Below are 144,179 nucleotides of genomic sequence, written 5' to 3'. Positions count from 1 at the left end.
TAGAGGTGGGGGGTCAGGTATGCCAAAAATGTTTTAGCAAATACTTTCAAGTCTTTATTAAGTAGTGAGAGGTCTGTAGTTTGAACACTACTGCAGATTTTTTCCTTCCTTAGAATTGATAGCAATATGCGAAGCGAACGCTGAAGAGTGCAATAGTAAGGTATATAAGTAAGGTAATAGTAACTGTTGGAGTGAATTAAATGTGTTAAAATGTGGAGCCAACTGAGCACAGAATTTTTTGTAATAGGGTAGCCATCAGGACCCAGGGCCTTACACATTTTGGCTTTTCTAATGGCATGCGCTAATTCAAAAGCTGTAATGGTTTCTTCTAGCAAGTTCGAAGTGTGTGAATCTAGTGACGGTATTCCTTACTGTTGGAAATTTTAACAAATGCATTCCTCAAGTAATTGCTGTTGAGCATCTTTAAGACTTGGGGTAAGATTGTAGAGTGTGTTGTAAAGGTCTCTATATGAGTTGCTTATTTCTATTGGCACTGATGTAGGGGAGCCAGTGTTGTGATAGATGGAATTAATGTTTTCGTTCTTTGTTGCCATAAAGAATTAGCTAATGATTTACCACATTGATTTCCTTATTCATAAAATCATCTCCTACATTTTGCTAAGGTGGCCTGGTGGCAGCCAGGCAAAGTGTTTTCAGTTGGTTTTGGAGTATGCTAACTGCTGCTTATTTGCAGTTTGCTCCCTTTTATGGGTGTTCTAAAGCTTTTTAATTTGAGAGAGAAGGTCCGAGATCTTTTGGCCTCTTTTTCTTAGGTATGAGCTGTGTTTAATGAATATACCCCTCACATTGGTGTAGCCAGGTGCTGGGCTACAGAAATATAGAGAAGGAGACATTGCCTTTTATTCTTCTTTCCCTCTGTGATACTGATGTTATGCTTCACCACTGTCCTACGGCCAGCAGGGGGAGAGCTAAAGATAAGCAAGCCCATAGACTTCTATGCAAAATACTTTGAATTTGGGAGTTGTAATTTGAGACAGCAGCCATATAATGGGGTGAATAGACTCTTTACACTACAGATCCCAAAAGGTACTGCACAGTAGGAGGAGTGGAAAAATGTTTTCCCTGGAGGGAGTGAGAAAGAGAGAGAAAACTCCTGTCTGGATTTTCGCCTACCAGTGGGAGACCATACCTAAGGAGATCTGAGAATGGGAGTGAGGACATCCAGGAGCAATGGAGTAACTCCAACATCACAGCACCTGCACTGTTGCCTCAGGGAGACCGGAGCATCCACTCTCCCTGTTTCCTACCACTGAACACAAGAGGCTTTCGAGGAGAGACAGAGGGGGCCCCCCTTTGACTGGTGAGAGGGCTATTCGCACATTGCTGATATTGATAGCAGGGACTGAGCCACTGAGAGCAGGTAAGTATAACCAATCCATAGCACACCCATACTGCACTATATACCGCACCTATTTCGTAGTTAAATTAATTACATAGTTGGTAAGGTTGAGTAAAGGCACCAGTCCATCCAGTTCAACTTGTGTGGGTGTATTTATGTAAAAATCATTTCCCATATTCCTGTATTCAAAACCAAGACTGCACCTATACCAACCCTATACCGCATCATACCAAACCTTTACTGCATCTGAACCACATCTACCTTGCACCTATGCCTAAACTATAATGTACTTAGACTGTACCTATACTGCATGCAGGTTACCTGAGACTGTCATTAAGTGCACTGAAGGGCCCCAACAATAGCCAGCAACTACTGCCCCTCCTGTAATAATAATTCTGCAAGCCCCCTTTGTTCCCCTGCCTCCTTTGCTATCATCCTCCTTTTCTTTTGACAGTGCATACCAAGTTGGTCTAGAACTAACATTGTGGCCATAAATGGCTATTAATGAGCTCTGGCAGTATAGTTCCAGTACAAAGATTAAACTTTACTGTACTATTGCTCACTGCTGCACTTGAGGTGGCCTTGCTACTGTTTATGCTGTTCTGGACACCAAGGCCCTGATTTACTAAAGTGCATAGACAGCGTCTAGGCTAAAGTCTACTTTTCATTGGAATCCGTCTACTTTTAGATGGCAAAGACATTTACTAAAGAAAGAGTCTAACAAATAGATGCGAAAAAGAATTTACTAACGGACATAATAAAGGAATCCATCTAAAAAAAGCAGATGTCCTAGAAGCACGTCTAAAGGAATTGAAAATCGCTGTAGAAACATGTTCACATTGAAATTTGGTTTCTCAAATATCTGGACTTAAATGTAAGAATACATTCCTTAAAAAAAAAAAAAAATGTCAGTGGTTAAAAAACAGTTTTTTGGGGGTATTCATGATTGTCAAGAAATAGACGCCTTTACAACGTCTATATACTTATAGAAATGCACATGCGCAGAACAAAATTTAGCCGTCTAGCACTGGCGCTTTTCTTTTAGACTGTGTCTTATAGTAAATCTCTGTGTGGAGTCCTCTTGAAAATGGCAATCGTGGCCGTCAACTGAGTTTCAGAAACAGCACTATTTTTAGCTAGGCATATCTTTGTGTATTCTAATTTGTTTTCATTAGTTCTATTGATTCTATTTTTATTTCTTAATCCTTTTATAATGCTTTTCTGTGACGTTTTACATGACATTTATTCATATATCTGTATATTTTGCTCGAAATGTTGTGAATTTGGTATATCCTATTCTGAAGATCTAGATAATATATATTATTGTGCCTTAAATATATGTCCTCGTATACCTCCCCCGATTGTAACTGTTGAAATTTTGCGACAAAGATAAATCTCCACAAGGATAATCTCATAACTTGTAATTTCCATTATTAATCATTTGTAAGCAGCGTTTCGGTGTTTCTAATACATTCATTTTCTTTGCGACACATTTAATGAATGCTAGCACATTTCTGGAAGCATATATTCTCGTCAGTATATATACTTTTGCCTGTACTGTCCTTTACATTGATCATGCACAGGGACTTACTCATTTGAGACATGTTTCTTGTTACACTGAGCATACCCAGGGACTTTGCCATTTCTGAGAGATATTACGAAAATGGTGGTCCAACGGCACATTTTTAGCAACATCTAAAAATAAGCTTAAGCAAAACTCCCTCAGCTGTCCACACACGCGCCACACACCAAACCAGCACTGCTGGAAAACTCAAACTTAAAATTAAAAGGAATACAAATGTTATGCTGTGTTACTAAATGAGATGTATTGGGTATATGTATTGCAATCCCAAATGCTCACAGTATTATCCCCCAAAATGTGTTCGCCCCCTGTCAATGGTTGTTTCACTTTGCAATAGTGGTGTCACCCTCCTGTTTTTTTTAACAGCTTTTTTCAATATGATTTTGGTACACATAACACATTTTGGAGGATAATAGGACAATATTAGTATTGCAATCCTTTGTTTTGGGATACATATAACCAACACACATCTGAATTGGTAACATAGCAGAACATTTGTTCAACATTTGAGATATCTGGCTTGTTAGCCTGACCATGCCTAGGGACTTAGGGTTGATTCTCACCACAGAAATGCAGTCTGGATATGTGTGACAGCACAGTGATTAAGTGGTTAGCACTGCTGCCTCAGAGAACCAGGGTCGTTGGTTTGAATCCCAACCACGGCAATGAAGTTGCATGTTCTCCCTGGGTGGCTGTCCTCGCACAGACATGCTGGCAGCATCTTTGGCTTCTGTGTAAATGATCCCTAGCATGTGAATTAGAATGTGGCTTTGTCAATATTCAAGGCTGGGCCTTATGTGAATGTCAAACAATGGTGTAAGGTAAGGGCCTGGACTAATGATTTATTTGATATTGCTGGTTTGCACTCTGCCCCTTTTGGATAGGGTTTGTCAAGCCAAGAGCTGAAATTCCAAAGAAAAAGAGAGTGTGTGACTGAGGGGAAGGGGGGGAGAGTGCCCGCAGTAGATCCAACGTCAATCATGATGTCCGCTGCCACTCAAAAAAAGACTATAAAAAGGCTGTGCTTCCGACACTGGCTCCCAGCCATCTGTCTGCTCCGCTGGCTTGACAGTTCTTAAATATGTAAGGGGCGGGGCCACACAGGGACATCACTCATATGACCCCACCCCATGTGACATCAATGAGCCAGCATTCCCCGGTTGATGATGTGACATGGGTCGGGGTCACACGAGTGATGTCCCGGGTGGCCCCACCCCTTACATTTTTAAGAACTGTCAAGCCAGTGGAGCACACAGATGGCTAGGAGTGCAGCCTTTTTTTAAATTTTTTTCCAGGTGGCGGCTGTGGCGGCGGACATCGTGATTGACGTTGAATCTACTGCGGGGGACATTCTTTTATTTTCCTTCTTTTAATAAAGGACTAGTCGAAGACTGACTCCTGTCTTTTTTTTTACACTACAGTTTTTTGTTTTTTTGTGAATGGGTAGCAGTAACATATACCCCATACTCATTCACATGCGGGGCTGAGATCTGGGGGCCCCCTTGCTAAAGGGGGCTTCCAGATTCAGATAACCCCCCCTACAGACCTCCACAACCACAGCCCAGGGTTGTGGGGAAGAGGCCCTTGTCTCCATCAACATGAGGACAAGGGGCTTTGGGGAGTTGGGGAGTGGAGATCCCCTGTCTCAAAGCACCCCCCACATGTTGAGGGCATAGTATGGTTCAGGAGGGGGGGCGCTCGTTTGTCCCCCCCTTTCCTGACCTGCCGGGCTGCATGCATGGATAAGGGTCTGGTATGGAATTTGGGAGGACACCACGCCTTTTCTTTTTTTTATTTTGGCATGGAGGTTCCCATAAAAATCAAAATCGAAGGGCTTGGTATAGATGGGAGGGGGGACCCCATGCCATTTTTTTAATTTTTTAATTGCCGTTTGTTTATTTTTAGATTCAGCTGTTAGTGGAGAACAATACCAGTACATACTGCATGCCTGGACCACTACAGAAATAATGCATGCATTTAAATATTTATTTCATTTTGTGAATTGGCTTTAAGGTCTTTTTATGTAGTATTTTCAGATTGCTTTTGCTATTTTCGGTAAATACTGCATACTAGCAATATTGAATTGACAGTTACAGTATCGCATGCGATATGTGGTCATGTGACTGACTTAGCTCATGCGTTAAGCTTTAGTGAATTGTGCCCATAGTGCCAATACATTTTGCCATGGGGTTCCCCTTCACATCTCTGTTCATTTTTCTGTTGTATGCTGCACAGGTACACTTGTTTTACTGTTGCTTTCTTTCTGGGCATGCTAATGGACTCTGATTTGTGGGGCCTGTATACCAGAATTGATGCACATAGCCAAGGGTTAACACAGGTGGAAAGAGGATTTGTGCCTGCTAATCAGGTGCAATCACTTTCTCAGACAAAATGAATGACAGTAGTGGGTGTGGCCTTCATTGGGCGTGGGGCCTTGTTTGGCATGCTCCAAATCCAACCTATTTTATATAAAGGGCTGCAGCAGCCAGCTTGGCTTGGTAATAGGCTAGGTTATTTTCAGCAAGCCCTTGCCTGTGGTGGTGGGGAGGAAGAGATATTGTGCCTAATTGCCCCAGACTGCACTAAGGCTGTGTTTTGATGTTGGCTGTAAATGTTTTGCATTTTGTTCTTCTAAAGTGTGTTTTCTTGTGTATTCTACTATGATCGTGTTTATGGTTTGGGAGCATCTGCTGATACTTGCCTTGTTTGTAATACTAACAAATGTCAATTGCTCTGCTCTTACAACTCCTAACTTGGATATAATTTGCTTTCTTATTTAGACCAAAATGCAGCTTTATGCCAAACATAATCATAAATGTATGTGTGTGGGACTTGGGGAGGTGTAGGTTGTGATGTTTGCACTTTATTATGCTGTTTTTTGTAGATATTTTGATCTCAGGACTGTTTTGTGTATAGAAAATCCTGCATCTAACCAACTGATGGTGTGTGCTAAGTTTATTGCCCGGAAAATGTTGCCCGATTCATATTACCTGTTTGTTTGCTGCTGTACCCTGTTAAAGCACTGTTCATTATAAGGTGTGATCTTTTAGATTGTAAGCTCTTATGAGCAGGGCTGTTCTGTTTTAGCAACATAAATCCTACTGGTTTCTTTTCTGCAAGAAATTGCATGTACTTGTTGCTGCTGTCAAAATAAATGTTGACTATGTATTGCATCAATAAATCTTTGTGTTTGAATTTTTCGTTGATTGCATGTTCTAATTGAATGTATCCACACCCACACAACTTTTTTTGACCTATATAATAGTATGCACAAATATTTAGATTGCACCTATGCAAGTATTTGCAAAATACCCAACCAGAAGCACCCTATTGCACCACCAGACTGAATGTTATGTACCAATGAATGCAGCTGATGGATAAGTAGTGTTCGACATGCAGCTAGGCATTATTTTGAAACGATCTTCCTAACAGTAATAATTTAGGCCTTAAATGTGTTTTGCCTTTGGCTCTGTGCCACAAAAGAATATATATTTGCCAATGTCATATCGGCAATTGCGCATACAGGGAAAACTGCTATGGTGTACAACAAAGCGCTAGAGCGACCGCCAGACCAGAAATACATCATGTTTGCGGAAGGACGTTCACGTGCCCCCGGAAGTGGTAGTGAGAGCTGGAAGGACAGATTTGCAAGAAAAAGATATGGGGAGATCTCTGTTCTCCACAGAGGAGCTGCTGCTCATTTGCAAAGTAAGTGTGGCCATTGCTCTGATGTTCATAGCATGTAGGGGTGATGTGATAGGTGGATGCTATGTTTTGTTTTGTTTTTTTACAGGCCAGTGTGTAGATTTGCGAGGGCTAGCTGTACTTCACTTAGCGCACATGTGCATACACAAGTTACTTCCGGTTTATCTGCACATTAGCTCTCTGGTATTTATCGGTCACAGATCTTAAGCATCCCAGCACCTGGGCCTTCATGTTTAGACTTCGCATACATGTGTGCAGGGGTGGACTGACAACTCATGGGGCCCCTGTGTCTTCGCCCACACTAAAACCACACCCAAAAAAGCCTATGAAAGGTACCAGGGGCATCTCATGGGGCCCCCTACTGACCTCGGGCAGTGCCCGAGTGCCTAAATGGTCAGTCCGCCCCTGCATACGTGTATAATATATGCATATGTGCCAAGAGCACTTTTTCTGTGTGCTCCAGGCACATTTCCCAGGGCCTCAGCCAAAGCTCCCAAGCATTTTGTGCAAATTGGCGGTTTCTGATCATGTGACTGCTGTGACAGCCAATCACAGTGGGCACACGACATGGCCTGCCTCCCAGCATCCGATGTGCCAAAGGGTTGGAAACTTCTGGCAGTTGTACATGCTCATGTAAATACAGTGTGGATGTTGTGTGTGTGTATATATCTTCATTTGGTAAAGCGCAGCAAACGCTTATGGTGTTTGACAAATCATGGAGATTACTTTAAAAGTCCCCAACAAATATTTTTTAACATATATATATATACACACGTATGCTGTCCTGCCATAGGTAATGTACTGTGCCTGCCTAGCACATGCATGCACCATCATGTAAATATGTTATGGTGTAATACTGGGATCCTCTAAATAGGTAATGAGATTGCCAATCACTTCCAAAATAAGATTGATGCAATCCGTAAGGACATCGCCAATGCTCAACCTACCTCCCCACCTAGCCTCCCTCCCACCATAACCCCACCAACTCTCCCCTCCTCTGACCTCGCTACCGCCCTCCTACGCTCCCTCACCCACATCTTCAATCTCTCCCTCTCTATTGGCACATTCCCCTCCCCCCTAAAGCACGCGCACATCACCCCCATACTCAAAAAACCCTCCCTGGACCCCACCGACCTGAACAACCTTAGACCCATCTCCCTGCTGCCATTTACTTCCAAGCTCCTTGAGCACTTAGTCTACAATCGCCTAAGTGCCCACCTCACTGACAACAACCTCCTCGATCCACTACAGTCTGGCTTCCGTCCCCTACACTCCACCGAAACCGCCCTACTCAAAATCACTAATGACCTGCTAACCGCCAAAGCTAATGGCCACTACTCAGTCCTTTTACTCCTTGACCTCTCCGCAGCCTTCGACACAGTTGACCACCCCCTCCTCCTTAATAAACTACACTCCCTTGGCATCAGAGACTCCGCTCTCTCCTGGCTCTCCTCCTACCTATCCCAACGCTCCTTCACCATTACCTATAATGCTACCACCTCCCCCTCTCTCCCCCTCTCTGTTGGGGTCCCCCAAGGCTCTGTCCTTGGGCCCCTTCTCTTCTCCATCTACACCTCCTCTCTCGGCAAACTGATACACTCCCACGGCTTCAACTATCACCTGTACGCCGATGACACGCAAGTTTACCTCTCCACCCCTCACCTCACCCCTTCAGTCTCCACCCGTATCACCCACCTGCTGAATGACATATCAGACTGGATGTCGCTCCATTTTTTTTAAACTGAACCTTTCCAAAACCGAGCTCCTAATCTTTCCCCCAGCCTGCACCCCCCCCCCTCTCCATCACGACCAACAACGCTACGATCAGTCCCACCCCGCAAGCCAAAGTCCTAGGTGTCACTCTAGACTCAAAAATGTCCTTCCAACCCCATGTCCAATCGTTGGCAAACTCATGCAGGCTCCACCTCCGCAACATCTCCAAAATACATACGTTCCTAACCCCAGACACTACTAAACAACTCATTCACTCCCTCATTGTTTCACGTTTGGATTACTGCAACTCCCTTCTCACTGGCCTACCTCATCACAGACTATCCCCGCTTCAGTCTATCCTGAACTCAGCGGCCAGACTCATCCACCTTATCAACCGCTCCTCTTCTGCCACCCCCATCTGTCATTCCCTCCACTGGCTCCCGATTGCCCAACGCATTAAATTCAAACTACATACAAAGCCATTCACAACGCTGCCCCAAACTACCTCACCGACCTGATACCCAAATACCACCCAACCCGTAATCTTCACTCCTCACAAGACCTCCTACTTTCTAGCTCCCTGGTATCCACCTCCCACGCCCGACTGCAGGACTTCTCCAGGACTTCCCCCGTCCTCTGGAACTCACTTCCCCAATCCATCAGACTGTCACCTACCCTCCTCACCTTTAGGCGCACCCTGAAAACCCATCTCTTCAGGGAAGCCTACCCTACCCTCACCTAACAGCCGATCTCCTCCACTCCTCCTACCACTCCATCCCCCACAGCCACTTCCTCCTGTACCACTATCCCCTCCCTCCTAGATTGTAAGCTCGAAAGAGCAGGGCCCTCAAACCCCTTGTGTATTGTATTGTTACTGTATTGTCTCATGTTCTGTCCCCCACTATAATGTACAGCGCTGAGCAAACCTTTCTGGCGCTATATAAATACTGTATAATAATAATAATAATAATAATAAAAAATATGATCTTCATGCTGGATCCTGTCTGCAAAAGTTATTTCCCAAGGCCTTTCAAAAAAGATTACCAACAACTGCTCCGGGAGATAGCTAAGTTGCTCGCAGGCTCCTTGGTGGGGAGGAGCCAGCAAGTGGCAGCCTGGTGAGGAATCACTACGTGACTTCAGGCTGATTTCTATGGAGCAACAGGAGAGGAGGAGGAGAGCACACCAGGTACAGTGCGTTAGAGAGTACAGTGTGTTCCAGATTCCGATAAGCCCCTTGCCCGCAGACCCCCACAACCACAGCACAGGGTTGTGGGGAAGAGGCCCTTGTCCCCATCAACATGGGGACAAGGTGCTTTGGGGGGATATCCCCTGCCCCAAAGCACCCCTCCATGTTGAGGGCATGTGTCCTGGTATGGTTCAGGAGGGGGGGTGCTTGCTTGTCTTTTTTTTTTTTTTCTTTAATTTGGCTTGGGGGTTCACTTCAAAATCACAACCAGACCCAAAAGGCTTGGCATGGATGGAGGGGGGACCCCACATAATTTTTTGTATTTGTAGTTGATGGATTTTTTTTTTTTTTTTTTTTACATTCAGCTGTCAGTGGGGAACTCCGCTGACAGCTGATTACTCATAGGTTGTTAGGGACTCAGCAGACCATTTTTCTCTGTTGGCAATTAAAAAAAAACGGCAAAGCTTAAAGCGGCTAAAAACGCTGTGGAAAATCGAGCCAAAAATGCTATGCTCAGATGTGAATGGAGTCTTAGAGTCCAGTGCGTTCCAGTTTTGGGCCATTCAAAATAAGATATGTGCGGTGTGCATAAGAATTTGTTCTTATGTATTTCAAACTCTAGTCTGGCCCCTAACAGTGTGAAGGTCTAGTCTGGCCCCTGTTTTATAAATTTGCGGATCCCTGGTGTAATATGCCAGCACCATACTAATATTTACTATGAATGATTGTGGAACATTAACAGGTCTAGAGGAAAAAATACTATGTTTGGCCAGACAAACAACACATTAGAACATAGTAAATGGTTTTTGGTCTACTGGCACACTACAGATGCTGTAGGCAGCTGAAAAAGCAAAATTAAAAACACACATACAAGAAACAGAATGGGCCAATTAAGTAGAGAAGGATAAATTTGTCTACAGGTAATAGTGTTGTATGACATATTATTTCTTGCTTGTAGCTAAGAATGTGAGCCATGTATTCTCTAACAACATTGTAAGCTTACCTCTAGTGAAGTCCACATAGGTGCTCTGAGAGAACGATGGATTGCCATGTGCATCCTATTTATAGTAAATTCGCCACTGGTGTCCGTACGTGCGCGATTGCTAGGCGGGTGTATATATATACTGTATGTACACCGCGTTCCAAATTATTATGCAAATTCTATTTAAGTGTCACAAAGATTAAATATTTTGTTTTTCAGTTTAACTCATGGATGGCTCTTTTGATCACTGAAAACAATCTCGGACACCTGTAATAATTAGATTGGCCGGTGAGTCCAATTTAAGGAAAAACTAATAAAGGAGGGTGTTCCACATTATTAAGCAGAGCACCATTTTCAAGCAATATGGGGAAGAAAAAAGATCTCTCTGCTGCCGAAAAGAGTGAAATAGTTCAATGCCTTGGACGAGGTATGAAAACATTAGATATTTCACGAAAACTTAAGCGTGATCATCGCACTATTAAGAGATTTGAGGCTGATTCAGAGTACAGACAGGTTTGTGCAGATAAAGGAACATTGAGGAAGATTTCTGCCAGATCCATGCATCGGATCAAGAGAGCAGCTGCTAAAATACCATTACATAGCAGCAAACAGATATTTGAAGCTTCTGGTGCCTCTGGAGTCCCACGGACATCACGGTGCAGAGCCCTCCAGAGTCTTCCACCTGTGCATAAACCTTCTATTCGGCCACCACTAACCAATGCTCACAAGCAGAAACAGCTGCATTGGGCAGAAAAATACATGAAGACTAATTTTCAAACAGTCCTGTTCACTGATGAGTGCTGTGCAACCCTCGATGGTCCAGATAGATGGAGTAGTGGATGGTTGGTGGATGGCCACCCTGTTCCAACAAAGCTGCGACGTCAGCAAGGCAGTGGTGGAGTCATGTTTTGGGCCGGAATCATGGGAACAGAGCTGGTCGGCCCCTTTAGGGTCCCCGAAAGTGTAAAGATGACCTCTGCAAAGTATGTGGAGTTTATGACTGACCACTTTCTTCCCTGGTACAGAAGGAAGAACTATGCTTTCCATAATAAAATCATCTTCATGCATGACAATGCACCATCTCTTGCTGCAAAGAATACCTCTGCATCAATGGCTGTTATGGGGATAAAATGAGAGAATGTCATGGTGTGGTCTCCATCCTCCCCTGACCTCAATCCTATTGAGAACCTTTGGAGCATCCTCAAGCAAAAGATCTATGAGGGTGGGAGGCAATTTACATCCAAACAGCAGCTCTGGGAGGCTATTCTGACATCTTGCAAACAAATTCAAGCAGAAACTGTCCAAAAACTCACAAGTTCAATGGATACAAGACTTGTGAAGCTGCAATCAAATAAGGGGTCCTATGTTAAAATGTAACGTGACCTGTTAAAAAGTTTAAAAAGTTAAAATGTTGTTAAAAATTTGATTGAAATAGCTTTTGATTTCAGTAAATATGCTGCAAACACAACAAATGACAATTTTCAGTCTTTACAACCTATAAAGTGTTTTGAAACTTACTGTGCGTAATAATTTGGAACAGTGAATTGTAAGTTTTTTATGTTTAAAAAAAATACTGTTATCATTAGGAGGTTTAATCACTAAAATTTGAATTCAACTCTTAATAGTTGATAACATGAGAATTATGCTGACTGTTATTTACATCAATTATGTAGGTAAATGAGAAAAATATAATTTGCATAATAATTTGGAATTTGTGTATATATATATATGCGCGAGTGCGCTCTCAGCCCCCGCGGGTGAAGATGGTGGATGATAATGAAGTATTGTACACTGTGCTTACAGTGTTTATTCAAGCATTTTGTGAGGTGGCTGAACAGGAAGATGCGGCATATCACCAAGCTGCTGCTGCTCCTAGTCCTTTTTGCCTGCTTACACCAGCCACAGCCTTTTGCAGAACGTGTATATTTGGAAAATATGCGGGACTCTGATATCCGTTGCAGGTTTTGTTTAGGACGAGCTGCAATTGTGCACCTCTGAGTTCATAGAGGAAAAAATTGTGCCCACCACAGGGCACAGTCATGCTATACCTTGGATGGTCAAGTTGCTGACAACCCTGTATATTTTGGGTTGGGGCAGCTTCCAACCCACCTCTGGACTTATTGTTGGGATAAGTCAATCAACTGTGTCCAGGGTGTTTATGCAGGTCCTAGATGCCATTCTTGACCTGGTGCCCCAATTTATTCACTGGTCACAAAATGAAGACGAGTGGAATAATGTGAAGGTGTCTTTTTACCAGTGTGGACAAATACCACAAATCCTGGGGGCCATAGATGGCACACATGTGGCCATCAGAGCCCCCAGGAGAGATGATGTGGACTATTGGAACCGTAAGCTGTACCATTCCCTGAACATCCAAGTTGTCTGTGATTCCAGACAGCGTATCATGAGTCTTCAGAAGGGGTTTTCCAGGGTTGTGTCATCATGATTCCTTCATGCTTCAGCAGTTGGGTGCATACAAGAAGTTTGAGAGTTCCAAATGTCAGTATTGTGTTTGTGGCTACACATAAACTATAATTTTGCATGCATGTACCAAAGTTGACATAGGGCCAGGCCCCGCGGTTACGTGCCCACTGTGCTTGGCTGTCACAGCAATAACATGATCATAAAGCTAACCTTTGCATGCATACATCCAGCCCTTTCCCTGCCCCACTGAGGACTGTGCTGGGAGCACTCTCTCAGCTCAGCAAAACGTTGCCATAAGGCCACATAGATGTGGACTCTAGGCCTTAAAACAAATACAAGAGGATGCATAAATGCACCACATCAGCAGATAAAGGGGAAAAGAGATAAGTAAAGTCTGTTTATTACAACACTGACTTAATGCCCTACAGTGCTTTGACATTCACATTGTACAAAAGCTGGTCAGTGTAAAATATAGAAAGGCAAAGGAAATTGATTGTGTCTAGGTAGAAACCAACCTTAGAAATAATGTACAGTTTGAACTTCGATACGTGATCACATTCCCTCAGTTCTCCGCTGCATAAGAGGAGAGAGAAAATAGATTACAATGATCTTCCCTGCGACTGGTTTAGCAGGGAAAGAGATGTGGGAGGTTTAATTGTTGGACACAGCTGGAAGCCAAAGCTTATGAAGCATTGTATGTGTACCCTGGTTAGCAACAGGATGATAGAGCAATCCGCTTCTGTGCCCTCAGCCTGTCTGCTTTTTCCACCCTAACTGTAGAGGCTGACTATAGCCAGCTACAAGCATGGTGTACAACAAGCTGTCAAGGCTTGGCACCCTCCACTCCAGCAGTGCATAATAGTAATTAAGATGTTATTCCCTTGTTACCACTGAGTTAGGGGATACATGAATAAGTCAATTTCCATGTCTGGCAATCCTGGTGTCAGAGATGAAAATTGTGTTGCATCTGGCCTGGTTTAGTGCCACAAATAGACACTCATATAAACATACTAGTGCAATTACTTGACCACATTTTTCTTTTTTCACAGGGGATGCCGGCTGTCCACAGCTGACGTGGCTGATGGCTCCAATCTGAGCCTGGCCGAACAGACTCATAATCGAGCTGTGGCACACAGCTGACTACTATCGGGCTCCTAAAATCCCATTTTGTGTGTTTGGCCAGACCTGGGGGTGAGTTACTATACTCTCCTCAGAAGTCTTCCAGGAACATCCTTGCCTGTTTCCTCCTACACAACATCTGCCTGGCGAGGAATGATTCCTGAGAGATGACTGAGGAGAGGGAGCCAGAGGTCCGTCAGCTGCGGGTCCCCAGAAGGCAGAATACCGAGGATGGGGTGGCCACTCAAACTGACCTGATCACCCGCTACTTTACATGTATGTATTCTAACATAGGTAGATATTAATTTTTTTGTACTTTAAATCAGTTGGGGCCTTGTTTTGGTCTTGGCCAATAGTTATCTTAAAAAAAGTACTATCTTGTCGGTCCCTAGAATTAGCTAGTATATCTGAGCTAGGACAATATTAATGTTAGTAACAGACTACAATATTAACAAGAATAATCAACACAAGATTCCACAAATCCAGGTCTTATTTATTGACAAAGAAAGTAACAGACTTTATGACATAGCATATAGAAATCAGAGAGCAAAGATTAGACATTAGACATTATGTAAGTTTGTCCTCTAAGTTAAAGCTGAGTTCCAGTTGAGTTTCCCAAAAAAAACCATCAGCAGCTACAAAAACTGTAGCTGCTGACTTTTAAAATACAGACACTTACCTGTCCCATGATCTAACGAGGTCCTCACCACGGCTGTTTTCACCAGGCATCTTTTCTCCCTGGCGTAGGCATCCTCAGTGTGGGCACCTGGCTGGGACAGCTTGTGGCTTCCCAGCCAGGTGCCTACTGCACATACGCAAGTAGTGCTGCACTTTTGTGAATGGTCCCGTAGTCTTCTGGGACCTGTCACGTGTCCCTGAAAGGGAGGGAGGGGGGAGGACAACTTCTGCTTCCGATCGCCTTAGGCGATCACAACGGGAGTGGGAGCGGGTACCTGCATGGGACGGCCCCTGGTTAACAAGTGTTTATTCATTGTTAAGCATATATAAGAGAGGGACAGACATCTAGGTAGTTAGGCTCTGAGGAAGAGGCTAGTCCTCAAAACGCATCAGCCATTTTGGATGTCCATCATTCTCATCACCATTCAGAAACGCAGTGCGAATCGGAGAGAGCGGTTTCATATGATGTGCTTATATTCATGTACTTTTGTGATTAGAATGCCTTATTTTAAATTTAATAAACATATTTTTAAAGGTAATGCACAAGGCCAGTGCGCCCTCTGTTTTGTTTTTCTCTATTAGTACTTTTGGACTCCCCAGTTCTTTGAGGGCAGCAAGGCATGCATATTCCAAGACATTTGTTGTGTGATCCCTATGACATAGAGTCCATCCCTAAGCGCAGGAGTATTTGGGTTTTCCACTTCCACATCAAAATAATAAACATGTAAGACTTACCTGCTCTGTGCAGTAGTTTGCCACAGAGCAGGCCAGATCCTTCATTTCATTGCTCCCCCACCAGAATTCCTTTGCCTCTCTCTCCTGTCTAGTGCCCTCAGAACAAGCACCTTGAAGAACAAGCAAGAAGACTCACTCATGAGCCACTGATACCAGAGCTTTTCAAGCCCATCAGGGAATCAGGATGGAGCTCAAGCAGGGGTGGACTGACAATTTATGGGGCCCCCGAGCAATAAGAGATAATGGGGCCCCCCGTGTCTTCACCTACACTCAAGCCACACCCACACAACACCCTACCTACATATTGCAGCTCGGCTGCATAGAAAGGGCATTGAAAATAATTTTTAAAAATAGAACAAAATATGTTATTGGGTTCCCCTTCCATTCATACCAAGCCCTTCGGGTCTGGCATGGGTTTTGAGGGGAACCCCCATGCCCAAATTAAAAAAAAAAAGAGTGGGGGTCCCCCCCCCAAGATCCATACCAGACCCTTATCCAAGTATGCAGCCAGGCAGGTCAGGAAAGGGGGGGACAAGTGAGGGCCCCCCTCCGGAACCATACCAGGCCACATGCCCTCAACATGGGAGGGTGCTTTGGCGGGGTCCCCCCCAAAGCACCTTGTCCCCATGTTGATTGGGATAAGGGCCTCTTCTCCAAAACCCTTGTCTGTGGTTGTGGGGGTCTGCGGGAGGGGGTTTATCAGAATCTGGAAGCGCCCTTTAGCAAGGGGACCCCCAGATCCTAGCCCCCCCATGTGAATGAGTATGGGGTATATGGTACCGCTACTCATTCACAAAAAAATTGTAGCATGGAAAAAGACAGGAGACAGTCTTTGACAAGTCCTTTAGTAAAAGAAGGAAAATAAAAGAATGTCCCCCGAAGTAGATCCAACATCAATCACGATGCCTGCCGCCACTACCTAAAAATGAAAAGATAGAAAAGAAAAGGCTCCGCTCCTGACGCTGGCTCCCAGCCGTCTGACTGTTCCACTGGCTTGACAGATCTTACACTTGATGTCACTGGGTGGCCCCACCCCTTACATATTTAAAAACTGTCAAGCCAACGGGACAGTCAAACGGCCAGGAGCCAGCGTCGGTAGTGAAGCCTTTTTTTTTTGGGTGGCAGCGGGCATCGTGATTAGAGATGAGCGAATCGAACTAGGCGAACCGGAATTCGAGTCGAATTTCAGGAAATATTCGATTCGTGTCGAAACCGAAATTTTGCCTACTTCGGGTGCGCGAATCGAACATTTCCCGATCAGCCGGCAAAAGTGTCCCTGCAGTGAGCTCCGCTATTTCTGACAGTTCTCTGACAGAAGGAACACATGTTTAGCGGTTGAAACATTGTATCTATTAGTTTACATTTAGGATACAGATGTTTCAACCACTGTACATGTGAAGAAGTTGTGAGAGAACTGTCAGAAATAGAGGAACTCTGCACATACACTTTTTGCCGGCTTGGAATTATTCTTCTTTTCATCCTACTTCTTCTTCTTCTTCATCCTCAGAAGAAGAGGATGAGGATGAGGATGAAGAAGAAGAAGAAGAAGAAGAAGAAGAAGAAGAAGAAGAAGAAGAAGTAGGATGAAAAGAAGAATAATTCCAAGCCGGCAAAAAGTGTATGTGCAGAGTTCCTCTATTTCTGACAGTTCTCTCACAGCTTCTTCACATGTACAGCGGTTGAAACATCTGTATCCTAAATGGAAACTAATAGATACAATTTGTATCTATTAGTTTCCATTTAGGATACAGATATTTCAACCGCTGTACATGTGAAGAAGCTGTGAGAGAACTGTCAGAAATAGAGGAACTCTGCACATACACTTTTTGCCGGCATGGAATTATTCTTCTTTTCATTATACTTCTTCTTCTTCTTCTTCTTCTTCTTCTTCTTCTTCTTCTTCTTCTTCTTCTTCTTCTTCCTCATCCTCATCTTCTGAGGATGAGGATGAAGAAAAAGAAGAAGAAGAAGTAGGATGAAAAGAAGAATAATTCTAAGCCGGCAAAAAGTGTATGTGCAGAGTTCCTCTATTCTGCAGATACACTTAGAGGAGCTCTGCAGATACACTTAGAGGAGCTCTGCACATACACTTTTTGCCGGCTTGGAATTAATCTTATTTTCATCCTACTTCTTCTTCTTCTTCTTCTTCTTCATCCTCATCCTCATCCTCAGAAGAAGAAGAGGATGAGGATGAGGATGAAGAAGAAGAAGAAGAAGTAGGATGAAAATAAGAATAATTCCAAACCGGAAAAAAGTGTATGTGCAGAGCTCCTCTAAGTGTATCTGCAGAGCTCCTCTAAGTGTATCTGCAGAATAGAGGAACTCTGCACATACACTTTTTGCCGGAAACCGCTGTATGGAGTGAATGTCCCAGAACTGTCAGAAATAGACTATTTATGACAGTTCTGGGACATTCACTGCATACAGCTGTTTTAACCGCTGTATGGAGGGAATGTCATGGAACTGTCAGAAATAGACTATTAATGACAGTTGTGGGACTGTCCTTCCATACAGCGGTTGAAACATTGTATGTATTTGTTTCCATAAATGGATCCATTTATGGAAACAAATACATACAATGTTTCAACCGCTGTATGGAAGGACAGTCCCAGAACTGTCATTAATAGTCTATTTCTGACAGTTCCATGACATTCCCTCCATACAGCGGTTAAAACAGCTGTATGGAGTGAATGTCCCAGATCTGTCAAAAATAGACTATTTATGACAGTTCTGGGACATTCACTGCATACAGCTGTTTTAACCGCTGTATGGAGGGAATGTCATGGAACTGTCAGAAATAGACTATTAATGACAGTTGTGGGACTGTCCTTCCATACAGCGGTTGAAACATTGTATGTATTTGTTTCCATAAATGGATCCATTTATGGAAACAAATACATACAATGTTTCAACCGCTGTATGGAAGGACAGTCCCAGAACTGTCATTAATAGTCTATTTCTGACAGTTCCATGACATTCCCTCCATACAGCGGTTAAAACAGCTGTATGGAGTGAATGTCCCAGATCTGTCAAAAATAGACTATTTATGACAGTTCTGGGACATTCACTGCATACAGCTGTTTTAACCGCTGTATGGAGGGAATGTCATGGAACTGTCAGAAATAGACTATTAATGACAGTTGTGGGACTGTCCTTCCATACAGCGGTTGAAACATTGTATGTATTTGTTTCCATAAATGGATCCATTTATGGAAACAAATACATACAATGTTTCAACCGCTGCATGGAAGGACAGTCCCACAACTGTCATTAATAGTCTATTTCTGACAGTTCCATGACATTCCCTCCATACAGCGGTTAAAACAGCTGTATGGAGTGAATGTCCCAGATCTGTCAGAAATAGACTATTTATGACAGTTCTGGGACATTCACTGCATACAGCTGTTTTAACCGCTGTATGGAGGGAATGTCATGGAACTGTCAGAAATAGACTATTAATGACAGTTGTGGGACTGTCCTTCCATACAGCGGTTGAAACATTGTATGTATTTGTTTCCATAAATGGATCCATTTATGGAAACAAATACATACAATGTTTCAACCGCTGCATGGAAGGACAGTCCCAGAACTGTCATTAATAGTCTATTTCTGACAGTTCCATGACATTCCCTCCATACAGCGGTTAAAACAGCTGTATGGAGTGAATGTCCCAGATCTGTCAGAAATAGACTATTTATGACAGTTCTGGGACATTCACTGCATACAGCTGTTTTAACCGCTGTATGGAGGGAATGTCATGGAACTGTCAGAAATAGACTATTAATGACAGTTGTGGGACTGTCCTTCCATACAGCGGTTGAAACATTGTATGTATTTGTTTCCATAAATGGATCCATTTATGGAAACAAATACATACAATGTTTCAACCGCTGCATGGAAGGACAGTCCCAGAACTGTCATTAATAGTCTATTTCTGACAGTTCCATGACATTCCCTCCATACAGCGGTTAAAACAGCTGTATGGAGTGAATGTCCCAGATCTGTCAGAAATAGACTATTTATGACAGTTCTGGGACATTCACTCCATACAGCTGTTTTAACCGCTGTATGGAGGGAATGTCATGGAACTGTCAGAAATAGACTATTAATGACAGTTCTGGGACTGTCCTTCAATGCAGCGGTTGAAACATTGTATGTATTTGTTTCCATAAATGGATCCATTTATGGAAACAAATACATACAATGTTTCAACCGCTGTATGGAAGGACAGTCCCACAACTGTCATTAATAGTCTATTTCTGACAGTTCCATGACATTCCCTCCATACAGCGGTTAAAACAGCTGTATGGAGTGAATGTCCCAGATCTGTCAGAAATAGACTATTTATGACAGTTCTGGGACATTCACTCCATACAGCTGTTTTAACCGCTGTATGGAGGGAATGTCATGGAACTGTCAGAAATAGACTATTAATGACAGTTCTGGGACTGTCCTTCAATGCAGCGGTTGAAACATTGTATGTATTTGTTTCCATAAATGGATCCATTTATGGAAACAAATACATACAATGTTTCAACCGCTGTATGGAAGGACAGTCCCACAACTGTCATTAATAGTCTATTTCTGACAGTTCCATGACATTCCCTCCATACAGCGGTTAAAACAGCTGTATGGAGTGAATGTCCCAGATCTGTCAGAAATAGACTATTTATGACAGTTCTGGGACATTCACTCCATACAGCTGTTTTAACCGCTGTATGGAGGGAATGTCATGGAACTGTCAGAAATAGACTATTAATGACAGTTCTGGGACTGTCCTTCCATGCAGCGGTTGAAACATTGTATGTATTTGTTTCCATAAATGGATCCATTTATGGAAACAAATACATACAATGTTTCAACCGCTGTATGGAAGGACAGTCCCACAACTGTCATTAATAGTCTATTTCTGACAGTTCCATGACATTCCCTCCATACAGCGGTTAAAACAGCTGTATGGAGTGAATGTCCCAGATCTGTCAGAAATAGACTATTTATGACAGTTCTGGGACATTCACTCCATACAGCTGTTTTAACCGCTGTATGGAGGGAATGTCATGGAACTGTCAGAAATAGACTATTAATGACAGTTCTGGGACTGTCCTTCCATGCAGCGGTTGAAACATTGTATGTATTTGTTTCCATAAATGGATCCATTTATGGAAACAAATACATACAATGTTTCAACCGCTGCATGGAAGGACAGTCCCAGAACTGTCATTAATAGTCTATTTCTGACAGTTCTATGACATTCCCTCCATACAGCGGTTGAAACCGCTGTATGGAGTGAATGTCCCAGAACTGTCAGAAATAGACAGAAACTGTCACAGAACTGTCCTTCTTCTCATCCTTCTCCTTCTTCTCATCCTTCTTCTCATCCTTCTTCTCATCCTTCTCCTTCTTCTCATCCTTCTCCTTCTTCTCATCCTTCTCCTTCTGCTCATCCTTCTTCTCATCCTTCTCCTTCTTCTCATCCTTCTCCTTCTCCTTCTTCTCATCCTTCTCCTTCTCCTTCTTCTCATCCTTCTTCTTCTGCTTCTCCTTCTCCTTCTTCTCATCCTTCTCCTTCTTCTCATCCTTCTCCTTCTTCTCATCCTTCTCCTTCTCCTTCTTCTCATCCTTCTCCTTCTCCTTCTCATCCTTCTCCTTCTTCTCATCCTTCTCCTTCTCCTTCTTCTCATCCTTTTTCTTCTCATCCTTCTCCTTCTCCTTCTTCTCATCCTTCTCCTTCTTCTCATCCTTCTCCTTCTTCTCATCCTTCTCCTTCTTCTCATCCTTCTCCTTCTTCTCATCATTCTCCTTCTTCTCATCCTTCTCCTTCTTCTCATCCTTCTTCTTCTCATCCTTCTCCTCCTTCTTCTCATCCTTCTTCTCATCCTTCTTCTTCTCATCCTTCTCCTTCTTCTCATCCTTCTCCTTCTCCTTCTTCTCATCCTTCTCCTTCTTCTCATCCTTCTCCTTCTTCTCATCCTTCTCCTTCTCCTTCTTCTCTTCCTTCTCCTTCTTATCATCCTTCTCCTTCTTCTCATCATTCTCCTTCTTCTCATCCTTCTCCTTCTTCTCATCCTTCTTCTTCTCATCCTTTTCCTTCTTCTCATCCTTCTTCTTCTCATCCTTCTCCTTCTTCTCATCCTTCTTCTTCTCATCCTTCTCTTTCTTCTCATCCTTCTCCTTCTCCTTCTTCTCATCCTTCTCCTTCTCCTTCTTCTCATCCTTCTCCTTCTTCTCATCCTTCTTCTTCTCATCCTTCTCCTTCTCATCCTTCTCCTTCTTCTCATCCTTCTCCTTCTCCTTCTTCTCATCCTTCTCCTTCTCCTTCTTCTCATCCTTCTCCTTCTCCTTCTCCTTCTTCTCATCCTTCTCCTTCTTCTCATCCTTCTCCTTCTTCTCATCCTTCTCCTTCTCCTTCTTCTCATCCTTCTCCTTCTCCTTCGTCTCATCCTTCTCCTTCTCCTTCTCCTTCCTCATCTCCAAGGGCATTTAAATTAAAGGTACAGTGTTCTGCACTAATTTAAAGGCTCTCTGAAGCCTAGAAACCCTTTAAATAAGTCATCTTCGTAGCGGAGAAATTCGCATCGAATCGAATTTCACACTGGAATTCGCCGAATCAGCCGAATCGAATTTTTCATTTCTTCGCTCATCTCTAATCGTGATTAATGGATCTACTTCACTTTTTTTCACACTACCCTTCTTTTTGTGACTGGGTAGCGGTACCATGTACCCCATACTCATTCACATGGAAGGGTGGGTTCTGGGGGCCCCTTTGCTAAAGCGGCTTCCAGATTCCGATAAGCCCCCTCCCGCAGACCCCCACAACCACAGGTTGTGGGAAAGAGCCCCTTGTCCCCAACGACGTGAGTACAAGGTGCTTTCGGGGGGCCCCCATGCCACAAAGCACCCCCCATGTTGAGGGCATGTGGCCTGGTATGGTTCAGAAGGGGGGGCACTCGTCCCCCCCTTTCCTGACCTGCCAGGCTGCATACTCAGATGATAAATAATAAGGGTCTGGTATGGATTTTGTGGGGGACCCCCACACCATTTTTTTGCATTTTGACTTGGGGGTTCCCCTCAAAATCCATACCAGACTCGAAGGGCTTTTTTTTTATTAATTTTTTAATTGCTGCCAATTCTTTCTTTTACATTCAGCTGTCAGTGGGGAACCTTTTAGTAGCGTTTTTTGTGAATTCAAACTTTAAAAAAAAAAAAATACTATGCGGTATCCTATACTAAGATACCGCTTAGTAAAGTGTGCCCAGTGAGCCTCTCACCGGGCTCCCTACTGATCCTGGGCCCTCGGGCAATGCCCAATGGTCAGTCCGCCCCTGGGCTCAAGTAAGCATCAGTGTGCCTGGGGCAGGGGGGACCTTGTGCCTTTCCAAACACTGTAATTGCTCCAAAAATGTTTACTTAACCACCTCCCACCCGCCATATAATAATATGACGAACGCAAGGTGGTTCTCTCGTTCTGGGAGGACGTCATATGACATCCTCCCATTCTAACCGCGCATGCGTGGCTCCCAGAGCGCGCAGTGCAGCGATCGGCGGTGCGCTGTGTCCCTCGGACACAGCAGATCACCGATCCACAGAAAGAGCCCAAGATGTCGGCTCGGTCATGTGATCAGCTGTGTCCAATCACAGCTGATCACATGTAAACAGGGAAATGCTGGTTATCGGCATTGCTCTCCTCTTGAGCTGTCACACTGACAGCTCGGGAGGAGAGGAGAGCCAGTAATCGGCATTCCACAGAGGGGACATGTACACTGATCATCAAAGCACTGATGATCAGTGTGCCCTGATGATCAGTGTAGCCCCAGCAGTGCCACCTGTCAGTGTCCATCATTGCCAGCTGTCAGTGCTCATCAGTGCCACGTGCCAGTGCCCATCAGTACCACACATCAGTGCCTACCAGTGCACAGCAATGCCACATCAGTGCCCATCTGAGCTGCCTTTCAGTGTCACCCATCAGCGCCAGTCAGTGCCACCTATCAGTGCTGCCAATCAGTGCTGCATATCAGTGCCAGTCAGTGCCACCTATCAGTGCCAGTCAGTGCTGCCTATCAGTGCCGCCTATCAGTGCTGCCTTTCAGTGCCCATCAGTGATGCCTGCCAATGCCCGCCAATGCCCATCAGTGCCACCTACCAGTGCCTCCTCATCAGTGCCCATCAGTGCCGCCTATCAGTGTCCATCAGTGCAGCCTATCAGTGCCCATCACTACAGCCTCATTAGCGCACATCAGTGAAGGAGAAAAATCACTTATAAGAAAAACTAAGGTTTTTTTTCAAACTTTTCAGTGGTTTTTTGTTTAAGAAAAAATAAAAAAACCAAGAGTTGATTAAATACCACTAAAATAAAGCTCTATCTGTCACAAAAAAATGATAAAAATTTCATATGGGTACAGTGTTGCATGACCGCGCAATTGCCATTTAAAGTGCAACAGCGCTGAAAGCTGCAAATTGGCCTGGGCAGGAAGGGGGTATAAGTGCCCTGTAGGCTTGTGGTTAAACTCCTGAAATGGTAAACAATGAAAAAGACACTCTAGCTAGCCTGCACTGAAAAGTGATTGTCATGATGAAATGTCAATGATTCTTAGCTCTCATTTTTCAGGAGTGGTCCTGCTTGCGGTTCAAGCTGGGAGAAAGCCACCTTCATGTCCTCCACTTGCCTTCATTTGTGGACAGTGGATATTTTGTAGCACCAGGCAAGAACTGACATCAAGGGCCTGCATAAACACCCTGGCATGCCAGAGGCAGTTTGGAAGCAGCACAGCAACTTGTCCATCGCTTTCCTCTATGCTGCTTTTGGGGGTGCATAATTGCTTCTCGTTCCTGAACGAACTTGCAGCGGATATTGGAGTCCCCAGCGGATACATGGAGGCCATGTATTTGCCTTTTTTTTTTCCAGATGTGGTTGAGCTGTGTACTGGCAAAGAGCGGAGCCTGGTTTTGGTTTTACAACCGATTGAGAGCTTGCAGGCATGTGTTCACATCAGGCCATGTATTTGCCTTTTTTTTGTGTCGAATAAAGACTATGTTGGTTCCTAAAAAAAGTGTCATATCCTCTTGATTCTATTTCCTAGACTTAAGATGGCCAGATAGTATGCAATCTGATGAAAACTCAGTGCAATTTCCTCCACATGTAGCTAAAGTCTGAAATAGGAGGAACAAAGCATTCATTTAGAATGGGCCAGGCCCATACAGTAAGTAATTGAGGTTTGCTATGAAGGAACATGTGGTTTGGGTCCAAATATTTCTGGCCATAACAACCTATTTACTAATGCAGCTCAACATAGATCAGGGATAAATAAAAGTGTACCTTGTCCATAGAATAGCCACTGGGAGGTCCTATCTGGGCACACAGAACTGGCCTATACATAATTTTGTACATTCTGGCAAATGAGAATTCAGAGTGCTTTATAATACTAAGGGGTTAATTCATGCTTGCTTCAGGGGAAACATTACTAATAATTGTATTTTCAATAGAAAACGTGTCCAATTCCTAGATGCATTGAGGTACATAGCAGAGGTTCAAGGTATTCCATAGAAGAAGTTATTGTTCTTCCTAACTATACAAGTGGCACAGACACAAGCATACACTAGTCAGCTCTTTTACTCTCTCTCCGCTTTCTAGTCAGTAGCCAAAATCTTAATTGATCAATATTCCTGGCACTGACAGAGCCCCGAACATTGACCTCCATATTTTGGGACTTCACAATAGTCTGTAACTTTAAGGAGCTTACAATCTAAAGGCACAAATTCATATACAGTCATGGCCGAAATTGTTGGCACCCTTGATATTTCTCCAGGAAATCATGTATTTCTCACGAAACGTATTGCATTAACACATGTTTTGCTATACACATGTTTATTCCCTTTGTGTGTATTGGGACAAAACAAAAAAAGGGAGGAAAGAAAGCAAATTCGACATAATGTCACACAAACCTCCAAAAATGGGCTGGACAAAAGTATTGGCACCCTTTCACAACTGCGGATAAATAAGAATGTTACAAGCATGTGATGCTCCTGTAAACTCACCTGGGGCAAGTAACAGGTGTGGGCAATATAGAAATCACACCTGAAAGCAGATAAAAAGGAGAGACGTTCACTTAACCTTTGCATTGTGTGTCTGTCTGTGCCACACTAAGCATGGACAACAGAAAGAGGAGACGAGAACTGTCTGAGGACCTGAGAACCAAAATTGTGGCAAAATATCAACAATCTCAAGGTTACAAGTCCATCTCCAGAGAACTAGATTTGCCTTTGTCCACAGTGCGCAACATTATCAAGAAGTTTGCAACCCATGGCACTGTAGCTAATCTCCCTGGTCGTGGACGGATGAGGAAAATTGATGAAAGATTGCAACGCAGAATAGTCCGGATGGTGGATAAGCAGCCCCAAACATGTTCCAAAGACATTCAAGCTGTCCTGCAGGCTCAGGGAGCATCAGTGTCAGCGCGAACTATCCGTCGACATTTAAATGAAATGAAACGCTATGGCAGGAGACCCAGGAGGACCCCACTGCTGACACAGAGACATAAAAAAGCAAGACTACAGTTTGCCAAAATGTACTTGAGTAAGCCAAAAGCCTTCTGGGAAAACGTCTTGTGGACAGATGAGACCAAGATAGAGCTTTTCGGTAAAGCACATCATTCTACTGTTTACCGAAAACGGAATGAGGCCTACAAAGAACAAAACACAGTACCTACGGTAAAATATGGTGGAGGTTCAATGATGTTTTGGGGTTGTTTTGCTGCCTCTGGCACTGGGTGCCTTGACTGTGTGCAAGGCATCATGAAATCTGAGGATTACCAAAGGATTTTGGGTCGCACTGTAGGGCCCAGTGTCAGAAAGCTGGGTTTGCGTCCAAGATCCTGGGTCTTCCAGCAGGACAATGACCCCAAACATACGTCAAAAAGCACTCAGAAATGGATGGCAAAGAAGCGCTGGAGAGTTCTGAAGTGGCCAGCAATGAGCCCAGATCTAAATCCCATTGAACACCTGTGGAGAGATCTTAAAATTGCTGTTGGGAAAAGGTGTCCTTCCAATAAGAGAGACCTGGAGCTGTTTGCAAAGGAAGAGTGGTCCAAAATTCCGGGTGAGAGGTGTCAGAAGCTTATTGATGGTTATAGGAAGCGACTGATTTCAGTTATGTTTTCCAAAGGGTGTGCAACCAAATATTAAGTTAAGGGTGCCAATACTTTTGTCCAGCCCATTTTTGGGGTTTTGTGTGACATTATGTCATATTTGCTTTTCTGCCTCTGTTTTATATTTGTTCCAATACATACAAAGGGAATAAACATGTGTATAGCAAAACATGTGTTAATGCAATACCTTTTTTGTGTGAAATACTTGATTTTCAGGAAAAATATCAAGGGTGCCAACAATTTCGGCCATGACTGTACATACTAGGCCCAATTAACCTAACAGCATGTCTTGGGAGTGTTGGCAGAAAACACACCCAAATAGAGAAAGCATGCAAACTCCAGACAGGTGTTAGCTATGAGTGAGATTAGAACCCATGACTCAAGTGCTGTAAGCCATGAGTGCTAACCACTAAGCCACTATAACAGACAGAGTTTGAGCTGGAATGTACAATAGTAACATGATTAAAAAGAATGAAGATATATAATTACATTGGGAAATTAGAAATAGACATTAAAATTATTTTGGATATAAATTTGAAAATGTTTTACATTCCAAAATAGTATGTATGACTTTGTAACATTCATTAGGAAGTGCATTAGTTGGGAGATCATTTTTGGAGAAAAAAAAGGCAAGAAAATTAATAGAGGCAACAATAATAGCAGTGCACACATATGAAATATAAAGAGCCATTAAAACAAGCACACCTGCGAATTTTTCTAATCCAGCATACCAATAAACACGAACAGGACAAAGCCCATGCTTGTGCGCCACTTAGGCACCATATCCAGCATTGCTCTTACAATCGCGTCTACTCTTAGATTTACAAAGAGAATTCAGTCTACCCATAGACTTTTTTCCGTTGAACACTTAAAGGTCTTGATTGATTTAATTGGGTGAGGCTGAATGTTCAGCGACTGCTGTTAGACGTTATTCTTAGTAAATCAGGGTCCAAATGTCATCTTATGCCAAGTCATTACTGTTAAAAACTTTTTATACTAAATTGTGTTATTACCAGTGTAAATCAATGTTATGCTATGCCTAGTTACCTACCATATTGGGTGAAAATATAGGGTGAAAATAGAGCCAACAGTATAGGGCATGGTCTGATAATGTGATACTACCTAGTCTGAGTGGGTGGCAATGTAAAGCTTACTGTGTTTGAGCAGGAAAAAAACAAGGACACAAGCCAGCAATAATCTTAAACATAGGGAAGTTCCACACCAGTGGCCATTCAGGGGTAAGAACACAGAACAAACAACCCAACAGAAAATCCCCAGGAAGAGGACAGAAACTGCTGCCTGCAAATCAAGCGAGACACCGATTCCGGATGCTGAAAGCTCAAGACATACTATTCGCCCTAGCTGAGTGTGCCAAAACAGGAAAAAGGGGCTAGCCTGATCCCTAATAGCAAAAAACTGAAAAACAGCTAGTCTAAGCCAACGCAAAATAGTAGATGAAGAAGCTGCCAACATAACACCGACTAGAGCTGACATAATTGTGCAGAAGTGATAGACACCAAAAGGTTACCTTTTGGGAAAGTCACCAGAGGGAAGACCTGAATGTCTAGAAAAGAAGGCCTTTGGAAAGCTGAGAGAACCAGGCCCAAGTTTCATAGCAGCATGGAAGAATGCAATAGAGGAGCTACATATCAAACTCCAGAATGAAGTTATGAATCAAGCAGTGCACATCCAGTAGACGCTGAAAAAAACTGCAACCTGACATTCAATGCCACTCAAAGCAAGACGCAGATCAATGCTGGAAAAGGCCAAAAACCAAGACAGTGTATCAAGAAGCGCATAAAAATTCTGGTGCCTCATAAATAGACATGCAGGAGCAGATCCTCCATTGTCAAAGAAGGTCCAAAAGGCTCCTTGATGGCAGAGGCCACTATGCGAATAGAGGCTTTTCTGAGTTTTTGGACCTCACAAAATATTGTGCCTTGAGATGGAAAGGCAGAAATCGGAAGAAAGAGAATCCATCAATTGGATAAGAAATTCTAATCTTTAGAAATGGGCTTGCTTGATGGTCAAGGCTGCAGTGTTGGCTTGCACAAGGCAAAAGCTAAAAAATCTCAGTAATGATCTGGACTGTACTGAGCATCCTCTGTCCTCACAAGGAGGACCCAAACAAAACCATATCATGAACACATGTATTGGAAATAGAGTGAGTTCAAAGATCTGTAATCCAGCGGAGATGGCCCCCCCCCCCACCATAGTGAAAACAGGTGGAGCCAAATTTCTTCCTGTAGAGGACTATACTGAAGACTTAAAGGGACTTGGGGCCGCCAATGTTTAAATAAGATGTAGTGTTAGAGAATGGATCAACCCTAAGATTAAAGTTCCCTCCCAGGATCAACATTCCCTTCTTGAAATGTGAGAGAATTTCAAGCATGGTTTAGCAAGAGTCTTTCTGGTTACCCTTAAAATTATACTAAAGCTTCCTTTTTTATTTCATAAAAAAATCAAACATGTTATACTAATCTCCTCTGTGCAATGGTTTTGCACAAAGCAGCCCAGATCCTCCTCTTTTTGGTCCCCCCGCTGGCACTCCTCCAGAGGAGCTGTTGCAGATGTGCACAGCGCTGGAACGAGATCAGTTTCAGGTGAGTATTTAGGGAGGGCTGTGGGGGGAGCTGCATGAAAAAGGTTTTTTATGTTAATGCAGAGAATACATTAGAGTAAAAAAAATTTACCTTTAAAACCACTTTAATGAAAAAGGCAGCCCTTTTGCAGGTTAAAAAAAAATGCTGATCACTCATCACGGGTGCAATGCTCTGCAGTTTCCTTAGAATCTCAGAAGGTGAAACAGGAAGGCGCTTCTAAGTGCAGTATTCCAGGTCAACTTTAATAAAAAGCAGTTAAAAACACTTACAATATAGTAATACAAAACAGGCTCTAATGTAATCCGTCAGTAGCAGGGCTCTGTCCTCTGAGCGATGGAGCCGCTGTGCCAGCCAGCAGCTGCAGGGGGAGCTTGAGGAGAGATGTTAAAGATTGCTGCCGCTCGGTTTGGACTGCTGGAGCAGACGCTGGAATGCACGCTGACCACGGACCGGAAGTGACGTGAGCATAGAGTGGTGACGCGTTTCGGAGCATGAGCATAGCTCCTTCTTCAAGACCAGCGTTCCAGCGTGTGCTCCATTGGTCCGAACAGAGTGGCGGCCATCTTTAACACCTCTCCCTAAGCTCCCCCTGCAGCTGCTGGCTGACACAGGGGCTCCATCGCTCAGAGGACAAAGCCCTGCAACTGAAGGGTTACATTGGAGTCTGTTTTGTACTACTACATTGTAAGTGTTTTTAACCGCTTTTTATTACAGTTGACCTGGAATACTGCACTTAGAAGCGCCTTCCTGTTTCACCTTCTTCTGCACATAGTTTGTCTCCACTCTTTAGAAGTGCTGCTCAGTACCGGTTTCCCTAAACACCATCCATCACCTGCCATACTTCCACAGCATAGTCCACCGATGTGCCCTACTACCCTCCTTAGAATCCCAGGCTCCTGCAGACTCTGATAGCTATTTGCCCATACCTCATTTGGGCAGTCAGTACTACCTAACAGTACCAGTCAGTGCCACTTATCAGTGCCATATATGAGTACTGCCTTTCAGTGCCCATCAGTGATGTCTGTCAATGCCCATCAGTGCCACCTACCAGTGTGTCCTCATCAGTGCCCATCAGTGCCGCCTATCAATGCCCATCAGTGCCGCCTTATCAGTGCCCATCACTGCAGCCTCATTAGCGCACATCATTAAAGGAGAAAAATTACTCATTTACAAAATTTTATAATAGAAACTAAGAAAAAAACTTTTTTTTCAAAATTTTCATTTGTTTTTTGGTTAGTTTAGCAAAAAATAAAAACCCTGAGGGGATTAAATACCACCAAAAAAAGCTCTATCTGTCTCAAAAAGATGATAAAAATTTCAGTGTTGCATGACTGCGCAATTGTCATTCAAAGTGTGACAGCGCTGAAAGCTGAAAATTGGCCTGGGCAGGAAGGGGGTATAAGTGCTCTGTAGGCAAGGGGTTAATAGTAGTCTTCTATTCTATATTCCCTATATAAAACAGTGATATCTGTACACTGAGTGGCACCCAGTGTACAGATATCAGTGTTATATATAAGGAATACCACTCAGTGTACAGATATCAGTGATATCAGTGATATATACAGTGGCTTGAAAAAGTCTTCCTCACGAGTAAAATGTCCCCCATGTTGTCATGTTACAATGTATTCCCCCCCTGAAATGTCCCCCATGTTGTCATGTTACAATGTATTCCCTCCTGAAATGTCCCTCATGTTGTCATGTTACAATGTATTCCCCCCCCTGAAATGTCCCCCATGTTGTCATGTTACAATGTATCCCCCCCCCGAAATGTCCCCCATGTTGTTATGTTACAATGTATTTATTGGGATTGGATGTGATAGACCAACACAAAGTGGCACATACTGTAATTGTGAAGTGGAAGGAAAATGAGAAATGGTTCCACCATTTGTGACCAATAAATCTGTGAAAAGTGTGGTGGCATTTGTATTCGGCCCCCTGGAGTCAGTATTTTGTAGGACCCCCTTTGGCTGCAATTCCATCTGCAAGTCTTTTTGGGACGTCTCTCCCAGCTTTGCACATCTACAGAGGGACATTTCTGCTCATTCTTCTTTGCAGAATCACTCAAGCTCTGTTATTGGATGGAGAGCATCTGGGAACAGCAATTTTCAGGTCTGGCCACAGATTCTCCATTGGATTTCGGTCTGGACTGTGCCATTCTAACACATGAATATTCTTTGTTTAGAAAGTTTGGAGACCCCAAATTTAGATCAAAGGGCCAGTTTACTGTCCTTCAGGTTTTGGGGGCCGGACTGTGGTCTTGGGATCAGAAATTGTCCTGGCATCAGTGGGAGTAAACCATGCATCTTTAGTATAAGGGGGAGGAATAGCATCCCACCTTTGGTGTTAATGGGAGGAATAGCGCCCCATCGTTGGTATCAGTGGGAGGAATAATGCCCTATCATTGGTATCAGTGGGATGAATAGTGCCTTATCATTCATGTCAGTGAAAGGAATAATGTCCTATCATTGGTGTCAGTGGGAACAATAGTGCCACATCATTGGTGTCAGTGGGAGGAATAGTGCCCTATCATTGGTGTCAGTGGAAGGAATAGGAAAAATTCATTAAAACCTTCATTTTTAAATGTACCATTGTTGCGCTCTCTTTAATGTAAGTTTTTTTTTTCTTTATTTTGTATAATAAACATTTATTTTGAACATACTGTAGAGAAATTCTGTGACAAACGCATGTATTGCGGGCAGTGTAATATATAGGTGGGGCTTTATTTGGGTGCGGCTTGAGTAGGCAGGGACACAGGGGGCCCCATGATCTCCTATTGTCCCAGGGGCCCCATAAGTTGTCAGTCCGCCCCTGCTCAGATGTGCAGTTAGTGGCCTAGGGGAGTCCTCTAATGCACATATTATATCTCTGGATGTTAGTTTCTGAAGCATCTCTCCTACATTCCTGACCCAATTTTGCTTTTGGGAATGGTAAAAAGGGTGCAAATTGTGGTCGTTGGATATGCACCGTAAATTGACAATTGCAGCCCGGGAGCTCCACATAGGCGCTCCTCATGCAGCCATGCTCTGTCTCAGCAGACATTTTTGATGATTTATTGCATATTTTAAATTGTGGCATCTGTTGGGAGGGGGCACTTGAGTTTGACACAGCTTGGCAGGCAGACACAAAAGAATTCTCTTGAAAATATTTTTTTCTTTTTCTATTATATTGGGTACAACTGTATTTTAGATATTGTGGGTGGAATTCTTAAAAGGTACCCAAGGCAAGTACTGTCTCAGCTTGCGTTGTTGCCATTAAAAATTCTAAAAAATATGGAATCACACTTACAATAAAAAGTTCCTGATCCCAGCAAAACCATCAATTGTTTGTGTTGTTTACTGGCTCTACCTTCTCAACCAGCCTGGTACGAGCGGGTACTGTGTGTCAGACGTACCTGGTCCTGCCCAATGCGTTTTGTTAATAGGACATCAACAGCAGCAATATTTGATGAGTGTTTTTAATAAAGGTTATATGCTATGGGATCGTTCTGTCTCCTCTCATTTCTTTATAATGGGAAATTAATGAATGGAGCTCCTAGTACCTGCTTATTGGATTAAGGTGGCTCATAGCTTGGAGAAAGTGAATGATGTTGTGGTCCCTGACTATCTGTAGAGATTAAAAATCACATATGATTCATTTAAAAGGGTCAAAGAAATCTGGTTAGTATTTGTCCTGTGGGGTGCATCACTGATGGCATAGATAAATGAAGCACAGTGTGAAGAATGAAATAACACTGGGAGAGTTTCTATTTTGAACTGTCATGGAACACTGCATGCTACTGTGTTTGTGTTTATGGACTTTATATGACACTGTTTAATATATTTACTCTACATGATGCCTATAGTAAATCAACCTCACAGAGTGTCTGATATCAAGGTTTATAAAACACTTTTGTATAAGGTTTTAATGCACAAAGGGTAAATAGAACAGATGACAGAATCATTACATTAATAATCCATGCAGGAAACAGAAAAGATAAAAAAACATAATTTAATTTAACAGCTCATGTTCTTCATGTTTATGCAAATATACTGTTTAATATTTGGAGATTCCAAAATGCCCTATTATTGTTTGGTACCAAAAAGTAAATAAGAGAGTGGGTCAGTTAAGAATGATTTTACAATTACATCAAGGCAAGGCCAGTTGAGTTGATTTGTGCGGACTACTTTGCAAGGTTCATTTGTGTTGGAATACGGTGTTCATGTATTCTGTGCAACAACTATCAGCATTCAGTAGAGATATTCTTCAACCAGTAGATGGCAGTGTTTATAAGTTTGAAGGTGCATCTATGGTTAAACACTATGTCTTTTCTCTATAATAAAGTTCCTATTTCCTGTTTGCAGAAAAGCAGCAGATAAACACACGTGGACTGTGCACTGTCTGTTCTGTAGGGTTATATACAGAATCTATAACAATTTGTTCATTATTCAAGTTATTATACTTGTTGATGGGATAAATATAAATCTTTACAAGTAATCCCCTGCTAGTGGAGGCAGGGGACAAGCAGCAGTAGCAGTGCACCCTTGTACATATGTATTTTTGTCCCATCAACAGAAATAAACAACTTGAATCAAAGAAATACAAACCTTGTGCAGGAGTCATGCACATGTGTCACTATGTGTAAAAGATGGCTACACAAGGCTTACAGTTGTTGCATTATTTACTGTATGTGTGCAAAATAACATTTGAGATGTGTGTAAAAATGTTGGGTGTCCTAGATTGTTTTGCCTTCTGTCTGTAGAAAATGAAAAATTAGGTTGACAACCTTGTTGAAGAGAATCTGTCTTAGGCTAAGTTTACACAATCTCATTCACTCATCCACTGCTGAAAGCTTTTCAGAGTGCAACTAAACAGCCACTGTCAGGCTTTCAGGAGGTGATAGTGCTGCCCCTTGATGCCCTTTTTTCCTTTTACGTAAAGCAATTTTATATGGGGCTAATGCTCCACAATCACCAGCAAAGCATTTGGCTTGCAGTTGCGACTGGACATGTTGCATTAAATTTGCCACAGCTGTGATGCAAGGCATTGCGGCCACGTCATGTGAACAACCTCTTCCAGCTGTATTGTAGGCTTTAGGATGGTGGAGGGAACAGTAAAACTGTGGCTTGTCTGCCTGTTTTCAATCCTCCCAACTCCTTTATAAAGAGGTATTATGTACCTGATTTCATACATGTGACATTGAGGATATGGGTCTGCAACAGAGTTGTAGTGGTGTCAACGTACTGCAGCTTTAATATTATAGAGGTCTTTTTTTAGTATTATTATTTTTAATTTATTATCCTATATTGGAGCTTTTAATGACCTGTGCTTGCTAATTGACTTTAATGACATGTGCTTGCTAATTGCCATTGACTAAAGGAGTCAATCACCAATTGGTTAACAAACAGCTGGAATACAAGAGTATATGCAAAGGTGAACTGTGTTAACAGTTCCAACAAAACAAAACCCAGCACAGTTCCAACAAAACCCAGCACACTGAGCAAGTACCTAGTTTTGACAAGTACCTATACCCACTTCCGCTTGGGTCGCAAAGGTAATACTTGTTCACAACCTACTGGAATATGTCACACATCCCAGAAGGCTGCAGGTCTAATCAGAAAGTGCAGCAGATCTTGCGTATATGCAGTTGGGAGCCAGCTGTGAAGTGACAAGAAGGTGCTGGGGACCCAAAGATCGTCAAAGAACCGCCCAGAGGGATGACAGAGCTGGATCCCTGGACAGTTATGATCCCAATACCTAATGGCAGTCAGGGTGCCATTGTCTAGCCTGTAGAGGTCTGTGTGTCTCTCTAGGGATATGCCTCCCCAGACCATCATTGACCCACCACCAAAACGGTCATGCTGAGCGATGTTTCAGGCAGCATAACATTCTCCATGGGTTCTCCAGACCCTTTCACGTCTGTCACATGTGCTCAGGGTGGACCTGCTCTCATCTGTGAAAAGCACAGGGCACCAGTGGCGGACCTGCCAATTCTTGTGTTCAATAGCAAATGCCGAGCTTCATGGTAGGAAGGGCAGTGTGCACAGGGCTGTCAAGGTCCTACCTTTCCTCAGGGCTTGTGCTGCTCCATGTGCTGGCATCCATCTTAGGTGTCTGCAAAGCATTGTGGGATCCTTTATGTTTTCAGCCCTCTGCGGCTCCTCCCCCAGGAGGTGGCGGCTTACCACATATAAGTCTGCTGGTTGTAGCTGTCCATTGCATTCATGTCCTGTCTATTGCACAGCAGCAAGCTCCTGTTTAGTTTCTCGTTGCTCTCCTGGATACCGACTCGGCTTTGTCAAGACTCCTTCCTGGCTTCTGACCCCAGCTCTGGTGACCATCCTTCCTGGCTTCTGACCCTGGCTCTGGCGACCATCCTTCCTGGCTACTGTTCTACCAAGTCATCCGCTGTTGCTGTTGGACTTGCATAGACTCTGTCTTGTTTTTGTATAATAAACCTACCTTTAATTGCACCTCCTTGTGTGTCTGGCTCCTCATTCCCTGACACTACACGAATGCCATGAATCCTGACGGTGCAGGTATGCCCTCACTCCCTATGTTGGTTGCCAGACTTGATCAGCAGGATCTCTTGTTGGATCAGTTCTCTCAGGCATTGCAAACGCTGCTTGCACACACAGCGCACCTTACTCCTGGTGCTATTAGGCTGGTTGTCACTCCTGTGGTCGCTCCCGCTGTTGCTCCGGATGTTGCGCCTACCTCCGCATCTGCTGCCGCACCTGCGGTGCCCAGAGGTATGACTGGTTCAGCCCCCCTTCCACAGCACTTTGGGGGTGAGCCGAGTCAGTGTCGGGGTTTCCTTAACCAAGTGGGCATATATTTTGAATTGATACCCCAAGCTTTTCCTACGGAGAGGTCAAAGGTGGGCTTCCTAATCTCGCTGCTCTTGGACAAGGCCTTGGCCTGGGCAAATCCCTTATGGGAGAACGATAACACTGTGATTCACGAGTTTGCAGGTTTTGTTGCCTCCTTCTGTACGGTATTTGATGTGCCTGCTCGCTCCGCCTCTGCTGCTAAGCTGCTCGTGTCCATGCATCAGGGTTCACGAACCGTTGCCAAGTACGCCATAGAATTTCGTACCATGGCGGCAGAGGTGGGTTGGAACAATGAGGCTCTGGTGGCTGCTTTCTCTCATGGCCTCTCAGATGCGTTGAAGGACGAGATTGCAGCCAAAGAACTGCCTGTGGAGCTTGAAGCACTCATTTCCTTCCTAATCCTGAGTGACACCAGGCTCAGGGAGAGGCCTTCACTTAAGGAGCGTCTGCGGAGGCCTCCTAACCGATTGGCGCCTACGTTTTCTGTCCCACCCGTTCCTCCCTCTCCTCCCACGCCTCCTGGGGATGGCTTGTCGGGTGGTGAGCCCATGCAGCTGGGGTTTGCTCACCTTTCCGAGGGGGAGCGGGCCTCTCGGCATCAGGAGTGTCGCTGCCTGTACTGTGGTCTCGGTGGGCATTTTCGGCAGTCCTGTCCGGTCCGTCCGGGAAACGCTTGTACCTGAGATCCTGTCGGGGGTAGATCTTGAGTGGAGTTTCCTCGTACCCGGTTTCCCGCAAAGATAAACCGCTAATCACCGTTGTCCTTTCTTGGGCGGAAGGCTCGGTGACGGCCCAGGCATTGGTAGACTCTGGTGCTGGCGGGTTGTTTATGGACAGTTAGCTTGCTGCCTAGTACTCCATTCCTCTGCAGGCTCGAGTTACTCCATTGGTCTCGAGGCGATAGATGGCAGGCCCCTGCAACTGCCGCAGGTTACCCACGAGACCCTGCCGGTTGAAGTAGCTATTGGGGCTGTTCACAGGGAGTTGGCCTGTTTCCAGGTATTTTCTTCCCCGCACTACTCCGTGGTTTTGGGATATCCCTGACTTCAGAAGCACAATCCGACCTTTGACTGGCGGTCGGCCGAGATTCTCTTGTGGTCTCCACAGTGTGGGGCCGGTTGCATCCGTGGACCTGTTAAGGTGTTGTGTGCCTCCTCAGACTTTGTGTTGCCTACTGACTATGGGGAGTACCTGGACGTGTTTGACAAGGTGCGCGCCGGTGCTCTGCCTCCTCATCGTCCATACGATTGTGCCATAACCTTACAACCCGGTGCCACTCCTCCAAGTGGCAGGGTATATCCTCTTTCGGTTGCGGAGAATCAGGCCATGGAGGAGTACGTTGCGGATGAGCTTTCCCGGGGGCACATTCACAAGTCTACTTCTCCAGCAGGAGCTGGCTTTTTCTTTGTGAAAAAGAAGGGCACTGAATTGAGGCCTTGCATTGATTTCAGGGGTCTCAATCAAATCACAATTAAGCATGCTTACCCAATTCCGTTGATTATCAAGTTGTTCGACCGCCTCAAGGGAGCAACGGTCTTTACTAAACTCGACCTTAAGGCTGCGTACAACCTCATACGGATCAAGGAGGGCGACGAGTGGAAGACCGCGTTCAACACCAGAACCGGCCACTATGAATCCCTGGTTATGCCCTTCGGGTTGTGTAACGTGCTCGCGGTCTTTCAGGAGTTCATTAATGATGTCTTTCGTGACTTCTGGCAGCAGTGCGTGGTGGTTTACTTGGACAACATCCTGGTTTACTCTGTGTTCATGGAGTCTCATATCCAGGATGTTAAGCAAGTGCTGCAACGATTACGTGAGAACAAGCTTTTCTATAAGCTCGAGAAGTGTGAATTTCACCGATCCCAGGTTGCCTTTTTGGGCTACATCATTTCCGCTGTGGGATTTTCCATGGACCCTCAGAAGGTTTCGGCGGTTCTGCAGTGGCCTCGTCCCAGTGGTCTTCGGTCCATTCAGCTCTTTTTGGGATTCGCCAACTATTATCGGAAGTTTATCAGGAACTTCTCCACACTGGCCAAGCCTCTCTCAGATCTGACCAAGAAGGGCAGTAATCCCCACGAGTGGTCATCCGAGGCCATCTCTTTTGAAGCTCTGAAATCCGCCTTCGCTTTGGCTCCGATACTGTCTCATCCCAATCCTCGGTTGCCTTTTGTCCTCAAGGTTGATGCATCTGAGACGGGAGTAGGCGCCCTCCTGTCTCAGCATTGGTCGCCCAATGGGCCCCTACTTCCCTGTGGGTTCTACTCCAGGAAGCTTTCCGCAGAATGCAACTACCAGATTGGAGACAGGGAGTTGTTGGCCATTATTCAGGCTCTCAAGGAATGGAGGCACTTGCTCGAGGGTTCGGCGGTTCCGGTCCTCATTCTCACTGACCACAAGAACCTGACGTATCTCTCGGAAGCTAAGAGGTTGACGCCCCGTCAGGCCAGATGGGCTCTGTTCTTGTCGCGTTTTAATTATGTGGTCTCCTATTTGCCTGGCTCCAAGAATGTCAGAGCTGATGCCTTGTCGCGGCAATACTCTGAGCTGTCCAGGGAGGACTCTGAGCCGACCTCGGTCATACCTCCGGATCAGATCCTGGCTGCCATTCGTACCAGCCTGACTTCTCCCCTTGGGGAGCAGATTTTGGCGGATCAAACTGATGCTCCCTCTGAGAGACCGGCTGGTAGATGGTTCGTACCTGAGAGATTGCGCACCTGCTTGCTGCGTACCTACCATAATTCCAAGACTGCCGGTCATCCAGGGAGGAACCAGTTGTCCTGGGTCATTTCTCGTTTATTCTGGTGGCCATCTCTCTGTTCCAACATCGCCTCATATGTAGCGGCATGTTCTGTCTGTGCCCAGAATAAATTTCCTCGGCATCTTCCATTGGGCCTTCTGCAACCCATTCCCAATGGGGAGCGTCCCTGGTCACACCTGGGCATAGATTTTATTGTAGACCTCCCTGCGTCTCGAGGCCATATGGTCATTGTTATGGTCATTGATCGTTTTTCCAAGATGTGTCATTGTGTTCCGTTCAAGAAATTGCCGACTGCGCAAGAACTGGCTACGGTTTTCGCCAGGGAGATCTTTCGCTTGCATGGGTTACTTAAGTTGATTGTCTCGGACCGTGGGAGCCAGTTTGTGTCCAGGTTCTGGCGCGCCTTCTGCTCCCAGATGGGTATCAAGCTCTCCTTCTCTTCGGCCTACCACCCGCAGTCTAATGGGGCTGCGGAGCGTTCCAACCAGGCCCTGGAACAATTCCTTTGCTGCTATATCTCAGACCATCAAGACAATTGGGCTGATCTCCTGCCATGGGCAAAGTTTGCGAGGAACTTGGCTGTCAACTCCTCCTCCTGGGTTGTCTCCCTTCATGGCCAACTATGGGTTCCAACCCGCTGTATTGCCTGAGTTGTTCTCGCCACAGGACATTCCGGCTGTGGATAAACATCTTGCTGCCCTGCGTTCCTCGTGGGGGCAGATCCAGAGATCCTTGAAGGACTCAGCTCAGTGCCAGAAGCTCCAGGCTGATCGTAGATGGTTGCCCGCTCCTTCATACCAGGTCGGAGATCGGGTGTGGTTGTCCACTCGTAACCTCATCTTCGGGTGCCCGCACCAAAACTGTCTCCCCGTTTTGTTGGTCCTTTTTGCATCCTCCGCAGGGTGAACCCGGTTGCCTATGCCCTTGCTCTTCCTCCTGGGAATGTGTATCTCCAGTGTCTTCCACATATCCCTGTTGAAGCCTCTGGTCTGTAATCGCTTTACTGCCTCTCCGCCTCGACCTCGTCCTATCTGGGTTGACGGTCATGAGGAGTATGAGGTGAGCCGCATCCTGGACTCTCGGTTGGTCCATGGTCGGGTGCAGTTCCTGGTCCATTGACGTGGTTATGGTCCCGAAGAGCGTTCCTGGGATCCTTCCGCGGATGTTCATGCTCCTGCCCTCCTCCGCGCTTTTCACGCCCGCTTTCCCCAGAAGCCTTATGTTGAGCCGCCGAGGGGGAGGGGTCCTTGAGGAGGAGGTACTGTCAAGGTCCTACCTTTCCTCAGGGCTTGTGCTTCTCCATGTGCTGGCATCCATCTTAGGTGTCTGCAAAGCATTGTGGGATCCTTTATGTTTTCAGCCCTCTGCGGCTCCTCCCCCAGGAGGTGGCGGCTTATCACATATAAGTCTGCTGGTTGTAGCTGTCCATTGCATTCGTGTCCTGTCTGTTGCACAGCAGCAAGCTCCTGTTTAGTTTCTCATTGCTCTCCTGGATACCAACTCGGCTTTGGCAAGACTCCTTCCTGGCTTCTGACCCCAGCTCTGGCGCCCATCCTTCCTGGCTTCTGACCCCGGATCTGGCGATCATCCTTCCTGGCTTCTGACGCCGGCTCTGGCAATCATCCTTCCTGGCTTCTGACCCCGGCTCTCGCGACCATCCTTCCTGGCTACTATTCTACCAAGTCATCTACTATTGCTGTTGGACTTGCATAGACTCTGTCTTGTTTTTGTATAATAAACCTACCTTTAATTGCACCTCCTTGTGTGTCTGGATCCTTGCTCCCTGACAAGGGCCCACTAGAGGACACCCTCCTGAAGTCTGTTTCTGATTGTTTGGCCAGAGACATTCACACTAATGGCCTGCTGGAGGTCATGTTGTAGGGCTCTGGCAGTGCTCATCCTGTTCCTCCTTGCACAAAGGAGCAGAGAGCAGTCCTGCTGATGGGTTAAGGACCTTCAACGGCCCTGTCCAGCTCTCCTAGAGTAACTTCCTGTCTCCTGGAATCTTCTCCATGCTCTTGAGACTGTGCTGGGAGACACAGCAAACATTCTTGCAATGGAACGTATTGATGTGCCATCCTGGAGGAGTTGGACTGCCTGTGCAACCTCTGTAGGGTCCAGGTATTGCCTCATGCTACCAGTAGTGGCACTGACTCTAGCTAAATGCAAAACTAGTGAAAAACAGTCAGAAAAGATGAGTAGGGAAAAATGTCAGTGGCCTCCACCTACAAAACCATTCCTGTTTTGGGGGTCATCTCATTGTTGTCCATCTAGTGCACCTGATGTTAATTTCATTAACACTGTAGCAGCTGAAACTGATTAACAAGAAAGAAAGTCCACAGAGCTCCCCTTACATTACAGTACTCACCGGGAGGACGGATAGAGAAGGGAGGGGGAGACTTTACCCACAGTGGATGGATGGGCAGGATGCACCTTTCCTCTTCTGGCTTCTGGGTTTCAAACTTCCCACCCACACATCTCCTTCTCTGAGGCACAAGATTGCCGGGAAGTGTGGGTGGGGCAGACACAGGACTAAGAGAGGGGTGGAAGGAGGAGGGGCAGAACCAGCTCTTCCTCTCTTCTCCTCTCCCATCTGTGGGAAAGAGGGAGGGGGGGACTGTCAGCACTGGCTCTGGGCTGTGAGAAACTCTCACTTTAGAGCCCTGCAGGTGCTGGTGACAGAGGGGGCGGAAAGATGCACAGGGGAAGGGGGCAGCAGAAGGAAGCTGGATAGGAGGAGCAATAGAGGCAGCTGCATACAGAGGAATTCATATCTTTATGTTCTTCCTGCAGCCACTGAATGCTTAATTCTCCTTATCTCCCTCCCGCAGGCATTCAGTGGCTGCAAGAAGAACATTAAGAAATGGATTCCTCTGTATGCCACTGCCCCCGCTGCTTTTCCACTGCAGCATGTGGCTGGGTTGCAATTTTTGACCCATGCGACCCCTTTAGCTATTCCCCCTGATAGCTGCATCTGTCAGTGGGTTTCTGTATATTAGTGTGTGCAGCTTGTCATCTCTGATATTTTATTTTAAATAGTCCAATTGCAAAAATGCAACAAAGAATCTTATGTTGGTGAAACGGGACAGAGATTGTAAAGAAGAATTAATTTACACAGACACGCCATTATGGAACATAAGGAAGTTGATTTCTGCACATGGTGTGGGGCATCATTTCCCAAACCATGGAAGACATCAGTGTTTTGGTTCTTAAAGGGAATCTCAACACTACTCAGGAAAGGAAAACTTCTAAACTAAGAATAAAAATTTTATTTGGCACAAAAGATAATTGGACTAAATGTAGACCTCCAATTTCTAAATCATTATCCAACCATTTTATGACCATCCTCACCTCTGTGACTGATACTCCCCTCCCAGTCTATAGCCTTCTCCTTGCCTTATCTCACCAACTACCCAACTTTAACCACTTGAGCTCCTGAGGATTTACCCCCCTTCCTGACCAGGCCTCTTTTTGCTACTTAGCGCTGCACTAATTCAACTGATAATAGTGAGGTCATGCAATGCTGCACCCAAACGAAATTTACATTCTTTTTTCACAATTTACATTCTTTTTTCAATTTACGCCATTTTTTACTATACAGCACTGCGCTAGTTTAACTGTCAATTGCGCGGTCATGCAATACAGTACATAAATGAAATTTGTCCTTTTTTCAAACAAATAGAGCTTTCTTTTGGTGGTATTTGATCATCTGTGCACTTTTTATTTTTGGCGCTATGTAGTGCCCCATCATTGGTGCTAGTGGGAAGAATCATGCCCCATCATTAGTGTCAGTGGGAGGAATAGTGCCCCATCATTGGTGTCAGTGGGAAGAAACATGCCCCATCATTGGAGTCAGTGGGAAGAATATTACGTCATTGTGTCAGTGGAGGGGAATAGTGCCCCATCATTAGTGTCAGTGGGGGGGATAGTGTCCCAACATTGGTGTCAGTGGAGGAAGGAATAGTATTCCATCGTTGGTGTCAGTGGGGGGTTGAATAGTGCCCCATCATTGATGTTAGTGGGGGGTGGAATAGTGCCCCATCGTTGGTGTCAGTGGGGGTGGAATAGTGCCCCATTGTTGGTGTCAGTGGGGGGGTGGAATAGTGCCCCATCATTGATGTCAGTGGGGGGAGGAATAGTGTCCCATCATTGGTGTCAGTGGAGGAATAGTGCCCCATCATTGGTGTCAGTGGGAGGAATAATGCCCCATCATTAGTATCAGTGACACCAATGATGGGGCACTATTCCTCCCACTGACACCAGTGACATGTAACTTGCTGACCCCTGCTCCAGCCTAGGTGCTACTGCAGCCAGCATACCTGGTTGCAGCAGCACCATCAGCACGGCACACTTACCTGTCAGCTGTCCTTCTTCACTCCAGTCTCTCTCTCACTCGATGTTCGCGGGGCCGCTCGGCTCTGCCTCCTCGCAGGTGATTGGCCGCCTGTGTGCCTTTCCTGAGCTACAGTTCTGGCGCCCAATCACCGGTGAGGAGGCGGAGCCAAGCGGCAGGAGTGAGGGAGTGGCCGGAGGGAATGAAGGAGCAGCGCTTCCTGAACTGGATCGTCGTGGGACTGGGACCAGAGCCAGGTAAGGTACAGCAGCCCCCTGCCCGCCCCTGTACTTAGTGTCCCTTCCTGTCCCGCCCCTGCCAGCGGGCCAGATAAATGGCCTCGGCGGGCCGCATGTGGCCCGCGGGCTGTAGTTTGAGGACACATGGTATAGATAATGGAATTTACACAGCTTTTACTTTCTGACTGCTCATCACATTTCTTGAGGTGCTAAAATACCAGGATAGTACAAAAACCCTCAAATAACCCCTTTTTGGAAAGTAGACACCCTAAGCTATCTGCTGAGAGGCATATTGAGTCCATGGAAGATTTATTTTTTTCCACAAGTTTCTGGAAAATTACAAAAACATTTTTTTTTTTACACAAAGTTGTCATTTAAATTATTTATTTCTCGCAGAAGCCATGGGTATATGTGGAATTACACCCCAAAATACATTCTGCTACTTCTACCGAGTATGGGGATACCAAATGTGTGAGACTTTTTGGGAGCCTAGCCAAATACAGGAGTCTTAAATCCAATGACCACTTTGAAAGCCTGGTGGTGCGTAACTTCCTCATTTCACTTCCTCAATACCTATCACAGTTTCGAAGGCCCAGACATGCCAGAATAGTACCAAACCCCCCCACATTACCCTTTTCTGGAAAGTAGACACCCCAAGGAATTTAAAAAGAGGCATGGTGAGTATTTTGCAGATCTCATTTTTTCTCACAAGGTTTTGAAATATAAAAAATTGAGTACTGTCTGTGATACTTTTTTTATTTGCACTAACGAACAATTTTGAGGCCAAGCTTTCGGGGTATGTCTCCTTCTTCAAGGTCCCAGCAGTACTATTACAATGTTTAAGTAGAATGTTAGAAGTTGGAGATGAGAGAAAAAAAAAGCAGAAAGAAACACAAGCCTAGGGTTAAACTAGAGACCCTTTACTAGAGATAAGATACAGCAGAGCAAAAGCAAAGACTGGGGGGGGGAGAACAACAATCACAGAGAGAGTCATAAAAATGTCGGATAATGATTGAGGAATCCCATGTCCAAATTAAGGCCCTTATCTCTTGTGTCAAATTGAATTATCATTCTTAGTTGAAAAGTTTTTCTTTCCTGAATTGATTGACACAAGAGATAAGGGCCTTAATTTGGTAGCGCGGCACTAGTACTGGCGCTCTGCTGCATATGAGAGTCCTCAATATTTACCGACAAGTGCAACCAGAGATCAGGTCTGATTCTGCGATCACACTGCAGTTTTGTGTGCAATGTATCAAGCGACAGTTGTGGCAAACTTGCTCATCCTTGTTGGAGCGGAGTCCTCCTTTACACTCTCTTTTTCGTGTTCTGTCTGTTTATTTGAGGCATTCCTCAGCCTCATTCCTACCATCCTCCCTTCCTGAGAGGCAAAGTATCTTCTGGCAGATGGTGTGGGGGTCAACCAGAGACATCCTGCGTCCAGCAGTCGATAAAGGCTGTAAAGTGTACTTCCTCCCCATCTTACTCAAGATAAGATAATTGCACATTCCTCAGGTGAACTGTATGCTTCATATCATGGGGGATGAGTTGTAGTTAGTTTAGTTTCCCAATGACCACTCCCAAAACATGTAAGCCCCCCCTCCCCTTTTTGGAGGGACTTGTAAGAGAGACAAGTGAGACACACACACTGTTAGGAATGGACTGGCCAGCAATGGTGGGACTCCCCTGCCTTTTGATCTGCAGTACCAGGGCTGGCCAGCGGGTGCTCCCAGCAATCAGAGACTCAACCTTTCAGCCAGCTAACACCTGGAACTGATGATGCTGGGGTATTTAAGGGATGGCCAGACCCACAGACTCTGCCTTGGTGTTGTGTTTGTCCTGGGCCCTGTATCTGTCCTGCATCCTGCATCCTGTTTCTGTCCCTCTGCCTGACCCTCTGTACTACGCTGCTTGTTACCTGTTTTGATCTCTGGCTTGTGACCCTGACCATCCCTCTGCCTGACCCTCTGTACTACGCTGCTTGCTACCTGCTGAACCTGGCCTGTGACCCCGACCATTCTCTGCTTGCTCCCCCTGTACCTACCTGCCCAATTGATATTGACCCGGCCTGCCTGACGACGCTTGCTTGTATGTACTGTTATCTGTGGGTGGTTTGGTTTGGTTTGTTTGCACTGTATTATGTTTAGTATTGCACTGCGTTTATGTTTGTATGGTTAGTGTTAATAAATTGTATTGTTTATCACATATCTGAAGTCTGCGTTTCCCTGCATCAGTCACACACCTCTGGTCATACCTGGGAGCCCTGACATTACACCAAGGCCAATCCTGACCAGAAGTGGCTGCACAGGGAAGCCATCTTGGCTTGTTGATGGGAAGGATGGATCTTGATGAGGTTGAATATTTATATCTGCTAGTGTTTGATGACAGGGAGTATGCTTATCAAACTCTGAAGGAGTATCCCCGGGATGAACTGCTAGAATGTATACGGCTCGCTCATGTTCTAGTAGATCAGGGCACAGAGTTCTCTGAGGTGCAGCCTTTGATTGAGGTTTGTGCTGAGTTGGTTTCATCTGGTTCCCCCGAATGCAGGGATGAATTTTTGCCACCATTTAGTGCAGACCAGGTAGAGTCCCTGGTGTGGTTATTAGAGGATGATGTGGGTTACTTTCTGGAGCGTTATTCCACATGTTCACCACAGACACTAAGAGATTGTATAAACGCAGTGCAGTCATTGACCAGACAGGCTTTGTGTAAGCTCAGCTTTGTTCAACCCCTACTGCAGACATGGACAGATTTGTTGCACCCAGCCTCAGTCAGCTTACAAAGACCCAGTCCTGCTTCTAATCTATTTCCTCAAAACTCTATTCCTGCATTCCCAACAGCTCCTCCTGCCCTGCTATCTACCGCATGTCAGTACCCTGTTCCCACTCGCTGCACCTATCCTGCCTTTAACCCTGTAAAAGAGCCCTCTGTAGCAACCGCTCCCTCTCCTGTTCCATCCTCCAGTTCTTCTCTGTCTCCAGCTGCTCCATTCGTTTGCAGACCTGCGTTTACTTGCAGTGCTCCAGTAGTTAAAACCAGAAAAAAGCGAAAAATTCTTTCCAACCAATACCATCCTGCCAGTATCCAAACCGGTGAGCCTGCCTTCCGTGGTTCAGCCTGAAGCCTCTACTCGGCCTGAAGCCTCTACTCGGCCTGATGCCTCTACTCGGCCTGATGCCTCTACTCGGCCTGATGCCTCTACTCAGCCTGAAGCCTCTACTCAGCCTGATGCCTCTACTCAGCCTGATGCCTCTACTCAGCCTGATGCCTCTACTCAGCCTGATGCCTCTCTTCAGCCTGATGCCGGTACGCAGCCTGATGCCTCTCTTCAGCCTGATGCCTGTATGCAGCCTGATGCCTCTACTCGGCCTGAAGCCTCTACTCGGCCTGATGCCTCTACTCGGCCTGATGCCTCTACTCGGCCTGATGCCTCTACTCGGCCTGAAGCCTCTACTCGGCCTGATGCCTCTACTCGGCCTGATGCCTCTACTCGGCCTGAAGCCTCTACTCGGCCTGAAGCCTCTACTCGGCCTGAAGCCTCTACTCAGCCGGACGCCGGCATTCAGCCTGATGCCTCTACCCAGCATGATGAACTGATCCAGCCTGACGATCCTATTAGGCCAGTTGACTCGATGCCCGCTGTTGATCCAGATGATCCGGTACCTGATCCGGTGCCCGCTGTCGAGCCAAATGACCTGATGCCTGGTGACCCAGTGCCCGCTGTCATACCTGGTGACCCGATGCCCGCTGTCGAGCCAGACAATCCGGTACCTGATGACCCGGTGCTCACTGTCGTGCCTGTTGACTCGGAGCCCACTGCCTTGCCAGATGACGCGGTGCCCGCTGTCGAGCCAAATGACCTGATGCCTGGTGACCCAGTGCCCGCTGTCCAGCCAGACGATCCAATGTCTGACCCAGTGCCCGCGGTCATACCAGTTGACTCGGAGCCCACTGCCTTGCCAGATGACGCGGTGCCCGCTGTCGAGCCAAATGACCTGATGCCTGGTGACCCGATGCCCGCTGTCCAGCCAGACGATCCAATGTCTGACCCAGTGCCAGCGGTCATCCCAGTTGACTCGGAGCCCACGGTTGTGCCTGGTGACTCGGTGCCCGCCGCCCCGCCTGGAGGCCTGAGACCTGTCGTTCCGCCTGGGGGTCCGGCGCCCGCCGCTCCGCCTGAGGGCCCGAGACCTGTCGCTCCGCCTGGGGGTCCGGCGCCCGCCGCTCCGCCTGAGGGCCCGAGACCTGTCGCTCCATCTGGGGGTCCGGCGCCTGTCGCTCTGCCTGGGGGTCCGGCGCCCGCCGCTCCGCCTGGGGGTCCGGCGCCTGTCGCTCCGCCTGGGGGTCCGGCGCCCTCCGCTCCGCCTGGGGGCACGATGCCTGTCGCCCCGCCTGGGGGCACGATGCCTGTCGCCCCTCCTGGGGGCCCGGCGCCCGCCTCCCCGCCTGGGGGCCCGACGCCGGTCGCCCCACCTGGGGGCCCGACGCCGGTCGCCCCGCCCGGGGGCCCGGTGCCTGCTGCTCCGCCCGGGGGCCCGGTGCCTGCTGCTCCGCCTGGTGGCCCGTTGCCTGCTGCTTCGCCTGGTAATCCGATGTGCCTCTGCCCGGAGTCCTGCCCGGTGTGCCAGTCTTTGATATCCCGCCAGTTACCAGACCCGGGCGGTGGAACATTTTGCCCAGCTAGGACTGTTTGGAGCGTCCTGAGGCCGCTCCTTGGGGGGGGGTACTGTTAGGAATGGACTGGCCAGCAATGGTGGGACTCCCCTGCCTTTTGATCTGCAGTACCAGGGCTGGCCAGCGGGTGCTCCCAGCAATCAGAGACTCAACCTTTCAGCCAGCTAACACCTGGAACTGATGATGCTGGGGTATTTAAGGGATGGCCAGACCCACAGACTCTGCCTTGGTGTTGTGTTTGTCCTGGGCCCTGTATCTGTCCTGCATCCTGTTTCTGTCCCTCTGCCTGACCCTCTGTACTACGCTGCTTGTTACCTGTTTTGATCTCTGGCTTGTGACCCTGACCATCCCTCTGCCTGACCCTCTGTACTACGCTGCTTGCTACCTGCTGAACCTGGCCTGTGACCCCGACCATTCTCTGCTTGCTCCCCCTGTACCTACCTGCCCAATTGATATTGACCCGGCCTGCCTGACGACGCTTGCTTGTATGTACTGTTATCTGTGGGTGGTTTGGTTTGGTTTGTTTGCACTGTATTATGTTTAGTATTGCACTGCGTTTATGTTTGTATGGTTAGTGTTAATAAATTGTATTGTTTATCACATATCTGAAGTCTGCGTTTCCCTGCATCAGTCACACACCTCTGGTCATACCTGGGAGCCCTGACACACACACACAGATCTCCCAGCAACATCGTAACAAAAGGAGACTCAAGAAATCACCCGCTCTCAAGTTGGACTGCAAACCAAGGCATATGGGCAAGTAACTTAACCCTGTAATCTTCTTCCTAATTATCTCTTTGCTGTGTCTTTATATACATATATATATGTATTTTTGTGACATCTCTTTGTAAATATTTATTTGCATCTGTCTGACGCTTTTAGTAATAAATCTTTCTTTCTGAAAGTGTTAAACTGTTTCTAAGCGCTTACTTGCAATTCACGAATCCCTGCCTTTGAAGAGACGCTACTGTTTGTTATATCTCTGTATAGCAGGTCCGCGGGCCGTGCTATATAGATCAATATTTCAATCATTATAGTGTATATTTTATAACGGGAGTTTCCCAGTCTCCGACAAAAGCGGTGGTGGCAGTAGAGGGTTAGTTGCGTAATTAACCCGACCCAGTAACAAGCGCATTTAGGCTGCAGGCACAGATTGTAGACCATTAGCTGGGCAATCGCTGTGCTGGGTGCAGCTGGGTGGGGCCTTGTTACGCGCGTCACACCGCGGTTTTAGATCGGCTGGTCCTTCGGTCATGAGTTTGGTGAGAAGGTCTGGGGTCTGACGCCGTGGGCGTGACGTATTACTGTTGCGGTCGTGCGATTGTCGCCCTGTTGGTGGGTGGCGACCGCGGGTAATGACATATTGTTGGCAGCGTACGTGGGATAACTGCAGTAAGAGCTTCAGTGCAGTGTTAAAAGTTGGCTCTGCACTGAAGGATTGTAACCTTTGTGGAAACAGTCCTTAGAAACAAGTGGTGCATATTTTACTTTATATATATATATGTGTGTATAGAGAGACACATAGCAACAGCTCCTTCTTTTATTACTTTTCTCTTCTATCTTTGCTTGCAATTATGCCTGGTGAAGCAGATTACGAGAAAATGAGCAAAGGTGATTTGAAAGTTGAATGTGCCTCACGAGGATTGGACGTCGGTCGCAAAACCCGTGAAGATTTGATTAGTGATCTAGTGGAGTATGATATCCGAGCAAATCAGAACTCGGGGGAACTTGAACATGGAGGGGTTCCCGTTACCCACATTGCCAGTGGCTCAGAGACGGCCTCACAGGATGGGCATACAGAGACTGACACTGGAGGATCACCAAAGGTTAACGTCACACCACCGCCTGAGCGCGATAACACCGTGGTGCCTGGAACCGGCAGAGACTCTTCTCAGATGCAGGAGGCCTTGAAACGCCTCATGGAGACAGATCTGGAGGCATACCTGCGGTTTATGGAACGCCAGGCTGACAGAGAAACTGCAGAGCGCCAAGCTGAAAGAGCGGCTGAGAGAGAGGCGGTGCAGAGGGAAGCTGATCGTCAACACGAGTTGGAGATGGCAAGGCTCCAGCAGCGACCGGGTCAGAACCTCAGGTCCCTAGATCACAGGAACGGCACTCTTTCCGTGGGCGCAGCCAAGTTTCCAGTGATGGAAAAGGACAGTGACATTGACACATACTTACTGTCCTTTGAAAAACGCGCCGTCAGTACCATGTGCCCCAAGCTCAATGGGTTCGGTACCTGACACCAGGGCTACGAGGCAAGGCCCTGGACGCATTTGTTGAATTGCCAGAGGGGCAAGATGATGACTATGAACTTTTAAAAGATGCCATTATCCGGAAGTACCAGATGACCCCGGAAGTGTACCGCAAGCAGTTCAGGTCCATGCAGAAAGGACCTGGGGACTCTTACACGGATGTGGCAAGTCGCTTACGCACCACATTCCGACAGTGGACTAATTGATTCTTATGAATCTTTGGAGGATCTCATGATCCGAGATCAACTCCTGCACATTTGTCCAGCAGACGTCAGACAGTTCGTCTTGGAGAGGGAGCCAGCATCTACTACAGCTGCAGCAGACCTGGCAGATACCTTCGTCCACACGCGAGTGCCTGAACCTCGCAAGGCTCCTCCAAACAGCTGGAAAGGGGGGAAATCGTCCCTAGCAACCTCTCCTACTTCGGTGAGTCAAGCTTCACCTCCGCCCAACCCTGCAGCGCTTGGAGCCAAGGCATTCCTGCCTGACACCCGCAGATGTTTCGCCTGTGGGAAAGCCGGACATCTCAGGACCCAGTGTCCTGAGCAGAAGAAGATGACATCATCGGGCCAACCAGCCCGCAACTCTTCCTCCGTGCTGCTGGTCAGTGGGAAACCTCAGGGACCCAACATCAACCTACAGCCGGTCATCGTCGGCAACCGGACCATAACAGGCTTCCGTGACACTGGAGCTGAAGTCACCTTAGTCCGACCCGAGGTGATAGAGGACACACACATCATCCCCGAGAAGTTCCTGACCCTCACCGGAGTGGGGGGAACCCGTTCCCGCATACCCCAGGCATATGTGTTCATCGACTGGGGTGCAGGGAGGAGGATGAGGCAGGCAGGAGTCTCTGATAAAATTCCCACAGCTGTCCTATTGGGGGCCGATCTGGGCACCCTTATCTCCTATTATGCCCCTGCTAAGGACTCTCCGGATGCCCCCCTGGAAGTCTCGGGACCCACCAAGGTACAGTGTGCAGATATTGATCTAATGTCTGGGCAGCCTGTGGATGGACAGAGGGAGGGGGCTGGGAAGGGAGCAGGGTGGCAAGATTTTCCATTAGCTGGAGAGGGAGTAGAAATCCCCTTGTTGGGGGGGGTAACGAACTCAGGTGAAATGGACAGTAGACAAGTAACTGTTGATAATTATGAGGACAATGATGTTGCAAATGCCTGTAATGTTGATGTCAATGTCGGTAATATCATTAGTAATGTCATTAATAAGGTCAGTAATGTTGATGGTTCTGATGATACTAATGAGGCATCCCTCACCTTAGTGGTCACCCGCAGTGCGGCCAGGGTAGCTGAGGCACAGACTCTGGTCTCAGAACAGCCGGAGGACGTCCCTGACCCCTCCCCTTGTTCTGACCCAGTGGACTCTGCCTCCAGGAAGTCTCAGCAGCTGTCATTGTTTGCTACAGGACCGCTGGCTGGGACCTGTAGTTCCACATTTGAGGCTGCCCTACTGACAGACCAGACCCTGGAGCAGCTCAGGAATCTGGCTAATGGCCCCCCTGTTGAGAATGCTAAACAAAAGGTCTACTGGGAGCAAGGCAGACTATATAGGGAGGGGCTGCCCACTGAGGGAAGGGGGGCTGACATTGGAAGACGACAGCTTGCCGTGCCTCATCCCTGTCGGGGACAGCTACTGAAGGTGGCTCATGAGATTCCTCTGGCCGGGCACCTGGGAATCATTAAGACGCGAGCCCGATTGATCCATAAATTCTTTTGGCCCACTATGTTAGCGGACATAGCGGATTACTGTCGGTCCTGTGGTACCTGTCAGCGAGTTGGCAAGGCAGGAGAGGTGCACAGGGCCCCATTACAACCTTTGTGTCAGGAATGGAATTGCCAATAGTGGTGGGACTCACCTGCCTTGTGGGCTGCAGTACCAGGGCTGGCCAGCGGGTGCTCTCAACAACCAGAGGTTCACTTCGGCAATTAGCCATCACCTGGGGCTGATTGCAGGTGGTGTATTTAAGGGATGGCCAGACCTGCAGTCTGTGCCTTGGTGTGTGTTTTTCCATGGGCCCCTGTATCTTGTAACCTGCAGTCCTGTTCCTGTTTCTGCCTGACTTGTTGCCGACCCTGCCTGATCCTGACCTCTGCTGACTTCTCCTGTTTGATCCCTGGCTTGTTACCCTGACCATTCTCTGCCTGACCCCCTGTACCTACCTGTCCATTAGTTGCTGTACCCGGCTTGTGACCTGACTACTCTCCGCCTGCTTCTCCTGTACCTACCTGCCCGATAGTTATCGACCCGGCCTGCCTGACTACGTTGTGCTCTATATGTGTATGTACCTGTGTATCTATATCAGTTTAGGTTTGGGTTTGTTTCACCTTGTTCTATGTATTTGTGTTAGCTTGGGGTTTGGTGCACTGCGTTTATATTTGTATTGTTAGTCTTAATAAATTGTCTTATTTATACCATATCTGAAGCCTGCGTTTCCCTGTGTCAGTACACACACCTCTGGTCATACCCGCATCCTTGACACTTTGCCTGTGATTGACGAGCCTTTTAAGAGGGTGGCAGTGGACATCGTGGGGCCTCTAGCCATCCCTAGCAGCTCAGGCAAACGTTATATCTTGACAGTGGTCGACTATGCCACCCGGTATCCGGAAGCTGTGGCTCTCTCCTCCCTATGGTCGGACAAGGTTGCGGATGCTCTGCTGGGAATCTTCACCAGAGTGGGATTTCCGGCCGAGCTTATTAGTGATCAAGGGCCCCAGTTTGTGTCCGACCTAATGCAAGCTCTCTGTCAGAAGATACAGATGACGCATATCATGGCCAGTCCTTACCATCCACAAACGAATGGCTTGTGCGAACGTTTCAATGGCAGATTGAAAGAAATGTTGCGCACCTTTGTGGAGTCCCAGGGCAAGGACTGGGAACGATATTTGCCTCATCTGTTATTCGCTTACAGAGAGGTGCCTCAGGAGTCCACCGGGTTTTCACCCTTTGAACTTCTGTACGGGCGGAGGGTGAGAGGGCCTCTGGACCTAATCCGGGAGACCTGGGAGGGCAAGATTGAGGACCCGGAGGATTACGTGCTCAGGTTCCGGGATTAAATGGAGATGCTGGTGGGGTTGGTACGAGACAACATGGCCCAGACCAGGCAGAAACGTTGGTATGACCGTAATGCCAGGGAGCGGACATACAACGTTGGGCAGCAGGTGAATGTTCTGCTACCCTTGTGGCAGAACAAACTGCAGGCTGCCTGGGAAGGCCCGTACCCCATCACCCAGCGCCTGAACGATGTGACCTATCTGGTCAGGTTAGGCGAAGGAAGCAGACGGCAGAAGGCCTTCCATGTTAATATGATCAAGGCCCACCACGAACATACGGCCTATGTCATGCCAGTCTGCAGCCAACAGGAGACCGACGAGGCTGACCCCCTCCTGGACCTAATCGCAGACACTAGGGAAGGGGAAACAGCCCTCCCGATCAACCCCCTCCTTACCCCCACCCAGGTACTTGGGCTGGAGAGAGTGCTGGCAGTACATGGGGGTAGGTTTACTGGGAAGCCTGGGAGAACCCATCTGGCTACCCACAAAGTAGACACAGGGGCCCATCCTCCTATTAGACAATCTGCCTATCGCGTCTCGTTAGAGGTGCTGGCAGATATGAAAAGGGAGGTGGAGGAAATGCTGCAGTTGGGGGTGATTCAGAAGTCTCACAGCGCCTGGGCGTCCCCTGTAGTCCTGGTCCCCAAAAGGACCGGACGACCAGGTTCTGTGTGGACTATCGGAAGCTGAACGCCATCACCGCTGCAGACGCCTACCCCATGCCCCGGATCGATGAATTGTTGGATAGGCTGGCGGCGGCCCGCTATCTCACGATCATGGATCTGAGCAGGGGGTACTGGCAAATTCCTCTAGGGCCGAGGCCCGGGAAAAGTCGGCCTTCATCACCCCATTCGGCTTGTTCGAATTCACGGTCATGCCCTTTGGGATGAAGAATGCCCCAGCCACCTTCCAGAGGGTCATGAACGACCTGTTGGAGGGGCTGGAACAGTGCGCAGTAGCCTACCTGGATGACATCGCCGTGTTCAGTCCCACCTGGGAAGAACATCTGGTGCATCTGTCACAAGTTCTGGACAGACTGACAGCCGCCAATCTGACAGTCAAACCCAGCAAGTGTCAGATAGGCATGACAGATGTCCAGTATTTGGGACACCAGGTAGGAGGAGGCACCCTGAGGCCTGAAACAGGGAAGATGGAGGCCATCCTGGCCTGGCCTACCCCACAAACCAAGAAGCAGGTCATGTCATTCCTGGGGACAGCTGGCTACTATCGGAAGTTTGTAGGTAACTATAGTAGCCTGGCGAAACCCTTGACTGACCTGACCAAGAAGAAACTGCCCAAGGCGGTGTCGTGGACACCCGAGTGTGAGAAGGCCTTCCAGACCTTGAAGGAGGCGCTGGCCAGCGCCCCTGTGCTACAGGCTCCAGACTTCACCCGTCGTTTCCTAGTGCAGACGGATGCCTCTGCATATGGATTGGGTGCCGTCCTGAGCCAGGTTGATGGTTCAGGAGAGGAACATCCCATCCTCTACCTGAGCCGGAAGCTGCTCCCGAGGGAGGTAGCATATGCCACGATCGAGAAAGAGTGCCTGGCGATCGTGTGGGCGCTCCAGAAACTACAAATGTACCTGTATGGGCGGCACTTCACCGTGATCACTGATCACAATCCCCTGAGCTGGCTAAATCGTGTGGCTGGAGAGAATGGCAAACTACTCCGGTGGAGCCTAACTCTCCAGCAATACGATTTCACCATACAGCATAAGAAGGGCAGCACCCATGGCAACGCGGATGGGTTATCACGGCAGGTCGAGCCAGCAGAGGTCGGTTGCGTCAGGAGGGAACTTGGGGCTCCCTCCTTGGCGCCCACTTAAGGGGGAGGTGTGGCAAACTTGCTCATCCTTGTTGGAGCGGAGTCCTCCTTTACACTCTCTTTTTCGTGTTCTGTCTGTTTATTTGAGGCATTCCTCAGCCTCATTCCTACCATCCTCCCTTCCTGAGAGGCAAAGTATCTTCTGGCAGATGGTGTGGGGGTCAACCAGAGACATCCTGCGTCCAGCAGTCGATAAAGGCTGTAAAGTGTACTGCCTCCCCATCTTACTCAAGATAAGATAATTGCACATTCCTCAGGTGAACTGTATGCTTCATATCATGGGGGATGAGTTGTAGTTAGTTTAGTTTCCCAATGACCACTCCCAAAACATGTAAGCCCCCCCTCCCCTTTTTGGAGGGACTTGTAAGAGAGACAAGTGAGACACACACACACAGATCTCCCAGCAACATCGTAACAAAAGGAGACTCAAGAAATCACCCGCTCTCAACTTGGACTGCAAACCAAGGCATATGGGCAAGTACCTTAACCCTGTAATCTTCTTCCTAATTATCTCTTTGCTGTGTCTTTATATACATATATATATATTTTTGTGACATCTCTTTGTAAATATTTATTTGCATCTGTCTGACGCTTTTAGTAATAAATCTTTCTTTCTGAAAGTGTTAAACTGTTTCTAAGCGCTTACTTGCAATTCACGAATCCCTGCCTTTGAAGAGACGCTACTGTTTGTTATATCTCTGTATAGCAGGTCTGCAGGCCGTGCTATATAGATCAATATTTCAATCATTATAGTGTATATTTTATAACGGGAGTTTCCCAGTCTCCGACAAAAGTGGTGGTGGCAGTAGAGGGTTAGTTGCGTAATTAACCCGACCCAGTAACAAGCGCATTTAGGCTGCAGGCACAGATTGTAGACCATTAGCTGGGCAATCGCTGTGCTGGGTGCAGCTGGGTGGGGCCTTGTTACGCGCGTCACACCACGGTTTTAGATCGGCTGGTCCTTCGGTCACGAGTTTGGTGAGAAGGTCTGGGGTCTGACGCCGTGGGCGTGGCGTATTACTGTTAGTCACGGTCGTGCGATTGTCGCCCTGTTGGTGGGTGGCGACCGCGGGTCGTGACAACAGTGACCTACTGACACTGCACTTGCTGGGGGAGAAGGGGGGGTTAGCGTAGGGGCTAAATGCAGGTGCTGGCAGGTGCTGGTGCTGATCCGGCTAACGCTGCATTTTTGGGGACGCTATGCTAATGTGAATGCTGGTATAGTGCTGATCTGATCAAAGATACTGATCCGTTCAGACACTATACTAGCAATGGAGGTTTATTGTGCATGAGCGTGCTCCTGGCAATCAAGGGATTTATATAGCGCCAACAGTTTGCTCAGCGCTTTACAGTAGAACGGGAGACAATGCAGCAACAATACAGTTCAATACAAGAGGGTTAGGAGGGCCCTGATCCTGGGAGCTTACAATCTAAGAGATGTGAAAGACCAAGATGTACTAGACCGCTGGTGCTCGCCAGTTCACCAAAAGGTAGGGCGGCACTACTACTGGCACTCTGCTGCATATCAGAGTCCTCAATATTTACCGACAAGTGCTAACAGAGATCAGGCCTGATTCTGCGAACACTGCGGTTTTGTGTGCAATGTATCAAGTGACAGTGACCCACTGACACTGCACTTGCTGGGGGAGAAGGGGGGGTTAGCGTAGGGGCTAACTGCAGGTGCTGGCAGGTGCCGGTGCTGATCCCGCTAACGCTGCATTTTTGGGGACGCTATACTAATGTGAACGCTGGTATAGTGCTGATCTGATCAAAGATATTGATCCATTCAGACACTATACTAGCAATGGAGGTTTATTGTGCATGAGCGTGTTCCTGGCAATCAAGGGGTTAAATGTGATGACTGATGTACTGAGGGGCAATCTGATGCCATCTGGGAGGGGCGTGAAAACCACTGGAGCACAAATCATGTATATATACATATATGTGATTTTTTGCCCCTGTGCCGCCCTGTAGCAGTATTTCTGCTATAGGGCAGTCAGGAAGCGGTTACAGAAGCGGTTTGTGTTACGGCGTTGCGTTACTTTAACTGACAATTATAATTGGACTAAATGTAGACCTCCAATTTCAAAATCATTATCCAACCATTTTATGACTATCCTCACCTCTGTGACTGATACTCCCCCTTCCAGTCTATAGCCTTCTCCTTGCCTTATCTCACCAGCTACCCAACTTTAACCACTTGCCTTCCTGAGGATTTACCCCCCTTCCTGACCAGGCCTCTTTTTGCTACTCGGCGCTGCACTAATTCAACTGACAATTGAGCGGTCATGCAACACTGCACCCAAATTAAATTTACGTTCTTTTTTTCTCACAAATTGAGCTTTCTTTCGGCAGTATTTGATCGCCTGTGCGTTTTTTATTTTTTGCGCTATAAAAAAAAGGCTGACAATTTTGAGAAAAAAACAATATTTTGGACTTTTTGCTATAAACATGTCCAGTAAAAAAATTTAAAAATCAAATATTGTCATATATTTCAGCCAAAATGTATTCTGCGACATGTCTTTGCTAAAAAAAACACCAATACGTGTAAATTGTACAGCGCTGAGCAAACCCTTTGGCGCTATATAAACTCGTAGTAATAATAATAATAATAATAATAATAATAAATGAATTGGTTTACGTGAAAGTTGTAGAGTCTACAAATGGGGGAAAGATACTGGGATTTTTTTTTTATAATAATAATGGCAGCAATCAGTGACTTATGGCGGTGATCAGCGATTTATGACAGTGATCAGTGACTTATGGCGGGACTACAGGGCTGCGGCGGACATTTTGACACTGGGGGGGGACTGACTTGGGGTCACTGACATCCCCAGTGACACCAATACAGTGATCAGTGAAAAAAAAAACACTGACACAGTACTAATGGCACTGGGGAGGAAGGGGTTAACATTTTTATTCAATCAAAGGGTTAACTTTGTGAGGGGAGTGTTTTACTAGTGGGCGGGGGGTGTGTACTTCACAGGAACACACTGATCCCCAGAGATAAACTCTGCTCTCTGTGCTGGGAACTGACAGGGAGCAAAGCTGCATTGTAAACACTGCAGCCGTGCTCCCTGTCAGTGATTGCCGGTAATCGCCGAGACCCTGCAGTTAATGACCGGCCGGGACCCGGTGATTGACACCCGCAGCCGTGATCGGTGGCGCGGACAGGGCGGGCGCGCGCCTCGTGCGCACCCCCTACCTGTTTTGCTAAGTGACGTTTTAAAACGTGATTTATCACAGCGGTGCCTCCCTGCCGCAGTATATACACTGTGGCTGGTCAGCAACCAGTTAATTACTACTGCTGCATATGTTTGTTTGTGCAATTTTTTCCTTTTTTTCTCGGAAATGGTCTTACTTCTGAAACTTTGTGTATTAGTGTTGCTTGGACCTTGAAGAAAAGGTTCACCCCAAAAGCTTTTCCTGAAAATGTGGATGTTAGTGCAAATAAAAAAGTACCACAGAAAGTACTCAATTGTTCTAAATGCCCAATGAAATTCCTATTTTGTTCCTGTCCCCCTAGAACTCAGTGTCATATCTAAGGGAAATAACTTCAACATGACACAGTCAGCATACAGTCAGGTCCATAAATATTGGGACATCGACATCTAACATTTTTGGCTCTATACACCACCACAATGGATTTGAAATGAAACGAACAAGATGTGCTTTAACTGCAGACTGTCACCTTTAATTTGAGGGTATTTACATCCAAATCAGGTGAATGGTGTAGGAATTACAACAGTTTGCATATGTGCCTCCCACTGAGGGACCAAAAGTAATGGGACAATTGGCTTCTCAGCTGTTCCATGGCCAGGTGTGTGTTATTCCCTCATTATCCCAATTACAATGAGCAGATAAAAGGTCCAGAGTTCATTTCAAGTGTGCTATTTGCATTTGGAATCTGTTGCTGTCAACTCTCAAGATGAGATCCAAAGAGCTGTTACTATCAGTGAAGCAAGCCATCATTAGGCTGAAAAAACAAAACAAACCCATCAGAGAGATAGCAAAAACATTAGGTGTGGCCAAAACAACTGTTTGGAACATTCTTAAAAAGAAGGAACGCATCGGTGAGCTCAGCAACACCAAAAGACCCGGAAGACCACTGAAAACAACTGTAGTGAATGACCAAAGAATTCTTTCCCTGGTGAAGAAAACACCCTTCACAACAGTTTGCTAGATCAAGAACACTCTCCAGGAGGTAGGTGTACAGTATGTGTGTCAAAGTCAACAACCAAGAGAAGATTTCACCAGAGTGAATACAGAGGGTTCACCACAAAATGGAAACCATTGGTGAGCCTCAAAAACAGGAAGGCCAGATTAGAGTTTGCCAAACGACATCTAAAAAAGCCTTCACAGTTCTGGAACAACATCCTATGGACAGATGAGACCAAGATCAACTTGTACCAGAGTGATGGGAAGAGAAGAGTATGGAGAAGGAAAGGAACTGCTCATGATCCTAAGCATACCATCTCATCAGTGAAGCATGGTGGTGGTAGTGTAATGGTGTGGGCATGTATGGCTGCCAATGGAACTGGTTCTCTTGTATTTATTGATGATGTGACTGCTGACAAAAGCAGCAGGATGAATTCTGAAGTGTTTTGGGCAATATTATCTGCTCATATTCAGCCAAATGCTTCAGAGCTCATTGGACGCCGCTTCACAGTGCAGATGGACAATGACCAAAAGCATACTGCAAAAGCAACCAAAGAGTTTTTTAAGGGAAAGAAGTGGAATGTTATGCAATGGCCAAGTCGATCACCTGACCTGAATCCAATTGAGCATGCATTTCACTTGCTGAAGACAAAACTGAAGGGAAAATGCCCCAAGAACAAGCATGAACTGAAGGCAGTTGCAGTAGAGGCCTGGCAGAGCATCACCAGGGATGAAACCCAGCATCTGGTGATGTCTATGCATTCCAGACTTCAGGCTGTAATTGACTACAAAGGATTTGCAACCTAGTATTAAAAAGTGAAAGTTTGATTTAAGATTATTATTCTGTCCCATTACTGTTGGTCCCTTAACAAGTGGGAGGTACATATGCAAACTGTTGTAATTCCTACACCGTTCACCTGATTTGGATGTAAATACCCTCACATTAAAACTGACAGTCTGCAGTTAAAGCACATCTTGTTTGTTTCATTTCAAATCCATTGCGGTGGTGTATAGAGCCAAAAATGTTAGAATTGTGTCGATGTCCCAATGTTTATGGACCTGACTGTATAAAACATTATAAAAAAAAATCTCTTTAGGAGGGACAAAGAATAATTTTAGAACCCAACAAATGGTTCTAAGCCTTCCCTGCTTTATAAAACAAAAAAAAAAGGTTTACCTTGAGTTAGACTTTAATTGTATCTTATTTATGATAGAATTCAGATATTGATTGCTGTCTGAAATTCTTAATGTACTATGTAAGAAATACTCACCAAACTGTTACTTTGTTTTTCTTTCTCTGTTCCTTAAAGTTTATCATATTCCTGTAAATGCAACAAGCAAGAACTGTGACACTATTTACAAAGGCTTTGCTAACTGTCTTATCAGCCTGGGAGACAGTATGGCTCAGAATACCCATCACACGAATGTAAATGAAGACTTGGATGACACGGAAGAGCTTGATTTTATATGCAAGTAGGTTAATATTTTTTATCATTATCTTTTACAGATAACAGACAACAAAGTGGCTATCAATGTGGCTCTGGCTTACTATATTAAAAGATCTGCATATTCTTTAACTGTTAATACATGGAAGGAACCCACGTGTGTGCTGGTTACCGACCTACAGGCAGAGTAAAGCTCTTTATGCTGAGCAAAACTTTAATTCATAAATAAATATGTAACATGAAAAGTCATATCTGTTATTTGATTGTGGCTGCATTAGGCTTAAAGTATAAATAAAGGCAAATTTTATTTCTAGTTTTGGATAGAGTGGAGATGGATTAGAACACCTATTAGAGGGGAAATCTTCCAATGAGGACACTAACTCTGGTGACTGGGGGGGGGGGGGGTTCAAGGGGGCCCAAGGGATGCCCTTAAATTGCAGGGATTTCATCATACCTTCTGTTTTCGTTATGTACACAGATGACAAAAACAAATCTGACAGGAGTTATAACCCTCCCTTAATCTATCCAAAATTAAAAATAAAGTTTTGCCTATAGTACTACTTTAACCACTAGCCTACTGGGCAAATTCTGACATTTCTGTCATGCATGTAAAAATCGGCATATTTTTTGCTAGAAAATTACTTTGAACCCTCAAACATTATATTTTTTAAAGCAGAGGCCCTAGAGAACAAAATAGTGGGTGTTGCAATTTTTTATGCCACACGGTATTTGCACAGCAGTGTTTCCCAAAATTTTTTTGGGAAACAAAATGCACTTTAATGAATTTTAATGCACACAAACACAATATAATAGCCATTTTTTGTAAAATGTAAAAGATGGCACGCCGAGTATATAGATGCCAAACGCATCACACTTTAGAATTGTGCACACCCGTGGAATGGCGACAGACTATGGTAAGTTAAATTTCTCATAGGTAATGATTTAAAAGTCTTTACAGGTTACCAGTTTAGAGTTACTATTTATCTAGAGTTTTGGAGTTATTATTTATTTTATATAAACTTTTTTTTACACTGTGACTCTGTGATTATTTTTTTTATCACTTTTATTGCTATCACAAGGTATGAGATAGCATAGGACGCGACAGGTCCTCTTTATGGAGAGATCTGGGGTCCAAGCAGCAGATCAACCAAGATTGGTTTAATCTGCTGCTCCACAAGTTGATACGGTTTGTAAACAAACAAATCAAAACCGAAGTGATGAAATCCTCACCACTTCCAGTTTCTGATGTCGCACAGTGTGAGTAACAGCATCAGTTCCTCTCACTGTCCAGAGAAAGCTCCCCGCTCGGGAGGTGGGAGGGGGTAAAAGTAATCCTAGCAGCTGTATAGCTGCTAGGATTACTTTTACATTGAAGAGAATTGCCCAAACTTGGATCAATTCTGAGATCATGGTTGTAGCCTCAACCGTGGTCTCGGTATAACCACCTCAACACAAGCATGTATATGTACTTATTTAAAATTTTTATAAGCATGTCATTGGAAAAGAAGTATGACTTATAAAGTGGCTTACCTTATGGGCTCTTGCTGAACATAGCAGCCTTCATGAATAATTTAATGAAAATTCACTTTCCTATTGACTCCAGTACATTTTGGGGGAAATTCCGACAAAAGCAAAATGTATAAGCACCGGAGTCAATAGGAAAATGTAGCAACAACAACATCACTTTCTTCACTATTCCCTACACACAATACTTCTTGATCCTACAATGAATCTTTACCTATACATTTCCTTTAATTTAAAGCCTAACTCCAAGTTTCAATTCACTTTAAATATTTTGTTAGGGCCAGGGTGACCCAAGCAAAGTATTATTACTAAAACATTTTGCCTATAAACTGTATGTAGTACCAGCTACCTACAGTATACAGCACTGTGTTCTGGCAGCAGTGCAGGGACTTCCCATCCTGTTCCTAAAACATAATCAAGACAAGCTGAGTACTATTCAATCATTCACATGAAGCTTTGTATTTCTAAGTCTATCAATGGAGTGACTTTGGTAAATTGATTTTGCCATAAAAAAGACATTTGTTAAAATTGGCATATAATAGAATAGGAAAAAAATTTTTTATTTATCATTGTACAAACATATAATGAATAGATACCCCTAAGCTATGCCTTATAGTGTTACCAAAGTAAAATTATTTTAATTTAAAGTAATAAACGTGATACTCACCTGCTCTGTGTAGTGGTATTGCACAGAGCGGTCACGATCCTCCTTTTCTCTGGTCCCCCAACAGAGATCTCTGCTCCTCCTCTTCTTCATGTGTCCCCATAGCAAGCAGTTTGCTGTTAAGGAACACAGTGTTTACACGCTCCTGTGCTGTGTGTCTATGAAGCCACGCTCCATAGACTTACACAGCAGGACTTAGCCCCACCCTCACTTCCTCCTCACTGCATTTGACTGACATCAGCAGGAGCCAGTGGCTCCTGCTACTGCTTGAGTGCTGTGTGAAGAAGAAGAGGGGAGAAGAGATGTAGCTATGCACCGTGCTGTATCTATTCTCCCCTCTCTTCCTCTTTACAAAGGGAAAGAGGGAGGGGGTGGAGGGAAATAGAAAACATTTTTCAGGGGGCGCATGCATGCTACAAGACAAGATAGTCACGTTGTAAAACTGCTTCGCTCAGCCCACAAGAATCTCCGGCCACCGCCTCGCCACTGCTAGCCTCACAGACCTTGTTCTACCCTCAGTGGAGAGCACAGCACCTGCTGCCTCCACACAACATGGGCTCGCCAGTCAAAATGAAGCCAGAGCACGGCCCTGACCAGACCTCCTCAGGTAAACCCAGCTCCAAGATGGTGCTGGCTCCTGCCACCAAAGGTAGGCACCATATTCGTACAGATACTGAACCTTCCTCTCCAGAGAATAATAGAAAAAAACTTTCTGCGCTGCTATAGGTATAGATAGGACTATTAAAAAAAGCTGCAAACACCTAGACCTAGACACCACTAGCACAAGGAAACAAAAATAAAATGGTGTTGCGCTAATATCAATAGTACTAAGGACACAATAATTCGAAGAGTGGGGAGACAGAAAAAAATAACCTCAAAACAGAGGTGATAAGTATAAAGGCCTGAATCCAGACCTAATTAGGTGCCATATGAACTGTGGCAAAGACAACGTGAGTTCTGTGTTCAGGCCTTCACATTTGTATGTATTATTTATGTTTACTTGCTGATTATTACTCACGTTGTCTTTGCCACAGTTCATATTGCACCTAATTAGGTCTGGATTCAGGCCTTTATACTTATCACCTCTGTTTTGAGGTTATTTTTTTCTGTCTCCCCACTCTTCGATATATTGTGTCCTTAGTACTATTGGTATTAGCACAACACCATTTTATTTTTGTTTCCTCTCCAGAGTTCCTCCACCATTTCCCATCTGCTTTGTGTGAAGAGGGCACACAGGATGAGACCCTTCTCACCAAACTCAGAGAGATTATCACAGAGGAAATCACAGCAGCTTCCAACAAACTTTCAACTGAACTGAAGCAGGAGATTAGGGAGCTGGGGTAGCGTGCTGCTACCCTGAGGGGGTCGCATGGATGATGCCACTACAGTATTGGAGAACCATGACAAAATAATTTATGAATTACTGGCTGAATTTGCTGTCCTCAAAGATAAACAGGAAGACCTGGAAAACTGGTCTCAGCGTAGCAATCTGAGAATTAGGGGTCTCCCTGAAACCATCACTGGCCTCCAAAGCACAGTTACAGCCATGTTTAAAGAACTGTGTCCAGAGATTCTGCTGGAGCAGCTTGAGATGGATAGAACACAACATGCCCTGACACGTAAACTCACAGATGGACCCCCTAGGGACATTATTGTCAAATGTCACTTCTTCCATACCAGAGACTAACTGCTTCACAATTCCCAGGCCATGAGTTAGCTCTTTGCTAACACAGCGCAAAGCACTGTATTCAAACATCAACCCCTGCATCCATATCTCCAAATCTTGCAAGAATTGAACATTATTATAGAGGTTTTCCCTTCAAACTGAACTTCACATACAATGGCAAGCAGCAAACCACATCCCCTGAATCTACAAAAAAAACACTTCCATGGTTTGGGTCTCTAACGCCCGTCTATTGGCTCCAAGTCTACATAAGCATCTGAGCGAAACTCCACCACCAGCTCCACTCTAAAATCACTTGATCCACACCCGTCTGATCACTCCTCTCAAGTACTCCAATGCCTACAGAGCCAGCGTTTCCAACCAGTGGAAGTAGGATGAGTACCGCATATCTACTCTATTCTTTTTTCTCCATTTTGGTGGTCTTTTGTCATGCTCACCTTTTTTCACAAGCTGATGCTCGGCTCCTCACCACTGAACTGGAATGTGACCGCACCTTGCGTGGACAGTTGATCTTTGCCAAGTTTAGGCCTTAGGTTTATACACAACTTTACAGTTGAACTATATTGCACTCCATTATGTTACAACTTATATCCCAGTTAGAGCTGGTTTTACCCTTCCCAGGGTATGTGGCTCCGAACCGGGGCCTGGGTTTGCCCTCATCCCTCTGTTTTTTCCTGTGACTAATAACTTAGTGCCTATGACAGCTCGCCAGAATGTGCCCGCCTGGCAGCAATTACTGCCTGCACCAAACTTACGCCAGTCACTGTTTTTTGCAATATGGTCTCTTCTTATTCTTTTTTTATTTTACACTCCACTTTATTGATCTTATTGCTTACAGTGGGAGCACGTGTGCTACCATTGTCAATTGAAACTCTTATCATACCTGGGCTGGGTACATCTGGTGAGCTGGTGCATGAGATTTAACCACATACGGATAGGACTTATTTAACCTACACTCTAATTTGACCTCTCCCTTCTGATTTTGCCTGTTCTGACTGCAATTTGTTGTTTTATCAGTTGGAGAAATTGGGGGATGGGGATGGGAGGTCTTCCCTTTGACTGACATGCAGCTCTGTGCCCCCGCTGCCTCCTCACCCTGAAACATTAGCACGCCTTGGACCCTCTTCCACTGTTGTAGGCTCTGGGTTCACGGGGGTAGGATAGTCCTTTCCTTCCCTGTACCTCATGAAACACTACAGCATGTCTGTGGGGGAACAAGCCCTACAGCACCCTCTCCCAACTGGGGAGGTGACTTGGGGGTGCACGATTTACTCTAAATCTAACTATTGTTTGCTTAAGTTTATGGTCACTGAAAATGTTTTACACCTTTTATGACACTGCAATGCAATTTTTTTTTTCCTGAATGTCGGATATGTCAAGACCTTCTCTCTTTTCTTTAAACCCAGGCCTACTGCTCCCAATGGGGGCCTCTGCCTAGATCGTTACTTTGCCTTGTTTTGGACCTCAGTCCTTCAACCTTTTTTCCTGCATAGCTCTGTCTACATTAGATCTCTTTTTGGCGGTCGTCCGCACCCCATCTTCCCGGAGCTGATTCATGCTCCCTCCGTGATCCCTTGAGATGCAGTCTGTCTCTCTGGATTCTGTTGGTGCTTTCCAAGCATGCTCCCCCCCCCTTTTTTCCTCTCTCCTTTCTCCTCCTTCCCCTTCTTGCCTCCTCCTTCCTCCTGTCTCCCTTCCCCCATCCATTCCCAGCCCTTGGAAAAGCTACTATCTACTTGCTATAGCTCATACTTGGTCCCTCCAGTATGGCTCTTAATTTACTTATTCTGAATGTACAGGGCCTCAACTCTCAAGTTACTATCCTTAGTTATTATGCACTAAACAGCTCCCAATCTCGGTTCTTCTCTCATCTGCTGTCGTCGTTGGCACATCGAGATTGCCACTCACTTCCAGAACAAGATTGACGCAATCCGTAAGGACATTGTCAACTCACAATCCACCTCTCCACCCAGCCTCCCGCCCTCCTCCAACCCCTCAACCCTCCCCTCCCCCGACCTCATAGCTGCACTACCCCCCACTATACCCAATGCCCCGCACACCATCACCTCCCCAACACTCCACTCCTTCAGCCCAACTACCTCTGAGGAGGTCTCTAAGGTCTTCACTGAAGCCCGCCTCACCTCCTGCCCCCTGGACCCTATCCCCTCACAGCTCCTCCAGTCACCCCCCCCCTCCATCATCCACTCCCTCACCCACATCTTCAATCTCTCCATCTCCACAGGCACCTTCCCCTCCCCTCTAAAGCACGCACACATCACCCCCATACTCAAAAAACCCTCCCTTGACCCCACTAACCTTAACCTTAGACCCATCTCCTTGTTGCCCTTCACTTCCAAGCTCCTTGAGCGCCTGGTCTACAATCGTCTAAGCGCCCACCTCACTGATAACAACCTCCTTGACCCCCTACAGTCTGGCTTCCGCCCCCTGCACTCCACCGAAACCGCCCTACTTAAAATCACCAATGACCTGCTAACTGCCAAAGCCAATGGCCACTATTCTATCCTCCTGCTCCTTGACCTCTCCGCGGCCTTCGACACTGTTGACCACCCTCTCCTCCTTGCCAAACTGAACTCCCTTCCCCCCCATCCTCTCCATTACTACTAACAACGCCACCATCTCTCCCACCCCACACGCCAAAGACCTGGGTGTAACCCTGGACTCCCACCTCTCCTTCCTACCCCACATCCAACTGCTATCTAGATCTTGCAGGCTCCACCTCCGCAACATCTCCAAGATACGCACATTCCTCACCCCAGACACCACCAAACAACTCGTACACTCCCTCATCATCTCACGCCTGGACTATTGCAACTCCCTTCTCACTGGCCTACCCAAACGAATGCTATCCCCACTCCAGTCGATCCTAAACTCAGCGGCCAGACTCATCCAACTCACCAAGCGCTCCACATCTGCCTCCCCCCTCTGCCAATCCCTTCATTGGCTCCCGATTGCCCAACGCATCAAGTTCAAGCTGCTAACCCTGACCTACAAGGCCATTCACAATGCCACCCCGAACTACATAACTAACCTGATACCCAGATACTACCCTACCCGTGCCCTCCGCTCCTCACAGGACCTCCTGCTCTCTAGCTCCCTGGTCTCCTCCTCCCACGCCCGATTGCAGGACTTCTCTAGGACTTCCCCCATCCTCTGGAACTCCCTACCCCAATCCATCAGAATGTCACCTACCCTCCTCACCTTCAGGCGCACCCTGAAAACCCTCCTCTTCAGGGAAGCCTACCCCAACCTCACCTAACACCCAACCTCACCTAACAACTAACCTCCTCCACCCCACCCACCACTCCATCCCCCACAGCCATCTCCTCCTGTGCCACCTTCCCCTCCCTCCTAGACTGTAAGCTCGAAAGAGCCCCTCGTGTACTGTATTGTTACTGTCTTGTCTCATGTTATGTCCCCCTTGCTACTGTACAGCGCTGAGCATACCCTTTGGCGCTATATAAATACTGTATAATAATAATAATAGCGGGGGCTCAGTCTTCCTCTGTGGTGACTTCAATTTAATTCTGAATCCGAAATTGGTTAAGTCAGCACACCCACCTACAACCGATGCTCAGCGTTTTGCTACACTACTTACCCAACATTTCTTTGTTGATGCCTGGCGTGAAGTGCACCCTATATCTAGGGACTTCAAGTTGTACTCTCATCTGCATAATGTACACACTAGAATCGACCATATCTTTGTTCCACAATCTTTTTTGCCCAACAAGGCGCATGTTGATGTACTGTCATTTCCGTGGACCAATCACAACCTGGTCTGTATCACTTGCTCCTCCTTGATTTTTAAACCCTCCTGCTCCTCTTGGATGCTAAATGACTCATTACTATCATCCTCAGAGGTCCTTACACAAATCCAAGACAAGGCCAAGGAGTAATTTTCCCTTAATGTTGGATCGGTCGATTCGGCGTCTACTCTCTGAGAGGCCTTTAAGGCTTTCCTCTGGCGTCCACTCTCTGGGAGGCCTTTAAAGGATAAGTTCACCTTTGGAACATGTTACATGTTCCACGCATTTTTAGGGTGGAACATGTAACCTCTGACAGTACAGGGAGAAGTTTCCCCGTACTATCTGTCAGATTTGAAAACAGTTCTGTGAATGAGTGCCTACAAGTCCCGACAGCCTTACCGGCTGTCGGCTTATAGTTTTCAATTAACTACCACAGCACTGTGGAGCGCCATGGTAGTGCATTGAAGCTTCCTTTCAGTATATCTGCTTGACCATACATCCTGTACGGCAAGCAGATATTCTGACAGGTCTGCAAAAGACCTACATGGCATCAGCGATCGCTGGTGCAATGCCTTCCAGACTCCTTTGGACAAAAGTAATAAATACACATTTTTATCCAAAAGGTGAACTTATCCTTTAAGGCTGTCCTCCGCCCTGGAAAAGAAAATGCTGACAACCCAGTACATCCTCCCTATCGCTTGCACACTCACACCAGCGTGGGCACTAGTAACACCCTGAAAATTGTGGAGGAATTCAGAGAACGGCTAGCAAAACTATATTCAAGTCCCACTCCCTTTGACACCACCGCGGCCGAGGCTTTCTTTGCTGGAATTGAGCTCAGCTCCCGTGTATCTCAAACTCATTGATGTCTAGAATGAAAGCCCCGATTACCTCAGAGGAAGTTGAAGCTGCAATAAAAACTTTGAAAATTGGAAGGAGACAAGGCCCACATGGTTTTTCTGCCATATTTTATAAAAAATCACTAACCTGCTTTGTTCTTCCTTGGCAGCTGTGTTCAATGAGACCTGGACCTTTTTGTGCTTCCCCTCTTCCATGCTCTGGACAAAACTGGCCATGCTTCCCAAACCAAACAAGGATCCACATACGTGGGCAAGCTACAGGCTGATATCTCTTTTAAATATCAATGTCAAATTCTCACAAAGATCCTAGCACATAGATTAAACTCCAGCCTGGGCAACCTGGCTCTTTGTGATCAAACTGGCTTTGTCCCAAAATGCCAGGTTGGTGACATTATAAGGAACGTCCTGAATTTAATGCACACTGCACAAACACACCATCAAGAGCTCATACTTCTTTTTAGTGATATAGAAAAAGCTTTCAACTATTTCCTGGTCCTACATTTTCTATGTTTTTTGCGGAAGTGGGCATTCCAAGAGCATTTTTTTTAGCTCACAGTGTTATACTCAACTCCCTTCTCCTCAGTCTGGCTTTCGGTCCTCTGGGTTCCCGATTCACTGCGGACCAGACAAGGATGCCGCTTATCGCCACTCCTATTTATTCTGGCTCTTGATCCCTTGGTAACAGCAATTTGCGCTTGTGTAGATATTAAGGTGGTAGAGAGAGAGACAATCCAAGGGAAATTATCACTCTGACAACATTCTCTTTACCATTATGTCCCCAATGACATCACTTCCCTGCTTACTCCGGGTCTTCAATGACTTCTTTTCTGGCCTTAAGATCAACCAAGCCAAATCCCAGCCCATGAATGTTTCCTAAACCACCACCACTTTGTCTGTATTGGAGTCCTCTTTTTCTTTTACATGGACCATGAGGCTTCCCTATCTGGCTGTCATTTTAACACCCTCATATAACTAGCTATATCAGGCAAACTATCCCCTTCTCATATCTTTACTCCCTCTTCTTTGCTCTTGGTCTCAATTCCAAATTTCCTGGCTAGGACATTTGAATGCTCTCAAAATGTCTTTCCTGCCAAAACTGTTATATTACTCTTGAGTCCTGCCTATTTCAGTGCCATCCACAGTCTTGTGGGTCCTACAAAATAAGGCTCTCTCTTTTATTTAGCATAACATCAGACCTAGAATCAACAGGTCCACCCTATATAGACATAAGTATAGAGGGGGTCTGGGGGTTCCTCATCTCTTCCATTATTATAGAGCAGCAGTGGCAGAACTGCCAGGGTAGCAAAAGTTGCACTTGTGACCAGGCCCTGAAGTTCTGCCACTGTGGGGGGGGGGGGGGGCAAGAGCCCAGATTGTGTCTCCTCAGTGTTGTGGTGTTGCTGGCTGCAGGGCTCCGAGGTGAGTGTTTCTCTCTCTCTCACAGGCAGCCCAGAGCCAGCGCTGACAGTTCCCCCCTTCTCCCTCCCCCGCATGGACTGGTGAGGAAAGAGAGACCTGGCTCTGTTCCTCCTTTTCCTGCCCTCTCCTCCTGTATCTGCCCCCGCCTACACATCTCCTTTTCTGAGACACTACCAGGGAGTGTGGGTGGGAAGTGGATGGAGCAGACACAGTGGGAGAGGGCAGGAGAAGGAGAAACAGAGCCAGGGAATTTTGAAGCCCATCAGCAGGAAGAGTACTGATGCCGACAGCTGATCCATCAATCCTGTGAGTGAAGTCTCACCCTCCCTCCCCTCTCCTGCTTCCCAGTACAATAATGTAAAAGTGACTCTGATGGACAGTAAGAGGTGCTGTGTGGACTCTGATGTAAGGGGGGCTTTGGGGAGCAGAGACCCCCTGACATAAGAGTTCACCTTTACACCAGAGTCCATGGCATTTCCCCTTACATCAGAGCCCCCCCCATAAATCAGAGTTTTCCTTTACATTCCAGAGTCTACAGAGATCTCACAGTCCCTTATGGACTGTAATGTAGGGGGGCTTTGCGGACTTTGATAATGGGGGGCTCTGCAGACTCTGATGGTGGGGGCTCTACAGACTTTGATGTAGGGGGGCTCTGTGGACTTTGATGAGGGACTCTGAGAATTCTGATGGTGGGGGCTGCAGACTCTGATGGTAGGGGGCTCTATTTACTCTGATAGGGGGGCTCTGTGGAATCTGATTTTGAGGGGGTCCTGCAGACTCTAATGGTGGGGGACTCTGTGGAATCTGATGTTAAGGGGGGCTCTACAGACTCTGATGGTGGGGAACTTTGCAGTCTCTACTGTAAGGGGTGCTTTAGGAACGCTGATTAAAAAGGAATGCTGGGAATTTTGATGTAAGTTGGGGCTCTGGTTACCAGAGCCCTCTTATATCAGAGTTCCACTTACACCAGAGTCTGCAGCGTTGCTTCTTACATCAGAGTTCCCTCCTTACAGCAGAGTTCTCAGTGTTCCCCCTTAAATTAGAGTCCCCAGTGTTCTCCCTATACATCAGATACTGCAGTGTTGCCCCTTACAGTGTAAGGGAACTCTGTGAGTTCAGATGTAAAGGGGAACTGTGCAGATTCAGATGTAAAGGGGGAACTCTGTGGACCCTGATGTAAGTGATGACTCTTGTGATTAAATCGATATGATTAGAAATGTTATTTATTCAAAAAATATATGTATAGTGTATACTACAAAAAAATTGCCGTATACTGCTAATTTGTTAAGGTTTGGCTTGAAGAAAAGGTGGCAACTCTACCCATGATGGCAGGAAGGGGGCCCACTGCAGAACGTGTGGAATGGACCTGCTGTGGGACCATAAAAAGGGACCGAAATTGGAGTAAAGAGCCCTGGCCTCAGAGGGAAATTTTGTTCCCAGACACTCCCACCTCTGTTTCCGACTCTTTGGAAAGAGGACACAATGACCCACATATGGTGTATCTGCCTGAGGGTTTGCAGGCTGTAGATTCAGGTATACACCTTGATCAACTCGCTCCTCCACTGGAACCTTAGGAAAGACACAGTAGAGGCCCTGCTAAACAAACCTATTCAGACAGTGCGCAAAAAAACAAGCTAAACTAATCACTTTCCTTTTTATAGCCACTAAACAAGTTATTGCCCGCTCTTGGAAATCTCCTGTACTTAGTTTCCAGGAAATAATGGCCCGCCTAAATGATTTTATGGTCAATGAGAAATTGACGGCTATACTGGAGGACAAATGTGACAAATTTCTGAAATTTTGGTCTCCATGTATACAGTAGATTACTACCAACCAGATCAGAGGGCAATACAACTGTGACCCCCTCCTTCCTTTCCATTTTCCTGTAGTATTAAGATGTTACACCGGTGTGGCGTTCCAAGGTGCCCTCCTCCTGTCACCTCCCTTCACCTTTTTTGGGTTGCTTTGTTTTTGCCTTCCACTGCTCCTTGTCCTCTGTGATGACCTTAGGGTGAATAGCTCTACACCGAGTTCACAGTATGAACCACTGATGTATTTATACATGTTGATCATATCCCCCCTTAATCGCCTCTTCTCAAGAGAGAATAGATTAAGTTCCTCTAATCTTTCCTCATAGCTGAGCTCCTCCATGCCTCTTATCAGTTTGGTTGCCCTTCTCTGTACTTTCTGCAGTTCCCCAATGTTCTTTTTGTGAGTTGGTGCCCAAAACTGAACTGCATATTTCAGATGAGGTATTCCTAATGATTTGTACAGGGGTGATAAGATATCTCTCTCTCTGAAGTCTATACCTCTTTTAATACAAGAGAGGATTTTGCTCACTTTAGAAACCGCAGCTTGGCATTGCATGCCATTATTAAGCTTGTGATCTACCAGAACCCCCAGATCCTTCTCCACCATTGTATCCCTCAGTTGTACTCCCCCTAGTATGTATGATGCATTCATATTCTTAGCCTCCAAGTGCATAACCTTACATTTATCAACATTAAACCTCATTTGCCACATAGTTGCTCAATTAAACAGAGCATTGAGGTTGGCTTGCAAGTTGAAGACTTCCTGTAAGGACGCTATTCCACTGCACAGTTTGGTGTCACCTGCAAAGACTGAAATGGTATTTTTAATCCCAGATCCTATATTGTTTATAAATATATTAAAAAGTAAGGGTCCCAACACTGAACCTTGTGGTACACCATTGACAACCCTAGACCATTCAGAGTATGAATCATTAACCACTACTCTTTGAATACGATCTTTTAGCCAGTTTTCTATCCATTTACATATGAATTTTTCTGAGCCTGTAGACTTTACCTTACACATTAGCCGTGTATGTGTCAAACGCTTTTGCAAACTCAGGGACTATTGTAGTCATGTGTGTTTCCTCCTCTGAAAACCGGGTTCCGGACAGGGGCATTGTAACTCCTACTGTTGCACTTCATACAATTTTGGTTTGTTCTGCAATGTTTTTGTAAAACCTTCACTAAAAACTTATTGACCCAGAAATCGTTTTTAGCTGTACTATCACTTTATATCACAATAATAAAGAATGTGTGTGTGTATGTATATGTATATATATATATATATATATATATATATATATATAAAAAATTATACAGTACACTGGCTATGTTCTCTTTCGAAGAGACAGTAAAAAGGAAAGGTGGTGGTGCTTGTCTCTATGTGAGAAGTGAGCGAGTGTTAAAAGGGCCTAGTTGATAGAGAGTGTGATGAGGCTGAAGCATTATGGGTGGAACTGCACATGGGAGTGTGTATTACAAAGGTAATCATTGGAGTTTGTTATGGGACCCCCAGTGTTAATGAGGAGGTGGAGACTCCTTGCACAGATCGAAAGAGCTGGGATAGTGATAATAATGGGGGATTTTAGCTACCCAGAAATTGACTGGAGTAATGGTACTGCAGGAACAGTTAAAGGGAGAAATTTATAAACCTACTACAGGACAATTTTATGGTACAATTCATAGAGGCCCCAACTAGGAATGATGCTCTGCTGTACCTGGTAATCTCAAACCATGCAGAGCTTATTACAAATGTCCATATAAAAGAACATCTGAGTAGCAGTGACTATAACATGATTTCATTTATTATTAACTGTAAACAGCAAGCACATACGGGAAAAATACAAACGCTCAATTTTAACAGAGCTAATTTTCCAAGGCTGAGAGCTGCTCTCCAAGACTTAGACTGGGAGGGAATATTGGCACCGATGAACACAACACAGAAATGGGAGATATTCAAAAAGACTGTATGTGAACACACTGAAAAATATATTCCCATGGGAAACAAGTTTACAAGGATAAAAATCAAGCCTATGTGGCTTACGGCCAAAGTTAAAAAAGCTAAAGATAATAAGAAAAGAGCTTTTAATACATATAAAAATGAAGGAACGCTATCATAGTTTAAACATTACAAAGAATATAACAGAATATGCTAAAAGGAAATAAAGGCCACAAAAATTGAAAACTAATGACAGATTACAAAAGATAGCAGGACAAACCCCCAAAAAATCTTCAAATATATTAATAGTAAAAAGGTCAGGTCCGAGCATGTAGGCCCTTTACAAAATAATCTAGAGTGGGTGACTGAGGACAAAGAGAAGGCAAATTTATTAAATACCTTCTTCAGCTCTGTGTAACACAAGAGCATGGGGGAGCTCTTGTCCATAATGGGCATGGTATTGACACAGCTCCAGATGATCCACATTGGCTCACAATTGATTTGATCCAGAAATATTTAGACAGAATAAAGCACCTGGACTGGATGGCATACACCCACGGGTCCTTAAAGAATTGAGCTCTGTCATTTCAAAGCCATTGTTTCTCATTTTTAGGGACTCTTTAATGACTGGCATAGTACCACTGGATTGGCATAAGGCCAATTATTTATTATTTCAGGTACTTATATAGCGCTGTCAATTTACGCAGTGCTTTACATACATATTATACATTCACATCAGTCCCTAACCCTCATGGGGTGTACAATCTAAGGTCCTTAGCTTACATTAATACATACACATACTAGGGCCAATTTAGACAGGATCCAATTCACCTACCAGCATGTCTTTGGAGGTTGGGAGGAAACCAGAGTACCCAGAGGAAACCCACGCAGGCACAGGGAGAACATGCAAACTCTAGGCAGGAGGTGCTGTGGCTGGGATTTGAACCAAACAACCCTAGTCTGCCAGGCAGAAGTGCTAACCATTTAGCCACTGTGCTGCGCAATGTGGTGCCTATATTTAAAAAGCGGTCAAAATCTTTATCAAGTAGTTATAGACCTGTTAGTTTAACTTCTATAGTTGGGAATATACTGGAGAGTTTAATAAAATAACACATATATGAGTCCTTGCTGGAAAAAAATATTTTAAGCAACAGACAGCATGGATTCATGAAAGACAGAAGTTGTCAAACAAATCTGATTTCTTTTTATGAGAAGGTGAACAAAACCTTGGACAGAGGGGTGGCGGTGGATGTGGTATACAGTTTGACACAGTTCCCCACACATGTCTAATGTGTAAGATAAAGTCTACAGGCTTGGAAAAATCTGAATGTAAATGGATAGAAAACTGGCTAAAAGATCGTATTCAGAGAGTGGTGGTTAATGATTCATACTCTGAATGGTCTAGGGTTGTTAGTGGTGTACTCCAAGGTTCAGTGTTGGGACCCTTACTTTTTAATACATTTATAAATTATATAGGGTCTGAGATTAAAAATACAATTTCAGTCTTTGCAGATGACACCAAGCTGTGCAGAGGAATAACGTCCTTACAGGATGTCTCCAATTTACAAGCCAACCTCAATGCACTGTTAAATTGGGCAACTATGTGGCAAATGAGGTTTAATGTTGATAAATGTAAAGTTATGCACTTGGGGGCTAAGAATATGCATGCATCATACATACTAGGGGGAGTAAAACTGGGGGAATCAATGGTGGAGAAGGAACTGGAAGTTCTGGTAGATCACAAGCTTAATAATGGCATGCAATGCTAAGCTGCGGTTTCTAAAGCGAGCAAAATCATCTCTTGTATTAAAAGAGATATAGACTCCAGAGAGAGAGAGAGAGAGATCATTTTTCCCCTGTACAAATCATTAAGAATACCTCATCTGGAATATGCAGTTCAGTTTTGGGCACCAATTCACAAAACAAAATATTGAGAACTGGAGAAAGTACAGAGAAGGGCAACCAAACAGATAAGAGGCATTTAGGAGCTCAGCTATGAGGAAAGATTTGAGGAAATAAATTTTTTCTCTCTTGAGAAGAGGAGATTAAGGGGGATATGATCAACATGTATAAATACAATCAGTGTTTCATATAGTGAACATGGTGTAGAGCTATTCACCATGAGGTCATCACAGAGAACAAGGGGGCACTCTTTACATCTGGAGGAAAATAAATTTCATCTCCAAACACGGAAAGGTTTCTTCACAGTGAGAGCTGTGAAAATGTGGAATAGACTCCCTCAAGAGTTGGTTCTGGCCAGCTCAGTGGATTGCTTAAAAGAAGGCCTGGATTCTTTCTTGGACACACAGAATATAACTGGTTACTAATATGTATAGGTAAAGTTGATCCAGGGAATATCCAATTGCCTCTCTGGGGATCAGGAAGGAATTTTTTCCCCTGCAGGAGCAAATTGGATCATGCTCTGCTGGGTTTTTTTTGCCTTCCTCTGGATCAACTGCAGGTGTAGGATTAAAACTTTTTTTTTATGGTTGAACTGGATGGACTTTGTTTTTTTTCAGCCAGACTAACGTAACTACATTTCCACTGCTCAAAAAAATTAAAGTAACATTTTTTAATCAGAATATAGCATCAAGTCAGTTAAACTCCTGGGATATTGATCTGGTCAGTTAAGCAGCAGAGGGGGTTGTGTAATGAAATTAACAACAGGTTCACTAGATTGGCAACAATGAGACGACCCCCAAAACAGGAATGGTTTTACAGGTGGAGGCCACTGACATTTTTTTCCCTACTCATCTTTTCTGACTGTTTTTCACAGTCTCAAGAGCATGGAGGAGTTTCCTGGAGCCAGGCAGTTATTCTAGGAGAGCTGGAGAGGGCCGTAGAAGGTCCTTAATCCATCAGCAGGACTGGTCTCTGCTCCTTTGTGCAAGGAGGAACAGGATGAGCACTGCCAGAGCCCTACAAAATGACCGCCAGCAGGCCACTGGTGTGAATGTCTTGTACCAAACAATCAGAAACAGACTTCATGAGGGTGACAGATATGAAAGGGTCTTGAGAAGCCCTGTAGAATGTTATGCTGCCGGTAACATCGTTCAGCATGACTGTTTTGGTGGTAGGGATCTGGGATATCATGTTTCGGTCCATCCAATGCCGCCAGGTTGCACCTCAGACTGTCCAGGAGCTCAGTGATGTCCTGGTCCAGATCTGGGAGGAAATACCCCAGGACGCCATCTGTCATCTCATTAGGAGCATGCCCCGATGTTGTCATGCATGCATACAAGCACGTGGGGGGCAAACTACTGAGTACCATTTTGAGTTGCTGCAATTAAATTTCAGCAAAATGGACTAGCCGGCTGCATAATTTTTTTTGGGGGTGTCTTTGAATGTCTTTGAATTTGAATTCATTCTTCTGTAGGTTGATCATTTTCATCAAATGATGGGGCATTCTTACATTCCTAACATATTACCCAGTCCATATCAGTATTGATATCCAGCATGATATTTTTCCCCATTGAGATCTGATGTGTTTTCAAAGTGTTCCTTTAATTTTTTATCAGCAGTGTATATATACGAGGGGAGTTCAAGTCAAACCGGGACTTTTGAGTTTATATAATAAAAGAACAAATTTCAAGGTGGAAACTGCAATTTTTGTTCTACATACAGTACTTCCCTGCTACATGTATACACTTATCCCAGCATTTAACTAATGCCTGGACAGTACTCAATTGTTTCTGTAACTAATGCCTGTAAAGCTTTGGCATATAAAGATTTATCAGTATGCCTGAACCATCCTAGGACAGCCTGCTTCACTTCATCAGTGCTGAAATTCTGACCTCCGAGGAACTCTTTTAGGGGTCCAAACAGGTGGAAATCACTTGGAGTGAGGTCCGGGCTGTAAGGGAGATATGGTACTATCTCCCAGCTGTGTTGCTGTTATGTGCATGTAGTGCAGTGAGCAGTATGAGCTCGTGTGTTTTGTTGGAGAAACAGGATGCCCTTAGTGATCAAACCAAGCTGTTTTTTCAACAGATGCATACAGTATGCACAACATAAGAGTAATATTCATTGTTGATAGTGGCACCACGGGGTAGAAAATTCATATGAATAATGCCCCGTTTGTCCCAGAAAACACTTGCTTTAACTGCAGACGCAATTCTTCAAAAAATTTTCGGTGGTGGTGAGTCCTCATGCCGACAGACGTATGGCCATCTTTGAAATGTTTACACCATTCAAATGTCTTACTCTGGCTGAGCGTTTCATCACCATATTGTGCTTGAAGTCTTTTGTAGATATCTGCGGGTTTTACACCTTCTTTCACAAGAAACTACATCACCACATGCTGTTCCATGCACTCATTAACATTGTTCTCTGCCATCTTGATTATTGGTCTCTGGACTGGCCTGCAACATGTGCGCCCCCTATAAGTAACAGGACACACTTGCCACTTATTACTGCATAAAGGACCGGCATGCTAGCACTCTTTTTTTATACCTGTAAAATTAAAAGGTTCTGGTTTGACTTGAACTCCCCTCATGTTTGTTTGTGTATATATACTGTATATACACTATATTGCCAAAAGTATTGGACCAGCCCTCCAAATCATTGGATTCAGGTGTTCCAATCACTTCCATGGCCACAGGTGTATAAAATCATGCACCTAGGAATGCAGACAGCTTCTACAAACATTTGTGAAAGAATGGGTCACTCTCAGGAGCTCAGTGAATTCAATACTGTGATAGGTTGCCATCTGTGCAATAAATCCATCTGTGATATTTCCTTGCTACTAAATATTCCACACTCAACTGTTAGTGGTATTATAACATACTGGAAGCAACTGGGAACAACAGCAACTCAGCCACCAAGTGGTGTGTCAGCCCATGCTGAAGCGCACAGTGCACAGAAGTTGCCAACTGTCTGCAGAGTCAATAGCTAAAGACCTCCAAACTTCGTGTGACCTTCAGATTTGCACAACAACAGTGCGTAGAGAGCTTCATGGAATGGATTTCCATGGCCGAGCAGCTGCATCCAAGCCTTTAATCACCAAGTGCAATGCAAAGAGTCGGATGCAGTGGTTTAGCACACCTCCACTGGACTCTAGAGCAGCGGAGATGTTTTCCCTGGAGTGACCAATCATGCTTCTCTGTCTGGCAATCCGATGGAAGTGTCTGGGTTTGGCAGTTGCCAGCAGAATGGTACTTGCCTAACTGCACTGTGTCAAGTGTAAAGTTTGGTGGAGGGGAATTATGGTGTGGGGTTGTCTTTCAGGGTTGGGCTTGGTCACTTAGATCCAGTGAAGGGAACTCTTAAGGCATTAGCATACCAAGACATTTTGGACAATTTCATCCTCTCAACTTTGTGGGAAGAGTTTGGGGATGCCCCTTACCTATTCCAACATGACTGAGCACTAGTGCACAAAGCAAAGTACATAAAGGCATGGATGAGCTAGTTTGGGGTAGAGGAACTTGACTGGCCTGCATAGAGTCCTGACCTCAACCCAATAGAACACTTTTGGGATGAATTAGAGTGGAGACTGTGAGCCAAGCCTTCTCGTCCGACATAAGTGCCTGACCTCACAAATGTGCTTCTGGAAGAATGGTCAACCGTTCCCATAGACACACTCCTGAACCTTGTGGACAGCCATCCCAGAAGGGTTGAAGCTGTTATTGCTGCAAAGGGTGGGCCAACTCAATATTGAACCCTACAGACTAAGACTGGGATGCCATTAAAGTTCATATGTGTGTGTAAAGTCAGGCATCCCAATACTTTTGGCAATATAGTGTGTTTGAGTATATGTGTGTGTGTGTGTGTGTATATATATATGTGTGTGTGTGTGTGTATATATATATGTGTGTGTGTGTGTGTATATATATATGTGTGTGTGTATATGTATATATGTGTGTGTGTATATATTGTGGGACCTCGCTTCAAGTGGTAGAGCTTCTTCAAAGCACACGGCAACTCGCTTATTTTTTAAGGGCCTGTTTGCCCACTTTTATTTAAATGTCAGTTCAATAACATAAAGGTTTCCCACGCAGGGGTATCCACCATCACACGAATTCAAATGAACAGTATTCAGCCTCCTGGCTTGTACGCAGTTTTAAGTCTGCCTCCTGCAGACTCTTCCCAAAGTATGGCACTAGCACACAGCTAGTCCGGCTTCCACCTCTCCTAGGTGTAGCCCACCTGACTCCACGGCAGAGACCTCCCGTCTGCCTGGGTGGAGTCCTCCTAACTGCCGGGGTGGAGCCCTGCTGACTCTTAGCTGCCGGGGTGGAGCCCAGAACCCTGGTCCTGACTCTCTCTAAAGGCCTGCACACACCTGTGCAATCAGTCTCCTGGCCTATCCCAAAACCTGGTCCCAGGATTGGAGTTTTCATCCCTCCCAGATCTCTTTGAAATCTCCAGGCTCCAGATCCCAAAACAGACCTTACAAACAAAGGAGGAAAATGAAAAGCCACTTTCCTCCATATCAAACCTTTACCCTGGAGCCCCTCAACCTGCCTTGTTGAGAATCCAGGGTGACAGATCGCCACACTGTCACATATCCCCCCCCTTTGTTTTGATCCCGTAGGGGGCAGAACACACAACTTATACCTTCTGGCACCTCTGTGCCAGCTCTCACTTACAGGGGTCCAATCTGGTCTGACCATACCTTTCCTAAAAGGGAACTCTACCCAATGACTCCTTTGGTGTCTCTCCCCAAGCCCCATTGTCACTCTGCTATGGGGCAGAACACACAACTTATACCTTCTGGCACCTCTGTGCCAGCTCTCACTTACAGGGGTCCAATCTGGTCTGACCATACCTTTCCTAAAAGGGAACTCTACCCAATGACTCCTTTGGTGTCTCTCCCCAAGCCCCATTGTCACTCTGCTATGGGCTCTACTCAGACTTTCCCTATTCTTTTTCCGGGTGCATTTCCATAAACACTTTCTCTCTTGAAATCCTAACTGGGTCCCCCTGGCCTTTCTATCGACCTTTCTGCCCCTTTGCTTCAGGTGCTCAGGTTTCCTAATACCTCTCTCAGTATTACTGTCCCAAGGCTGTAGGGAAACTATTTCTACTGTATTTGTACCAGGACCACCCCCCTGATTTCTTGTACCTTTAGCTATCAAACCTGCATGACTCATTACCACAGCATTCAGTTTACCATGAACGGTTATATTCCAGTCAATATTACACCTTTCAATATCTTTTCCAGCATTTGTTAGGACAGTGTCTGCAGAGGGCACACACACCATAGGGCAGCCATCACCCACGTGAACCTCACAAAATGCCACTTCACCTGGTGTCATGCACTCTGCAGGTGGCTGTCCCACCATTTTAACTTTTTCTACACCACTTGGATCTGTATCCAAATCCTGAACAGATGAGCTCTCTTCTGACCTATTTTGCCAGTTTTCACATACCATTTGTCCCTGTATTTCAGGTGTCTTATCAGACCTGCTACATAAATCTCTTTTTGGCCCAATGACCCTGATTTCTTGATGCACATCCATTTGAGCCCTGGTCAGGATCTCTGCTGTTCTCTGGTCCATGCTCGGCCCTTCCATCTCATGTGGTTTGTCCAATGGTGCAGTCAACACGCCCTTCACTGACAGCTGACCAGCACCATCCTGGACCATAGCAGCAGAAATGCTTCCCACCTGGCTGTTAGGAGGTGAAAGCTTTGACTCATTTTTCATTTCTCCAAAACATTTCTCATCTATAACATTTACAGGTAATCCAGCGGCATACCCTGATACAACTTTTAACACCATCAACAAATTCAGAAATAAACCACTTTCTTGTTTCCGTTTGATATGTACAGCCAGCCATTCGGTGCTCCACCTAGTGGTACTCCGCAGTACCAGACCATCTGACTGTGGAGGAGACACCCCAGTATACATTGGTTGTACATTCCAAAGTTCAAGCATCTCCTTTAATACTTTGGTTACAACCCAACCACTTGACTCTAGACCTAAGACCTTCCTGACCATATTTAGGGCACTGGGAACGCTGAGAGACTCACCTGCTGAGACTTGAGAAGCTGAAATTTTTAAAGGGACCTCCTCCAAGCTGGAGATAACCACAGCCTGGTGCTCCACCAGAGAGCTGCCATGTGCTGGGCTCACTCTCAACATCTCAGACTCAGCATCCACAAGCTGCCCCCGATCATTCCCAGTGACAACGTCATTTTGACACTCCATGCCAACATCACTTTTGTGGGTCACAGACAAAGTCTCTGCTGTATGCACGCCCTTTTCTATAGGCTGTTCCATAGATCCTCCTGCTGGCACAGCAGAAACAGTGTCCACCTTATTTTGCATAAAAGCCTCATCTAACAACGAGATTAGCCTTTTACCCCAACTATCCCAATCCATTGTATATGTGCTCAATTCACCAGTGCTCCGCAGCACTGAACCATCTTCCCAAGGAGACACATAAGAATAGACGGGCTTAGTTGCAGATCCATTGCACAAATCACTCTGGATCACGTCTGACTTGGGTAACACCTGTTTTCCCACTGCAGGTTGCAATATCTCACATCCACCATTTTGCTCTGGTGATACTTCCTGAATTACACACACATTTGCATTTTTCCCAGGCTGCATTAACCCGCTGTTCACCTGAACACTTTCAGTATTGTTAGACTGCACCAACACACTACTATGACAAGGTGCAGTTCCACTCTGCTCCACCAGAGTGACATCGCAGTTGTCCAGTGCAACCTCCGGCTCCAATACATGGAAACCCTTGGAGATGTCTAAGGACACCTGTGCTGTCTTACCACCAGTTGCTAGGGGAAATGACCCATCTTTAATTACAGCTTTTGCACTGCAAGAGCTCAGGGTTTTCCCAACAGCAGTACATTTCCCATCATCAACATTTGTACCTCTTGTGGGCTGTACTAGCCTACTACCAACCTGTGACTGGCACACATTAGTGACCTCACTTGCTTTTTGAGAACCATGCACAGGTTTTACTTTAACTCCTAACTCCCCACTGTACAAGGCACTGCACAGGAAAAAGTCACTTTCAAAAGCATGTTCAGTGGCCCAACTAACTGGGGTCACTCCTACATCAGAATGGACAGTCTCATAACCAGTCCTCAACATGACAGTCCCAGCCATGGTTTTATCACACACAGTCTTACCCACCACAGTAGTAGGTGTCGCCATCTTCATTTGAGTGCGTCGTCTCATAAACACATCCTCAACTGCACTTTCCTTGGCAACGTTTCCTTTGCCCCAAGGTGAAGTAACAGACGCCCTCATAGGCTCCATGGACTCTCTGACACCTCCTGCAGGCCCAACAGAAACTTCCTCCCTGTTGCCAGAGGTGGTTGTTGACATTTTAAAACCAGAATCTGGGCTTGCAGTTGTCGACATTTGCTCAATATCAGCGGTATTCCAGAGTGTGGGACAGGAAAATATCCCATGCCCCCACTGACCACATTCCACGCAGGGTATATTTCTGCACTTCTCTTTATTGGGATACTGAGCCACATCTCCAATGCAGCTCCTCCTTCCAGGCAATATTTTTTCTCCGGTCGCCATGGGAGATTGCACTCTCCAAGCAGAACTTTGCTGGCTAACATGCTGTATTGGCTCCTCTTGATGCCACTTGCCACGATCCTTATACGACATAGCCCCCTGTACACAGACAGCCCGACTGGCCTCCTCTGTGTTGCTATGGGCCTTCACTCTTGGTCCTGGCCTCTGGTCAGCTCCTCTCCTTGCACATAGCATGGGCTTCTCTCTGCTGGACCAACTCTCAAGCCGTGACACATTCACATTTTTCACAACAGCTACTGGTTTAACTGCAGCAGCGTTGCCAGGGGCAACAACACCCCTCTCCCAGGTACGGACATCCTGCAGATCTCTCCTTGCACTGAAGGTTGGCTTGCTTTCCTCTGTAGGTTGGTTCAATGCTGCCAGGTGCCGCTTGCACCAGTCCACAGCAGACTCACCCACATCTAAATTTCCCGGCTTGGCTGGGTCATGCGGTACATAACTCCCTAGCCACAGGGCTCTCTCTCTTATTTCAGCAAACATTGCCTCCTTTTTCTGCTTTGACCTCCCCATCTTTGCAGTCATGCACACAGCAGTGTGTTACACAGTTCAGCAACACCATGGAACACTGTCTCTTTAAGGCAAAGTCCTTTTCTTTAGCAGGTTCTCCTCACCTGCACACACAGATAGTGCAGACTTATGCACCAAACCGTTCATAACTGATGAACTTACTTCAATCGCTGAGATCTCCAATTCTGCCCGCATCCTCCACCATATGTGGGACCTCGCTTCAAGTGGTAGAGCTTCTTCAAAGCACACGGCAACTCGCTTATTTTTTAAGGGCCTGTTTGCCCACTTTTATTTAAATGTCAGTTCAATAACATAAAGGTTTCCCACGCAGGGGTATCCACCATCACACGAATTCAAATGAACAGTATTCAGCCTCCTGGCTTGTACGCAGTTTTAAGTCTGCCTCCTGCAGACTCTTCCCAAAGTATGGCACTAGCACACAGCTAGTCCGGCTTCCACCTCTCCTAGGTGTAGCCCACCTGACTCCACGGCAGAGACCTCCCGTCTGCCTGGGTGGAGTCCTCCTAACTGCCGGGGTGGAGCCCTGCTGACTCTTAGCTGCCGGGGTGGAGCCCAGAACCCTGGTCCTGACTCTCTCTAAAGGCCTGCACACACCTGTGCAATCAGTCTCCTGGCCTATCCCAAAACCTGGTCCCAGGATTGGAGATTTCATCCCTCCCAGATCTCTTTGAAATCTCCAGGCTCCAGATCCCAAAACAGACCTTACAAACAAAGGAGGAAAATGAAAAGCCACTTTCCTCCATATCAAACCTTTACCCTGGAGCCCCTCAACCTGCCTTGTTGTCTATCCAGGGTCACAGATCACCACACTGTCACTATATATATATATATATATATATATATATATATATATATATAATTTTTTTTTGCTATTTTACAACCAATCATATACATTTTTTATATTAAACTTTACTCCCATTTCTTTTAAAATAGATTACCATGTTGTATTTACATATAACTGATTACCAACATTTACAGGAGGGAGATCATCCATATTTTACTACCATTCAATACGTTTATAGATAGACAGCGAAACTCTAAATCTATTAGACTGTACTTTAATATTCCTGTAGCACTTCCCAGAGGGCAACAGGTCAAATAGATAATGAAATCCTTCAAAATGATCTTTGCACTACAGAGCCAACAGATATTGGAAATATCAGTCAAAGAAGCCAGTTCTGTGCAGTACTAATACCTTTTAGAAGAACACTCTTGTCTGCTACCAAGCAACAAGCATAGCACACCAAAAACCAGTACGTTAGTATGCGCTCAATAAAAAAGCGTTAAAAAGACACGTTTTCCTTCTAGCACTCACAGGAATTGTAGTCACTGCTGTGCTTTCTCATTAACTGCAATATTATTAGTGGACCAAGATAATTCTCAAGAATTTAAAGGAAGTAACCCCTTCCACACAATCCTACTTAGTATTGTAGAGTGGGGCCAAACCTATCCAATGCTTCCTGAAATCAATAATAACTTTCATTTCTGCAATATTTAAAGTCAGATTATTTTCTGAATATCACTAAGCCATGTTTTGAACCCCTCTCTCTAAGCCTTTCATCTCCTCCCTCCTACCACCATAGTGTTTTCTGCAAATTTAATGATGGCATTAGTGGAATGAATTGAGATACAATCACAGGTGTATAAGGCATAACGCAATGGACTCAAGACAAAACCTTTTAAATAGCCAAAACCAAACATAATGGTAGGGGCGAGGGCAGGGGTGTATTTACCACAAGGCAAACAAGGCACTTGCCTAGGGCGGGATTTTTCAGGGGGGCAGCACCTCCCCCCAGAAGAAGGGATGAAAGAAGGGACATACACACCATGAGAACCAGGTGGGATCTGAGAGAGGCTGCGGGCTGCTTGATGGTGTAGGTAGAGCCTGACTTTCATTCCTGGGGATGTCTGGAGCTGTGAAGGTGAGTGTATTTCTCTCTATCGCCGGGGAAGGCGGGGTTAGTGGAAGGCTCTCCCAGGTGGGGGGCAGGGGTGTTGGATGGTGTCCGTGGGGACAGACAATTTTTGTGTTGCCTAGGGCAGCACAAAACCTAAATTCACCACTGGACGAAGGCCCAGCCTGACCAGTTCATAAGGAGTCCTTAATCCAAATCAAGTAAGACCGAGTTAAGAATTCTATTTATTTGGGTTTATGCATATTAGATGAACACTTTGTCCAGTTGCACAATGACAATCTTGTAATTGTGTGCTTACGATAGATTGGGGTTGTTTTTTCTTGTTTCTTTTTTTATGATTGAAACTTTCCTGGCATATGCTGTAGCTGTTTTTGCTCTGTACTTGGTGAAGTATTTCTACAGTAATAAAGATATTTGTGAAAAAAAAGACCAAGATCCAGAAATTGACCAAGTAATGTATCTGGTATTATACTGTTTAAGGGCTGAAATAAAATGTATAAATGACATCCTTATAAAACTCCCCGGAGGTTCTAGATAACTTAACACCAATCTATGTTTAAGAAAACCCTCCCATGTAATGCCCTGTAATTATCCTGGCAGACCTCTTTGCAGAGATCTAAGTTTCATCACCTGGCACAGGTTCTCTACTGAACATCCTTAATGTCTTGACCTAGCACTGTCTGCATAGTTCTGTCATAGGTATTTTCATTTGTATGCTCAAATATGCCCATGGAGAAATTATTATTAAAGTATATCTAAAGGCAACAAAGAGTGGAGAAGGGACTACAACACCTGTCAGGTTTTTCCATTAAGGAGATTCACCCTCTCTATTTGTCCTATTTACCATTATCATTGACTGTGAAAGTGAAAGAAAATCCCAAATTGTGGGTTGTCACCAGAATAGAAGGAGGGGGAACCTTCCAATGGTAACACTAGTTCTAGTGACGACCTGGATGACCAGGGATTTTCTTACTTTGAAGAGGTTTCCTCTCACTTCCTATTTTGCCTATGGGACAGGAAGTAAAGAGAAACCTCCCTAATGAAACACAGATGGCAACAAAAGAAACTGACACAGGTTATACCCCTCATTTACTGTCCAAAGAAATAAAAAAAGTTTTGCCTTTAATTTTACTTTATTGGAACTGAGACTAGGCAAAAATGGAAGGAACATATAGGAAATCCCCAGACATGTTTTTCTGAGACATAGAAAGTTAGGTCAGATTGACATTGAGATCATAGGAAAGCCATGGGAATTGATAACATTGCATTGGAAATATTGCAAGCAACTGAACAAGAATCAAAGTGCTGAATTTATGCCAAGAAGTCTGAGAAACCAATCAAAGACTGACAGATAGGAAGATAACAGTTTATATTCCTAAGAAAGAAGACCTGAAAGAATGCACGAATTATTAACAATTTCCCTGATATTACACTCCAGCAAGATTATGCTGAAGATTATCCAACTAAAGTCTTACATTAAGTGAATTATCAGATGTTCAAGCTGGATTTGGAAAAGGCAGAAGAACTAGAGATATTGCTGGATTACCATAAAAGTCAGAGTACAAGAAGAAAGTCAATAAGTGATCTATTTGTTACAACAAAGCCTCCAACTGTGTCAGCCATGTGAAATTATGAACAACTCTCAAGAAAATGGGTGTACCCAAACATTTCATTTTTCTTAAACAGAACCTGATCAAAAAGCCACACACTGATCAAAAAGCCAGAGTTTTGACAGAAATTGTAAACACAGTTCAAGATTCTCTGTGGAGGTAGACAAGATGGCATCATATTTAATAAACTTGTGTGCGGAACATAGAATGAGAGAAGGCAAGCTTTAAAAAAAATGTTAGAGGTTTCTAAAAAGTTGGGGAGTTTAGATAAATTTAAAAGAAAACATTTTAAAGTGGTTACATAGTTACATACATAGTTAGTCTGGCAGAAAAAAGACAAACGTCCATCCAGTTCAACCATTAAAAAAAAATTATAATTATATACCCACAGTTGATCCAGAGGAAGGCAAAAAAAACCAGCAAAGCATGATTCAATTTGCTCCTGCAGCAAAGATCCCTGAGAGGCAATCAGATATTCCCTGGATCAACTTTACCTATAAATGTTAGTATTCAGTTATATTCTGTGTATCTAAGAAAGAATCCAGGCCTTTTTTAAAGCAATCCACTGAGCTGGCCAGAACCAACTCTTGAGGGAGTCTATTCCACAATTTCAAAGTTCTCACTCTGAAGAAACCTTTCCGTGTTTGGAGATTAAATTTCTTTTTCTCCAGATGTAGAGTGCCCCCTTGTCCTCTATGATGACCTCAGGGTGGATAGCTCTACACCGAGTTCACTATATAAACCACTGATGTATTTATACATGTTGATCATATCCCCCTTAATCTCCTCTTCTCAAGCAAACACAATAGTACAGGGATATGGAAATTGGTATTGACATAAACACACACACACACGTTACTAATAGTACTAATTATGTAACTATGTCATCTTCAGTATACAGATGACACTATGCTCACAGCTGAAAATGTTTAAAACCAAAAAGAGCCTCATAAAGAAAGTTAAAAAAAAAACTGAATGAAAAGATGGGACTTAAAAGATAAATTTACCTTTGGGAACATGTTACATGTTCCAACTGTTTTTAGGGTGGAACATGTAACATGTTACAGCTGCTGCAACCACATGACCCTCTCCTTGTGACAGCAGGACAGGGATCTTCTCCTTGCACCCGCTGTCACTTCAGCCACATGGCCGCAGCATTCATTCAGAGTTCTGTGGAATAATCAGCTACAAGTACTGACAGCCTTTGTGGCTGACGGCTTGTAGTGCTCAATGAACAATAAGCAATTCTTTCCTCATATCGGACACTGACGCTGGGGCACTTCTCGTCACTGCCCATCACTGCTGCAACATTTTGTTTCCTCCACTCACTATCATTACTGGGGCATTTTGTTCTCCCATCAATCACCAACTTCAAGATATTTTCCTTTTCTGCTACCCAGTACTGAGCTATCCTTCCCCCTCCTGCTGCATTGACCAGCAATATCGTGGCATTTTTTCCTCTTTATGAGCACTGATGTTGAAGCACTTTGCACTCTCGACCCCCAACAGTCTACTTCAGCACATACTGCACACTGCATTACCCTTCAGCCCTCTTTTCCTATACATATTTTCTACAGTCATCCAATCCACACTCATCTCCAGCACACTCTAGATTGTTATATCCTCCAGCTCTCCTCACCTTTACTTAGATTTTTTTTAAATTGACACTTCTGTATATGAAACACTTCTTTAGCAATGTCTGTAACTTCAACAACCTTAACCATTCTGGCACAAGTTTAATTTTTTGTATCCCTAAACATAATAAAAAATATACAGTACACAAACACATTACATTTGTTTTTATACAGTTTCCAATTCTGAATTATATTAAACCTATAACTTAACAAGTTGGCGACTTCTGCGCTGTGCGCTTCAGCATGCGTTGACCCCGTTCTGTCATTTTACGCAGCCTACCACTTCGTTGCTGAGTTGCTGTTGTTGCCTGTTGCTTCCACTTTGTTACAATACCAATAACAGTTGACTATGGAATATTTAGTAACAAGGAAATTTCATGGATGGACTTATTGCACAGGTGGCAACCTCTCACGGTACCAAACTTGAATTCACTCAGCTCCAGAGAGTGACCTATTCTTTCACAAATGTTTTTAGAAGCAGTCTGCATGCCTATGTGCTTGATTTTATACACCTGTGGCCATAGAGGTGATTGGAACACCTGAATCCAATGATTTGGAGCGGTGTCCCAACACTTTCGGCAATATAGTGTATATTCGATTGGTGTAATGTTTGAATCTTGTCCCACAATGGGTTTCTTTTTCTTTTATTGCAATTATAGCGGATACATTTGAAAGGACTTTTCCCTTGTGGGCCCCACTTTATGTGCCCCCATGATCACTATGGGTTGGATACCTGTTTTTAGCCTGTTTTATGAGGGTAAGTAGTTTTTATTTAGTTGATAGGTAGGTTTATCTATTTGATGATTGATCATATGGGTTTTTGTTGGTAGTTTGGGATTACAGATATATTTGCAGTCCTCTTGGAAACGCATTGCAGTATTCACTGCAACCATTGTCAGCTTGGGCTCATCTTTCCCCAGCCTGCATGTATTGTGGCTCTGTGCTGTGTGCTGGTCCATGATACACAGGTGCCAGTGATTTGACAGTTCACCAGCTGCTGCCACCATCAATGGATCTTGCTGTCTTTCTTGCCGCCCTCATGGACACACTTTGGCTCATTCTGTTAAGTCTGCATGGGGATGAATATACAGCAACCGCTCTATGGGGATGGATGGTTCGTCGTGACACAGACTACAAGCTATCGTGACAGGCATGTACACATCGGGGAAATGTGAGTGCATTGAATTTCTTTTATGTTGTGTCCTACTAAAAGAAGGTTTTACACTAGTGGAGTGTTTTTCTCATTTTTCCTTTTTTCCTTGCTTCTGATAGATTGCTTCACAGACCCTGTTGACATTTCTAATGCATGGACTGTCTCATTACCACAGGAGAATCATTTTCCTTTCTCTATGAGTGGGGAAAGCAAGGGGAAGTCGACAGTGAACAGAAAAAATATGTGTACACACATACACGCACACCAATGTATGCACAGCTGAACACACAAATGCACATATATAAAGGTGATTGCCCAAATTTAATAGCATCTATGGCAATAGGGGAATAAGGATAAATATGTTGTGTTTTTGAACACATTACTGCTCAATTTATGTTGCTGACAAAGGGCAGTAGTAACAAGTGTACATTTAAAAAAAAAAAAAAAAAGCCCCCCCCCCCCCCTCTTCCCCTGAAAAAAATCTCAAAAACCCTGTAGCACTAAACCTCAAATCTGTTGTTTTTTTTTTATTATTCTAGAAAAAAATTATCTGTGAGCCCAGGAGGGCTGCAAACCACAGTATTTTAGTACAATATAGCACAACTTAGCACTGTGTAGCAACTATCTCTCCCTACACAAACTGTCAGTTCTGTCAAGACTACTCTAATACACACTGACAAACGGCTACTGGGAACCCACCCTTGTATAGTCAGTTGACCTAAGTTCAAAAGCCAGGCAGTGCATTAAGGTTACAAAGAATTCAGCCTAGCAAATTCCCACATTATTTTGCTCTGTTCTCAAACCTAATTTATTATATAAATAATTGCTGCACTATTAAAATACTTGAAATTAAACTACAACAAATGCCACCAAAATAATTGTGTAATAACAAACGTGATCAAAGAAATACAGTACTGTATATAAAAATGAGGTCCACCACCGCCTCCCTGTGAATTAAAACTGACCAGAAAGGATGGCTGCCATTACAACAGCATATGGGCTCATATAATATCTCCACAACAACCCGTGTGTATGTGCTATCTCCCAGTATATGTGTCAACAGGCATCTCTAAGCTGGAACAGGGCTGTGATAAATAAAGCTCTCCAGGAGCAAACAAATCTCCAATAGTGTGGTATTTATTAAAATATTGGCATAAAAACAGTTAAAAAAACAGTAAAGTTGCATACATAGGAAGCTGCTGCCGACCTGGGATCACACTTTTGTGTTACAGTGGATGCGATCTTCAATGTCTAAAACCACTTAAACAGACTTTGCAGTAATACTGTCAGGGATCCCTCCTACGTGCAGCAGTGCGACGGATCCCCCCTGGCCGCGGCGGTGTGAGTGCGCATGTGCGGGAGCGTGCGGGCGCGCATGTGCAGGAGCATAGACGTCACCGCAATGCAGGCTATTTAAACCTGCAATACAGTTTAGTCAATGCCTTCTGGTCTATAACGTTCTGCACTAACCTGATTCTGTTTCCTGTATCTGATCTGACCTGACTAAGAAAGAACTCCACCTGCACCAACCCCAGCTTATCCCTGACTATCCGCTTGCCTGCTCCCTTGTACTTGATTTGCTCGTTTGATCCTGACCCGGCTTGTCTGACTCAGCTGCACCTACTTACCTGTATCTGCACCTGGCCTGTATCCTTATAGCTGCCATACTTACCTGCTGCTGCACCCACGGTCCTGCACCTGGCCTGCTTCCTGGTTGCTGCCATAGCTGCCTGCTCTTGCATCCATGCTCCTGTGTCCATTCCCGGTCTGCATCTTGATTGTCACCATACCTACCTGCTGCTGCACCCACATTCCTGCATCTGCACCTGGCCTGCATCCGGATCTCCTGGGTCTTCACCTGCCTGCCACCAGCTCTAGACCCACCCGGCACTCGTGACACTCCTGGCTCTGCGCCCTTTGTTCCCGCTATCAGAGGCACCGAGTAAGAGTAGTAAGAGGACGCCTCTTCTCCACATCAGGCTCCCCAACCATGTACGTGACAGTACCAGAAGGCCATGTCAGAGCCTGAGAGAGGGGCCTCTCCTCTGGAAGAGATCTGCCAGCACATTGCGGCATTGAAACAAGCCGTCAAGGGCCTGCAAGAGGGTTATAATCATCTAGAAAACTGTTTTCAGACTTTATCTGCACCCACACCCTCTGCTGGCACCGCAGCGACATCCACTCCAACTGTCACTCCAGGAGCCATGGTGAGCCCTGCAGTGATGATGCTGCCCCCGGAACCTAGAGTTGCTACACCTGAAAAATTTTCTGGACATCGCCACAAATTCAGGGCCTTCCGCAACGCCTGTGAACTCTATTTTGCTTCTCTTTAGAGGCAACCAAGGTGGGGTTTGTGATCTCCCTCCTCCAGGGTGAACCACAGGCATGGGCCCACCATCTGCTGGAGAAGGAAGATGCCAAGCAAACTTCCTTAAACCGCTTCTTTGAGGCTATGGCGCAGCTCTATGATGATCCCCAGTGATCTTCGTCGGCAGAAACCGCACTACACTCTCTTCAGCAGGGTCGCAGGGCAGCTGAGGACTATGTAACAGAATTGCGGCGTTGGAGCGCCGATACCAAATGGAACGACGCTGCCCTATGATACCAGTTCCGCTTAGACCTAGCCGAACCTCTTAAAGATGAGCTAGCTCGAGTCGGGGTACCAAACACGATGGAAGAGCTCATTAACCTGGCTATCTAGATTGATCGCCAACTTAGGGAACGAAGGTTGGAAAGATCCGCAGGCCAAGTTCGCCCCATGTGGATGCTACCCAGGGTACCACCTCCAGCGAGCATGGCACCAACCAGTCCTGCTACACCCAATACTGATGAATCTGAACCCATGAAAATATGGTTGCTACGAACCTCACTTACCCCGGAGGAACGTCAACGCCGCCGACAGGGCAACCTATGCCTCTATTGCGGAGAACCAGGCCATTACTTTCGGAACTGCCCTGCAAAGCTACATAAGTCTCTGACCACCCTGCCTGCTAAACTATCAAATATCAACCCTGCTCATCTTACCATTTCCATCTCATTACAGCTTTCGGGAAGAACCCTGCCAGTACCCGCTATCATTGATTCTGGGGCCTGCAGTTGCTTTATCAACGCAATCTTCGCTCTGCAACACCAGATACCCTTAAAGGCCAAGACTCAGAGACTGACCGCATATCTGGCCGATGGATCTAACATTAAGTCTGGGGCAGTCACACAGGAAACGATCCCACTTCCTGTGGTAATATCTCCGTCTGGCCACAAGGAACTACTATGCCTGGATGTTATTGCATCACCACTGTTTCCAGTCATCTTGGGGATCCCATGGTTGCAGGCCCACAACCCCAGTGTAAACTGGGTATCTGGTGAAGTGGACTTTCAATCGCCTACTGCCATGAGCACTGCTTGCCCCAAGGTCCTGCTCAATCCGGGCCCTTGTTATGCATGGAAAATGATACCGAAGTAAGCCAAATGGTTCCAGCAGCATACCATAACTTTCTGGACCTCTTCAGTAAATGTGGTGCAGACAGCCTTCCACCTCACAGGCCCTACGACTGCCCGATCGAAATTTTACCTGGAGCTGAGATTCCCTTCGGTCGGATCTTTCCACTGTCAGAGCGTGAGTTGGAGGCATTAAAAGACTACATTGAAGATAATCTCAAAAAGGGGTTCATCCGCCCCTCCACCTCACCAGCAGGTGCAGGGATCTTCTTCGTGGAAAAAAAGGATCACTCCCTCCATCCTTGTGTGGACTACTGCAAATTAAATAACATCACGGTGAAGAACAGATATTCTCTGCCACTAGTCCCAGAACTATTCCAGAGGCTCAGATCTGCGACCATATTTACAAAACTGGATTTAAGAGAGGCATACAATCTTGTAAGGATCAGAGAAGTAGATGAGTGGAAAACAGCCTTCCATACCAGGTTTGGGCACTACGAGTACTTAGTTATGCATCCATCGAACTTCACCAGGGTCATGTGCAGAAGGTCTTTGGTCGTCTCCAACTTTCTGGTACGCAAAACCAGAAAAGTGTGAGTTTGAACGCCAGAGCATTCAATTCTTAGTATTGATTATATCCACTGAGGGCTTCAAGATGGATCCCCAGAAAGTCTCCGCCATCCTGGAATGGCCTACACTATATGATAAAAAGGGAGTACAGCGCTTCATAGGCTTCGCCAACTTTTACAGGAGGTTTATCAAGGGATTCTCAGCCATCATCACTCCTATCAATCAACTGACCAAACAAGGAATCCGATTCCGTTGGACACCGGAAGCCCAAAACGCTTTTGACGCATTAAAGGAACTTTTTACCTCAGCACCCATATTAAGCCATCCGGATCCAGCACTACCCTTTGTGGTAGAAGTAGATGCCTCTGAGAGTGCTGTTGGGGCCGTCCTATCGCAGCGGCAAGGTCTGAAACTTCTGCTTCATCCTGTTGCTTTCTTTTCCCGAAAGCTATCCCCGGCAGAGAGAACCTACGATGTAGGGGACCGAGAATTACTGGCCATCAAATCAGCCTTGGAGGAATGGAGGTACCTTTTAGAGGGAGCAGCACAACCCATTATGATCTACACCGATCACAAAAATCTGGAGTACCTGAAGACTTCGAAACGTCTAAAACCCTGAAAAGCCAGGAGGGCACTCTTCTTTTCCAGATTCAGCTTCCACATTACCTATAGACCAGACTCTAAGAATATAAAACCTGATGCTCTGTCTAGGATGTTTGATGACCCGAAGGATCCTCCTACCCCTGATACAGTGCTCTCAACAGGCAACTTTTGTCTTTTACAACCAGACCTTTTTTCGCAGATCCAGCAGGCATCTTTTGGGGCTCCATCCCCTCCAGGAATAACTCTAGAGAAGGGTTACGATGGTCAGGGAACAGAATCTTTGCACCAGAAACTACCCGACTGGCAATTTTAGGGCTTTATCATGACCATCCGCTGGCAGGACATTTCGGGATCCACAAGACCTTAGACCTAGTACAGCGCGTGTTCTGGTGGCCTGAGTGGGAAAAGGACTGCAAGGATCCCTCCTCTGTGCAGCCGTGCGACGGCGCCGGATCCCCTCTGGCTGTGGTGGTGCGAGTGCGCGGGAGCGTGCGTGCGCAGGAGTGTGCGAGTGCGCGCATGCGCAGTAGCGTGCATGTCATAGCAAGGTGGGCTATTTAAACCTGCAATACAGTTTAGTCAATGCCTTCTGGTCTATAACGTTCTGCACTCCATAACCTGATTCTGTTGCCTGTATCTGATCTGACCTGACTAAGAAGGAACTCCGTCTGCACCGACCCTGGCTTAACCTTGACTATCCGCTTGCCTGCTCCCTTTTACTTGATTTGCTCGTTTGATCCTGACCCGGCTTGTCCGACTCGGCTGCACCTACTTACCTGTATCTGCACCTGGCCTGTATCCTGATAGCTGTCATACTTGCCTGCTGCTGCACCCACGGTCCTGCACCTGGCCTGCTTCCTGGTTGCCGCCATACCTGCCTGCTGCCGTATCCACGCTCCTGTGTCCATTCCTGGTCTGCATCCTGATTGCCGCCAAACCTACCTGCTGCTGCACCCATGTTCCTGCATCCGCACCTAGCCTGCATCCAGATCTCCTGGGTCTTCACCTGCCTGCCATCAGCTCTAGACCCACCCAGCACTTGTGCCACTCCTGGCTCTGCGCCCTCTGTACCCACTATCAGGGGCTCCGAGTGGGAGTAGTAAAAGGACGCCTCCTCTCCACGTCAGGCTCCCCAACCAGGTATGTGACAAATACAGTATACAAGTCCACTTATAGTTGTCCCCTGTAAAAATATCTGGCCTTTAGAAGTGTGCCTTTAAAATAGTAGTATACTCTCGTTCTTTATTTTTACCTACAGGTAATCATATAATAAAGCTTACCTGTAGGTAAAATGAATATCTCCTAAGCGTGCACTGGCGCATGCACTCTGAAGGAAAGGCATACCCGTGCCATTCCTTCAGAGCTGTGTGGCGCATGTGCATGGGTGTGACGTCATCATGGCTGAGCCATTCAAGTGGCTGAAGCCCAAAAACCTGGAAGGAAGACTGGGTGAAAATGGAAGCTCCTACAACGGTGACAGTGCACCGCTAGAGGGCTTTTTTTTTAATAAGTCCTTCATAATGAGCTAGTATGCGATTCATACTAGCACATTATGCCTTTGCCTTGCAGGGGGAAACTTTTTTTTTTAAGAGTTTGCTACCATTTTAAAGAACAAAACGTAGATTTTACACTTACCTTACTCCCATCTTACACCCCCAGAGCCTAGGCAAGGTTAACATCACGCTCCTTCCAGTAAGATCCTGGGGAATTCAGAGCAGACCAAATTTCACAAGAATCTTACAAGAAGATGCTCTTGTACTGGATACAAGATCTGGGCTACTCTTCATTCCCCAGGAATCTCCCATAAAGCAATGTGGAAGATGGGGTAAACCATATATATTATGAATTGCAAACTCCAGCACCACAGAAGACCCCCAAAAAAAGTATGAACTGCTGCTGTACACTAGTGTAACACACCAAATAATATAAAACAACATAAACAGCGCAAATCAAAACCCACAAATCATATAAAATAATAAATTATAAATTCAAATAAAAAGTGCAAAAGATATAAAAATATAAAAATAAGTGTCCAAAAACATATAAAGTCCTTATTCCCAAATTCCTTAGTGCTCCAACCAAAAAAAACTTTCTCCTTTTAGTATGTGCTTCCACCATCCACTAGTGCTGTAACCAACATAAACCACACTCACCAGATACTGGTGATTTGCACGCCTTTAGGACTTTTAGGGATCCTATACCCCCTCTACAGCCTCCAGGACTCCATTCCACCAGATAGGGATCAGATTCTCCTTTCAATCACTCCTGATGTATCCTTCCACCCAGCGCCACAGTAGTGCAAGAGAAAAAATGTATATAGTGTAATATTGCTAATACTCCTTTATAGTAGCAATAATAATACCAGGCCACTCACTGAAAGGAATTGGCTCCTCTCGTTCCTTCCTGTAGCTACCGACTCCCGTCAGTCCCCTGGCCCTGACCAATGTCTGTCCACAGGCCCGGAGTTCCCTTTGAGATACAGGAAATTGCACACAGACACAAGGTGATATCTCAGAAGGAACTGAATTTATTCTTCCGTGTTTAAACTTATATATGAAACTTAAAACAATACATAGAAATATAAGAACCAATCAATTGACAGGTATGCATTGACCAATCAGAATATTATATACGTCAGTAATGCCCAATCATTTAGCATTTATGTTAATTATTATTATATGCCTCAAGCATGAACTTTTGATCAATATAGAAAGTAGACAACTTCCCTTTTAGCGCTGGCTATAGTTTATTAATACTCTTGCAACAGGAAAAAGCCCACCGCAGACTTTCAGTCTTATGCTAGGTAGAGGAAAAAAGGAAGTTACATCTGAAGGGAAAAGAGGAACCTCAGACTCTTATCGAAAGTAAGAAACAGTCTTAAAACACAAATTCATCTTTAAGTACTGACATAAGTCTTAAGATGGATACTTATCTTTAAAATGGCAAATCTTAGGCTAAGAGACAAAATGGCGGTATGGTAATGCTGAAAGGCTAATTCCTTCAAACCCCCTCTTAGGTCACGCACGTGACCTTACACCTTTTTTACAGGTTGGTACCTGGGGCCCTTAGTAGGTCCTTTATCAAGATACTGATTCCACATGGTTCTAGTAATGGTGGCGTCAATAAGTTTCTGCATTAAACCTCGGATGCAGGGGATACAACAGCAACCACACAGAGTTTATACTGCAGCAGCCATTACTATAGAAATCAGCATAGTTTTCATCAGAGTTCCCCATCTACCAAACCAATTTTCAAAAAAACCAGCTAGTGGATTTTCTACTCCTGAGTTTTCAGCCAATTCTTCAGACAACATTTGGAGGCCTTGAAGGGCTCTAGTAATGCTTCCATCAGGAGCGGTGTTATTGGGGATAAAAGTACAGCAGTAGGAACCAAACATTTTACATACTCCTCCTTTCTCAGCTAATAACATATCAAGAGCAATGCGGTTTTGCCAAGCAGTAAGGGATGTTGCATCAAGTTGGGCAGAGACCCCCTTTAGAGCATCTCTAGTATAGTTAACAAACCTTTGTTGATTATAATAAATGTAATTAATCCAATCCACATTTTTGTTAGGCTGTACCCATATAGCAATAGAGGCAAACCCTGCAGCAATCTGGTCCTGAGCTTTAAACTCATCAGGGACTCCTCTTGGTACACCTATAGCATCTATGTAAACTCTATTATCAAAGGAACCACGGGGTGCATTTCTTTTATACCTTCTAGATCTGGATTTTTCCAAGATGGGCAAGCTTCTTATCCCATCTTCTACCTTGATCATAAAGAAAGGCATGAGAAGATGGGTCAGAGCACAGCTTCCCTTCCATCTGTTGGGGAGTCTGGCTCTGAGTCTCATATCTCCACACAGCCACCACACATCTGACAGTTGCTGCCGGTGGTCCTGAAACCATTCCTTCCGGTAGCCTTCTGCGGAGGTGCGGATGGTCTTAACACAGTAATTAGGTGGGAATATACCTAAATCTTTACCCTTAGCATCATCATGTTCAAAGCAGGTGAAATTTCCTGGTACCGGTTTAGAGGCCAAAGGTAAATTTCGTAATCCGGTAACAGGGAACTTCTTAACAAAATCAGAACATTCCTTCTCAGTGATGTTATCTTTATACATTCTAATTAGGCAGGACATATTAGTTTCTTCTTCTAACAAAGGAACTGTGGCAAGTAGGGGGCGGGGATTGGCACATGAAACACAGTCTCCCTGTCCCTTACTTTTAGTGGTCCATCTCACCCATTCAATCCATTCATTTTTGTCAGAGTAACCAGTTTCAATGCTTAATCTGTCTTCTGATTGCATCACTACTCCTGTCACCTCATTATCCAGTCGATTCCTAACTTTGGGGAATGAATTGTCTATGGTATTGACATGGACTCTTGGGGAGGGTTTTACCTGTAATATGAGGTTGGCCCAGGGGTCTGTTCCTGACACAGTAATTCCCAACCTATATTCCCCACTATCTCTGACCTGTGGGTTCCTTATTGTGAAAATGATATTCCCTTGGCCTTTTGCTATAGAGATTCTTTGATAGGTGCCTACGTCACCTGGGGAAATTCTAGCTGATTTGGTCTCCCATTTATGGGGGTCTGTTGTCCACCATACATTCTCCCAGTCACCACATGACTTATCCTTCCCACACATATATACATTATGAGGTCCAAGATCATAAGTAACTTTAGTCGGGTCAAACACCTGGTTCTTAGTCAGAGTAAACACTATGGTCTGGTTTGAATCCTCAGTAGTCAAGACTGGTGTTTCCTGTACCCCCCATCCCTTATTTGGTACAAAGGACACTCTTCTCAACCTTCTCTTAGTGCGCGTTAGACCTCGTTTCTTTCTGACACTAGAATGTGGTGTACTATGGTTTTGTGTGTGCACTGGTTCTGCATTATCTGGGTCACTAGCTTAGATGGAGGTATTACATATACTCTTAATCACTCCATAATCATCTGGGTGATAAATACAGTTAGTTATTGTCCATACTGGGAGGAACACAGTCAGGGCTGCTAGTATGAGGAGGCAAAATGTCTGCCCAGAGTTCTGTGAGAGCATCAGAAAGGTCATCTTCTTCAAAGACTTTTACACCGGCTTCACTTCCTTTTTCTTCTTCTGTATCTGTGTCTTTGCCTTTGTCTTGCTTCTTAGGGGCTTGGTTCACCCTTTTTACACGGCTGGCATGGATCCAGGCCTTGGAATCCTCAGTCAGGACAGCGGTCCTGGTGACAGCGATCACAGAAGTGGGGGGCCCAAAGGGATACTCTTGCTTCCGATTCCTATGGAGGGCTTGTATCACCACACGGTCCCCGACTTGGAAAGAGTGAGTTGGTTCCTGTGAAGAAAGAGGAAAGGTCCGAGCAACATTTCTTTCAACCTTGTCCAAAGTTTCAATAAGTTTTCTCACATATTCCTCCTGAATCAATTCCAAATCCCCTCTTTCTACCATGAGTGGCTGTCTGGCCCAGGGAGTGGGAAAGGGCCTACCCATTAGAACCTCAAAGGGGGAGTAACCTGTCTTTTTAGAAGGAGTCATCCTTACCTCTGCCAAAACTGCAGGCAGTACTTTCTTCCAGTTTGCAAAGGTACCTCCAGTAGCTTTCCTAATTTTATCCTTGAGGGTCCTATTCATCCTTTCCACTATACCTGAGCTCTGAGGGTGGTAAGGAATGTGAAACTTCCACTCAATTTTGAGTGTTTTCACCAAATCCTGACATACCTTGGCCACAAATGCTGGACCGTTGTCAGAATTAATCTGGAGTGGACATCCCCACCTGGGAATAATTTCCCGTGTAAGGATCCTCACTACAGTTTGGGCATCTTCTTTTGTGGTTACAAAGCTTTCTACCCAGCGGCTAAACATGTCCACAATTACCAAAAGATATTCTTGTCTTTTTCCTTCCTTTGGCATGTGTGTAAAATCTACCTGTAGGTGAGTAAAAGGTGTTGATGGGTATGTCAGGTGTTCATGTCTTGCCTTGTGAGGATTGTTTGGGTTATTCCTTATGCATGTAATGCATCTAGACACATATGATTTTACCAAAGAGGGAAGGCCAGGAATGAAAAAATCATTATCCAGCAGTTCACATGTAACCTGCCATCCCCTGTGACCTACTCCATGATACTGTGAGATGAACAGAGGTGCACTGGCCTTTGGAATGCATGGTCTCCCCTCTGTGACACAAAGTCCAGTTTGTGGATTTTTTGTCACACCAGCTGCATTCCACTGCTTAATATCTTCTGATGTAGCATATGTCTGTAAATCCTGCAATGTTTGATCCAACAGTGGCATTTCAGGGGTGAGCATTGGCATCTGGATCATGGCAGGCTGGGTAAGGGCCGCCTCTTTTGCTACTTTGTCAGCTAGAGCATTTCCCTGTGCAATATCAGTTTGTTCATTTGTGTGTGCCCTACAGTGTAGGATAGCAAGGGATCTTGGCAGTTGTATGGCTTTGAGTAAAGCCTTCACCAGAGATGAATGTGAGATGGATTTTCCATCTGCTGCAATAAATCCTCTCTTTTTCCAAATAATTCCAAAATCGTGGCACACGCCAAACGCATATCTGGAATCTGTGTAAATATTTACATCCTGACCCTCAAAAAGCTGACATGCTCTTGTAAGGGCTATCAGCTCAGCGGCCTGAGCTGACTGGTATGGGATGGGTTTTGCTTCAAGTACTTTATCTGGCAACTGCACCACCGCATATCCTGCATGGTAAACAGTGTCAGTGGGTCTCGAGCAAGAGCCATCTACAAAAACATTCTGTGCCTCTGGAAGAGCCACAGAAGACATATCCTGTCTTAGGGAGGTGTCCTGATGAATCAATTCCAGGCAATCATGCTGTGGAACAACTTCATCCTGCTCTCCCTTTAAGCCTAATAAGGCATTTAAAATTGGAGCTGGACCTGAAGTGGGAGAGGTATATTTTATTCTCAACTTAGGGTTTGACAACAGTATAACCTCATATCCACTAAGTCTCTGGGCTGACATGTGTTGGGTATGTATATTCTTGAGTAGAATAGACACATTGTGGGTGGTATGTAAGGTGGTCTCATGTCCCAGAGTGAGTGACGTAGCCATTTGGACCACCATAGCGCATGATGCTAGTGCTCTGAGACACGCAGGCATGCCTTGGACCTGTACTGGAACCATTTTTGAGAAAAAAGCAACAGGGCGGAGTTTTCCTCCATGCTCCTGGGCCAGGACCCCTGCCATAGTTTTACAATTTTCCCTAGCATACAGATGAAACATTTGATTATATGCGGGCAGACCAAGACCAGGGGCTATTACCATAGCATTTTTCAGATACACAAAAGCATTGCACATATCATCTGACCATTTCACAAGATCTGACATTTCTGAACCTGTGGCTTGTCTCAAAATGTTGTCATAGTAGGAACAGTCAGGTATCCATTGGCGGCAGTAACCAATCATACCAAGAAAGGTGAGCATGTCTTTCTTGGTCAATGGGCGAGGCAGACCCATAAGAGCCGCAGCTCTTTTGTGGCTGACTTTCCTTTCACCTTTTGTGAGAACAAAACCAAGGTATTCAACAGTTTTCTGACACCATTGTAGCTTTTTCTTAGACACTTTATGACCACATTCACATAACCAGTTCATGAGATCTACACTATCCCCTTGGCTGGCTGCCCGATTAACACTACAGAGAAGCAAATCATCTGCGTATTGAACCAATACTGAACCATGGCGAGGAGTCCATGGCTTTAAGGTAGCCTGGAGGACAACAGAGTAGACCACAGGCGAATCTACATACCCTTGCGGTAATTTACACCAAGTAAGGGTCTTTCTCCTGTAACGAAACGCAAAAATTGGGCGTGTCTCCTTGGCAACAGGGATTGAAAAAAATGCATTTGTCAGATCAATCACTGTGAAAAACTCAGCATCAGCTGGGATGGAGGAAATGAGTGTTGGTACATCAGGCACTATTGGGGCAATGGGAATCACAAGATCATTAATGGCCCTCAGGTCCTGCACAAATCTGTAAGAGCCGTCCGGCTTCTTAACTGGATTTATTGGGCTGTTGTATGGTGAAATCACCTCTTCAAGGACTCCTTCCTTGAGAAAGTGTTCCACCATGGGCGCTATTCCTTCCTCCTTTTCTTTTGACAAAGGGTATTGTTTGTGAAACACAGGTTGAGCCCATGGCTTCAGTGTGGCCTTATATGGAGTGCAGGAAATGGATCCCACATCCAAGGCACTTTTTGCCCAAACTTTGTCATTAATTGTTCCAGCAGGAAATAAGGGGTCTTCTTTAGTAATCATTGTCATGGCAGGGATGATTGGCATTTTGGCAGAGTGAGCCACTATACCACCTCTCTTTGTGGATTTCAAGTTGATGTTCAACTCTCCCATGAGGTCTCTCCCTAACAAATTAACTGGACAATTGGGTATGATTCTGAATGAGTGATCTAGCAGAGTGATTCCTTGTATGGGGTCAAAAATTGGAAGAGGCGGTGTTTTATAAGTCTTGGTCAGTATCCCATTTATTCCCATAGAAGGTTCAGCATTCATTATCTCTCCCTAATAATAATCCTCACTCAGACTCGAACGAGTTGCCCCGGAGTCCAACAAGAATGGGGTTAATTTGCCCTGTATATGCAAGGATACAAGGGGTTGTTCCTTATAGGAGTGAGAGACAAGCGGGAATGCTGGGATACCACCTTCTGGGCACCTTCATTTATTTTGTGATTGTGTCTGCCAAGAGATAGGAAACCTCACATTCTGCTGTGGGAGGTCCCTTTGTGGTTGGCCTGGGGAGGGGCTATGCTGGGCGTGGTCATGAGTTTCATATGGACATTGATTTCTCCAATGATCCTCAGCCCCACAGTTAAAACAACCCGTGTCCCGTCCCCTATTATTCCTCCCTCTTCCCCTAAACCGGCCTCTGCCTCGGTTATTGAAACCCCCCCTTCTCTTGTACGGTGGGTTTGTGTGAGGAAAGGGATCTTCCTGAAAATGAGTGGCCACCGCCTTGGGTATCTCTAGACATCCGGCAGCATCTTTCTCAGTCAATTTCAATTGAAATTGTTCTCTGGTACAAGTGGGCCATTCAGAAATCATCTGTTTTACAGTTAACATGACACTGGGTTTTAGATTGGACAGGAAAGTCTGAATCAGTAGACTATGCATGGTGTCTTGCAATGTCAGTCCTGCCTCTTGTGTCCATGTCTCATTAAATCTTTTCCAAAAATCTAACACAGTTTCTCCTGACTTTTGCTTGCAGGCTACTGCGGTAGGGAGGGAGGATCTAGATTGGAAAGCTCGTTCCATTTCTTCTGAGACCTCTCTCCACATATTGTCCCTACCATCTTCTGTGTTTAATTTATAATTTGTGGCAGTAATGTCGCCTGCTTCTAAGATGGATATGGTCCCAACATTACCCCAATTCCAAGGGGAAGTTTGTCCCAATATTCCATCGAGGATAAGGCGCATATCCTCTTGTGTGTAATTTCTACCTTTACATGCTTTCTTCAAATAGCTCACAGTAGCCGTTGAAGAAACAGTGGGTCTTGGACAATGTTTGACAATCCTATTTATGTCTTCTATCTCAATGGGTTTCTTTAATAGATTGTCTCCTATTGTCATGAAGGGCATCTGTTGTGTATTGGAATCAATACCATATTGGGTATTGTTGCGTGTGTGTGATGGACTTAGCATGTCCACTATACCTAGACTATTAGCTGCTCTGAACAGCAGAGAGCCTGAACTAGCGGATTCATCAACAAGTGAGTCATCTGCTTCAGTAGTTGAAGAAACAGCTATTCCCCCTGTCGCTCCCTGTGTGGTAGGACTTTGAACCACACCCTGGGAGGGCGCGGGAGTTTGAACTGTACTAGGCTGTGTGGTAGAAATGTGAACAGCACTAGGTATTTGAGGGGTCTGTGGAAGTGTTGGTGCTGGAGGTGCAGTGGGGTGTTGGACTGCATAATGTCCGGCTAAAAAATCAATATCTTCTTCAGTAAGAGATGGATAAAGTTTTGTGGGCTGTGGGACAGGTGGGACATATGGGGGAGGGAATGGCATGAGAGGGTGTGTGGGTCTGTCTATTTCTGACTCTAATGCATGTATTTTAGTGGCATCTACATTTCTAGCTTTGGCTTTATTTTGTTTCCCAGTTTGTCTATGAAACCAGAGAGGGGCAAATTCTAACCAATTTTGTCCACCTTTGGTCATGTATTTCTGATCCCACACAGGATCTCCCTTATACCATGGGAAAGCCTGTTTATCCCCCAGACAGAGACCCCTAATCATATCCATATGAAAAGTATCATTACTCCCATCACGGGGGAACGGGTCAACACTTCCCATGAATTCACTCCAGTCTGCTAATTTATCCACCCAGGGGTTAACTAGATAGTAATCTGTCCCACAGATACGGGCTACATAATCTTTACATGTCTCACCAACATTTGGGGGAGGGAGTTTATCCTTACTTTGACCACTTCCCATTTTTACACTTACAAAGGTCTGTGTTACAAATCTGTCCTATAGGCTGTCCCAAAAAACAGGGGTCAACTTCCAAATGACAATTTACTTTATAAAAATGTCTGGACTTAAGATATTTATTGGGTCTTTCTCTAGTGGTTGACCAAAGTGGAGATTATAACCTGGATATACAATACTTCTAATAATATCCTGACTCTGACTAACTCCCACTTTTCTAACAATAAGCCTACAACACAATTTGAACAAGACATTTACATAGGCACCCAACTCCGTGTCACCATGCTATCACCTTCTCTAGGTCATCAGCCAATAAGGCCTAGCTAAAGGGGTGGTGCGTCTTACAACGGAAGTTGACAATACCTTCAGTAACCGCTGGCCCATACACTTACCAACTGGGCACTTGTGTCACACAAACAAATTATCTTATACTTCTATGCGATAGGAAGAAAAGCAAAGAGTTGCAGGACAGAATTGATCAACCCCGGACTTTTCCTGGTTTCTTCTCAGAGAAACTCTTTCCCAGTCTCTTCTCATAAGAGACTGTGCAGTTCCCAAAACTGCCTCTAGTCTTTTCCAAAAGACCTTGTGCTTCCCACAGCACTTTGCGCCTGGCCACTGGCGTCTTAAGACGCGAAGCCCAGTGCTACCTAAGGGCATGAGATTTTAATCAGAGCCTTTCCGGCAAGACAGACTAATTGACAGAATGACAAAAAATCTTACTTACCGAAAAGGATGATTATCTCATCCCGGACACGAGCCCCCAGTTGAAAGGAATTGGCTCCTCTCGTTCCTTCCTGTAGCTACCGACTCCCGTCAGTCCCCTGGCCCTGACCAATGTCTGTCCACAGGCCCGGAGTTCCCTTTGAGATACAGGAAATTGCACACAGACACAAGGTGATATCTCAGAAGGAACTGAATTTATTCTTCCGTGTTTAAACTTATATATGAAACTTAAAACAATACATAGAAATATAAGAACCAATCAATTGACAGGTATGCATTGACCAATCAGAATATTATATACACCAGTAATGCCCAATCATTTAGCATTTATGTTAATTATTATTATATGCCTCAAGCATGAACTTTTGATCAATATAGAAAGTAGACAACTTCCCTTTTAGCGCTGGCTATAGTTTATTAATACTCTTGCAACAGGAAAAAGCCCACCGCAGACTTTCAGTCTTATGCTAGGTAGAGGAAAAAAGGAAGTTACATCTGAAGGGAAAAGAGGAACCTCAGACTCTTATCGAAAGTAAGAAACAGTCTTAAAACACAAATTCATCTTTAAGTACTGACATAAGTCTTAAGATGGATACTTATCTTTAAAATGGCAAATCTTAGGCTAAGAGACAAAATGGCAGTATGGTAATGCTGAAAGGCTAATTCCTTCACTCACATTTCACAAAATCAATAAAAGCATTGTTTATTTGCCTTCAAACGGCCAAACATCGTTCCCATAGCATCCACAGACAGCTTCAGAAACCTCACAGCCATCTAGCAGAGGATAACAGAGTGTTTCTCTAACCAACATCAAAGATGGCTGCTTGGAATGCACCGCTCAGCGTGTGTTCCACTCACCGGAAGTTGCATAGGATGGATAGATGGCAGACCAGAAGTGCGTCTACAAGTTTCGCCCCTCCCACAGGGCGTTCACGTATGTGCAGGAGCAGCCATCTTTGATGTTGGTTAGAGAGACACTCTGTCATCCTCTGCTAGAAGGCTGTGAGGTTTCTTCTGAATTGTTTTAAACCAAATATATTCTCTAACGTTTTATTTTACATTTTTTTGAACTACTAAAAGCCCATGAATTTACAATAAGAGGGGGGGTACAGAGACTAAAATGGACCTTACCTTGTACTGTGATGTCTGCTTTAATCTGTTCATGACCTCAAAATGTCAGTCAAAGGTTTTCGTAAGTGATATTAAATTAACTGTAAAGTTATGGGCATATGGCAGCATGCCAAGCTGAAGGTATACAATTCACAGAAATTAAAACAATTTTGATGGGACCTTGTAAGTACAGAATGATAAGAGCTGATAACCAGTGTACAAAGAGCAACTGCTGCAGGGGATGTAACAATGTGTGTCAGAGCTGTAGAAGAAATAGAATATGCAGTTCAGTTTTGGGCACCAGTTCACAAAAAGCACGTTGGAGAACTGGAGAAAGCTCAGAGATGGTCAGCCAAAACAGATAAGAGGCATAGAGGAGCTCAGCTATGAGGAAAGATTAGCGGAACTGAATTTATTCTCTGAGGAGGTGATTAAGGGGGGGATATGATCACCATGTAAATACATACTGTAAGTGGTCCATATATTGAACTTGGTATAGAGTTACTCACTTTAAGGTCATCACAAAGATCAAGGGGACTCACTTTACATCTGGAGGAAAAGAGATTTAACCTCCACATACCCAAATAGCAATGATAACTTGCCACAAATTTGTGGCAGTTTTGAATTGTAAGTCTTGTTAACTTGCTGCACATTTTAACTGGCAAGTTGTATACTTGTAGAGCACACAAGTTGTAGAGTAAGTAAGTTGTAGAGTAAAGTTCTAGTTGACACTTTTCCAATTTGCTCTGCAAATCTACAGCAGGGAGCAAAGATGAAAATTCAGCCATGGTGACCTCTGTGGTGGGATGACTATTGCACAACATAAGTGAACCAGAAAATGCTTGTTGCAATTGCGCAACAAACTTGTTAAGCCAGGCAAGTCTAGCAATAGTCATTTTCAAACATGCAGCTCAATTGCTTGCTATCTGGGTTTTTTATTTATTTTATTTTTTTATTGGTTGAACTAGACTTGTGTCTGATTTCAATCTGATTAACGAAGTAGCTGTATGTCATTGTAATAAACAGTGAAAGATGTCAGGTGCTTTATTTATGTTTTTCTTTATTTTTTGCTAAGATGCAGAGTTTGCTAGATGCTAAGTGACACTAAACACTGGTTTAGAAAAATAAAAATTCTATTCAAGTATTCATTTTTAACTCAAAAATATTACCTTCTCTTCCTCTTAGCCTCCTAAAATCTCCAAATTCCATTTTTTTTGCTGCTGTGATCTGACTTCCCCTTTTGTTCTCTAATGAGACGGACTAGGGACTGTGGGGTGTGTAGTGTGCATAGAGTAGTGCACATGACTGCACTGACGTGCATTGCTCAGTCAAAACAAACAGAAGGGAGGATGGAAAAGGAGAGGTGTGGGAGCTCAAAGAATGTTACAAGGTGAAGGAAAAACAATTTAATTAAAAAAATACCACAGGGTTATGGATAACTATTGGGAGAGTAGAAATATTGTTTTGTGTCACTTTCAATAAATCTATATAGAGAATGGGTCACTGGAAACTTATCTTGAGAAGTGTCAATCACAAAGCTCCTCCCCATCCCGTTACTAAATCTTGTAGACTGATGCCTTCACATGTGACAGACTACCAATCTAGTTTTTGCTGACTGTGCTGACATCATCTTCTATATAGGGTTCCCCTCCCCTGTTCAGTCCGAGTCAGCATAACAGAATCTAAGAGAAAGAAAAAAGGCCTACCCTTTGTTGACATTGTGAGGAAAAGGGAGGTGTAGAAGACTCATTCTCACTACTCACCCAGGCAAGTAAAGCTGGCCAGTCACAACAAAATCAGTTACGTTTTGAAACAATAATAGATAACAAGAAAGTAAAGAATGCCACTAATTAATCGTACACGCAATGTCAAACTGTTCTCTTTTTTGGTTGATTGCACTATACTATTTTTATATACTTTTTAGAAATTATCCTGTTTGGTAAAAAAAATGCCACTAATAAATTAATGAAGTGGGACAACTGAAAGCAAATGCAACATACATGTGTATAATTTGTCAGCAGTATGATGTATGGCTTGGCACTACTCAATGCCATGTTATATTTGGTCTTTACATGAATCCACCCCTTTTCTGGCAATTATTTATTTATGCAATTGCAACATTTGCAGCACCTTTTAATCTGGTCACTCTCCTTTTAGCACTATTCTGATAAAGTATATCACTTTTATGTCAGAATGGAAAGGCTGAGGAGATGGAGAGGCTACATTTTTCCAGCAGGAACAGATGTATTAAAATAACATGGGTTTGAAAAAGTCAGTCAAAAAAAGGTTATCCCTCCGTATTTTGAGGAATGCAAACCAAGGAAAATATTTTATAAAAATGTTTAACTGTATAACTGTGGCTTAGAAATCTCCATGTATAAAAAGTCATTCAGTGTAGCTTAGGGTGTGGTTGCCAACATCCCTATTTCCTTAATAGAGAGAGTTACATTTTATGGGAATTTTAAAGCATCCTTGGAGTATATACAAAAACACTAGTTGTTTGAAAAGATCAACATTTTATTTGAACAAATTTCTTTTATTTGACAAATTAATACATATCGAGTAAGCAATACATGTTAGCCAATATAAAATACAACAATTTTTAACAGTTCACTCACTTCACAAAATTGTGGTTATTGCAATAGGTATCCAGCGGTATCCCTCAAAGCTGATTTTCATCTTGAAACCTCAAAATTTGACTGCAGATATATTCAGCCTAGGATCCAATGTGTTTTGAATACATCCGTATAGATTCTTCCTCAGGGAAAGGAGCCACTCTGTAACAATAATTATTGTCAACAATCAGTTATTAATGCATATCTTTATAATTAAGTAATGGTAAAGCAACCAAATAGGATATATGACTCACATAGCTACCAAAAATAGTCAAAAGAAGATGCTTCACTGTGTTTAGCAGGTGAGTCTCCCTCATAACTGAGGCCATCATTTGATGTGCAAGGACCATGGGGGCCACATCACAAACACTGTCATAACAGAATATATATAAAGATGTAATGCTGTGTATGATAATATCTTGGAAGCACAAAAAAGGTATCAAGTGTATATGAATTTGTAAAACTACATATCCTCTTATCCAATGTTGGTAAGGACCAGAAACTATGAAGATCACGGTAATATGTATCCTTTTAATGGACACATAAGCTAAAGGGGATACCTAGGTAAATTCCATATGTCCCCATGATTAATATTATACTGTCAATAACAATGGAATATGCTTAATATATGAGCATATAATTTAAAGATTCTTTTTGAAATAAATATCAAAAACAGTTGCTCACATCTTTTGTAACTCACCATGAACTGCATAGTAATGTAGTAGTGTTCAAGTTAAATATTAAAAGCTTTGTCTTGTTGTTCAGACCACAACCCTACAAGGGGGTAATGCCGGGCACAATATATGTGGTCCTCCCAGTATCAAACTAAATGCTGAAAGCTGTATCTGATAATGTGGCCTTTTATAGATTCCAAAGTGGGTGTGATGTGTATGTTTCCTCCCATGAGCAGATCATGTTCGCTGGAGAGGAAAATGGTGCCCATCGTGTGGTCCCCGGCGTTCATCTCAACTGTGCAAGCGCCGGAGACCAGACGAGCACCATGTTGGAGACCGCTGCCAACACGAAATAGTGTGGACTGCACATAAAGCGCATGAGAGCAAGGGGGAAAGAGAAAACTTGCCTCACTGCTCTACAAGGCCACAGAAATGGATCCTCCACCGTGTTACTGGATTAAGGGACCCCTTTCCGTGCTGGACATGTCAACATAAGACTGCCCCATCAGGAAGGCAAACACAAACCTCCACAGTGGAAAAGTTTATAATAATGACAAAAATTGCCATATAATCTGGACAGCATAACATAAACTCATCAAATAAGGAAAATACAACAAATGAATAACATTGACAAGGGAATCCCTGTAGCACAAATAGAATGGGGAAATCCCCTATAGGGGAGAAAATTAGAGTATTTAAAAGGAGTACATATTAGAAACATTTTCAATCTATTTTACCAGAGGTAAAACCCTCCAAGAAGGGTCTATAACTTTCGGACTCATTTAAACCAGGATGGCGAGTGGCATCAAGGCACCTAATCCAGCGCATTTCTTGTTGTAGTAGTGCCTTGTTCCAGTCATCTCTTCCAGTAGGACCAAGTATCCTATCTAGAGCTGAGATGGTCACTTTGGGCATCCTATATTTGTGGAATATGGCAACATGTCTTCCTAAGGGTAAATAAAGATTACCTATTCTCATAGCATGAACATGTTTATAAATACGTTTCCAAAATTCTTGGCATGTTTTACCCACATAAAAAGATCCACATTCACATGACATAAGATACACTACTCCTTTCATTTGGCAGTTTACAAAGTGCTTGGAAACAAATTTGTCTCCATTCGAAAGAATAAATTGTTTTTTATTAATAAGTAAAGAGCAATATGCACATTCTCCACAAGTGCCAACATATTTACTTGGATCACATCTCTGATCCCCTTTATATTTACTTTGTACAAGGGAATCCTTTAGAGACCCTGCCCTTCTACCGGTTATAGAGGGATTCTCACCCACCAATTTACCAATAGCTGGGTCTTCTGCCAAAACTGACCAGTGATTTTGTAATATTTTTCTTATTTTGACATGTTCATTAGAATATCTTAAGATGACCCTAACCTCCTCTTTGTCAGCCTTTTTATGATGTTTAGAATTGAACAAGAGACTATGCTTGTCCAGATTTATTACACAATTAAAGGCCTTTTTGAGGCCTATTTTTGTGAAACCTCGTGCTAGCAATCGTTTAGTGAGCTCATCAGCCTCTTTCTGAAATACACAATCATTTGTACAGTTTTGTTTGATACGTAGGAACTGACTATATGGGATAGATCTCTTTAGTGGTTCTGGGTGGAAACTGTCAGCATACAAAATTGTATTGCTGGCAGTTTCTTTCCTGAAGAGACTACTCTACAGGCGTCCCCCCATGGTATTAGAGATATTGATGTCCAAAAAGTTGATTTGGTCTTGGTCATAAGTCATAGTAAAGAAAAGATTTGAATCATTTTGATTCATTATCTCAAGACATTTTTCAATAGTGTTTCAGGACCATCCCAAAGAAAGAATATATCATCTACTGTATATATCTTTGCCAGATGGAAAATTTTGCTCCCATACCCCCAGGTAGAGATTGGCATAGTAAGGAGCACAGCAAGTCCCTATAGCCATGCCCTGTACCTGGAGGTAGTGGGAGCCTTTAAACAAAAAAACATTATGAGTCAGAATGTAGTCAAGCATAGTCAAAATAAATTTGTTAAATCTTCATTCATGCATTCCATGTTGTTGCAGAACATGTTTGACCACTGCAACTCCTTTGTTGTGTGGAATGCAATAATAAAATGATTACACATCAACTGTTACTAGATAGGCAGATTGGGGTACGTCAAGATTTTCGATAATTTTTAAAAGATGGATAGAATCTTTAACATAGGATGCAAGATTTACAACATGGAGTCTCAGATAATGGTCTATTTCTTGACTAATACCTTCCAAGATACAACCATTTCATGAGATGATAGGTCTACCAGGAGGATTGTTCATGTCTATGTGGATTTTGGGAAGTGCATAGAATGTTGGCATCCTAGGGTGCCTAATTCTAATATATTCCCATAAGTCTTTCTGAATAACTCAATTTCTTTATGCTGGGTCTACTGACTTATTAATTTAATTCATTTATGAGTGCAACAGAAATTTTCCTATAGCATGTTTTATTTCTAAGAATTTTTTTAGCACGTTTTCATACATGCAATTATCCATCAGAGCAATATTCCCTCCCTTATCGGAAAATTTAATAGTTATTTTCGTATTTACCAATAATGATCCAACTGCAGTCTTTTCAGCTGCACTTAAGTTATGGTGAGTATAATTAAATTTTAGTAATTCAATGTCCTTAGTGATCTGTCGTACTAATAGGGCAATAGCTGGATTTCGACTAAGCGATGGAAAGACATGAGACTTCTTACGAAAGCTCATATCCCGTACTTCTTCCAGTAATAGCGTTAGATCTCTAAGTGATTTGAAGTCTGCCATTGTAAGATTAGTCTCAGTATTTTTAATTTGATTAGTAAGTTTAATATAGAGACCTTTAGTTTATGTGTCCATAAAAGGATACATACAGTGTCGCAAAAAAGTATTTAGTCAGCCACCAATTGTGCAAGTTCTCCCACTTAAAAAGATGAGAGAGGCCTGTAATTGGCGTCATAGGTAGACCTCAACTATGAGAGACAAAATGAGAAAAAAAATCCAGACAATTACATTGGTTGATTTGGAAAGAATTTATTTGCAAATTATGGTGGAAAATAAGTATTTGGTCAACATCAAAAGTTCATCTCAATACTTTGTTATATATCCTTTGTTGGCAATGACAGAGGTCAAACGTTTCCTGTAAGTCTTCACAAGGTTGGCACACACTGTTGCTGGTATGTTGGCCCATTCCTCCATGCAGATCTCCTCTAGAGCAGTGATGTTTTGGGGCTGTAAACTGAAAATATGGAAAACTGAAAATATGGAAAATGTTGTCCACCACTGGGCGCACATACAGTAGTAGGCAACTCCAGGTGTCTATGTGTCTGGCCCATTTTCTAATTGCTCCTGATTTATTAAGTTTACTTGGGTTGATAATATGGCCCCACCCACTCTCACCTTCTAAGACCCTCTATTGGATAGTGATACGAAAGATTCTTGACCCAGGAGGCTGGGTCAATATTTCTATATCTGAATACACAAGTATTATTTAATAGAAATTGTCCTGTGATAAACAGTACCTGCTACAAGCTGCTAGTGGCAAACATTGATTGGATAGAAGTGGAAAAACTGCTTATGAGATTCTGTTTAAAAACTTAGATATATACCTAAAAATCTTGGATCTCAGGTTCAGACTGTTAAGCTTGGTACATACGATGAGAATATTGTATGAATAAAACCATTTTTGGAGCAATCGTCCTATAATCTGATCATTAGTACACAGCTTTTGAGAATTGATCACAACAATTCATCTGAAATTTTCTGAAGGGACAAATGCAAACATTTTTTATCATAACAGAACAAACTATTGTCAAATAATCAGTACAGTATTCATCTGTAAAAAATTGAGTGACCAGCACCGTGCATGCTCAGAAACAAAAGAATACATTACAATACATTACATCATTGTGGGAAGTTGTATTCTGTCTTATGAGAATTTTCGTAACTCTAGTAACCAATTTGTTTTCCTTATGAGACTAGCATGCAAAATAAAGGACTATCATTCATACGATATTCTCATCACGTGTACCAGGCTTAATAGTTTCCACATGTATGTATAATGTGTAGGTAATATCCCCATATTATCTATCTAGATCTTGGGATGAATTTCACAAGTGTGCCAGCAATGTCCTGGTCAACTGCCCTGAAGATACAGCTGCCATTTGGGAGTCCTTGAGACAAGAGTCGAGAAAAATCCAATACCAGGGAAATCTACATGATCTGTGTACTTCAAGAAATCAGCAGCTAAATACCATGGGAGCTGGAGATACTGGTGAAACAAACAAAGAAACACTTCGTGGTCTGGCATACATTTCAAAACACAGTGTAGTATCATTTGTTTTTGCTGGAATTCTTCAGTGGATTATAGCTGAGCAGACATAACAAATCTGTGTTTTAAAAGTTAACACATGAACTTCTTTCTACTGACACAAATGTGTTCTTATATCACATTTATTCACAGTAAATATATTGCACTACCAAATTTTATAACCCACAACAGCTATAATTAGTTACTACAGGATAAAAAAAGTTCCCATTTCTTTTTTACAAAATCTGATATCTGTTTACAACGTCTAACCTGCAAAAAATTCTAGATCACAGCACAGTTTTCCTCTCAAGATCCCTCAGCCTTGAAGCCAGCAGTGGGCTGGCTCTTGGAAGGAGTTATGCAAAAATCAAAATGCCTTGATAGAGGGATGTAAGTCTGCAGGAGTGGGCATACCTTGGCAGGTTACATTTGTATGCAGACTACATGTAATAATACTAAGCTTCCATGATTGAAAGAACTGACATCCAATGAATGAAAGGGGTGGACCGTGGACAGTAAGGCTGGGGAGAAAATGACTAGGAGAAGCTGGACATCTTCCAGTTAGAAAATGAGCTGGTCTCTATTTGATTTGATGCAGCTTCTAATCCACACTATGAGAACCTCAGAGTGTTCAGTGAAATCAAAGTAAGGAATTTCAGTATAGGAGTGGAGCCTGTACAACTGTGTTAGACTGAAGGAAAAGTTGGAGTTCACATTTAATAACTTATCAGTGGTCTAACTTATATACAACTGTTATCAATTGATAAGTAAATAATTAGTATACAAATCAGTAAAAAAAATGATCTCTATATGCAGAAAGCAAGTCTCTTTTATGCTATGCACACAAAATAGTGTGACCACAGAAGCTTGGGATAGCACAGACTTTTGAATATGAATCTAATCCTGGCTATGCACCATACATCCAATTTACAAATTTCCAGTATTTATTCATCCACCCCAATATGCAGTCATAAGTAGTCGTTATGATATTTTATTATATGCTTTTAAACCTATCTAAGGGATGCTATTGATAATGTATGTGTAACTGTACTATATGTGTTACAATATAATTCTATTTTAATGCCTGTATATTCTGATTATTAGTATGAAATTGCATTTCATGGTAATTAAATTTCGCTGATGTAATCCAGGAGCATGGCATCTTGCCAAGCTCTTGAGTCCCAAATAATAGTATTATGCAATGGTGGCAGTAATAAATTCTACAGCTGATACAACAAAGTATGCATCTGGGCTTAAAGTGTTTTTCCACCTTTCCAGTCAAATTTGAGAAACCCTCACTATATGTTTCTTATATGTTGCTCTTCACACAGCGTACCTAAAACCTTTCAAGTTATTTCTTTGGAGCAAGTTTAAACATTTATATGCAGTTTGTATTGCTCAGAGTAGCTTGCGATGTGCAATTATGGGGCAGATGTAAGGACTTTTTTTTAATGCATTACGGTACAATGAACTACTGCAAAAGCCTTGAGATTTTCAAGCATTTGTTAGGACATTGCACATTTAGTTTACAACTGATAATGAAGATCTTCCAGCACAGTATGGACAGGGTCAATTATGGTAAAATAACCCCCCCCTCCCCCTTACGATTACATAGAAAGGGAAACCTAACAGGGTTTTTTAGAAAGTAAAGGTAAGCAGCTATTTTAAATTTAATTAAAAATTTTAAAAGAAAGCTATTGCAAACATGTAAGAAGTATGAAGTAGGTGTTATCTTAATTTGGCTGCAAAAGTGGAAGTACTTTAAGAGAAAAAAACCCTCCTGATAGACTCCCATAATGCATTGAATGCTGCCAGTGGTCAGAAACAGTGCTAGTTTTTGGGGCAGTGCAATCCTCTGCACAGAAAATTATGTTTTTCCCACCTATCCCTCAGAACTACCGTAGCACTGCTAAAAGTAGTCGTTCTGCTAGTTACATTGCCACCTTGGCAATTTCCTTTACTGCTTAAATTGAATTATTGCAATTGACCTTGCTAATGTAATATCTTTGTTTGAATGTAAATAAAACTGTAAAATGTTGCTAAACAAATATAGTGCAAGTTTTTTTTATATCCAAATTATGTCTGATGGTTGTTTTTTTTTCATGTAAAATAGTATTATTGCTTCTTGTAAAAGAGTAATAGCTTTACTAAAATATGGCGTATAAAATCTCTCTCTCTCTCTCTCTCTCTCTCTCTCTCTCTCGTCCCCTTTATGTAGGTTGTGGTCCTTTAAGGGGGGGCAAGCAGAAGCACTGTGGAGTACTTAGGGACTGTCACCCATGCAGGGTGATCTGGTGATTGACAATTTTCCCAGGATTTTTAAGTCTTGTGGACCCAGAATCCAGAGGTTCAGAGAGATTTTGGGTAGGAAAGAGTCTCCAACCCTGACAAGTACTGAAAGGGCTATCTTATCTGCAAGAGAGGGCTAAAAAGGGCAGGAAGCAACCAACAGGTGTTGATGAGGTATAAGTTATAGTGTGGAACAGAACACCATTGTGAAAGGGCTGTGGGCTGTGTATTGACTGAGACATTGCTTAGTTCTTGTGCCCTTTCTGGACCTCTGGAGGAGGCAGGAACTTTAAAACCTGTTGTGGGATAAACTTATACAGGAGGTGAGCCAAATTTTTATTTCTCTATAACAGAGTGATGGACAGCTTTGTGTTGATTATGCTGAAGGAAAGCCACTCTGTTTTTGAAAAAATAAAGACTGTTTATTTTTACAAGTGCAGTTGGCTAATTATTCGGAAAATCAAACATCACATTTGGTATACCATAATAGATCAGAGTAATTGCAAGCCTTCAGTATAATTTTCCCAGGTTCAAACTCTGTATTCAGGTGCTGGCAGAGATAGAGCACATCTTGCTTCAAGATGTAATATGGCATACAGGTACTGCTGCACACTATATTCATGTCCAGTTTAAGGTAAATGAAAGAAAAGGTTTCAGCTGAAATCCCCATCCATCAGTCACTCCACTCTGACATGTTTCACCCACACTGGGCTTAATCTAAGATACCATATCACATTTGGTATGTACAGTATATGTAGTATGGTATAGTTGGGAATGCAAATACCTATACATTGGGGAGCCAAAACAACCTCTCTCAAAAAATAGGATGGCTCAGCAGAGAAGGACAAATTTTCTAGGTCAGAAGCTGTTTTTCTACACCTTAGAATTTTGTGTGAGATGGGAAAACAGCTCTCATTGTTTGAACACTGTTTGTGTGCAGTAAATTAAATGTTCGGGACTGACATTCTGCTGTTTGGCCACAAGATGCCACTGTTTTCCTAACACAGCCTCAGACTGCATAGATATTTCTATATTCATGAAGAGGTGGGGTTTTTCACACAGAGTTGAGAGAACAGGAAGAGGAGAGGGCAGCCATGTTTTGCGGATGGTGAATGCAGGAGCCGTGTGAGCAGAGAATCTGATGGCATCCAGGTGTTAGGGCATCTCTCAGTAACCAGAGCTGCAGCTAAGTGAAGCTGATTGTGTCCAAGACCCTGATCCTGTTTAGAGAAAGGAAGATTCCTGCCAGGAATGCTGATGAGAGCAGAGGAACAAAGCAACATACATTGCGATATCGCATGCTTGTTGGAGAGACATTTGTTCTGTTCAGAGTCACCAGTGGATGCAAAGCAGACCCGGGTCGGTAAGATCGTGCACGCACCTCATTTTAGTGTTGGCGCCTAGAGACTGAGACCTTGCCTATAGTTCGTGTGTCTGTTTGTATCAGGCCACAAGTGTTATTACTGATCTTTGGAAGGACTCCATAACTTAAAGTGACATTTCACATTGGAGAGCTGATAAAATCCCACAAACTCAAGCCACACTGATGTTTTGCTCAGAAGGAATACTCAGGCACGTGCTACAGGACCAGTTATGGGAGGGGGAATACTGTAGATTTGTGTAAGATTGTAAGCTGTTGTGCTGCACCGCATGCTAGCCCATACCATACACCCATACACTGATTCCTGCTCTTTTAGGGTAATAACCGGTAAGGTGTGGCAGCTTAGTTGTGCCCGCCAGTAGATAAATTACTACACCTTCTACCTTCATCCATCAGGAGGCGCCGTGCTGTGCAGCACAACGGTCTCAGCCTTTGGGCTGGGTGTTTGTAAATTTATTGTATGTTTTCAGCATTTGTGGTTGTGTTTATTTGCCACATCTAAGAAAAATTCTGTTGTGGCAAAAGCTGGTGTTGGGGTTGCTTTCCTCGTGCGTGACTTCACTGTATCCTGTGGAGCCCACCCCGGTACACGGCTTACATTTGGACAGAGGAAAAAAAACTAATTTACAAGAGGCATGAATGAAGCCAGTCAGAGTTGCAACACCCAACCATAAACAAGTGCAAGGGCATTCAACACATCTGTGTTCCACATATAATGCAATTTTTACATGTCCACCCTGGTGAATTGACCGCATTTCACACCTTCAGACTAGGGATGAGTCAAAATTCAGTTCGAGCTGGGTTTGGCAATCGTCAAAAAAATGTGAATGTAAAGCCTGAACCCCATAGGAATCAATGGGAGTTGAACCTGTCAAATCAAAAATGCAGATTTTCTAGCCTAATAGGCAAGGGTTTGTAAAAAAAAAAAGAAGATATTTGCATGGGGGAGCACTTCCCTGTGGAACATGTACCAATACAAAAAAAATAACTTACATTCTGCCAGCAGCAGTTATTTTTTTTAAATGCTTAACCACCTTCCGCTCGCCATATAGTACAATGACGGGCGCAAGGTGGTTCTCTCGTTCTGATAGGACGTCATATGACATCCTTCCATTCTCCATTCTGCGTGGCTCAGGGAGCGCACAGCGCGGTGATCGCCAGTGCGCTGTATCCCTCAGACACAGCGGATCATGGAAAGAGCCGAAGATGTCGGCTCGGTCATGTGATCAGCTGTGTCCAATCACAGCTGATCACATGAAAACACGGAAATGCCGGTTATCAGCATTTCTCTCCTCTCGAGCTGTCACGCTGACAGCTCAAGAGGAGAGCCGGTAATCAGCTTTCCGCGGTGGGGACATGTACACTGATCATCAGCGCACTGATGATCAGTGTGGCCCCAGAAGTGCCACCTGTCAGTGTCCATCAGTGCCAGCAGTCAGTGCTCATCAGTGCCCCGTGCCAGTGCCCATCAGTGCCACATCAATTCCACATATCAGTGCATACCAGTGCACATCAATGCCACATATCAGTGCCCATCTTGGCTGCCTTTCAATGTCACCCATCAGTGCCCGTCAGTGCCACCTATCAGTCCTGCCAATCAGTGCCAGTCAGTGTCGCCTATCAGTGCCGCCTAACAGGGCCAGTCAGTGCCGCCTAACAGGGCCAGTCAGTGCCGCCTAACAGGGCCAGTCAGTGCCGCCTAACAGGGCCAGTCAGTGCCGCCTAACAGGGCCAGTCAGTGCCGCCTAACAGTGCCATATATCAGTGTCATGTATCAGTGCTGCCTTTCAGTGCCCATCAGTGCAATCTACCAGTGCCTCCTCATCAGTGCCACATATCAGTGTCCATCAGTGCAGCCTATCAGTGCCCATCACTGCAGCCTCATTAGCGCACATCAGTGAAGGAGAAAAATTACTTATTTACAAAATTGTATAACAAAAACTTAGAAAAAACTTTTTTTTTCAAAATTCTCAGTGGTTTTTGGTTTAAGAAAAAATAAAAATCCCAGAGGTGATTAAATACCACCAAAAGAAAGCTCTATATGTCTAAAAAAAATGATAAAAATTTCATATGGGTACAGTGTTGCATGACCGCAATTGTCATTCAAAGTGTGACAGCGCTGAAAGCTGGAAATTGGCCTGGGCAGGAAGGGGGTATAAGTGCCCTGTAGGCAAGTGGTCAAAGTGAAACATTAAAAATGCCCAATAACATGCAGGGGGTGCTCTTATCCTGCCTGTGAGGGGACGCATCTCTATGATGTACAGAAAGTGTTGAAGCAGCATTGAAATTTACAGGAAAAATGGAAATTTACAAGAAAAAAATGCTTTGCATTTCCCTCTTGGCCTCTTAAAAAAACACAGGCAACTGCAAAGCCCCCCAAAATATATAGCAGACAAAGGATTAGCTATTCATTTTGGAGACCTTTGGAAGGATCTGTGTGCTTTTTCTTTTAAAGAAGCTGACATTTAAAAAGCATTTGCTACCAATTTAAACTATATAATTTTTTCTTTGTAAATGTCACATCCTATAGCAAGATTCACAACACCTTTAAGTATGGTATGGATTTTAAGGGGATCTCCACAGCGCCGTGGGTGCTTGTGTTGTGGGAAGCTGTCATATAGAATCAGTAGAAATACTTCTTCTATATGTGATATCTAGCTCCCACTGAATAGGGGGTCAGATGGGCAAATTGAGGTCTATTGGTATTGATGATAGTATATGTACCTGGATTGAAAACTGGTTACAGGGGTGGGTCCAGAGACTGGTGATAAATAGTGTATCTTCAGAATGGTCTGGAGTTATAAGTGGAGAACCCCAGGACTCTGTCCTGGAACCAATCCTGTTTAACGTGTTCATAAATGATATAATAGTTCAGTCTCAGTGTTTGCTGGCGATTCTAAGCTAAGCAGAGTAATATCTTCAGAACAGGATATAGCAACCTTACAGGAAACCCTTGATAAAATGGAGGGGTGGGCAAACACATGGCAAATGAGGTTCAAGATAGGGAAATGTAAAGTAATGCACTTGAATGTACGCTATACACTAGAACTTCTGGGGGAATCCATGATGGAAAAAGATCTGGGGGTCCTAGCTGATGACAGACTCAGCAATAGCATGCAAAGCCAAGCTGCAGGAAACAAGGCCAGTAGAATATTAGCATGCATTAAAAAGGGTATTTAAGAGATACAAATATAATTCTACCACTTCACAAAACTCTGGTTTGGCCACAGCTTGAGTATGCCGTCCAGTTCTGGTCACCAGACATCAGGAAGGATGTGGGAAGGGTAACAAAACTAATAAAGAGGCTGGAGGAGCTCAGTTATGAGGAATTATTACAATCCTCCTTGGAAAAGCGACACTTAATAGGGGATATGATAGAAATCTACAAATTTCTTAATGGTTATTCTAACTTTGGGAGGAAACTATTCAGTCTCAATCTCACTCAAGAAGACACGTAGCCACCCAATGAGGTTGGATGAGAAGAAGTTCAACCTTAAATGGTGTAGAGGGTTTTTTACTGTTAGAGCAGTAAGGATGTGAAACTCCCTTCCAAAGTCGATGGTTTCAGCGGGACGTGTCAACAATTTCAAAAAAAGGTTATTCGATATTTGCCAATACCACATCTTGATGTTACTGCATATACCAACATTTCACTAATTATATAGGTAAGCCAAAATAGTTAATTTTAGCACATATCAGTATCATATATTGTCATAAAAAAGCTGTAATACAATGTAAGTGGTGAGTGATGATTCATTGTGTTTTAGACAGTTAGGCCTGTTTCATCAAGAGGAAATGAAGCCAAGTCTAAAATTTCTCTAGCTACCCTGCCGTAGCAGAGGTGACTTGTAAATTTAGGTATGTTGGGTGGTAATCTGCCTAGACTAATTTTAAGTATCTCACTTTGGGTTCTCTTAAATGCAGTGTTACTGCTGTTCTTGCCAGTTGGTCACTGGCATTTTTGGCAATAGACAAGGGAGCTGCTCTATGCTGAGTTATGAATATTTATATCCTCTCTGGCCAACCACTAGGAGGTTTATTGCCAATGGTGCATACCAGGAGAGGGTATAAATATTTGGGGAGTGGGGGGCATGGCCTGGCGCATGGAGCCGTAGCAGCGTTACTGCTGAGCTCCCGGCCCAGTCCTTCCTAACGGGCACTTTTCCTCCCTCACGGGCTGCTGTACTCACCCCACATGGGGAAGAATCATCTCTGGATCCCACCCGGGCAGTAATGGGGAGCCGGTCCAGCAGCAGTGTAAGCCGGTTATTCACCCAATTCGCGGCCGAGGCCTCGGGCACCCCAGCCGTCAAGATGGCACTGGCGCCTCTCCCCTCCACGTCCCCTGTGGATGCAGGGCAACAAGAAGAAGGGCAGGTAAGCCCTCGGGGCTCTCTCTCTCCTCCTGGGGACTCTTTTCAGCTAGTTCAGCAAGCCCAGGGCACACAGGGATCCTGCAGCCCCTCCCCAGCATCTCCCTGCTTTGAGGATGGCTGGGACCTGCAGTCCCACATGAAATCCCTGTCCTCCTATATTAAATCCCTTACTACAAAGGCAGATTTTGAGCAATGTGTGAAACGTATTGAAAGCACATACAAGCAGGAAATTTCTGATCTTAAACAAGACATTTGTGTGCGCATGGAAGTGATTGAAAATACAGCCGACGGTCTGTGTAACGCTTTACAAACCCACGAAGAAACCCTTAACTCCCATACGGTTCTTATACAGCAGCTCATGTACCAGCAGGATGACATTGAGAACAGGAACTGCCGTAACAATATCCGTATCAGGGGTATACCTGAATCTGTTGAACCTAAAGATTTGCTCCAGCAACCTAAAGATACCTACTTTGAGCTGGACCGCATACATCGCACAATGGGCCCAAGACACCCTGATCCATCTTTTGTCACACTCTATGCAGGGTCCATTACTTTAAGGTCAAGGACGCCATTATGCGTGCGGCCAGCACGCAGGACACCATCCTATTCAACGAAGTACCGGTGATGCTCCTCCCAGATCTTTCCCGCCTTTGTGCCCCCTTACTCAGATGCTGCAAGAGAGGCATATCTGCTACCAATGGCGGTTCCCATTCCAGCGTCATGCCTCGCAGAACGGTAAATCTGCCCAATTCCGCACCCTTGGAGACCTACCTACATTGCTCGGTGTGTTCGAGCTGCCCCAGGTGTCCCTCCCGGACTGGCCCCTTCAACTTTCAACCCCTAGCCTCCCTCTATCCTCTTCCTGGCAGCGGTCCAATTGCAAGAAGAAGCGTTCCAGATCCTCCTCTCAACAGATCCAGGAGGGATGACCCCTTATCTATGTGAATTAGGGTACTTCTCCCTTTACTCCTTTTTCTACAGTTTCTACACCTGCTGATGGTTACTACTGCTGATTAAGTACCTTGTATTTGTGCCTTTTATTGTGCCTATTGGTTTTCTGTGGTTTTTTTTTTAGGTTCTGAGGCTGTGGCTAATCCTCAGGTATCACCACTGCAGTTTTGCCGTGACGGGCGGGGATGTCTTTGGCCCTAGTCTTAGGGGCTTTGGGCCCTTTCTTGTTTGTTTTATTCACACCCCGTTTTTTGCCATACTTTGTTAATTTTTATTGTTGGGGGCGGGGGTTTATTTTCTCATGCCTGTTTGAGGGATTATTGAATACGTTTTGTAAGAGGAGGTCGCCCTTATTTAAGGGTAACCTTCCTCAAGTTAACATTTGCCTGTGGGAGGCCTGAGTCGGGATCAGATACATGCACCTTTGACTTTCCCCACCTAGGCCTTCAGTGTACTGTGTAGTATTACACTGTATGTCATTTTGACAGCTTGCCTGTCTAGTAGTTTCTCTCTCTTTTTTCTCCTTTTATCTGTTCTTCTTTTCTCGATTTCTCCCCCCTCCATTTTTTTTTTTTGCTCTGGGGTTGGGGGCCATCCGTCAGAGCTCTTTTGGTGTCACACCTTTTAATTAAATATGACTCCGATAAAATTTTCTTCTTTTAATTGTAGGGGCTTTAACACTCCGGAGAAGCGGAACCATTTCCATAAATGTGGCGCACGAATCTTACTACTTCAGGAGACTCATTTTCGCTCTGGTGGTATCCCAGTCCTCCACAATCATTACTATAATCAGTGGTATCATAGTATTAATCCGCAGACTAGATCTAGGGGGGTGTCGGTAGCCTTTCATCATACTTTCGGCCCGGAGATCTTGGACTCTTTAATTCACCCAAATGGACGCTACCTGTTCCTTAAATTGAAATGCCAAAATTTCGTTTTTACAGTTGCCAACATCTACGCTCCCAACCTAGATCAGGCTCCATTTCTTATGGAGGTCCTTTCCCAGTTATCCGCTTTTGGGGGTTCCTGTCTCATTGTCGGAGGGGACTTCAATGTAGCTCTCTCTCCAGATTTGGACACTTCAGCGGGTAAATCTTCTCTTTCCTTCTCGACCTTATCTTAACTTAAGTCGCGCTTGCATGACATACACCTAGTGGATGTTTGGCGTATTAAATATCCTTCAGAGCGAGACTATAGCTATTACTCTGCAGCTCATGCATCATACAGTCGTATAGACTATTTATTTGTCTCAAAGTCTTTGCTAGATTGTCCGACTTCATCCTCTCTCGGTCACTTTTTGTGGTCGGACCACGCTCCAATCCATCTTACGATTCAAGACAGGCGCCTGAATGACACCCTACTCAAAGATTCTCTCTGTTTCGCGGAGATAGAGAAGACTATCCAGGACTTTATTCTGGATCACACGATGGACACTACTGGCCTGTAGCAATCATGCACACAGAGATGGACGCGGTCATCCATTTTGCTCCAAACCCCTCCATATTGTATCTCTCCCAAATCAGATTTCTCCGACATCCCCCCTCCCTCTCTGTTGAGTGACATGTGGTCTGTTTGTTGCAGAGATCACAGGCAGCAAACTCATTGGGAGGGTGTCATGGCTATAAAACCCCAGCCAAGCTGGTGCCTAGATGCCTGTTAGCCTCGCAATCTGGGATATCGTAAGACCATAAACCAAGCCCTCACTGAGCTTCAAAAGACATTCCAGGGAGTCATAAAAACAGACTTACATTTAAAAACTCACTTTTCCATATAGTTTTATATCTTCAAATAGGACATAACTACATAAACATAGAGCACATATTCGGACGGCTCACTTTAACACAAATTGTTTGGTATATTAAATCCCCTATACCAAATTAAAAAAGAAAAAAGCGCCACTTACAAAAAACACCAAAGTGTCAGCAGCATATCCCACCCAAAATACATTTTGGCAACAATAATCCAAATTAAAAGGTATGCGCTAATAACAAACTTATACAAAGGTGTATATCATCATCCAAAAAACATTAGTGTTTTAAATAAATTATAGTGTCCAAACATAAATTAGTGTCCAAAAAAATATATATATCTTCAGTGACTTGAACCAATTGTGAGAAATCCACCACCAAAGGAGATTAAATGAACTCACCAGAGCTAATGGCTGGTCAGATAATAAACCAGCAACAGCGCTTGTGCTCTGGGAGCAATGAACCCGATGTCCAAATAGATATGGTGATGTTTCAGATACTTCCAGATAATAATCACAGCCAAACAACTTTGCAGCCCAAGCTGTTATGATGAACTTCTCCACTCTCTCATACCTCCATGAGAGCATGCAGTACACTCAGGGACAAAAAAGACAACATAATGGTGCAATACGTTTTTTTCATTTATCTCTTTAATAAAAAAGGTATAAGGAAACTCACAAACAAGGTGTCCAACAGACACCAGCTTCAATCACAAAAAAGGGTTGAGATACAGTTAACGCTCACCGCAGATGTCTCCCATACAGCACAGACCAGCAAGGCTCTCTAACGTCCACATCTAGTAGGCTACTCCCAACCGGTTTCATCACACCGATGTCATCAAGGGGCGGTACAGATGGGAACATCAGACAGCTCTTATAAATACCACCCTTCATCTACATAGTTTTAACACCCAGCATAGACGATATTATAGTAATTTGGAGGGGTTCTGAAATAGATCTTGAAGGATTTTCAAACTATATTAATGAAAACCGTTATGGGTTGAAGTTTACTGTTACTAAAGATTTTGAAAAGGTTAATTTTTTGGATTTGATCTTATATAAATATGATGGACAGATTTATACTAAAACTTTTATTAAAGATATTGATAAAAACAGCTATATCCCGGTTTCAAGTGGACATCATCCTAAATGGCTATATAATACCCCAAGAAGTCAGTTTACGAGAATTAAAAGGAATTGCAGTTTAAGGAAAGATTTTGTTGATCAAACTGATGTATTGATCGATCGGTTTATTGAGAAAGGATATAAAAAACCTTTTTTGTCAACAGAAAGGGAAATGATTGATAAAAAGGATAGAAGTACTTTTCTGTCTAATAGAAAGATAAAGAATAACAACTTTGATATGGCTTTTATTACCAACTTTAATAATCAGTATAAAGAGATTGAGGGTATTTTCAAGAAATATTGGCCGATTTTGTTAAAAGATGAGGTATTGAAAAAGATCATTCCAAAAAAACCTAAATTTATTTATAAGAAAAATCGATCTATAAGGACGAAATTAGTGCATAATGTTCTAGATCCACCAAAAGAGGTGGATTTTTTTCCCGATTTGAAGGGATTTGTTCATTGCAACAGGTGTAAAGCATGTAGAACGATAAATAGATCGAATAAAATAAAGAGGAAGAAATTTATTTCAAATATAACTAAGAAAGAATATAAGATCGAACAACTTATTTTGTGTAATTCCTCTCATGTGATTTATGTTTTGGAATGCCCGTGTCATTTTCAGTACGTGGGAAGAACAGGGAGACAGTTGAAGACTAGGATAAATGAACATTTGAACAATATAAAGAGAGGGTTTGACAAACATAGTGTTTCAAGACATTTTAAATTAAGACACAATAGTGATCCGAGTTTAGCGACATTTTATGGAATTGAGAGAGTAAAAAGTCATTGGAGGGGTTCAGATCTGATTAAAGAAATCAAAAAAGGAGACTTTTTGGATATATGAATTGGAGTCTTTAGTACGAAGAGGTTTAAACATAGATATTGATTTAAATTGTTTTTTGACTAATTTTTAAGAATTATTTTAAAATATTGATAACATGTAGTGATCGTTATATATAGTTTATTTTAATTTGGCTTATATTTTTATAAAAAAAAAATTTTATTTTTTATTTTTTTGTGTATGAGAAGAGTTGTGCTTTAAGTTCTGTGCATGGCCCTTTAAGGGTTTTTCTGTGGTTTGAAGAGCCATGCACAGGATGGTATATATTGCTTTTCTGCATATATTTATGTTTTTATATTTATATTTTTTTTGTGGGTGATTTTGAAGGAGAACGGTATTGTGCTGATTCAAACCTGCAGGGTATATATATTTAGCTTTTTTGTTTATGTAGTAGAGTGTATATGTATAATTAAATTGGGAAACACCTGTTCTAGCTGGCGTGATTAAGGAGACTAGGAACGCAGTGATTGGCTGGGTGTTAAAACTATGTAGATGAAGGGTGGTATTTATAAGAGTTGTCTGATGTTCCCATCTGTACCGCCCCTTGATGACGTCGGTGTGACGAAACCGGTTGGGCGTAGCCTACTTGATGTGGACGTTAGAGAGCCTTGCTGGTCTGTGCTGTATGGGAGACATCTGCGGTGAGCGTTACCTGTATCTCAACCCTTTTTTGCGATTGAAGCTGGTGTCTGTTGGACACCTTGTTTGTGAGTTTCCTTATACCTTTTTTATTAAAGAGATAAATGAAAAAAAATGTATTGCACCATTATGTTGTCTTTTTTGTCCCTGAGTGTACTGCATGCTCTCATGGAGGTATGAGAAAGAGTGGAGAAGTTCATCATAAGAGCTTGGGCTGCAAAGTTGTTTGGCTGTGATTATTATTATCTGGAAGTATCTGAAACATCACCATATCTATTTGGACATCGGGTTCATTGCTCCCAGAGCACAAGCGCAGTTGCTGGTTTATTATCTGACCAGCCATTAGCTCTGGTGAGTTCATTTAATCTCCTTTGGTGGTGGATTTCTCACAATTGGTTCAAGTCACTGAAGATATATATATTTTTTTGGACACTAATTTATGTTTGGACACTATAATTTATTTAAAACACTAATGTTTTTTGGATGATGATATACACCTTTGTATAAGTTTGTTATTAGCGCATACCTTTTAATTTGGATTATATTACATCCCCTAGCTGGCATATACAGGAGAGCAGAACATTATATCTCCTTAACCATTCAAGCAGATATGTCATATTTCATATCTAAATGTTCAGCAGATGCGTCTGCATATTAATCTACTAGTGACAAGACTGCTAAATGCACCGAGAATAAGTTATGAACCATGACATCAACTGGGAGAGTTTTTGGTTCTAGCTTGGGTCTCCACTCCAACACCCCTCCCCAAATAATGCGAGTGGTTCTCTGCTTCAGGGAGACACCCTGCTGAGTTCCCAGATAAAGGCTGCGATGCTTGAAGGTAAGAAAAGCTGAGTTGAGCTAAGTTGAAGAATCTCCCTTTTTAACATCGGAAATAACTTTGGGAGATAAGACCCTTTTGGCTCTGAAACCTGATCTGCTTAACCCAAGGCTGACGGCAAGTACTTTAACCCTCTAAACTTCTCTCTGTTATCTCTTTGCTGTGCTATTGTTTTCTGTATATTTATATATATATATTGGCTACATCTTTTCCTGTAAATATTTTTATTGCACCCTTTTGACCTGTTAGTAATAAATCTTACTTTCTGAAAGTGTTGAACTGTTTCTAAAGCTCTTTAATGCAAACTAAGCACCCCTGCCTCTGAAAAGCGCTACTGTGTGTGTGTTTTAAACTTTGGTATATCGCTGCCTGCGGCGACAGTGGTATACCGACGATTATTCAAACATCATAGTGTTATTGCTGATATTGCCGAGTTTCCTCTTTCTCTGTACAAAAAGGAGGTGGTGGCAGTGTGAAGGGTTAATTGCGTAATTAACCCGACCCAGTAACAATTGCTCTCAGGCTGCTGGCACATAGGTTGTGGTCCATTAGCTGGAAAATCTTTGTGCAGGGTGCAGCTGGGTGTGACATTGTTACGCACGTGACAGCGCGGTTTGGATTGGCTAGTCCTTTGGTCACGAGTTTGGTGAGAAGGGCTGGGGTCTGACGCCGCGATCGGTGAGAAGGGCCCTCTTACTCAATGGGAGACCCTCAAATGTGTTCTTAGAGGGGTTCTCATTAAACATGGTTCTCGTCTAAAAAAGGCTCGTACGACGGAGATGTGTCGCTTATTTTCACTTATTGGACGTTTGGAACCGTCCCACAAACGTACGTTAGACCCGGTGCTTGCAGTGGAACTTTCTAACGCTTGCAGAGATTTACTCCAACTTTTAGATTCCTCCTCCCTTATTGCGCAAGACAAAGTATGCAACACCCATTACTCTCTAGCTAACAAATGTGGCCAACACTTGGCTCGTGTACTACATCCCCATCCATCCCGTTGTCTGATTCAGTAGATCACGGCGCCTGATAATTCTAAACTCTACCACAATAAGGAAATCTGTTCTGCGTTTGAGCGCTATTGTTCTCAACTGTATAATCTCTCCTTGGCAAGTCCTGATATCCTCCCTATTTCCCCCCTGACGGCTGTGTCCCAATATATTGCGGAGACGGTGTTACCTGTTATTGATGCCCAAGACGCTTTGGATCTAGAGAAGCCCTTCTTGGTTATATAAGTTCTTGGGGCAATCAGGGCCCTGAAAAATGGTAAGTGCCCGGGTCCAGATGGATTCACCCCTCGCTTTTACAAAACATTCGCTGCCCAATTGGCTCCGCTTCTGGCTCGAGCGTTAAATATCATCGACGATGCGAATGTGCATTTGTCAGCCTTTCTTTCCGCTACCATTTCGGTTATCCCTAAGCCGGGTAAAGACCCTTCTCATTGCAGTAGCTACCGTCCGATTTCTCTACTTAACCTGGACGTTAAGCTTTTTTCCAAACTTTTAGCGAATCGTCTCTCCCCTCTTCTACCAACCTTGATCCATCATGACCAGGTCGGCTTTGTTCAGGGTCGCGAAGCACGGTATAATACTTCCAAAATGATTCATTTTACCTCTTGCATCAAACAGCATGGTTTAAAGGCTTGCCTTCTCTCATTTGACGCTGAGAAGGTGTTCGATTGCGTCGACTGGCGCTTTCTCCATCTTACCTTGGAGCAGATTGGTTTGGGCTCGCGGATCCTCGCTCGGATTATGTCCCTCTATTCTCGCCCCACAGGTCTGTCCTGGTTAACGGTACGACTTCATCGTCCTTTCCCATTTTGAATGGGACCAGACAAGGATGTCCCCTCTCGCCTCTTCTCTTTGTTTTAGTAATGGAACATCTTGTGCAAGCCATATGAGCTAATGACTCCATACTGGGCATGCATACTCCCTCCACGCACCACAAATTATCCTTGTACACCGACGACCTGCTGGTTTACCTTCAACAACCACTTGTTTCCCTCCCCAGTCTTTTCCATGAATTCCATAGATTTGGTTCCTTCAGTAATTTTAAACTTAATATCTCTAATACGGAGACCCTAAAAGTTTCTCTGCCTGCCCATGTACTGGCGAACCTTCGGCCTAATTTTTCCCTTCAGTGGCAACCTAAGGCCATCACATACATGGGGGTCCTGATTTCGACTGATCTTCATACTTTATATTCCCTTAATTATTTACAATTACTTTCACGTATTCTAAAATATTTAGCTACATGGGGCTCTTCAGCCCTTCCCTGGTTCGGTCGTATCAACACCCTCAAGATGGATACCTTACCTAAGCTTTTATATGTTTTTCAGACGGTACCGATCACTATCCCTAAGAGTTTTTTTCTATCTTTACGCTCCCTTTCGATTCGATTTAATTGGCACCGTGGGTTCTCTAGGTTAAAGCACAGGTTACTTACTTAAACGAAACTTGAGGGCGGAGTGGGTTTGCCAGACTTTGAGCTTTATTACAGAGCTGCGTTGCTGGCCCAGATGCTTAATTGGTTCCCTAGACTTTTTCGGAAAGCCTCTTGTATGATTGAACAAGATCTTTCTCAGGTGGATCTTCAGGCATTACCATGGGGTTTCAATCGGGACTATCAGCGTTTTTCTGCCCTGTCTCTCTTGACCTTAGCTGTGGTGCGGCTGTGGTATAAATGAGGCATGGTTGCTCTCTTGTCTTCCAATCCCTCTCCTTTGTCATCCCTATTTGATAACCCCACTCTTCCCCAAGGGTTGGGCTCCTCTATTTTTGGATCCTTTACAACCCTTGTGATCGAATACAATCCTTTTGGCGGCAGGTCTTTGCTGTGAATAATGAGATCTACGGGGAGTCCTTGACCCCTTCGCCAGAAATTGCTCTTCTTTCTATGTATATTGTGAATCCTTGTGAGCTATTATGAATGAAGCATTCAGTGGGTGTTAAACAATTATTTACTGTTCTTTGGTGTTTGGTGCGCTGGCACTTACACAAACTCACTTGGTAGTGTCAGATCAGTATATAAGGTATTTATAGTGCCGCGCTCCTATTTATATACATATATATCTCTATATCCAATCTGTACTCATTCTGCTTAATTAATAATTATATAAATCAAAATGTGAATCATAATGATAAGTGATATTCCATAAACTAATATGATTAAGTAATTATCAATATATTGCCAATACACACATAAAAAACCTAAATTCATGTGATAAATAATAATCAATATAGGACCTAGATATAATGTGAATGATAAATAAATACAAATATATATATAATTAGTGCCACTCTAATTATATGTGATCACTCCAGCAATATTTGTGCAAGAATATATTCCAATGTGCACGTGCATTAGTGTAATACATAAATGAATAAAAAAAGTCTTTATAAACAAGTGCCAAAGTGCAGGTGATTCCTTATTCCCTCTCGCCAGGTGCCTTATGGTCTCCCTATGCGCTCACCTTTATATTTGCCTGAGTGAAATTCAGGCAAATAGACTTTTTGATCCTTCCAGGATCGGTGGATTAATGCTCTGTATTTAGATGTACCAGGGTATGGATGTAGGTACTCCTGTACTTTCCTCTTTCTCCTTTTGCAACTGCTCATACACCGATATTCAGACCAGCTCTATCTCCTTATTCCCCTCCAGGGGTCATCTCCTTCTCATTTCCTCCTCTCACCCATGTGGAATATTAGGGTCAGATGTAGAGAAAAGAAACACAAACCATGGTGTCTTATCCTTTTAAATAGTGGAAATTTATTTCTGCCTGTAGCGATAATACACAGCGATATACAGTTCCTTGGTAGTCCAGGGCGGCATAAATATCACAGTCAATTGTGGGTGAAGCAATCCTCTACCTCTGCTCTCCCTCTCTGCCTGCCTCTGTCTGCGTTGGAATCGCCGAGCCTCTCCGCTGCAAAGTCGTGACGTCAGAGCCCCTCCCCTACGCGTTGCGTCACAGGGTCACGTGACTTCATCAGGGGGATAATGATTGGATGCCACGACTTGTCCTTGCCCATATATATATCGCTCGGCCGCCATCTTTATGAAGCCCACATGGGCGCGGCCATTTTCTAAGTGATTTTATTTAACTTTAGCTGCAACTCAGTGTCTATCCATACGGAACCCCTTGAGTGCAGGGATAACTCTGTCTGTCAGACGTTGCTACTTGGGTCAGCTGTATTCCATCTCTCCTATTGCTACTTTTGTTGAATATCAAATTACCTTATATAATGCTGTGTATATATCTTTCTGCAGGTTAACATTACAAATAATACAATCTTTATTACATCTCTAATCATAAAAAAACCACAATAAATTAAAATAAAATATATACATGTATATTGTTGCTTGTATAAATAATCACATCAATACCCCTTATATATCTTTTATTAACCATCCTAATCTAAGAATTATATATATATATATATATATATATATCTTACTTCACTCTCACCCTATTTACTAATTATATGAATAATTTTGCACCTTATCTTATGCTAGGCTTATTTCAGATCGTGAATATGATATACTCACACATATAGGATAAAAATTTAAAAAGTTATTAAAAAATATTAAAAAAAAAAAAATTAAAAAATATTAGGAATATTAAAATAGTAATAATGAAAAAATTACTTAAGGAAAATGGAACATATTATTTTTTATTTTTTATTTAGATTTTGGAATTGAAAACATCCCTCATCCTATGCTTATTTGATGGACCTCAAACCAAATAGTGTAACGTCTGCGTCTTCATGCTTATTTATTGCTAATGAAACATGCCAGATCAAATTCCTTATTCAACCCATTAGGAGCTAGGCACCCCATTTCATATATCCACTTAGATTCCTTCTTACTTATTTCTCTTGTTAGGTTGTCTCCCCTCCAGTGTTGTACATGTTTTTCTACACCCCAAAACTCTAAGAATCTTGCATCTTTATTATGGTATTTTTTAAAATGCTGTGATAAATGATGGTATTTGTACCCCCTGTTAATGTTGTATACATGTTCTTTTATTCTTTCTCTTAGCATTCTTTTCGTGCGACCAATGTATATCAGGTTACACGGACATTTCAAGGCATAAATGACCCCTCTTGTGTCACATGATATAAATTGCTTAATACTATACTCTTTTCCACTATTTGGGTTCTGAAATGTGAATCTTCTCCTGGGATTATTTACCAGTCTAGTGCAACTGTAACATCTGCCACAGGTATAAAACCCCTTTCCCTGAAAAAAACTAAGTTGGTGTCTTTTAGTGGGTGGATCTAGTATGTTTTTTACCACATTATCTCTAATATTGGGAGCTTTTTTATATATGAATCTTGGTGTTTCCAGAATGTTATTCTTCAGGTGTTTGTCTAATGTTAAAATCTTCCAGTGTTTCTTTATAATATTTTGCACTGATTTGTACTGTGTATTATATTGTAGTACTACTGATAGTTCCTCCTTTTCAGTATTCTCTTTCTGTTTATCTTCTACCAACTTATTACGGTCCATAAACCCTACTTTCTCTCTTTCTTCTTGTATGGTTTCTTTTTTGTACCCTTTATGTATAAATCTTTCTGATAGTATTCTGCTTTGTTCTACATAGTCTTTCATTTTGGTACAATTCCTTTTAAGCCTAATGAATTGGCCTCTGGGGATATTTGTTAACCACGCTTTGTGATGGCAGCTATCTATAGGGATGTATGCATTTCTGTCTACTGATTTAAAATAATTTTTAGTACATAATTGTATTCCTTCTTTAAAAATATGAATATCTAAAAAGTTAATAAAACTATCATGTATATCATAACTCAATTTTATATTTGCTTCATTCCTATTTAGGTCACCATAGAATTTAATCAATTCTTCTTTCTCTCCATTCCATATAACCAATAGGTCATCAATGTACCTTTTGTATATTATTATTCCCGTTTGCATGTTCTGAAACACATTTTCATCTTCCCATTTCGCCATATATAGATTAGCAATGCTAGGGGCGAATTTAGCGCCCATAGCTACTCCCCTACTTTGGGAATAATATGTGTTACCATACCAAAAATAATTACGAGTGAGACAAAATTTTAAACACTTTATAATGAACTTTTTATGTCTATTCGGGATGTTTCCATATCTATTGAGCGCCCATTTAGCTGCTTCTATGGCTCCTTGATGGTCTATGTTAGTGTACAATGCTGCTACATCTGCTGAACTCAAAAGCGTATTGTTATTAATTTGTATATCCTTTATTTCTTGTATTACATGCTTTGTATCCCTTAGGTATGCCCTGGTTTTGGTTACCAGTGGTTGCAGATAGTTGGAAAAATATATAAAAGAAAGAATGATTCCAAGAAAGCTCAGATGGGAATTACCTATTAATGATGGGTTATTGGAGGAAGAAGATAAGGAGGAATGGTATAATTTCTTCAATGAAAAAGGAATGGAGGTTCTCCAATTCCTACTCAAAAGAAAAGAGAGAAAAATGAGAAAAGTTGATAAAATGATAAAGGAGTACCAAAATAAGGTAGAGACTAGCAAAGACCACCCAGAGTTCACAAAATATTTATCCCAATTGAACAAAAATGCCCAGAAAAAAGATACAGAAATTAAGAACAAGAAAAAGAAAAAATACCAAAGAGTAAGCCAGGATTACCAACAAAAATCAGTATTCAAATGGCAAACTAATCCTAATCTCAATGAGATTAAATCCACAGAATCCACACCAGTTAAAACCAATGAGAAAGTACCACCACCCCCTAAAAAAACATTAGGGTTTAAAACACCAACAAAAGACTATAGAACTTACCCCCAATACCAAGGAGGGAACCCCAATAACTGGAGACCACAACAGTACACTCCGGGGCCCTACAGACCCCCATATTATCAACCATATCAAGGAGGGAGACCATATCATAATGGTAATAGAGGCCATAATCAGAGAGGCCCCGAAGGATATTATGTACAAGAACAGTATTGTAGGCCAGGTCAGAATAGAGGCCCATATCATCCTAAACCACAAAGGCCACAATACCAAGCACAGTACCCAGTAATGAATAAACCGCACCCAGTATCTACATACAACAGATATTCACCCCTGGTAGGGGAAGTATCAAATTCACCCATCCCGAATCCTTTTTTAGGATGGGATCTGAACCACCAAGGGGAGAGGGAAGAAGAAACACAATATATGGAAGAAAGAGAGGGAAAAGAGGAGGAAGAAGGACACAACAAAAAAAGAAGAAGGAACTAAAAAGTGAAGGAATCTTTAATATTAGTGGATTACCCCTAACAGAGGAGGAAACATATGCGCTAAGTAAGGGTCTAAAGTATGCACCGCAAAAAGGGTTAAACAAATTCGACACGTATGTGAGCATACAGAAACTGACTAGAAAATTGAATTTGAAAAAATACTATGCTAGCAATCCCATTACACATAAAATTGGAGCAATGGAACATACCACATTTAGTCAACTGAGGAACAAATCAGTGTTCAACCCCCAAATTGGAGATAATAAGTATATTGATACGTTTAAACATATGGTATTGCAAGATCTTGAATCTCTCCAGGTTAACAAACCATATATGGCGACCAAATTAAAGAGAGGCTTAGACACATTGAAAAAGAGGAATGACATCGTAGTGCGTCCAGCAGACAAGGGAGGGGGAATAGTGATACTATCTAAGACATACTACGAATCGATTATGACAGAAATGCTTAACGATAAAGAAACATATGAAGTGCTGATAAGTAATCCTACTAAGGAATATAAGAAAGAACTGATAAAGTTGGTTTCATATGGGAAAAAGAAGGGAGTGATAAATGAGAAAGAATATGAATATCTTATACCATCAGTATGTAGACTACCAATAATGTACTCAGTTCCCAAAATTCACAAAAACAGTATTAATCCGCCGGGAAGACCCATCATAAATGGAATAGATTCACTTACAGCAAGATTGGGTGAATATGTAGATAACTATCTGCAACCACTGGTAACCAAAACCAGGGCATACCTAAGGGATACAAAGCATGTAATACAAGAAATAAAGGATATACAAATTAATAACAATACGCTTTTGAGTTCAGCAGATGTAGCAGCATTGTACACTAACATAGACCATCAAGGAGCCATAGAAGCAGCTAAATGGGCGCTCAATAGATATGGAAACATCCCGAATAGACATAAAAAGTTCATTATAAAGTGTTTAAAATTTTGTCTCACTCATAATTATTTTTGGTATGGTAACACATATTATTCCCAAAGTAGGGGAGTAGCTATGGGCGCTAAATTCGCCCCTAGCATTGCTAATCTATATATGGCGAAATGGGAAGATGAAAATGTGTTTCAGAACATGCAAACGGGAATAATAATATACAAAAGGTACATTGATGACCTATTGGTTATATGGAATGGAGAGAAAGAAGAATTGATTAAATTCTATGATGACCTAAATAGGAATGAAGCAAATATAAAATTGAGTTATGATATACATGATAGTTTTATTAACTTTTTAGATATTCATATTTTTAAAGAAGGAATACAATTATGTACTAAAAATTATTTTAAATCAGTAGACAGAAATGCATACATCCCTATAGATAGCTGCCATCACAAAGCGTGGTTAACAAATATCCCCAGAGGCCAATTCATTAGGCTTAAAAGGAATTGTACCAAAATGAAAGACTATGTAGAACAAAGCAGAATACTATCAGAAAGATTTATACATAAAGGGTACAAAAAAGAAACCATACAAAAAGAGAGAAAGTAGGGTTTATGGACCGTAATAAGTTGGTAGAAGATAAACAGAAAGAGAATACTGAAAAGGAGGAACTATCAGTAGTACTACAATATAATACACAGTACAAATCAGTGCAAAATATTATAAAGAAACACTGGAAGATTTTAACATTAGACAAACACCTGAAGAATAACATTCTGGAAACACCAAGATTCATATATAAAAAAGCTCCCAATATTAGAGATAATGTGGTAAAAAACATACTAGATCCACCCACTAAAAGACACCAACTTAGTTTTTTTCAGGGAAAGGGGTTTTATACCTGTGGCAGATGTTACAGTTGCACTAGACTGGTAAATAATCCCAGGAGAAGATTCACATTTCAGAACCCAAATAGTGGAAAAGAGTATAGTATTAAGCAATTTATATCATGTGACACAAGAGGGGTCATTTATGCCTTGAAATGTCCGTGTAACCTGATATACATTGGTCGCACGAAAAGAATGCTAAGAGAAAGAATAAAAGAACATGTATACAACATTAACAGGGGGTACAAATACCATCATTTATCACAGCATTTTAAAAAATACCATAATAAAGATGCAAGATTCTTAGAGTTTTGGGGTGTAGAAAAACATGTACAACACTGGAGGGGAGACAACCTAACAAGAGAAATAAGTAAGAAGGAATCTAAGTGGATATATGAAATGGGGTGCCTAGCTCCTAATGGGTTGAATAAGGAATTTGATCTGGCATGTTTCATTAGCAATAAATAAGCATGAAGACGCAGACGTTACACTATTTGGTTTGAGGTCCATCAAATAAGCATAGGATAAGGGATGTTTTCAATTCCAAAATCTAAATAAAAAATAAAAAATAATATGTTCCATTTTCCTTAAGTAATTTTTTCATTATTACTATTTTAATATTCCTAATATTTTTTAATTTTTTTTTTTTTTTATATTTTTTAATAACTTTTTAAATTTTTATCCTATATGTGTGAGTATATCATATTCACGATCTGAAATAAGCCTAGCATAAGATAAGGTGCAAAATTATTCATATAATTAGTAAATAGGGTGAGAGTGAAGTAAGATATATATATATATATATATATATATATATATATATATATATATATATATATATATATATATATAATTCTTAGATTAGGATGGTTAATAAAAGATATATAAGGGGTATTGATGTGATTATTTATACAAGCAACAATATACATGTATATATTTTATTTTAATTTATTGTGGTTTTTTTATGATTAGAGATGTAATAAAGATTGTATTATTTGTAATGTTAACCTGCAGAAAGATATATACACAGCATTATATAAGGTAATTTGATATTCAACAAAAGTAGCAATAGGAGAGATGGAATACAGCTGACCCAAGTAGCAACGTCTGACAGACAGAGTTATCCCTGCACTCAAGTGGTTCCGTATGGATAGACACTGAGTTGCAGCTAAAGTTAAATAAAATCACTTAGAAAATGGCCGCGCCCATGTGGGCTTCATAAAGATGGCGGCCGAGCGATATATATATGGGCAAGGACAAGTCGTGGCATCCAATCATTATCCCCCTGATGAAGTCACGTGACCCTGTGACGCAACGCGTAGGGGAGGGGCTCTGACGTCACGACGTTGCAGCGGAGAGGCTCGTCGATTCCAACGCAGACAGAGGCAGGCAGAGAGGGAGAGCAGAGGTAGAGGATTGCTTCACCCACAATTGACTGTGATATTTATGCCGCCCTGGACTACCAAGGAACTGTATATCGCTGTGTATTATCGCTACAGGCAGAAATAAATTTCCACTATTTAAAAGGATAAGACACCATGGTTTGTGTTTCTTTTCTCTACATCTGACCCTAATATTCCACATGGGTGAGAGGAGGAAATGAGAAGGAGATGACTCCTGGAGGGGAATAAGGAGATAGAGCTGGTCTGAATATCGGTGTATGAGCAGTTGCAAAAGGAGAAAGAGGAAAGTACAGGAGTACCTACATCCATACCCTGGTACATCTAAATACAGAGCATTAATCCACCGATCCTGGAAGGATCAAAAAGTCTATTTGCCTGAATTTCACTCAGGCAAATATAAAGGTGAGCGCATAGGGAGACCATAAGGCACCTGGCGAGAGGGAATAAGGAATCACCTGCACTTTGGCACTTGTTTATAAAGACTTTTTTTATTCATTTATGTATTACACTAATGCACGTGCACATTGGAATATATTCTTGCACAAATATTGCTGGAGTGATCACATATAATTAGAGTGGCACTAATTATATATATATTTGTATTTATTTATCATTCACATTATATCAAGGTCCTATATTGATTATTATTTATGACATGAATTTAGGTTTTTTATGTGTGTATTGGCAATATATTGATAATTACTTAATCATATTAGTTTATGGAATATCACTTATCATTATGATTCACATTTTGATTTATATAATTATTAATTAAGCAGAATGAGTACAGATTGGATATAGAGATATATATGTATATAAATAGGAGCGCGGCACTATAAATACCTTATATACTGCTCTTCTTTCTATATTACCGGGCTCACTGGCATCACAGAGGAAATGTTTGTTGCGTTTCTTCCTGTCTGCAGCCCACCAATTAATACTTCTCTTTTGGAAATCGGCTGCTGCCCCCCTCTCCCGATGTGGGTTTCCGTGCTCAATGATACCATGCGTATGGAGGAAATGCTGGCATTTACTAATGACACCTATGATAAACATAAGCTGTTGTGGTCAATCTGGCTTCACTTCTCCTCCTCTACGACTCTCCGTGATATGTGTGCCCCTGCTGCTCTCTAGTGGTATTGTGCCTTGTCCTCCCATGTCGATCTCATTTTGGCTTATCCACTGGTTGGACTCTGTGACGCATGTCGTGCTATGTGCGTGAGGGTTGTTTCCATGAGACACACGTGGGGAGCTATCCCATTGCTGCTTATTGCCATCCCCGTTCCCCCGTTTTTCTCCTTCGATATCCTTTCTACTGACCTTTTCTTTTCTTTGTGTTTCTGTTTCCTCTCCCCTCCCCCCCCTTTTTTTACATTTTTATTCTTCTCCTCCTTTTTGTCTTTTCCTTTCTCTCTTTTTCCTCAATTATGATTTATCATCTTGGTTATGCAGAGTTCTTCCATATTGGTTCATAAATCATGCTGGGGGATACCCCCCCTGACAATCTGTTGTGTTTTACCTCCATAGTATGGGCTATTGATCCTTCCTCTTACTGTTATATTGCACTATCTTCATTTACTCACTTGGATCATAACCGCCTCTCTGATGTTTTTAATTTGTTTATGTACTTGTACTCGTTTTTTTTTATACTACCTATGTTCTGTTTGTTAAACTTGCGTAAAATAATAAAGACAAATTTGCCTTTAAATATTTGGGGAGTGACATGGTGAGTACTCTTTCTCTCCGGGCTGTGGCCTGGGGAGGTGTCTGCAGTAGTTTGTGCTTGCTAGACCAGAAACCTGTTTGGGCCTAGCAAAGAATCTTTAAGCTGCCCTGCTTGGTCGAGAAGGGTAAAGAACCCAAGGTGGAGAGCTGGAGAAGAGGTCCTGCTGGAGGGACTGGAGTCTGCTCTCAGAGGATCCTGGCACTCCCTTTGTCTGGCTGTTGAACTGTGAAGACAGTGCTGCTGGTGTTTGCCTGATGATCCTTATTTTTGCAATACACCGTGGTCCATGTTTTTTTATGCACTGTGACAGCAGGAATGTGGTGGAGTGTAGAAAACATGTTGCTAGAGGTATCTGATGCCCTAACCTTCTCTCATTGCAAGCCTGGAGTAAAATAAACCATCTGGAAAAGGTAACCAGTGATTGGTGCCCAAATATATTTCAATCCCCAACTGCAGCCAAGAGTCAGTTAAAAAAACAAGGCCAACTGTCAAAATTTAAATGTAAAAATATATATACCATTATATACATCCTAACTAAAATATATACAGTTACATCACATTACATGGGTTCTTATTGTAGCTAATACAAATAGAATTAATAGAATTTTTTTCTGTTTACTTACCAGGAAAATCTATTTCTTGGGGTGTAGTGTGAGACACAGAAACTTTAGGGTTTACAATGGATTATATGCAGTTACATTCAGGTGATTGGACACTAACACCTCTCCTAGTCCAAGCTAGCCTAAGGTTTGTGGCAAGAGAGATCATAACAAAGGATGGGATGGACCTGTTGTCCAAGAAAGGGATTTTACTGGTGATTTAAAAATCCCAATTTCTTAAGTGCACAGGTAAGGCACACAAGAGATGACATATGGGCCAACCAAAACCAGTTTAACTGAGGGGTGGACAACACAGAAAACCATAAAAAAGGCTCATATGACAAGTGGTCAAAAAGGCTTGAGAGACTTACAGGGAAGCTTGTAGCACCTTAAGCTCATAACGGTCATGAGAGAAGACTTGAACTTTCATCTGGTAGAATTTAACAATCATGTGAACAGAAGCCCAGGTAGCAACCTTGCAAAACTGAGACATAGATGTCTGATTCTGGAAAGCCCATGAAGCACTAACAGATCTGGGAATTAACAGGGGAGGGAGGAACCCTATCATTTAAACCATAGGTATGAATGACAACTGAAGCTCTTGAAGACGGCCATTTGGTTGAAATGCTTTGGGTGAAGTCAGAAGTGATGTCAGAAGCTAGTGAAATATACAGTGCTCAGCATAAATGAGTACACCCCAATAGATTTGTCAGAAAACCTTTACCTTCCTTTCAGAATCAACATTTTCTATGGGACAATATACTACAAAATACTCCCACAAATGTGGGCCATTGATTGTAAACAAGATTTGTTAATTTGCACACACAAAAAATATACTTTTCCAAACCTATTCATTCAAGACCATGTTGCAAAAATTAATACACCCCAATGAAAGTCTTAGGAGCAAAGCTAAATTTTAGACAACTAAATCCAAATTAATAAGAATTCAACTACAGGTGAGTGTAAGGGAATTCCCGTGAGACGGCTGGTGAATAGACGTGCGTATGTGCACAGAAATTCACGTTCACGCACACGCAGATGGACTATTTAAAAGGTGTCTCTGCCTGTGCTGAGTGCTGACTGGTCTTCAGCTGTTCCCCGTTTCCTGCTCGTTCCTGTGTGATTTTCTTGTTGCTGACCTGGCTTGTTCCTGACCTGACTCTGATTACTCTCCTGCTTGATACTGGTTCCTGACTTCGGCACTGCTCCTGACTTTGGCTTGCTTCTGATTTGGAACCTCGCTGTCCGCCCGTTGATGACCTCGGCTATTCCTATGAAATTGCTCCTGTCTCCCATCCCTGCTTCCTGCCTTGCTCTGGTGCACACCTGGCGACCTACCATACCAGCTCTGCATATCACTACTGATCCTGAATCAGAGGTTCATCAGTCTTCCAAAGTCTCCAACTGCAAGAGCTGCAAACAACATTTGCTGGTGCTCTTGTCCCCCTGTTCCCTAGACACCCTCTGTTCCACTTCCAGTGGTGTCAGGGCTAGTGACACAAGTGAGGCCGACCTCGTCATTTCAGTCTCCAATCAGGAGTCTGAAAGGGAGGCCTTTACAATGGGGGCATCTGTCAATCAATCTCTGCCTGGTCTTACATGGTGCAGAGTTTGCAAAGAAACCTTGAGCACATGGAAAACCAACTACCAACCAAGTCAGATGTCTCAACAGCCATGGGTCCCTCTGCAGTCTCAGACATAACTACCCAGACAGAGCTCAGCATGATTCATGGAACTTCTCCTCCACCGGAACTCTGGGTTCCAATACCTGAGTATTTCACGGGAGACCGCAGGAACTTTCAAACCTTTCGTAACTCCTGTGAGCTATATTTTTCACTGCTACCAAGAACCTTTGCATCACAAA

The 144,179-nt window shown here is 43.8% G+C and overlaps 1 protein-coding gene across 1 annotated transcript; it reads left to right on the top strand.

The window, feature by feature from the left end:
• Positions 1-55,343: 55,343 nt before the first annotated feature.
• LOC149459093 (neuritin-like) lies at positions 55,344-117,395 on the top strand. Its single transcript, XM_089681649.1, has 3 exons — positions 55,344-55,395; positions 60,663-60,825; positions 115,133-117,395. Exons 1-3 carry the CDS (start codon positions 55,344-55,346, stop codon positions 115,419-115,421), a joined length of 504 nt encoding a protein of 167 aa, XP_089537775.1. The 3' UTR covers positions 115,422-117,395.
• The last annotated feature ends 26,784 nt before the right edge of the window (positions 117,396-144,179 follow it).

This window comes from Staurois parvus, unplaced genomic scaffold, assembly GCF_062004578.1.
Source record: "Staurois parvus isolate SC_StPar_1 unplaced genomic scaffold, SC_StPar_1.0 ptg000275l, whole genome shotgun sequence".
Classification (NCBI taxonomy): Eukaryota; Metazoa; Chordata; class Amphibia; order Anura; family Ranidae; genus Staurois; species Staurois parvus.
Note: the sequence above shows the minus strand (reverse complement) of the source record. Positions and strands in the feature narration are given on the sequence as shown.

Excerpts from the sequence above, each read along its gene's own strand:
- LOC149459093 (XM_089681649.1), top strand. The coding sequence starts at position 55,344 with ATGGTGTGGGGGTCAACCAGAGACATCCTGCGTCCAGCAGTCGATAAA. Across the intron at positions 55,396-60,662 it reads TCCAGCAGTCGATAAAGGCT|TTTATCATATTCCTGTAAAT; the intron begins GTAAAGTGTACT and ends TGTTCCTTAAAG. Across the intron at positions 60,826-115,132 it reads GAGCTTGATTTTATATGCAA|ATCTTGGGATGAATTTCACA; the intron begins GTAGGTTAATAT and ends TTATCTATCTAG.